Raw genomic sequence first — 121,896 nt, forward strand, 5'->3', positions numbered from 1 at the left:
AGGGCCGGAATTGCTTGCGCTGGCAAACGTGTTCTCTTCTAGACCACAGTGGAACGCCGGCGAGACGAGTACATTGATAAGGACACTTGACCATAACATCGCTACATTTATTACAACTGATTTGTGAAGTTTTTCCCAATCTTTTTCCCTGCCCAACCCAGAGGGGTTTTTTGAGCCTCCACGCTATGTTAAAGAAATCCCCTTCCCGACTACCGCCTGCAAGGCAGAATGCTCGCATAAGGCTACGCTCCTTCGTACTCACTGACACTGTAGCACAGGTGACTCAAGTTGCATGTGGCTATGTTACGCATTCACGATCGATGTCCTATTAAGCTGGTACTTGTGAAGGCGTGGTTCAGGGGGACTAATTTTCGAAGCCTTGGCGGTAACTTTTGTGACAGATAATGGACCGCAGTTTGTTTCTACCGAGTTCACGACGTTCCTTTCATCCAACGGCATACGCCATAAAAAGACACCCCTTATCATCCTGCAGTTGCTTTTGGAGATCTTTAACGGTCTGTACAAGGCGTTCCGCAGAGCCGTTAGACAGCAGGATGATAAGGTGGTGTCTTTTTATGGCGTATGCCGTTGGATGAACGGGACGTCGTGAACTCGGTAGAAACAAACTGCGGTCCATTATCTGTCACTACCTCTTCTGGTAGACCGAACGTTGCAAAAATGGTTCGCAGCTTTTCCACAGTTTTTGCGGCCGTTGTGGCGGTCACGCATACGACGTCAACCCACTTAGAGTAGGCATCCACAAGCACCAACAACCAATTCGGGTTGCTGTAAGCAAAATCCGGGTGGATCCTTTGCCAACGCCCAGTAGGCCATTCCCATGACGTTATGGGCAAGCACGGGCCGGCATTTTGAGTCAGCTGGCAAGTTTCACACTCTTTCACCGTTTGTTCAATGCTTTCGGTCTGCCCAGGCCACCACACGTGACTACGTGCCAGCATTTTCATCCGAGTGGCTCCCGGGTGTCCTTCGTGGAGCAGCCGTAAGACCGGACCTTACAAAGAACACGGAACAACAACACGGTTACGCCACGTGACACAATCATGTTCTATAGACAGTTCGTGGCGCCTAGAAAAGTACGGAGCCAGCACTTCATCGGTTACTTTTGAAGGCCGGCCGCTTCTCGTGTACAAAAGAACCTTCGATAACGCAGCGTCTTTCTGCGTTTCCCTTCGAATCGAGTCAGCTGATAAGGGCAGATTCTGAGCCGCTGAGAAAAATTCCCGCGCCTTCCCGCGAGGGGAACACGAGTAAATGCAGAGCATTGGGGCCTCAGTGCTGATTGAAGGCAGTGTTGCTTCCATCGCTTCTTCCGTGATGCTGGAGTAGCAGACACCAGTAAACGTGGGCACGAGCGTCAACCAAGGAAGGAAGGAGCAACGCAGTGACTGAAACGCGAGCGACCGCTAGCCGCTATATTTGCAGCGCGCGCAGTAGAGGGAGAGCAGTACGGGGGGGGGGGGGGGGAGGGGAGAGCGCGCATGCGCAAGCAGCGCGCGCCCTTCCACGACCCACCGCGCTGCTATCACGCACCGGTTAGGCCGAGACCGCGACGGAGCGAACGGGCTGACTACGACGCATGCGCGCGCCAGCTGCTGTTGAGAGAGAGGAGGGAAGGAGAGGCGCACCTGCTGCGGACGCGAAACTGTTGACACCGTCCGACGCAGGAACAGGCGAGGCTAAGAAATGCTCTGCATTTAAAACTGGACGTAGTCACTTGCATCGCGCGCGTTCTTCAACGGAATGCGCGATAGTGCGTCCGCGTTTGCGACGGATTTCCCCTTGCGATACTGCCATGTGTAGCGGTATGCTGCCAGTAGAAGCATCCACCTTGGCATTCGAGCTGCGGCTGATGCAGGAATAGGCTTGTCGTGACCTAGTAAACCCTTCAGTGACAAGTGATCCGAGTATATTGTAAACTGCCGACCGAAGATGTATTTGTGAAATCGCTTGATTCCAAATACGACTCCCAGAGCCTCTTTTTCTAGGTACGAATAGCCTATCTCAGCCTTGCTGAGGGTTCGGGAGGCATACGCAGTTGGTTTTTCACGGCCATCAACTACATGAAAAAGCACTGCCCCCACTCCGTAGGCTGACGCGTCCGCCACTAAACCTAACGGTTTTGACGGATCGTAGAAAGTGAGGACGCTTTCATGAGTGAGCCACCGTTTGCTTTCTTGGAAGCATTTCTCTTCGGTTTTGGACCAACGCCAGGGCTGGTACTTTTGTAGAAGATTATACAAAGTCTTTAGCCTTGCTGACATCTGGGGAATGAACTTCGAGTACAATGTTAGCATTCCTAGATATGCCTTGTGCTCTGTCTGGTTTGTCGGAGCTGGTGCGTTTTTCACCGCCTCAATCTTTTCCTCACATGGGTGGATTCCGGCACTGTCAACAACGTGGCCCAAATACCTCACGGAGTCTTGAAAAAGCTTACATTTTTCTTCCTTCAACCGGACTCCGCGGCGCTGGAACTTCTCCAGGACGGCCTCGACACGGTTCAGGCATTCGTCAAATGGGGCTCCCGCAAACAGGATGTCGTCCAGGTAACAGGCAACTCCGTTGAGCCCCTGGAGCATATCGTCCATGACAGACTCAAAAATGGCCGGTGCGCTTGGAATTCCGTACGGCATGCGCAGGCATTTAAACATTCCCAGGTGCGTGTTAATTGTGAGCAATTTCTGAGAGTCTTGATGCACCTGAATTTGGTTGTACGCCGTTGACAAGTCAAGTACTGTGAAGAACTTACCACCCACAAGCACAGCAAAATGCCCTCCACCAAAGGAAGGGGATAGTGCTCAGTCTTTATAGCTGGGTTGATTGATTGATTGATTGATTGTAGGGTTTAACGCGCCGACGCAACGCAGGCGATGAGGCGCGCCGTAGTGGAGGGCTCCGGATTAATTTTGACCACCTGGGGATCTTTATCGTGCGCCGAAATCTCGTACTCACGGGCGTTTTTGCTTTTCGCCTCCATCAGAAAAGTGGCCGCCGCGGCCGGGAATCGAACCCGCGACCTCGTGCTCAGCAGCGCAACGCCTTAGCCACTGAGCCACCGCGGCGGGTCTTTATAGCTGGGTTGAGCGTGATTTTGTAGTCTCCACAAAGTCTCACCATGTTGTCAGCCTTCTGCACTGTCACCAGCAGTGTGGCCCAGTAGCTCTACAGAACTGGCTCCAAGACTCTTCGTGCAACGTGCGGAGCTCCAGTTCGACAGGGTCTTTCAGTGCGTAGGGAACAGCTCGGGCTCTGCAAAACACTGGCTGAACTCCATCTTTCAACAGCACTTGCGCTTGATAGCCTTTGATCAAGCCTATTTCCGTGGAAAACACACCCCGGAACTTCTGCAACAAGTAGTTCACGTTTTGTTCCGTTTCTACGCTGAAAATGTCAGCCCAGTTTAGTTTCAGCTTCGCGAGCCGATCTCGTCCCGGCAAACACGGTTGTAGTCCGGGAACGGCGACGACAGGCGAAGTTTTTCTTTGCCCTTCGTATTCCACGGCAACATTCTCCTGTCCTTGCGTTTCCAGTAAAGTGCCCCCGTACGTCTTCAGGTCGAGCGGGCATTTTTCCAGCTTTACTTGTCGCGGCAGCTTCGCAAAGACTTGGTCGTTGATAATAGAAACAGCTTCCCCGGTATCAATGTGCATGCTCACTGGCTGGTCAAAACTTTTTACTTCAACAGCGTAACGCGAGATTCCATCCCCGATCTCACGTTTACACGCCATGTCCAACAAATAGACTGGGAACGGAAGCCGGACACGTTGGGAAGCGACCACTTCATAATTGCACTATGTGTCTCCAATCATGCGTCCCGCCACCGCACCGGAGTGGCACGACTAACCGATTGGGAGGCCCTCCGGAAAGCCCCTCTTCCCTCCATACAACCTACGGAAGACATTGAAGAATGGAGTCAACAACTGGCCGACCTACAACAGACTTACACCAAGAACATCATACTCACACAGGATCTACCAGCAGCCGATACCCACCTTGACCACCTGTGGGAAGCCCGCCGTGGCTTACTGAATCGATGGCGTCGCAACAAGCACAACCGCTCACTCAAACGGCGCATCGCAAAACTTACACAAGAGGCGCTCACGTACGCCCAACATCTCCAAAACCAAAACTGGCGGACGTTTTGCGACCAACTGAGCGGATCCCTCACAACAAAGAAAGCATGGAATATATTTCGGCACCTGTTGGGCAATACGCCGTCCAAAACCGCCGCTACTCAAAACATCACCCACCTCATTCACAATCACTCTCAACCCCCGGACCAGATGCTTTCCTCTCTTCAAAAGAAGCTTTTTGGCTCCTTGCTAACTCCATCGTCTGCTTCCCACCCTAATTACCAAGGGGCTCCCAACCCCAACCTTGACGAGCCATACACACGCGAGGAACTCTTACAAGCACTCGCAAGGTTAACACGCAATTCGGCACCGGGGCACGACCAAATTACATACAAGCTGCTTCGGAACCTGAACGACGAGCACTTGGATTCCCTCCTTGACTGCTACAACCGGCACTGGAAAGAAGGAACACTACCCTCGCAGTGGCGACACGCTGATATTACGTTACTGCCAAAACCAAACAAGTCCTTGGGGTTCGACAACCTACGACCCATTTCCTTAACCTCATGTGTGGGTAAACTATACGAACATTTGGTCGCTCGACGCCTTACAGAACTCCTAGAAGATACTGGCCGCTTTCCCCACACCATGTTCGGCTTCCGGGCACATCTGTCTGCTCAAGACGTACACCTACAATTAAAAGAAACAATCATTGACCACCTCAGCAAAACGAACCCAAGCTGCATCGTAGCCCTCTACATACAAGGGACTTTCGACAACGTAACCCACACCGCCATCCTACAACAACTCCAAACCACGGGATGTGGAAAGGCAACTTACAACTTTGTCCGCGCCTTCCTCACAAACCGGACGGCTACCTTACACCTCGGACCATACAAGACAGATAAATTCCACATCCCCGCCCGGGGAACGCCCCAAGGATCAGTAATATCCCCTTTGCTATTCAACATCTCCCTATTAGGCCTTCCGGAACAACTTGCACAGATACCTGACGTACACCACACTCTATATGCTGATGATCTCACGCTCTGGACCAACACAGGCTCCGCAGGTTACCAGCAAGACAGTTTACAGCAAGCAGTCGACGTCATCTCGCATTACCTCCGTTCCTGCGGTCTCTCATGTGCCCCATCTAAATCTGCCCTCCTCGTTCTCCGAAGCAGGACCCGAGGACGACCACCGAACCTGACACCCGACCCCACAATATACATCGGCAGCCAACTGATCCCCACTGTCAAGACCCTGCGCATTCTGGGGGTTCACTACCACCACGACGGCTCCGGAGCTGCATATCTCTCCAGACTACAAACTACTGTGTCACAACTAACGCACCTGATTCGACGAACCTGTTCGAGAAGACATGGTCTCAGCGAAGCCGACACCTGCCGCATTCTCCAAGCAATGCTTATCAGTCGGATCACATACGGAGCTCCATACATTCTCCTCAAACCGCGAGAACAGGCCAAAATTGACATTCTAATTCGGAAATCCTACAAGACGGCGCTTGACTTGCCCGTGTACACATCGACCGAACGGCTACTGCAACTCGGTCTCCACAATACTCTCACCGAATTGATGGAGGCCCACATAAACAACCAGTTGCAACGATTGCAGCTCACTCCAACGGGCCGACACCTGCTGCATAAGCTAGGTCGACATGTAGAGCAGACTCCCGATTCCCCCCAACGAATACCCACTGCTCAACGCGCGAACATACGGGTGCTTCCCATCCCACGCCATATGCACCCCACGTACAACATTGGGCGACGACAGCATCGGACCCGCCTCCTTCTTCGAAAGTACGGCAGTGAAGTGATTCAACTGCCCTTTACACCGACGCCACTCCCTACCGACAACGAGCACACGTAGCTGCCGTAGTGCGCTCCGACGCCACCACCCTCGTTGCTTCCAGCCTGCAGACAGCATCAACGAGCACGGCAGAAGAAGCCGCTATAGCCCTCGCCATCGCTCACGCTACGACTCCAACTGTCACGGTGCTCACGGACTCTCAAGCTGCCTGCCGCCGCTACGCTCAAGGCAGAGTTTCCACCCTGGCACTCCACATCCTGTCCCAACGCCGCACTCTACCGTTAACCCGCATCGTGTGGACACCGAGCCACACATCCCTCCCTGGGAATGAAGTGGCTCACGCCACGGCCCGCGATCTTCTTACCCGGGCCCTCCCAGACGAGGCCTGCCGCCCCAACCTAGACCATGGTCCCCCTGCTCTGACCCCTCTCCAACCAACCTACACCGACATCTGGTACCACTACAGGGCCTCCCGACGCACTTATCCCCCTCCTCACCCTTCGCTCTCCGTTCCCGACGCCCGCATATGGCAAAGACTTCAAACTAACACATACCACAACCACGTCGCCCTCCACCGCATCTCCCCCACCTGCTATGCACCCAACTGCTCACGCTGCGACACTCCCAACACGACCCTGCACCTTGTCTGGATGTGCCCACTGAACCCCCAACCACCCGATCCCCCTTCTGTAGAGCGATGGGAGAGCGCGTTGCGCAGTTGCCAGCTCGAGGACCAGGAAGCCCTGATCTCTCGGGCGAAGGCGGCGGCGACCCTGCGCGGCCTACCGGAATAGGATGGCCACCCACCGCTCCTAACTCTTTCTCTCCCCCTCCCCTCTCCACTTTTCTGAATAAACGTTTTCCTCCTCCTCCTCCTCCTCCTCCTCCTCCTCCTCCTCCTCAACCTGATGGGGACACTGAGTCTGTTTGCTTCCGTGCACGTGTAAAAGTTGCAATTGGTCATGCTCGCTATCTGCTTCAAGAACGTTGACCGCTTTGCCTCTCTTTTTCATGCATACCTTCGCCAAGTGTCCCACATTTTTGCACCAGTGACATCTCGACTTTCGATACTGGCATTCGCTAGCGTCGTGCTTCTCACCGAATCTGTGACAAGTACCAGCAGTGAAAACGTTTGACGGCGGGCTCACCTTCGGGCTTGTGCTGCGGACGACGCTTTTTCCCAATAGAGTTCACGCTCCCTTCTGTCGACGCGCAGGCTTCCGCCGGCCTGAAACTTCTCGACTCCTTTTCGGCCAACTCTGTGGTTTTCGCCAACTCGCAGGCTGTCTCAAAGTTAAGTTCTTTCTTCTTGAGCAGCGCCGCTTGAATTGCAGGGTTCCGAAGCCCCGCGACAAACCGGTCGCGCAATACGTCTTCCAGAAAATTCCCGAATGTGCACTCGGCAGCAAGGTGTCGTAGTTGCACGGCAAACGTTGAAACTGTTTCCGTTTCTAGCTGATATCGGCGGTTGAACTAGAACCTTTCCGCTATGACTTGACTCCCCGGTGCGTAGTGCTCTTTCAGGACTTTCACGAGGTCCTCGAACGACTTCTCCTCCGGGATTGAGGGCAACAGCAGATTATTGAGGGTCTTGTACGGGTGCTTCCCGAGGGCTTTCATGAATGCGGACTTCTTCAAGCTGTCGTCTTCAATTTGGGTAACCTTCCAGTAGTGATTGAACCGCTCGACGTACGAACTGAAGTCTTCATCACCGCCTTCGACGTAAGCGTCAAACTCCCAGAACTTTGACGTGCTTCCGCTGACGCCCCTTCAACACCAGTCCCGAACACGCCGGTAACGCTATCAGTTTGCCAACATCCTCGTCGCCAGTTGATATAGCAAATGACAGTCACGCCAAGTGCCGGGGAAGGAAAGAACATTTATTGCAACGAGTGCCCTGCTCTTATACTCGCCGCTCGCGGCGCATGCGCACTGACGGTACTTGCGTCAGCGCCAAGCCACAACAGTTTGCTTCAACATTCAAGCAACACAGGGCCGAGACAAACGAATCAAAACTGTCGCTACATTTTACTAAATTGTTATTAACAGCTAAATTGTTATTTCCTAAATTGTTATTCCCCGTGAGCTCGTCCGCTCGCGCTCCCACTGCTCAGGCAAAGGGGAAGGGAGAGGGGTTGGCGCGTAGGGGCATTCGCAGACCAGGTGGTAGGGGTGATGCTCGGGACAGAGCAAGACGGGCAGTTGTAGGGGTAGGTAGAGGGGGAGAAGTAGTGGAGTATAGAGCTGTTGTAGGGCATGTTGGTCTGTAGTTGACACCAAATGCGAGTCGCCTGTGGGCTGAGGGATGTGTGAGGAGGCGGTGTTGAAGCCGTAGTTGGCGATAATGATATAAGATTTCAGTGTATAGGGAAAGGACCGGGCGATAGGTGGAGGGTTCGGAAGGGTCATCTTCCGCCAACGAAGACGCCCGAAGTGTAAAAGCGCGGTGAGCGCGTGTGCCGCCTCGTTTCCCTCGAGGGAAGAATGCCTCGTGTCCACACAATCTGGATGTGGGGGGATCCTTGACTGAGGATAGAAACTTGATCGCCGAAAGTGGGATGCGGCCTGTACACTAGTTGCGGGATACCGGTTGGGAGTATGTGAGGAGTGCCACGTAGTTGGAGGAAGCCGTGGTTCCTGCCAACGCGATGGCTATCTCTTCCGTCCGTCGTGGTGCTTGCATGGAAAGGGCTGAGGGAGGTAATATCAACCCATCTGGAGTCGACAACAACCAAAGTGTGAGCAGGGCGGGATGTATACAGAGCGACGACGTCCGGGTATCGGGCGTCCGGTTTGTTGTGGTATTCGGCTCAGATACGGGTGACGCGGGCCTGCCTTCTGCCTTGATTGTAGGAAGGATGCATGTGTTTGGGGATGGGAGACACGAAGATATGAGCGCGGAGTGGCGGAGGGATACGGTAAGGGTGTCTACTAAAGGCAGGGGAATGAGGTAGCCTAATTTATGCAGCACCGTACGCCCGTACAGGTGAGGGCAAGGGGAGTAGGGTGCTGCACCCTCTGTGCTTCGAGGAGCTCAGAAAGGGGATTTCGGGTACCTAATTTTGGAAGGGGGGCAGTAGGGAGGAAGGCGGGAAGGCCGAGGCTGATTTTGTACGATTTCTTGATAAGGGCGTGTAATTTGAAATGTTCATTTGGGTTGAGGTTGACGCAGGAAGTACCATATGTAAGGCGGCTGGCCAGTACGGCATGGACAAGACTGCAGGCGTCTGGTTCCTTTAAGCCGTGGTGCTGGGAGCAGATTCTTCTTATTAGATGCGTGAGCTAAATGACTGTCACATGAAGTTGTTGGAGAATCGCCGCCCCAGAGCCGTCTGCGTGGAACGTCACACCAAGAATACGGAGTGACGGCACTTGGTGTGACGAAAGCATAGCCGAACATTATTGAAGGAACGTTATCAGGCTACGCCGACAAGGAGGACATTGTCGCGCGTGCGCATAGTGGCAATGCAAAGTTTCTTAACGTTTTATTTTTGTTGACTGCAAAATCGCCCGTGTTGTTTGCCAATCCTTATTTCTTGAGCGGCTGGAGCCTTTCTGCGTCATTTCGAACGTGCAGTTTTTTTGTTTTTTTTTTGCGTTGTCGCTTTTTTCATTTACTATAAAAAAAGACAACCCAACGAGCGTTCGTAACTGAATGAACGCGAGAACTGCCGGTTATACACACAGATTTTGCCTCAAATGTGCTTGAAGTTCTCTTTGCGCTAAGCAACGGGGAGATGTAAGACAAGCCCCAGCGGTTCATGAGTTTCGAATGGTTATCACTATAATAACCGCTTGGTTTTCGAAGCGTCGATCGGACGCCGCTACGACGGCACACCGTGGGGCTCTACTTGGGTCCAGCGAGCGAGCGACGACGACAAGCTCCTAAAGTGCTCTGCACTTAAAATGAACTATTCCAGCTGCAGCTGCTCGGAGCACAACAAAAACTAGATGAACAAAACGTCTAACTCATTACCAGCAGATGGTGCACAGGCAGTACGAACCCGCGAAAATTGAATTTATTAAACTAGATTACAAAAGAGATGACATATAAGCTTTGGGGAGACGGGAGAGTGGGATAAGACGGGAGATATTCCGTTCCTTGACAGGTGCGCAGCAATTCCGGTGCGGTGCGAAACGTTAACTAAAAATGCTTATATGCCGCGCCCCACGTCTAAACCGCCGTAAAAGATACCAGGCTATCCTTACTTACGAAAAAAATGCGCAGAATTGAGCTAAGATATGCTACAAGAAAAAAATCATGAGTCTTGAAAAAAATGTGGTTGATCCCTCTTTCACAGGTATCGGTAAAACACGAAAGGGAAATTTGTCTTCGCAGGAGCATTTGAATGTTTGTTTGTATGTGTGCACTTTCAGTTTACATTTCCCGGATTTTAAAATGCGAACTAGGGTTGTAACGAGTCCTCCCCTCTACTATTTTTTTTAATGCGTGCTGCCAATGAGTGTTTTCCGCTATAATAAATTAACTTGGGATTTTTTTAGCTGGTGCCGTTCGATACCATCCATATATGGCACAATAGGTTCATATTTTGCATGGGTGAAAAAGAAAAATAGTTTCTAGCAATTTGACTGGCTGTAGTAGGTCCGTTCATTCTTGTTAGTATACTTTGTGTTCTCGACGGGATTGCGTGTTGTTCGTTTTTTTTTTCTCCCACATTTACAAATACTAGTAATTAAAAGAGTTATACACCAAATTCGGCGTATTAATAGTAATTAAAAGTTATACGCCACAAGTTGTTCTGTTGTTTCCGCGAACTGTCACTCTAACCCATAGTTGTACTCCAAGCGGGTGACAAACATTGCGAACAAAAATTCCATCAGGGACAACTGAAATGGAAATGCGGCGCTGTGTAGCGCACCCCTTAATTAGCCTGCGCCTTTTTAATGCATTGTTATAAGATGCAGCTGATTGTTTCAAGAGTAAGAAAAACCTATTAACCATAATTTATTAACCTATTATTAACCTATTAACCTATTAACCACGTTTATCTTATATTTCTTGCAAGCCTCAGTGTCGCTGCAGTCCATAAAATCCGAATGTCCGAAGCGCGAACACGCGAAGGAAGTAACAAACAAGAGAAAACTACGCTGTGACAAGCTGAACAGCTGTCGCCTTGCAGACGAAAAGACAGCAGCCGCTGAACAAAGCGCTTCCCCCCTTGAAATCGTCGGGGCAGTCTGCCGGTCGAGCGGCGGGAAGCAGGCGGCGCGTCTGTAGCTGACGACAAGACAAACGCCGACAAAAATGAACTCACTATATACTCTACGTTTAAACCGAACTTTCTGGACATGTGCTGACGCGTACGGTTTCATAAGTCGAAAGAAAATTTTACCCAGCCCTCTTCCTAGCGCGAGACATGCAGCACGCGCGCAGCGGAAAATGCACGTGCCGAAGCGGCGGCCGCCCCGGCGTACTCCCCTGGAGGGGAGAGTGCAGCGCCACCCGGCGATCGTTCCAGCGCCTATACCAGGCAATGGAAAAGCTAACCGACTTGCACGCACTCTACTCCTTTCCGCGCAGTCAGGCGCCTAGCTCAGGCAAAGACATCAACCACTAAACTGAGACATTATCAACCAGCCATGACCATGGGGAAACGACCGTTCAAGCTAAGGAAATACCGAATGGAATGGCTAATTAAGACATTCTGGGCATCTCTCCATGAGCAGCAAGTCATGATCCAACAAGTCCGGTCTCACCCACTCTTAAATCCCTTTCTGCTGTAGCGTTTCCGAAGACCACCAAACTGTGTTCTATCCCTTCGCAGCTTGGCCACGTGTGAGACTTGCCTGGTTCGAGCAGACCTAGAGGACCTGCTTTGGGTCTGTCTGCGCAAACTCGGCGCCATTGAGGCCTGGCGGGGGCTGGAAGAGTTTCGTCTGGATCAAGCTGCTCCACCAGACTACTCGCGCTTGGGTCATGCCGACCGAAAGAACCCATTCCCGTTTCAACCCGTAATGTTTGACCCCATGCCCGAAGCGACCTTCCCGTTTGAGCGCCTCCGTTTCAATCCACTCGCAAAACACCCTTTCACGTTGAATCATTATCGAGTCAACCGCTCCCAGTTCCTGGAAATATGCGTCATTGTTTCCGAAAGTGTTCCCCGAAATGTGCATCCACGGAACGGGCAACAAACCTCTGTAAAACCGTTCGGCCTCTAGGCAACACTTTATCGCAAATTGAGCTTACGACAGATATTTGCTGCCGATAGACGTTTTCGAATACCTGAGGCCGACATTGACCTCTTAAGGCAAAGACCCCTTAAGGCAAAGCGTAGTGCAATACGTCGCGAAAAGACGTGCCTTGGGTTTTTCTGCAGTTGGTGTCGTGCAGCCAAATTCGCCATCGTCGTTAACTTTCCCAAAACATGGTGGCGGCAACGAGCAGCGGCGCAGCATTTAGGAGACGGATCGAAGCCATTCGAAAGCGTTAGTCCGAAGCGGGTGTTGAAAGAAATCGTAATTAGTAGAAAAACTACGAAGCCCTTTGAACATGAGGGCTATACAGGAAGCAGAGCGTCTGAGATGTTAAATTTGACATTACTGCTTCCGCATTCAGAACCATTACGAAGTGCTCAGGTGCCTTAAGACGTTCTTTAGTGGCTCAGCAATAGCTGGGGCATGTGGGCAAGATGTTCCTAGTTCTCTTTTCACTTTTGCGTCGCTCTTTCGGCAGGAGCAACGACAGAAGAGCACAGAATGACAGATCGGAGAGAGTACGTGGAGGGGGCTACCTTCGATAAAGAAGGGAGCAGTGCTCACAACGCTGGAGACGTCGCTCTGCAGACGACAAATCGAAGCGCGTTTCGCCAGCTGCCTCTGCCTCGACGGTTTGTAACTCCTCGCTTGGACGCTTTCTGGAACCGCTTATGCAGCCGGTACGGGCAGCGACAGACAGTAGAGGGAATTGCGGTGACGAAATGCCAGTATTGGTGGGAAACAAAAGGGGCAACAGGGAGCCAATGGTACCGGCCATTTACGCCACTGCGCATCATCAAGGCGCAGAAGAGAACTGGCCGGCTGGTGCAGTGCGCGGTTGGACTGGCGCGAGAAAGCACCCTGGGAATGCACTCAACTGCGGCTTCGTCTGACTCGAAGTCGCTTCTGGCCGGGATTGCGGGCTGCGGCCATGTGACGACATTTTGAGGCCAATACAGTCGACACGGATCTCGTTTGCGCCGCTTGCGAGAACAAGCCGGTAGTGTGCTGGGTAAGATGCTGGCGGTCACGTCCAAAAATACAAGATTGGAATCATAATGAGAGGTATTTTGTTTACACCTGTTTTATTTCTGCATATCACGTATATTTTTATAGCGTAGCATTTTTCGTACGCGGCTGAAGTGCGACGCATCAAGCATTAGACACGGACAAACGGGTTTCCTTGTTAAGTACGTCTGTTAATGATATAAAAATATCGGTCGCTCTAAAATAAGCAATTATGAAGCAGCTACGCACATGCAAAAAGTCGGTGCTCTTGCGCCTGCAAGTAAGCATGGTAAGATATAAGTCATTGACGCCATGTACCGCATGCAAGAAGATTATTCTGCCCTCCAAATCACACGTAGATACGAATGAGTTCCTCAATTTAAACTGAACAATCAAGAAACCGTGTGATATCCAGACCCAATTATCTGGTTACTAAAGCAGCGACCTTACAAGAATTCTCGCCTGAAGTTTACATACAGGCTACTTATCTAAGAGTGCGAATCGTACTTGTTTTAGATACTGACAATGTGACTTCGATTATTGTTGGGACCTGAAACTTGTAATATAATCCTGCTGTCTAGCACACCCTCCTATTTTGTATCTCTGCTGCAAGTATGATTGATACACTAAAATAGTGCTTGTCCTCTCTGTACAAATGAAATTAGAAGTCCTTGGACACTGCACTGTGCATGGAAGTTTACTATTTTCAAAAACACAATCTACACATTTTTGCTATTTATGGGAGCAACACCCGCTGAAAAATGTATCAACCGAGGTGGTATTAATCATTAGGGTCATCTTCCCCTTTGTACGCTAGTAACGGCCTCTCGCGGCCAAAAGTGGTGAAGTGTGGCTATGAATGCGTGTCCATTCTTTTACGCGTTGTGCATGTCCGCATTAGATCACGCCGTACGCGTCCGTCGTACTGTCCTTCGTATACTTAAATAATCAGTCAACTTAATCAGCCGTGAGGCTCCTTCGGCATCGATGCCTTCAGTATACTTAAGCTCTGCGCACAATATGCAGCACAAACTACGGCGTCTAACACACACCGTTCTGATCACATCAAAAGCGACTTTATTGTTGCCACAAGGGGGACCTTTTTCATATCTGCTTCAGTGTTTTTCCGGTGACGGCGGGATTTACATAGGTCTCCGCAGCGTCTTCGGCCACCTGGGATAACGAGACGGTATGCGCCCAGCAGCGTTGCCTTTCGCTGCTCCTTGTTCGTAATTTAGAATAAAATGGGGTGCCTTTTAAGAGTTAGTAGGGGTTCCTCTTCGCAAGACCGAACCACATGCGATATGTCTGCGTACTGATGACATTGGTGGCTAAAGTGCAGCTCGGTGTAGCACAGTGACTGGAGGGCACGGGTGGCAAAGGTGGATGTTTGAAGTTGGCGCCACACTAGAGCGAGGCGGCGGGAGAGGGAGGGGTTATGTGGTGGGAAGGGATCTCTGGAGATTCGGTAGGGATCGAGCACTGATCAGTATGTCTAGAAAGTGGTCCCTAACGGAGAACCCTTAGAAGGAGAAGGGGATGGAAGTTCCGGCGACATCACTGGGCTCTTGGATGATTACCGTGGAAAACTGGGTTTGTTGGTACATGATCAAAAAACCGCGCAAAAAAAGACAACGACAGAGCGAGGACGGCGAGGACTGCTACGCATGCGCAGGTTTCCACGCATGCGCAGATGAGTATCTGGTTGTACGATTATCTATATAATCTATACTGTGGTTCATCCGCAATAAAACCAGTCGGAAGCTCAGCGCAGTCCCCTTTCAATGCTTGTCTTTTTTCAGCGCTATTTTTCTTTGCTCGAATGACCAGTTCTCCAGCACACAGCGTTCAGAGAAAATTCGTGTCCGTCAAAACTATGGGGTGCGATAATAAAATTCGATCCTTACTGCAGCCCTTGATAAACCTTTCTCGTGTGCAAACAAGACCGTTGAATACCGCTTCCATTATCTGTCGAATCTAACGCAGGGTACTATCCCCTGCTACGATTTGGTTAGTAGTATCTGCGGAAGTGCCAAAAGAAGGCAAGTGCATTTTACGTTCCAAGGCAGCACAGTGACCTCTTTCTAAAAGCAAGGTTGCAGAACAGATGTACTCTTACCTTGGAACAATCTAATTTATTTGGAAACGTTGAAATGGCCTGGTTGGCGACCGTTCCCTTTCGCTTGATTTTTTACCCGCTGTATTTTGCATTACCCCGTCTCTTGATTCTTTAGTTCCACAACTACAGGGAAATTTCGTTTGTACTTTTTCACGTGAACAGGAAAATAAAACGTATAATACGAAAATCATATTATTCGAAGAGATTAAAAAATAAGGCAAATATCCATACTCGTCCAGCAACTCACTTTTATTTAGCAACATTGAAGTATCTGGACAATTTGTGCTGCACTTTCTTCTTTTCAATGTCGAGGACTACATTCTTCTGAAACGTGAGTAAAGAAGCAGCCGGTATATTTCGCTTTGCCCGGCACTGTCTTATAACTTCAGTGAAGCCATCCTCCGCACGCATGGAATTCTTTATTGCCCCTGAAGAGCGCAATTTTGTCAACGTTTTCGCATAGGACTTATCCGTCGAAGGTCACTCCTGCATCTATAACTCCCTTTAACCATGTTAGCAGGATGTTTTCCATTTGCTCTTGCTTCGGAACCTCGCGACTGTTTTACACAGGGGCCGAAAACTTCCATCTCCTTTCGAAGTTCATCTTCCTGACCGACAATCGGCAAGTCCCTGCTGATAACAAAGTTACGTTTTCTAGTATTGCACACGGGTATTGTAATTCTTTCATATGCCAAGATGAGAAACGCCATCACATCATGTGAATTTCGTCGAGGTTTGGAGCAGCAACACCAAAAACACATGCTTTTGTGCTACTGAAAAATATGCCCATTCGCATATGGCCCTCTCCCCCTTCCGCAGTCAGTCAATCAGTCATTCAGTGCGGAACATCTTATATTTTGTGAAAGTATTCCTTACTCGTGCACGGAAATTTAAATCCACACTGATGTGCGTTGTTGCGCACCCAGATTATGTATATATTGTGAGAATCAGGGATGTGCTTTCCGAATATTCCCGTGTGAACACGGCATCAACATCATCCATTATGTTCGACACAGGGTACGCTCCCTGATCACTCATAACCAGCTGCCCATCGTCTTTATCATCTGTGTGTAACCATCATCGTCGTGTGCTCTGTGGAACGTTCGCAGTCAGCGGTCCAATAAACGCGGCCTCCTGGGACAACCCGTACATAATTATGTACTTTTACATAGCTTTTCTGCAACCGTTCGGGTTCCGTACTCACCTCCTACTGGCGTCCAAAGCGGAGGAAGCCATGGCCACAGCTTCCCACGACGGCGCCCTAGTAGAAAAATAAAGTTTGCTTCCTTCCTCCCTTCTCGGCGCACGACGTCCACCTCCAACTTAAAGAACGGGTTCTCGACTGCCTCAGCAAAGTACACCCTAGTTCCGTCCTCGCTCTCGATATACAAGGCGCCTTCGATAACGTAAATCACACAGAATTCTCCGCCAACTTCAAACCACGTGCTGCGGAACTGCCGCATATAACTATGTGAGAGCTTTTTCGACAAATCGAACTACCACTCTCCACATTGGCCCTCACCAGAGAGACCTTTCACACACCGGCAAAGGGCACTCCCCAAGGCCCGGTTGCCTCACCACTGCTTTTAAATATAGCGCTCATGGGACTCCCGACAGTACTTGAACAAATCCCCCATGGGTCGCACACCTTATATGCAGACAACCTGACCATATAGTCCAACACAGGCTCTCCCGGACAACAACAAGACATTCTTCAACATGCAATCGACACTACGCTCAAAAATCTACAAACAAGTGGTCGCTGCTGCGCCCCATCACCATCCGCCTTACGCGTTCCCCCAGCACGAGCTCGGGGCCGCCCACCAAACCCTACCCCAACCCCTCACTCACTCTCGGCGGGCAAGCAATCCCCACCGCCAAGACCCACCGCATCCAAAGAGTCTACTACCACCACGATGCCTCCGGGGCCGCGTACCTCCCCGAACTTCTACAGACAGCCTCGAAACTTACACACCTAATTCAACAAATATGCTCTCACCGACACGGACTCAAGGAAACAGATAGCTGCCACAGCATACAAGTAATGCTGATCAGCCACATCACCTACGGGGCACCCACTCTTACCTCAAAAGCACAAGCACATTCCAAGATCTATGTCCTAAACCGCAAATATTACAAGACAGCCCTCGGCCTGCCAACCTTCACTCCTGCCAACCGCTTATTAAAACTGGGTCTACATAACACCCTCTCAGAGAATATTGATGATCAACTCGAAAACCAACTACAACGCCTACAACTCACCCCCGCAGGTCGTCATCTGCTCATAACGCGAGGCTGGAAGGGGGTTCAAACTCTGGACTCGCTACAAAGCATACCTCTATCAATGCAACGCAACATCAATTTCCTCCTCATTCCGCGTCATATGCACCCTACATACAACGTCGTCAGCATCGTACACGCACCCTCATGAGAAAATGCGGTAGCGACCCGACCACCCTTTATACGGACGCAAGTCCCTACCCTTAACGACCCGCTCACGCCGCCAGTGTTGCCCACTTCTACAATGCCTTCCTCACCTCGGCAACTGTCTGCACAGCCCCTACTACCACGGCTGAAGAAGCAGTCATTGCCATCGCAATGACCCAAGCCACAAGTCCTAGCATAACAATTCTATCCGACTCACAAGCTGCCTGCCATCGTTTTGCACTCGGACGAGTCTGGGCTCCTGCCCGGGCTATTCTCTCTCAATGCCCCACCCTCCCTCATGCCCGCATAGCCTGGGAACGAGGCCGCACACGCTACTGCCCGAGCTCTCCTTCACCCGGCATTCCTAGAAGAGGCCAACAATGCAGCCAGCATTGCGAACTCCCTTACGCCCCTCTCCCAAACCTACACTGACATCCTCTACAACTATAGAGCAACCCGACGCTCCCATCCCCACTCCCACCCTTCCCTTCCTACCACACACGTCCGCATTTGGCAAGGAGTTCAAACCAACAAGTATTACAATCACCCCCATCTCCACCCCATCTCTCCTACTAACTACCCACCCAACTCCCCTTATGCGATGAGCTTAATACCGCAGCTCATCTCGTCTCGGCGTGCCCCACCAATCCTCCACCACCCATATCCCCTACCCTTGAGCAGTGCGAGTGCGCGTTGCAGAGCTGCCAGCTCGAAGACCAGAAGGTCCTGATCTCTCAGGCGAGGATGGCAGCCGCGGTACGTGGCCTGCCGGAGTGGGATGGCCACACACCGCTCCTAACACTTTTTCTCCCCTACCCCGCGCTGTTGTTTCAATAAACGTTCTCTCTCTCTCTCTCTCTCTCTCTCTCTCTCTCTCTCTCTCTCTCTCTCTCTCTCTCTCTCTCTCTCTCTCTCTTGCAACCGTTCTCTACACCTTGTTTGTGTGCAGCCCATACCTACTTGGTCTCTCTAAAATGAGAATTGCGAGGACCACTGCTTCTTAATGGTTTCTTTTTCTTTGTACGTAGTACCTGATTCATTAAGTGGAGATGCCAGTTTTACGAATGTGTTTGTGCGTTTATATTATGCACTCTTAACTCATGCGTCCGCTCCGCCATTCTGACAACAAGAAGCACACATCTCGTCCAGCTGCAGCTCCGAAGATTTTTGTGTTTGTACTTTCATTTCTGTATTTTTAAAGGTAAATAAGGTTACAGTGCAGTTAAAATTTGTCACCAGCGTCAAGTTTAGTGTTCGTTTCTGTTGTTTTTTTGTCTGCGTGTGTGTGCGTGCGAGTGTGTGCTCTTCGTGTTTATCCCTGTTAGCTGTAAGCACGTTCTCCAGCAGTGTCCAAACTCGGATGTTTGCAAACTTTGTGGTGTTGCGTTTAATAAGGAAATATCAATAATTTGAATATAAATAGAATATTTCTGCTATCGTTTGAACATAAATACATTATTTCTGCTATTCAGGTAATGTGTATAGGCGGAGCGCCCGCACGACGGTTACAATGGCTAGGGGCATGATGATCGACGGCGCCCTCATGCGGGAGTGAGCAGCCCGCGAGCAGTACACGAGGCGTGTGCGGTCGAACAGCTCGCTAGTCAGGTCCGAAATCCGCGGCACCAGCGCTGAGCAGTGTTGCTTGTCGGCCGAGGTCTCCAGGCACTCGCGATGACCAGCCAAGCGCCTGCACAAGGCAACACCGTATCAATGCACGGGTCTCGATTGAACGTCTCCTAGCTGCTGGGCAAGGCTACGCGGTTTCATGCGGTCACGGTAACCCGAGTATTGAAAGCACCGCACTGACTTGCTCGGAGAAGTTCAGAAAAATGAAAGCCTCTTTTTTAATAGAAAGATGGTTAAAACACGAAACTTTCTCTTATGCAACCAGAGTCAAAGTCTGAAACCCAAACTGCTTCGACCGTGCCGGGATATAGTGTCACTGGATAAGCTACAGAGTACCATCACTGAATTACGTTAGCGAGCAACAGCGCCCATTTTGATGTTCATCAGTGCTGCCAGGTTGCCACTTCTGCGACCTCACCGCTAACTTTGACGAGGTCATTTGTAAACAACACTGCCGAAGACGCAGCAACACGGCATCTTCGGAAACGTTTCTGCAGCTAAAATGCAGCAAAGCGCGTTATCTCTGATTCGCATTCGGAACGACGTAAGTCGCACGCAGCCGCAGAGCAGGGAGGATATGCTGAGACTACCACAGTTGACAGACCAAAAACTAATAAACAAATAAATGGCGGGCCCGTGAACCATCGCAGTGCAAACAAATGTCACGTGATTCGAACTGGCCAATGATCACGGCGGCGGCACGGAACAGTATCAGAAAAAAGTGCCGATACTCTGTAACCTTATCTAGTGACACTATCGGAATCGACAGACGCGAGAGACCCAAGTTCGATTCCGACCTCGCGTATTTTTTTTAGGCGCCTAATTTTCCTTCGCTTATCATCATTGTCGTCATCGTTTTGTGAAATCCGTAGTGAGTTTTGCTCGGACATCGACGACAATAGTGATGTACAGAAAGCTTCGCTTTAAAAACTCAGGTCCGTTGCGTCGGACGGCTGTGGATGAGCAGCGGAGCTGTGAAGTGACGGCCACTTACTAACAAAGATCGGCCTCCTCGCTACTACCCTCACATTCTTGGATGTCAAATCAGTGCACGTACATCTCTGTGCCACTGCTTGGACCGGTTCAGTGTGTCATCACAAGCCAAATGCCTTCCACAACCCATCGAAATCATTCACTACGGCCACAGAGGTATAGGGCCGTATTCGGAGTTCCTCCTCCACTCCATTGGCTCCCTTCACTCGGCTGTGGGAGGATTGCGCAATGCTTATGCGTGGGGAAATCAATTTAAAGAATCTCCTGCACTGGACGCTCGAGTGGAGGAATGATTCAGAATACCAGGGATAGTGTCATCGCAACTAACCCACGGTCTGCAAACAGTTCGAGGACTCCTCAGCCCTTCTGGAAGGTTCACCAATTCATGACAGTCAGTAACTTACGCTATCCAATGCGTATGAGTAACGAGTCCCGCTGTTCCTCGATGTACTTCACATTTCAAGCCCTGGCTTATTCTCCAGTATGTCGAACTTGTTGAAATGCTGAATATGTTTATAAATGAGTGACGTCAAAAAAGTGTTTCAGTACCATACGCAGAGCTTACGACGGCGGCTACCGGTCTGAACAGGTGTCATACAGAGAAAGATTCAGTGCGAGCCCGCTTACTTGCAAAGGCTTCGCTGCGCTGAATGGATGGGCGTGATCTCCGTATTTCCTGATTTATTCTGCACGAAGCGACGGATGTCGTCCTTCGCTGTCGAGTCACACGATTCCCACTCTTCGTTAAATTCTTTTAGCTGACAAACTGCAATATCAAGAAAGGAAAATATAAATTAGGTTGTTGGTAGGCATTGTTGAACCACTTGATAGCCTTTTCATGTTGAATTGTTAAAATGCCTGCATTTTTTAATGTTTTATAATTTCGTTATTTATTTGAGTATACCAATTACTTCCGTTTCGCTGCGTCATCTATATATTCTGCCTTTTTAATCAACTACCGAGTGTCCCGTTCCAGCCATTTGGCTTCGGTACCTTATTTGTATACCCACGTGTATGTAGCGCTTTCAAGGCAATGAATAATCCGGCTTTGCTTTGCTTCGCATATTACTGAATACGCGGCATTTCTTGCTCTCTGGTATTGCTTACTTCCAAGCGCTTTGTTAGAAAAGTAGGCTTTGCTAAAAAATGCACATGAACCGATGCGATCCAGTTTTATTGTACAAAAAGATTATAATTAAAGCAATTCGCACAAACAAAAGCTTCTCTGGCAAATCGCGAAGCTCGAGCGTGACAGTAAAACAACACGTCCTACTTGTCCACAATAATCTACAAATGGGAGACAAACTGTACATCTGGGATAACAAAAAACTGTGGTTGATTCCTCGGTCATAGGAATCGGCGCATCACGAAAGTGAATTGGGCAGCGAAATCTAGAGCTCAGCATGATTTGCAGATCGGCGGCTGCCTTGTGGGTGTGCTTGGCGAGCGACGTCCTGCTGGTGGGTCATTTCGCAAAGGTGTACTGGCTTCATTTCCGCGACGGATATGACGTCAGGGAAATCTTGGTGTATCCCGGTATAAAACACTTTCGTGTTAGAATATAAAACCCGAAAACGAACAACCCTAAGTATAACGTACTCTTTAGTAGTAAAGGTTGCTTCCCCGCAAGAAGCACCTCTGTGCAGGGGTGCATCCTTTACAGGCCACTTGCTTCGCCTGACTGGCGCCATTTCCGTGACGGATATGAAGTAAGTGAAATCTTCATGAATCCCGGAATAAAACACTTTGGTGTTAAAAAACATAGTGTTTTATTGCCCCCGCCGACTGCCTCAACAGCGCATAAACACAACAGTGCAAGTACGTACGTTAATGTAGCACCTTGGGTGTTTCTATTCGCTTGGTCCCAGTCTCAGCGCTACCAAACTTCGGTACACCGCGAAATTCGGCAGCAGCGGCGCAAAATCAAGATAGAGTCGCAGGTTGAAAGGAATTTCACAGCGTACAAAATGAACTACGTCACTTTCCTCTCGGTGCAGTCTTATGCTGACACCTTTTCCCGGTACAAATGCATACATATATGGTGGGTGTGCACTTAGAGTTAATCAGTTTTCTTACCCTGGTAGCATTTAAATCCCCCCGAAACAGTTCCCGCCTGTGGGTTCTAGTTTCATAATACGTGTCCTGCATGCCGCTTGACGAAATGCACAGCCCCGCGTCCACAATTTTACCGCGTCTCCGTAATTAGCCACCCCGCCATTAGATTTTCTATTCTGAGTTCTTGTCGACCACCGTTTAGAGCGTTAACTGCTCGGTTATATCTCACTTCGGCTACAGGATACATTGATTTGTTTCCCTACGGCGGCTTCACTGAACTTACTCTGCTACTAGTAACTAAGTAACTGAACATACTATGAACAAGACGCTAGATAACTTCATGAATGTTGTGGAGTCACTGATGACGTTAGGTAATACTACATGAAGACCACAGTGGAGATTTGCATCAGCCTCAATGTCGAAGACGGACACTTCCATTACGGCCGACTTTGCCATGACCTTGCCATGCCCTGTACGACTAGTTCGGAACAAAGCATTCACGACGGAGAACATATCAGACATATAAAAGCTGATCCTAATTAAGCCACTCAAAGCTGTCTGAAACTAGATAAAATTAATTTGCACCTTCGTCACGCCTCCCGAGGTCGTTCACTCTATCGTCACAGCTCCAGCTTCGTTCCTTTGACAGGCGGGATATGAAAAGAGTTCTGTTTGGCATTCTAGCGTTAGTTCACAGCACACATTTCACCTGCATAAATCTGTAATCCTCATTACAGCGCCTATTGTCTTAACCAGACATTCAAAACGTTTGTATTCAATATGCAGTTACAAAACTGCTTGCAATTAAGATTTTACTCACAATTACAGTGATTGCAGTAGTTACAGAAATTACCTTAGTAATTAATACCTTACAGATTTTATCACCTAATTACTAGTGATCAGTATTAATTCCTGGTTAATACTTGCAGTAATTACACCAATTACCCCCTTATTACTGCAGTTACAAACCTGCCTACAGTTACTATCTGCTTACAAACTCGAACCGCTTTTTCCGTCCCATGATCATACCTTCCGGGCGTGGCTGACCAAAATCGCTGGGGCTCTCAGGGGTCAGCGCTCCGCATTCGTCTTTGAACTCCAGCAACAGCCGCTTCTCGAGTGTGTACACCTCGGGGCTCAGCAGCGTGGAGTCGTAGCATCCGGAATCCAGGCCTGCCGACCGCACGCAGCGCTGCATCTGCTTCACAAGCCTTGAAAGGAAAAGAGAGGGAGACTGGCTCAGTGGCTAAGGCGTTGGGCTGCTGAGCACGAGGTTGCGGGTTCGATTCCCGGCCGCGGCGGCCGCTTTTCTGATGGAGGCAAAAAGCAAAAACGCCCGTGTGTACGAGATTTCGGCGCACGTTAAAGATTCCCAGGTGGTCAAAATTAATCCGGAGCCCTTCACTACGGCGCGCCCCATAGCCTGCGTTGCGTCGGCGCGTTAAGCCCTACAATCAATCGAAAATAGTGGGAGGGGATTAAACCAGTTCCACTCAGTGTTACATCTGCCGAAACAGCGGAGCTGTGGTCCTCTTGTGCCCGCCCGAACGTCAACGGGCGCTTGCCCAAGAACGACGGCGCCGTCGCCACGCAAGTTCTACGGTTCGTGCAAAGAAATCGGCCGATAAACGTCGGAAGCGGGAAGGAGAGGCCTCCCCACTGCGAGACCACTGCGCCCTCTATGCATGGGTCTTTGAACTGGTTTTGATAAGGCCGTCGGCCGGTTTGGGAAGCTGGTCACACCCAGGGTGACGCACAAACTTCAGCACACTTACGAAAAGGCTTGGCCTATACAGCAGCTCCACTGTTAAAAGGTTCGAGGCCCTTTGTGAGCTAAGAGCATACCAGCAGAGTTTATACATCACGAATGCCTAGTGCGGGTGCCTTATGATCTAGAAAAAAATTACAGTGCATCCCTTCTACCGCGCAGTAATGCCGTGCCCATACATGTTGTTGTTGACCGGGCTATGGTTCCACTTTGCCGTGAATTGTATCTACAAAACGTTCTTGCTTCAGGCACGGCTACGTTGAAGTCGCCAAGTGGAATCAGTGTCGGTATGCTGAAAACCGAATTATTCAAGGGAGGTGCCGAAGAACTGCTCGTAATTTCCCACGGGCTTGTTTAGTTATTTATTTACTTTATACCATTACTTCCAGCGCCTAGGCATCACAGCAGGGGAGTTGGCGGCGAGATACAAACGAGTCACTAGCACAGTCACTTGTTCTGTCAAGGCATAAATAACTGAAAAGAAGCACACAACTAAATAGCACTGAAACACCGACAACTTCACAATTCGTTAAGCAGGCGAGCGAATGTCTGGATACTGACACAGACGGCGTCGGCTGGTAATTCGCTCTAGAGCTACATATTCAATGGCAAAAAATAAAAGTCATTATATGTCCTGCACTTCATCTCTGGCATTTTATTACTCTGATCACGTCATCGGGATACACACACGTCATCGGGATTTGTCCTTGCTAACTCTGAAAATGTTAGATATAAAATACAGAAGTCTCAATCTATGCTTCCTACGTCGCTACCTACGTTTTTTTGTTGTTCTTTTCAGCACGGACATATAGTGCATTGCTAAATTATGGACAGGCGAGCGCCGCAGCCGCCGCAATTACGATGTCATGGTTGCTGCTGGGATGCGCCTCCCTTCAGATATAGAATTTATGGAATCGGCTGCTTGTAAAATGTCAGTCCCGGTTTTACGAATTTTTCAATTTAACGAAATCATTCGCTGTTCCGAGTGACTTCGTTAGACCGGGTTTAAACCATAGTAGGAATAATCGGCATTTTTTTTTATTTCACTGACAGAGACGTAGGTATACGCTTGGTTGTGTTTAGCCCCAGTTCCGACAGCTAGACGCAAACGACAGTGATTCGTCGCGGGCGCAACCGCCGCACACGCGTCCCGGAACCCGGACTGCGAAGCCAAGTTTAGCAACGTACGCTACTACGTACGCTACGATTCCTCGCTGGCAACACTGTTCTCAATTTTCGAGGTGAAAACCACTGGTAAAAGAAGCCCCGGGTTCCTTCTGTGTGTTTTGTCTCTTTTGTGCAGCGTGTTTAACGTTAGTTTCACTTCGAATATCATGAACCGACTGGCCCAATAATCGACCTTAGTCACCTGCTATGAACTTCTGACATGTGCATAGGCTACAGAATGATTAAAATTCCACAGAATGAACAAACCTTTAACCCGCAACTCTCTCAACAGCACAAAGCTAAGATAGTGACTATTTTGTGACCTTCAAATCAGACACATGCGTTGGAGACATGACCTGCAGAAATACCTCGAGCATGTTCATTACAGAACCAGCAATGCGGGCTTCGCCTAATTAGGTATATGCAGGCGTTACAATGGCGAAGAAGGAATCTAAAAAGAAAAAAATGACGTAAAGGAATAAGGATCGTTACGTCGGTAATGAGTGCACAATTGCACTAATTGACGGCTACATGACTAATTTGAGCACGCTAATACCAAAAAAATGTGGCTGATGCCTCCTTTATAAGAATCGGTAAAACACGAAACTGAAATGTGTCTTCCCAGGAGCGTTAAAACGTTTATTGTGCACCCATTAACTTGCACATCGCTATTTATATCACGTCAGTATGGCACTGTTAGACGCATGAACGTAAGACACTGGATTTCACGCGCCGGAACATTGAGTAAATCCGACAAGCCACAGCACCTTGAAAACCGCGCGAACAAAACCGGACCGAAACCGAAACCGAAAGCAGTAGGTGCCGGAGGGTGCCTCGATTCACACGCGTCCCGCGTACACGGAGACGCTGGCATCGAGGCACGAACTGTCAACGCTTATTAGCGTCATGATGAACTACTTCGCTTCACCTCTCCTAGACGACAGCACCATCTGAATGAATGAGATAGTGGGAAAGATATAAGGCGCGTTCGTAAACCTACTTGCGCTTGAATTTATAATGCCGTGGGCATAGCGCTGTGTACCTCCCGGTGCGGCGAGAGGGTTCGTGGCTCGAATCCGGGCGGAGGAGCCGCGTCAATGAAACTTTTCCTGGCGATGTCATTTGCGTGACGTATATGGCGGCGGTCCATGGGATCTTGGTGTACTTGGGCAGAAAACACTTTCGCGTTAAAATATACTACGCGCGATTACGTTGTGTAATAACCCTGCCTTAGCAACCGCTGTCTGCTGCATATTACGTATCATCTCATCCACGAGCTGTGAGGACGTCATCCCTCCACTTCTTACTGTGTGACCTCGTAATGTATCACGCTTATTCGTGCGTCTTTTGTGTAACCTTCAATAAACGTAAACTTTCTCTACCAGACGAACGTAGCCGAAAGACAGGACGCGCAGACCATCTTTATGGGTCACTTGATGGTAGTGAAACTAGGCGCCGTTTGTCTTTTAGCGAAGGTTGCGAGAAACTGTGCTCCCGTCGACACAGACGCCTAGAATTAGACTTTTCCTCTACAGAGCTAGAGGGAAATGCTCTGGAGCTCTCAATCTAATGCAGGTATCTTGTAAAAAATTACATTGAGACTGGCTGTGAAGACGTCTCTATTATTACGCCAAAATCCATTTATATATCGTATTTAGTTAGTTCACAGGGAAGTGAAAACGTTACAGAATTCCCGTCTGCTGTCTACGGAAAGAGTATTGTTACACAAAGTGGCTGTAACTCTTGTTTTATCTAAACTATTTCTAAGCAAATTTATATGAGACTTATCCGCTATGAAGTCTCTAACATTGTCATCTACTTTTCGTAGTTGCCTGTAGTTCACATAGGAGTGGTTAATATTGGGGGATTCCCGACAGCACCTTTAAAGTTTCGGGGCCATTCCATCTCCACTGTAGTTGGAGGGCTCTAAATTTCAGCAAGACTTGTTGACGGGCTAGTTGGTCTGATACTTGAAAAGCCATGAGGATTGCGCGGAACGACGACACGAACGAGGATTGTGCGGAACGACGACTTCGTGTCGTCGTTCCGCGCAATGCGCTTTTCCTGTTGTCTCCTCTTCGTGTCGTCGTTCCGCGCAATCCTCGTGGCTTTTCAAGGCTCTAAATTTGTTTATTGTGATAGCCGCGGCAGATGAGAGGGAAAGTAAACGAACCAGGCACTTGCACGCGCAGGGAACCACGGCACCGGTGACCCAACCATTTGTACGTAAAAATTGTATACAAACGCAAACAGCTGCAAAATCACCATGGCGATACTGTTGGAGCACTTACGGACAGACTCGGCTTCTGTTTGACTCCTGATGGGAAGACGCATTCTCCGCGACCGTAACCATTCGGTAAAAGGTGGCGCCACAGAAAACAAGCTTCTTAACGGCCTTGAACTCGTCGCAAGAGCTTTGACGTTCCATCCTGAGGTAAGAGCGTCTTTTGAGCTTTCCTGCGTCAAGAACAGAGCACTCATGTTTACTCTCACCTGGCTGGTTTCAAGTACCTCGTCTACTTCGTAGGCAAAATGTCTGGCGTTATTGGCAGGGTGACATACATACATCCATGAGATTGATTATTGTATATTTCAGCTGTCGTCAACGTATCGACAGCGCAAGCCAGTATGTGTGACGGGGAAGAGCGGACTGGGGCGTCTTGCAGCGGGAGCCTCGATGTGGGCTAGTTGGTTACAGTTGTCAAACATTAGATGGTTTTAGTTTCACGTATGTAACAGTTTCACGTACGTAGAGCTTTCACATATGACAGAGCGCATGCGCAGAACACAAAAGGTCGCCATGAGTATCACGGACATACGATGGATTCTAATTTTTACGTTGCGGTCTACACGCCGCTTCCGTACGTAGAGTTGACCAACATGGCGGTGCCCTGCCCTTTCTCTTCGCCGTGATAATACCGTAGTCGCCACTCCCTAAGGCCGATTTTGTGTTCTAAGCGGTTGATTTCGCCTTCAATTCGCCCATTCTTACCCTCACCCATGAAGCAGAAATAGTTCCAAGGATAAGAATGGGCTGGAGTGCATTCGGCAGGAATTCTCAGATAATGAATGGCAGCCTACCATTGTCCTTCAAGAAGAAAGTGTATGACAGCTGCATCTTACAGGTACTCCCCTACGGGGCAGGAATTGAGAAATTGGAGGCTCACTAAGAGGGTTCAACTTAAATTGAGGACGACTCAGCGAGCAATGGAACGGAAGATGATAGGTGTAACACTAAGGGACAAGAAGAGAGCGGAGTGGGTTAGAGAACAAACGAGTGTTTAACATATTATTAGAAATTGAGAAGAAATGGGCGTGGGCAGGGCACGTGATGCGAAGGCGAGATAACCGTTGGTCATTAAGGGTAACAGAGTGGACCCGTAGAGAAGGCAAGCGTTGCAGGGGGCGGCGGAAAGTTAGATGGGCAGATGAGATCAAGTTGTTTGCGGGGATAAATTGGTCGTGGTTAGCACAGGGCAGGGATAATTAGAGATTAATGGGAGAGGCATTTACCCTGCAGTGGGCGTAGATAGGCTGGTAATCATGATTATGATGATGATGATGATGATGATGACCCACACCCAAAGTTTTAATCGCAAAACAGCTTTGGTTTTTCAGATAGACAGACGATTTTTCAGCTGTTAAGCCTGACGAAGTAGCGTTTGTCGTCGTCATAGCAACGGGCTCGCGAGATCACGAGTATTTACAGCGGTGTCTGAGTCTATTAGTAAATGGAGCTAGGAATAACGCTCGGCTATGGGCGGAGAACACGAGCATCCTGGCGCCCTACGCGCAGGGTGCATCGCGTACGTGTAACTAGTGTTTCAAACTACATGCGCATGGGCTACGGATTTGCTTACGTGATGCTGTACGTACGTGAAACCAAAACTGTCTATTCTTACTCAGCGCACAAGGGCCCATGACGTCCTGTCCATCCTGTTCTCCCGTGCACAAAGTAATAATTTTTTGTGTCTGCAGCACACGCGAAATACCCTAATACTACTCAGAGGCAACTGATGGCATGGCAGCATAGTTGCTCGGATGAACCCAATGTCGCTGTCTCACCAAACATTCAGTGACGTGGTCGATCGGGTGGCGATCGGCGGGGCCGAAAAGGACCCGCAGCCATAGTCTCACTGGCGTCATGTCTGGCTTAAGCAAAACTCAGCCGCCAACAAAACGGCCGCACGCACGCACCTGCGGGGTTGAACTGATGGATGGAAGTGCCGACGCCACCGCAGGAACGTATGGCTCCGTGCAGCGCGCGTTTGCCATGCTTAGAGATGATGGAGGGAAACTGCACCAAGCGCTCATATACCGCGGGGGTGTGGACCTTGTTCTGGGCAATGGCAAAATATCTGGAATCGTCGCCTATGTTGGTCCAAAGCGGAATGAATGGACACAATGCCGACCCGATGTGTATACTAAGAAGCTCCGAAGCCTAAACTCATACCGCTCTTCTAGCGCCATTGCACATTAAGCCCCATCAATGTTTCTACTTCGTGACAGTATTATTTCAAAGATTAAGGCACCAATGCTTCCCTCAGTCGGCTGAAGCACTTGTTACAACTATCTGGTATTTTTAACAGATTATACCAGTGAGGATGGTGGTAATGATGATAACGACCTTCGTTGAAGGCCCACTCTTTTGCCGGCATGAGCGAGTCCCTGCTGCGTGCTAACCTGATAAGAGAGGTTATAACAGACAAGTGTTTGCAAGCACTCTGTCGGAAACAACGACGTTGGCTTTGCACCGGCTCCGACAATGAATGAATTCAGAAATGAAGAAATGGCAAGAATGAGAAATGGCAATTTTAGTAACATGGTAAAGATCAACTCGCTCAGTCTAAGACTGCGGATTGAAATGGATTAAAAGCTGCGAAGTGCAAACTCAATCAATCAGTTTATATCCCAGAAATACATCTGCAAGCGCATGCGGGCTAACACTAGACTCGTTTGGTTGACTGCGCTCATGAACCCATAAATGGCCTTGGCAACACGATTCCAACGGAGACGAGATCAATTCTGAACAAGCTCTTACGCTTCAAATAAACATAACGATTTCAAAGTATTCCTTAATATACTAAAAACTTAGGCGGAATGTTTAATACCTAATTGTTGGTAAAAAGCAATGTGTCCTAAAAAAATAAGCGAATCAAATCTCATCACGGTTACAAGAACAAACAATACATACAACTGAATACAGACAACTGAATATAGACAAAATGCAAAACTAAATATATAAATCGCGGAAAAAAGAAAGAACAGTAAGAAACAGGGTTTTAGGAAAGCAAGTATACACCCCAAAAGGCACATTGCGTATGGTACAAAGGTACAAATTGTTGATACTGCGTCGGCATTGTGTTTTCATTGAGCGGGAGATTAATGCGACCTGGGCATATTACAGTATTTGCGCGCCCTCTATCGGCTAGCTTGTTCCGATTTCCGAAACCTCAATTTGTATACTATCATATCGCAGTAAGCAGACATCAATTTTCTTCGACACGTCAGTGCGAGTTTCAGCTAAGCTTCAGTTACAAAGAGAAGCGCGAAAGGGTTAGGGGAAACTACAGAAGCGGATAATTGAAGGTAAGCCAGCGTCCAGCGCGCGTGCATCACTATTTGAAGTCACATCCTCATGGGTGAGCGGTCATTGTGCAATTTTCCCAAGTCAACGTAAAACCCCTTACTTACGTGATGCTGTATATCTGTCGCAAAAGAAACGAAGTTCGTGCGTGATCGTATTATACCTCATACCCGACGTCGCGAATACCACGGCAGTCACTATGCTCCCGCATCCCGCCAACTTAAAGGGACAGGCAACCGAGTTTTGTCGAGTACATATTCTCAATCCAAAATGAAAAGACATCACTTAAACAGCTTAACCCAAAAAGATTTCGCCGATAGTGCTCTATAACTTTAGAAATGTGAATTTTTAGATCTACAAGCGATACGTGTAAAGCCAAATTGCTTGTATTCACTGGCGAGGCACGCATGCAGGCAACCGTGTAAGTGCGCCGTCAATCGTTATGTCAGGCTCCGCGGGATGGCGGTACTTGTCCGTGCTAAGCACTTGACTGTGTTGCACGTTACAAACTCTACCTCATCGAACGCAAAGTATTGCCTCGAGTCCAATATGAGTGCGATTAATAACATCTCTGTTGACGCCACCATTGAGAATCCTGTTGAAACGGAGCAGACGACGCACGACGGCGTTTTTTTTTTTTTCGGCGTGCGGGCGCAGTGGCCTAAGCCGCGCCATGTCCGTGGCGCATCGGCCAAGTTCGTGGCCGTTTCCAGTGTTGCCAAGCGGAGGAATTGACAGCTAAACTTTTCAACGAATACCACCTATAGGAATGCCGGTAACCATGACAGAGTGCCGTGCAGCAACACAGTTTTAACTGCGCGGGAGATTAAAAGAGGTGTATAAAAACTTGCCCCCCGCTAAAAAAACAATAATGTGCAACCTTTCCTGTTCTTTCATGAGTTTCTGAATAGCGTGTTGAAAAAGACGAAGTTGTTTGGACACGCACGATGTGTCACATTTTGACACCCCATGGCATCACCGTTCAGACTTCAGAAATGTTAGTGCAAAAGTAAAACTATTTTCGCCTGTTTACTTAGAAATTCCTTGCGGTTGCCCCCTAAATAAAACTCCAGCTTTCATATAAGCTAGAGGACATGCACTCCACAAAAATTTGTTGTGACACAAATTAAAAACTAACACCCACCACGAGTGTTTATAAAACGAAAAAAGACGTCTCGGCTCCCGTACGGGAGCCTTGTTCACAATGAGCTGAGGGGGCGAATGTGATCTGGTTATGTTGGATTCAAGATGTGACGTAGGCAACGCGCGTACACGTGTGAGAAGTCACCGTCATTGCGATTAAGTGTGTGCTCCGTGGTCTGGATTGTCAGGGATTCAGATGACGCCGTGAGGTCCAATTCTTTCTTTTTTTTCATTATTTTAGCATTGGCACAATCTATTTCGTAGCGAGTTGCTTCCGTATGTTCGGCCAGGGCGTTATGTGATATGTTTTTTTTTCTTTTTCACGTCGTACATGTGCTGCTTGAGCCTTTACTGTAAATTTCCTGTCTTGCTATAGCTTCGATTGCAGCCTGCGCAGGGTATGCTGTAGATAATTCCTGGGAACTTTTCTTTCGTTAGCTTGTCTTTGACGTTCACCAGGGAGTGCCTTAACTTTTATGTTGGTACGTGCGCTACCTGGACGCTGTAGGCGCGTAGAACACGCGCCAAGTGCTCGCTAAGTTCAGGTAACATGGGGTATCGGCGTCGTGTCCTTGTTCACGAGCATACCAACGAGATCGCATTCGCCCCCTCAGCTCATTGTGAACAAGGCCGAAGGTACGGGAGCCGAAACGTCTTTTTTCGTTTTTAAACACTCGTGCTCGGTGTCAGTTTTTTATTTGTGTCGTGTTTCCCCGACCAGACGGGCTTCCGTCCAACACTTCGTTTAAAAATTGGTTGTGTGTCCTTTCTAACTCCTACCTGCTTTCTGCTTAGTGCATTTAAAACAAATGAAAGAGCGCCAACTAGACAAGACTTGAAGAACACGGGACCGCTGCCCTTACACTGTACTCTACCGTTCGCGTGTTCCGCCTTTTTTTCTTTTTTCTTTTTTTTGTACGGGCGCACACTTACCTTGCCCGACGGGATAAGATTAAGAAGACGTGGCGCCGGGGTTTGAACTCTGAAGCGTGCAGTGCTTATTCATTCCATTCCCTCCTCGCTAACGCACAACTGTCGTTACACATTTCCCCGTAAACCTTTGTCCCTCAAGAAAACGCCAGCCTATACCCAAAACGTTCCACTCTTCGACATGACACACGTATTGCGCTGTTTTAGGGGTCAAACCAGTCGTGAAATGTGGTGAATGCGAAAGATAACTGTGTAAGCATGGAATCCATGACAGTGTCAAAAAAGAATATATCTGAATGCGCACTTATGTGCGCTTATCTGGACGACCCACATTTGTCGCGTAATTTCTCCTGACTTACTCCCCCCTTGTTCGCGCATGCGCTCCTTTTGCATCTGTCTTTGTTGTGTGTGAGCAAAAAAATTAATTGATTGATTGATTAGTTGATTCAATAATTGATCAATTGATCAATTGATGAATTGATTAAACAGTAAATATTTGATTGTTTGATTATCCAGTTGGTTAACTGAATAATGGGTCAAATATTTAATTGATCAGTTGAATATTCATTTGATTGATTAATTTATTAATCCATTCATTTATTAAATATTTCTTAATTGTCTCGTTAATTAATTGATCATTGATTATTTGATTAGCTAATTTAATGATTAATTGTTTAATTGTAGGATTTCACGCACCGACGGAACGCAGGCGATGAGGCGCACCAAAGGCTCCGGATTAAATTTGACCTCCTGAGTGGGGACCCTTCACGGGCCCCTGAATCTCGAACACACGGGCGTTTTTGCTTGTCGCCTCCATCAGAAAAGCGGCCGCAGCGGCCGGGAATTGAACCAACGTTCTCGTGCTCAGAAGCGCAACGCCCTAGCCACTGCGCCACCGCGGCAGGTGCGAGTGAAAAAATACAGTTGATGTCCAACGCTAGACCCGGTGCTCTCTTAGAACTTCGAGCCTCGTCCGTAAGGCGCTGTTTTAGTAAGTTTCACTGCTCCAGCCATGCAACTAGATACCAAACTATACCCAAAGACGGTTGGGTATTGGCTACTACCAGTCAATATAGCTAGCTACACCGAATTAATAACAATACAGTTGGGTATTGACTAAACTACACCAAAGACAGTTCGGCATCAACTATACGGGTATTGACAACCATACCCGAAAACAGGGGACCACATGGCATACTGAGATGGTGTTTCTCACCTGGACGAATACTGCAGCTCAGCCGATGCTTGTTGTTAAACATTGTGACAATACAGTCGCGCACCACGCGGAAGTGGGTGAAGAGGACGGAGAGTTCCGGGCAGGAGTTACTGAGTACGTTCTTGTGCAGGCAGTCCTGATAGTCGTCCAAGAGCCTGCGCGGGTTTAATTCGCGTTAGTTGTGGACGTGTGGTTCCTATAAATTTGGCCAGTCTGCCGTCTGGGCCAGTTTTGCATTACAACGGTGTGTCGTTGCAGAGTTGAAGACGTTTGAAAAACGGCACACCGGTCGACTGCAACGCTCTTTCAGCGCAGTCACCACGCTTGCCACTGAGGTCCCAGTCTAAAATCACAACAGGAATAACGCAAAAAACTAGCAAGAATTTCTGTCGTACGACAAAAAACTTTGTTGTGACAACAGAAGTGTTGTTGTTACGACAGAGCCACCTGTTGTTACGACACACATTTCTGTCGTAACGACAAAGTCAATTTTCTCAACGACAAGCATTTCTGCAGTCACAACAGAACTGCCATTTACGCTACTCTTCACCATGGCCAATAACATTCGTATCATGTGTAACTACTAATGGAACATCTGTAGTTACACATGGTTTGAATGGCACGATCGGCATGAATGGCACGAACATCGGCACGACGGAACATCAAAATCAGGACAGGAATACCACACGCGACAATACCACGTCGTGATCAGAATCACGACATTACAAGAATACGACAAGACGACAGTACTACAGAAATTTTTCTTGTCATTTTTGACTGGGGTATTTTTAAATAACTTAATTGCTGTTCTAATAACCTCTCATTGTAAAGTTATTCTTCACTTACTTTTTTCTTGACTGACTATTTTTCTAATAATCAAAAGTGAGAAATTAGCGTCGTCTGCTTGAACGCCGCTTTCAGCTGTGGTCGCCTGCACACTGCGGGGAGCAGACTATCCGAGGCGTGCACAGTGCTATTCACAGTTTTAAATATTCCCAAGCAAACTTAGTCAGACACGAAAGATAACGCAAACAAAAAATAATGTGAGGAAAAGCAATCAAAACAATATTTCAGTATTTAGAAAAAAGTGTTTCGGGAGCAATGAGAGCCCGCTGCAGTACACGGAGAGGGCGCTGCAGTCGACAGGTGCATAGCGATAATATACTGACGCTAGAGGGAAAGCGCGCCGCTAAGCCAATGCATTGGAACCGTAATACCCACAGTGGCTGACGTGTTACAACGATTTGAAAGTTACAAGCTGAGTTTTTGTTCACTAAGGACGGCGAAAGTGGTGGGTAATAACTTGGCAGCGTGCTGCTTTGGCGTTTCCGCATCCGGCTAGAGAAGCATGCCGGGATTAATCGTAACATAGCGGCCCGCTGGCCAAGCCGGTTTCGTGTTGGCGGCGTCGACAGCATTGCGTAGTTTATTTCCTGTTAGTAGGTAACCAACTTGTTTTCGCTTTACCGAGTGACTTATATGTAGTGAGACTATTTGAGCAAGACGTGGCGACACTCACACAACACTTGCGCGCCAGCTCTAATGTGACTGATCGCATGCGCGAAGACGCCAAGGAATCAGCTGATCCGTACTGAGGTGCGCACAAAATGAATATCCGTCATAATCGTGAATTTTTGCGCGGTGTCGCTTCCCTCGCCATTCTGTGACATTTTGCGAGGCGCTCAATGCTTTTCAAACGAAGTGAAGTGAACTGTGGCTTTAGCTGAATGTGAAACATTTATTATCACCAAAAAGAAAACGTTATCGCATGCGCCAACGCTGATATTGTCGGTGAGTCGCAGTCCCTTTGAAGCACAGGAACAAAAGAGCGCGGTCGATCGCAGGCCAATGGAGTGCCAGAATGCATGCCAAGGGCAGTATTTGAAATACAGTCAGCGGCGTGTCCCGTTTTCTGTGTCTCTATTCGTCAAGTTCTAGCTGCTTTCCACCACTTCCAAAGAAAAGCTTGCGTGTCTGAAGGGGGCAATAATTTGCCGCACAAAGCGAGTGGAGAACATTCACTTATTGTGACTGATTAAAAAAAGAAATCCCATTTCGTACATATTTTTTTGTTGTGCTTTCACGAACGTTTGCGCGAAAATTTGAAGCACGAAGAGCTGTACGAAGTTCCCTGAATAAAACAACTTAAATGGAACAATTATAAAAGCTTTTTTTTTTTTTTTTTCAACGGGAACGATGGCTGGCTGCCACGCCATAGCATCTAGTGAACTTGCGGTAGTCAAGCTCAGATCGGAATCACTGTTCCAGCGTCAGTTCAGGGGCAATAGATAAGGTGCTTAATGTGAAGCAACGAATGACGGCCTAGAAAGCGCCCGGGGAGGCAGTTGCTCAGCGCGTGCATCCGAGTTGCCCAAGTTTTGCACGCACGCACATCTGAGCTGGAGACTGAACGCACACACAGCGCAAGTCAGGCGCAAGGGACTCGCCACTTCCTAGCGCATTTAAAGGAAATCTAAACCGAAACTGAACTACACATTTACTGTTTGTTCGTTAATTACAGCTTAATTACACTGAAAATTTTTAAGAGATAGTAATATTTACTGAGACAATTATATGTAACTATAATGCTTCAGTTCTTTGTTTTAGTTAAATAATTACAGCACAACATTTTAGCAGGCGGTATACATTTCTTCCGGCAACCATGGGAATTGCATCATGTCAGCGCCCACGATTCGTACGGTCTCAGAGCTGGCTTTACCCCCATGGACTGGTGTGCTGTCTGCCCGGGGCTTTCATCACAAAAAGGATCCTGCTGAAGGCCTTGGGCGGCAGACACCAGTTTCTGAGGAATTATAGAGGCCGTATGGCCCAGAAAACACTGACATACTTGCAAGCATGCTGCTCATTGAGCAGGTACGACGAACCGAACTCGTTGTATGCCTGGTAGTAGCCCATGCCGCAGTAATAGTAGTTCTTGAGCAGGAACATCTTGTCACAAGACACTGCAAAGCGGGATGAATTGCTTACGGTCACGCACATCATGTCACGTACAGTGAATTAAAACAGTGGTTCGCAAGTGGCGGCCCCCGAAGACGTTTCGCAAACCCTCTTTCTCCGTCCATTCATTTCTTCTTGCCAAACCTTGCTGCCAATGCCAACAAATTGTGGCTTCTCCACGTGACATGCGCGCCCTTTTTTTTTTTTTTTCGCGGAGTGCTTCATTCACCTCGGCTTTTTGCAGAACACATCAGCTATGCAAAAAAGCCCGACGCACAAAAATCACCATATAGGTACCGTATTTACTTGCGTAATGATCGCACTTTTTTTCCAAAACATTTGGCGCGGGGTAAATTTTTCGCGCAAAACTTTTGAGCACAGAAAACGCAAGCAAGTTGCGGGTCAGAATATTTACGATAGGTCTCATGAACATAATAAAAATAATAAAAACATAATTAAAAACTCCGCACACCACCGCCAGCAGTTTTGCAAAGTGACGCAAAATGCAGTGCTTTCGTGAATTACGGAATGCGCCGGAACGAGTTTGCTGCGAGGTGACAACAGGGAAACGAATACGCGGCTGCCGCTGTCACAGTGCGGGACATGAAAACAGACATGGGGGCCGGAGCAGCAAGCTGAGCGCATTTTTTTCTTTGTGTTGTGAGTACATTCTGTGCATTTAGTGAGAGTTTCTTCCTCATCAATATTGAACGCATGCTTGCCGATATCGCTAATATCGGCAAGTCTGCGGCAATAACGTAGCTATGTCTGCTATGAAAGGGAAGGAAACAGAGGTAAGCACGATAATCATCAGCTAGACTTGGCACGCATATGACATACTGCTGCGGCAAGTTCAGGGTGCGTTCATTCCGCGGGAAATTTAAAAAATCGAATTTTGACGACAAACTTCAAGGGTGCGATCATTACGCCAGTGCGATCATTATGCGAGTAAATACGGTATTGGGCCCACTTTTAGCTGCAAAAGCGAATCATGTGACATTATGACATGCATCAGCATAAAAGTAGCCTCAAAAGACGGATATTGAATATATGCATTGGCGACTTTGGCTGCACGTACAAACTGACATTACGACACGAATCACTAAAGTTCTTTGTGTGCTAAGTTTCTTTATTACTTTTACTGGAAGCCCGAAAGGCGTGATGGTTCAATCCGCAAACAACACGGAGACGAAGAGAGAAGACGAAACAATGCGCAATCTCGCACTGCCTCGTCTTCTTTCTTCGTCATGATGTCGTTAGTGCATTGAACGTTCAAGTATGATATACCAACTCGCCCAAACTTGTACCTGGTTAAACCCAAAAGGCGTCATGGGCAGAGTCGCGGTTGAAAACCACTACATCGGAAGAAAGCGGTAATCTTTATACACATAGTAGTCGACTGGTATCGAGAGTGTAAACTGAAATTTGCGTCCTGCCTCACAAGAATGTTGTAACAAAATGTCAGCTGCTGAAAAGTAAGTCCCCTCACCATGCAAACGCGATGAGTTCGTTCAGCACATAGAGACCATAACACGGGCGTTCCATTATCGACAACAATTCTTACATCGTCAGTAACGAAACAGGCCTATTTTGAGAAGGGTTCTTTGAATCCATGTGTCATGCGTATTCACTCCTGGTGCTACGCTTATAGATGTTAACTCGTACGACGACCCACTACCCCGCGTGAAAAGACGTCGAGCTTTAGGGTTCAGAAAACGCTAAAATCTACAAATGATGACCCTGCAGAATATAAGCTGCGTACAATACTGAATGATTTTTTTTAATTATCTTGATTTGAACTGGCTAATCCTCTATACTATCACGGTGAGTGCCTGGTGTAGCGTCGATAGCGAGAAAATACCGCAAGCTTCGGTGAATGGAGAAAAGCAGAAAGCGATGTAACTAATACAGAAATCAATAAAACCTAATAAAAAGATAGACTAATGAAAAGCTGATAAACAATTTATCATTTAGGCTGGGCTAGTTCCGCGGAGGATGTATTGCTTTGCAGTGTGTTGCAATGATAAATGAGCTTATTTTCTAAAAATTTCCCTAACAAACCGCCACTCTCTTCCGCCTCAACCTTGCGACGAAAGTCGCTTTTTGTGGTCTATGTTCTTCAACATTAACAGCGGTGTCAGTGTTAAGCAAAATAAACGTTAATATTAACTGTAACTTACCACCATCTTCAAACAGCTATTAAAAACGATTTTCGCCTGTTGGAGAGCTAGTGGCCTTCTTGTAAGCCATGGTCACCTGACGCTATGAACAGATCACTGACAGCTGCGTAGTTTCTAGACCGAAGCTATATATACCTATAGGCGAAACGTGTGTCTGTAGCCAGGATGTCCCGTACCTGGATTCAGTGCACACGTGCAAAAATTAACCATTTGCAGAAAAGTTAGGAGCAGCAGGATAGGGAATTTCCGGGTGTTTACCCTTGGCGTAACACGCGTTCGTGACGTACAACACTCTCGCCGCATCGGCGTGGAACAAGCGCGCCCAGCGTAAAAGATCAAGACAAAAAAATTCGCTGTGGCTTTGCTCCGCTATGCCATAATATACGTGGCGTGAGCTAAGGTTCAGCAGGCTATTCTTAGCTTTCCTGATTGACTAGGAGTAGCTTGATTATCATGCTTACTGCTGCTTCAATGACACACCCACGGTATACGCATGATGTGACACATGTGTATTTATCAAGCGGCTCCGGCGCGGCGTCACCAATCACCCCTGAGCTATAAGGTTGTTCCACAGGCGCACGCCGGTGTTGCCGCGACGCACGAGCCATCGGTTCCCCACCCGACCACCCCTCGCATGATCATCAAGGGGACCGGGCCACCACGTGCGTAACGGAGGTCGGCGAAGACGCTCGGCGCGTGGGATGTGTGTGAGAGACGCTGGGCAGCGAGCAACGTTATGTGCGTCGTGTGACGTCACTGCTCCTCGCGCATGCGCAGCCCGGCTCTCGAGGAGCCACGCGAAACTGCTCAACCTCGGCCAGTGTAGCTCACGCTACAAAAAAAGTCTACCGTAAAAACCCGCGCATAATACGAGGTGTAATTCGGGGACATCAAAATCAGAAAAAAAATTCATCCGCATATAATGCGAGGTAAAGAGCACAGAAAACAGTTATTTGCACTGCAGTTACCCTTCAGTCATTGTCAGTTTTCGCTGGCACTGCCTCCTGACGTCCGTTCAGTCATCGTCAGGTTCGCGGCAGCTGTCTCCTGAAGTCCCTTGTCGGAAATGTCTTCCCACAGAAAGTGGTCCTCAGTGCCACCAAGGGCGTTCGAGATGCCGCATTTCTTAAAAGAGCGACTGACGAGCTCCTCTGGGATGCTGGCCAACGCATCCACGATCCAGCCACAAAGCACCGCTGGAGAAGCCCGCGTCAGCCATCCGGTAGCTGTCACTTACGGGTCTCCTGACCTCATCCACTCTTGGTAGTAGGGCCTGATGCAGTCTTCGAGAGGCTTGTCGATGCAAACGTCTAGCGGTTGCAGCTGGGCTGTCATTCCTCCTGGAATGACATTGAGTTCGGTGCGGGGTTCGCGCAACAACTTCTTCACAGAATCAGCGAGGTGGCAGCGAAAGGCGTCCAACACGAGCACTGACGGGAACCCCCAACAGTGCTCCAGGCCGCCGACACCACACAGATTTTATCCAGTTAAGCATCAGTTGCTTTCTCCACCCGCGAACGCTGCCTTCGGTGACGCCGAACTGCCGCCCTGCGGCGCAATTCCTGGTGGTCACGGCACATAAAATAACTTTTCTTTTAATTGCAGCCGAATACTGCCTTCGTGCACCCGACTTATATAGACTTGCGGTGAACGTGCCGATCCTTCGCGTGGTCAAAACAATCAAAATGGCGCCGGCTGAGAGAACCATAGAGTTAATACTACTGGAGAGAACAGAGAAGCAGCAGCCAGCTAACGCCACCGTAAGACGGCGCACCCTACGCCGAAACCGAAACCGATAGTGCAAATTTTCGGCTGAAAACTTTGGAATCGACATATAATACGAGGCACAAAATTTACGTAGCAAAATTTGGAGAAAAAAAAACCTCGTATTATAAGCGGCTTTTTACGGTAATTATGTCGAAGCGTGGGTGTGACGTAGAAAGGAAAGGGGAAACGTCGCGTACGAAGAAGGCCCCGCGAACAGCGCCGGGATTCACCCGTCGCTGCTGGGCCGCCAGCGTGAACGTCAGCCCGACTCGGCAGCCCATCAATTGACGGTGGTTTAACGAAGCAGAATAGGCGGCATTTAAGTAATCATTGTGAAAAGCCCAGGCCTAACGTGTCCGCCTTCATTGCTCGGTATGAGGGACGCCCGCCTAAATCTGTAATCAGGGCCAGCGACAAGTGGAGTGCATAAAGAGCAGGCATGCCTGTAGGCTCGCCGACAACGATACGAGCGCTGTGAAAAAAGACGTGATTTTAGCAAGCACCATGCCCGCAAAGTGATGTTGTTGGGTCCACCGAAAACGTCAAGGAAGCTCACAGTAACGCGTAAGACTTGTAGGTAGCGAAGCTGTACGCAACCTTCACGAACTTCACGAATGTTTAAGTCCATGATTGCAGCCGATTTGCTGCTTCTTCGCTGCCGCAACGACATTTACTCTATCATCGTTGCTATAACTGTGAGCTTCTCTCATTTTTTTTTTGGAAGTGATAACATTGGACATCACCTTGGGGGGCGTAAGCTATGACATGTCTTTCTTGTTCCGAGCAAGAGCGGCCATGATTACGGCGAACGCCGGAGTCTTTCCCGTTCCGAGCAAGTGTTTCTACGGTTACCGCAAACGCACTGAAGATTTTTGTTTTTTGTTTTTTTGCCAATCCTGGCCAATCTTCCTAAGTGGGTATGCTTGGCTCGACGAACGTGCGCTAGGCGGCCGCCGACAGGCTCGCACACACGAGCGCTAGAAATTTTCGTGGTTTTGTCAACTGCCGGGCCGTCGCAGCGAGGCTCATGCTCACGCGCGCGCACTCGGCAATTTCTTGGTATTTTCAACTCCGGACACGAAAAATTACGACTTCTTAAACAGCCTCATTGAATAACGGGTCGGGTTCGGGTACAGTTTCGGTTCAACACTCTGAAAATTACTGGAATCAAAAGGAGTCATCAGTACCCGCCCTGTGCTCGCCAGGAACCATCGACAGTCGATCGTGACCGGAACAGGTACCATTTCTCCAAAACGCCTGTACCGCTGGGACTGATTCCGGCACCAACATGGCGTTCACTTTCAAAAGTCGCCACATTTAAAAAGAAATCTGATTGATTTATTGATTGTTGGGTTTAACGCGCCAACGCAACGCAGGCGATGAGGCGCACCATAGTGGAGGGCTCCGGATTAATTTTGACCACCTGGGGATCTTTAACGCGCAACAAAATCTCCTACACACTGGCGTTTTTGCTGTTCGCCTCCATCAGAAAAGCGGCCGCTGTGGCCGGGAATCGAACCCGCGTCCTCGTGCTCAGCAGCAGAACGCCTTAGCCACTGAGCCACCGCGGCGGGTTGGAAAACAAATCAAATGCCCCGGTTACCAACAGGAAAATACTGCAATGTGTCATAGTTAGAAAGCATACCCCGTAAAGTCGTTTAATTACACGCATTTCCAAATTACTTCTCGAATCTCCCGCGGGTCGGCCACAGCCGTAAGCTCTCTTCGGAAAACGATATATGAAGCCCTCCGGCGAAGCCTGGGTCCCTCCAAGACGCTTACAGAATACACACTTCTAAATGCTCAGACTGTCGCATTCCCATTCAAACTCACAAACAACCCGTGAGCGCATGCATCCGATGAGCGGCTTCTACCGTCACCTCACCACAGACGCACCCGGCAAGAGCAGGTAACAATTCGACAAGAACACACAAATGCACTGATCACAACAGCTCGACTTCAATTTTACAGGAACAAAAAAGACACCCTAACCCCAAACTGTGTGCGCTGTGCAATACCGCAGGATCAACCCCACATGACACAGGACTGCCCGCGCACAATGCTATTTAAAGTTTACCATTTAGCGGATGACTACCGCAACTTACGTGTGAAGCCTGCATAACCGGTTTTGGGAGGGGAAAGAAAACGCGCGCAAAAACCTGTCGCTTCCGCCCATGGTTCGGCCCTTGGGCGACTCTCACCATCCCCTGCCAGTCCCTTTTCCCTTCGCTTTCCAATCAGAAATCTCTCTCTCTCTCTCTCTCTCTCTCTCTCTCTCTCTCTCTCTCTCTCTCTCTCTCTCTCTCTCTCTCTCTCTCTCTCTCTCTCTCTCTCTCTCTCTCTCTCTCTCTCTCTCTCTCTCTCTCTCTCTCTCTCTCGCTCTCTCTCTCTCGCTCTCCGCTTGTCGTCCTCGCTCGCCCGCATCTTAACCACGCAACCATCCGCGCTCCTTTAATTCGAGTTCGAAATGTGAGGTATTATCGTCTCTCAAACGCGAATAGCCTTTTACCAGCGTGCATCGGGATTCAAAGCGCTCTTTACAGCATTGCGGACCCAGTACTTCTTTATGAATCTTACGGCGAACGCCTTGCGAAAAAGCGCATAGAAAGAAGAATTGTCCCCGTGCTACATAAAGAGATCTGTGCTGTTGAGTCCCAAACACTCAGAAAAATCCAAGCAAACCCTTTTCCGCACAAATCAAGACTCGCTGCAACGTTTCCCGACAGATACAGCGATTGCTACAAGTGCAAAGAGACAACCAACCTATTTCAACACACTATATGCAATTGCCTCGTCATTTGGCATGAGCAGAACAACACACCATCTCCTCAAGAAACATTGGTGGCAGCCCTGCCCAGCGGGCAACTGGAGGACCAGCGATGCAATTTTACGTTCAATTCCCAACAAACTAGGGGGAGTAATTGCTTTACTAATATCTATTTTAATTATTATCTCATTTTCTTTCACCACAAGCTGATGGACGGGGCCTGGACAGAGGCAAACGCCACAGTTGCCCCGGAAAGAGGGCTCCTCCCTAGTTGCTCTTTCCAACCCTTCCTATCTCTTTCCCAATAAAGTTAATGATGATGATGATGATTCGAAGCAGAAATTGGAGTGCCGAGAAAGAGTCGCCCTGGGCGTGGTTCCTTTCGCACTCACCGCTTTCTTTGATTCCCGCGCATTTCTGATCGTAGCCGGCGGTCAGCACTTCGGTGAAGTAATTCAGCGACGGTTCAATGTCCCCCGGTGAGCGGCAAGCGATGAGCAGGCTCAGGCACTTCATAAAATCCCGGTAAAACCTGCAGGAGGTAGTCACACGTATCCCCTAAGTGCGCACACGAGCGGGTAACTGTTCTAAGGCCGCTTTCGATTGCGACGCAGTCAGTTGATCCACTACCGTTAAGAGGCCGTGAAGATTGATTGATTGATTGATTGATTGATTGATTGATTGATTGATTGATTGATTGATTGATTGATTGATTGATTGATTGATTGATTGATTGATTGAGTATTTTATTGGAGCAAGGAGGGCGTGAGCCATACGGTGGGGAGAGGGGTGGAAGGCAGGGGATTACTAATCAAGGTCCGTATTCTAGTTATGGGAGCCTCAAGTCTTCACCGGGGTCGGCCCCATGTTAGACTACTCGCGCCAGACGGGCTCTCAACTGCAAAAGCGGCAATTGTTCGTAATAAAGATGCGTCTAATCCAGTATACGCCTCGAGCGCGGCCTGTAGGGGCGCCACTGAAATCCCCCTAGCGGCCCGTTTCGAAAGCAGGCGCGGGAGTCCGCGCCCCGCTCCCCAGTGCCGCCGCTGCTTTTGCGGCACGTTCACCACTGAGATTTACCGTTTGTGGGCGTTTGACATTCATGTTTGTGTGGAGCAGTCACTCTGTTCGCAAATGGGGTGTGTTTACGAGAGTGTAAATGTTTCCGACGCGATCTTAGTGTGGTATTTTCGGTCTGTATAAGCGCCAGGTGTGTGTCACAGGCCAGCGTCGCGGAACAGGCGTATGATGGAGCCGATTGTAGTTACACTGACCTGAATTTACTAGCCGTGTCTCCGTAACCACCGGTTCCTCAGATGTTCATGCTACGGCTATACACTACGATTTAAATCAGTTTTGTGCGCTAACATAATCAGCGGAGCACTCATACCTGACAGCACACCAGTTACGTTTGCAATATTATACCTCAGATATTGATCACCACCATTTACGAGCCAGTCTGTGTTAAATTCGGGAATATTCAACAAAAGTACGATGAACAATGCATAATTATACTCGGGGATCAGCACACGACAGAGTCGTCTTGTCGTGAGGTGCGCGCCCGCAGACCTTCATCTGCTATATATCCTCTGCGAGCAGCGCGGAGACGGGCTTACAATATAATCCGCGTCCGCGACTAAATGCTTCTTCGAAATATCGTCATATGGCACAGGGAGCCTGCAGAATAAACCAGAAACTGAAAGCAGAGGGCCTTATCACATACAGTCAAACCCGGCTATAACGAACCCGGATAGAGCGAATTATGCTATACATCGAACAAAAATAATTCAGTTACGGATATACATGGGAAACTGATTCCTTATAACGAAGTTCACATCCGATATATCGAACTCCGCGTGCCTAGAATGGCTGCCGAAATGCATGGTCTTGAAGCGGCGATTGAGATGTGGATTGGCCGCGACCACGGAGCAAGAGCCGGGACTGGGACATTATTACGCCTTGCCCGGACCGACGTGACGGCCGACACTTTCCGTAACTATTTCCGACGCGTGGGACTTACGACGGAACCCGCCCAGTCAGCGAGTCCAGACTAAGACAGCAGCATCGGTGAACTGTGGCAAGAGTTCGCCAACGTTGCCGATGCTGTCACGAGTGAAAGCCGTCCGATGCTTAGAGCAAAGCGCTTCGGGTAGTCGATGTGCTCCGCCAATGCTTCTTCGATTTTGGAGAACGCAGACTCGTACTGCTACAAATAATGTTTCGTGTAGAGAATGCTATGCTAGTTGTAGCCGCCAAAACCAAAGTGAAAACAAAAATCACCGCTTTTTTTTTTTGCAAAGTAGGCAGTTAGGGTGGAAAGAAGCTTTATTAATTGCAATAAATGGATTATTTTGGGTATGGTTAATGGGTACTTTACTGTGTTCATTTCTCTATGCGGGGATGGTGGAGTTGAGGAGGGGGGGCTACCGCGCTATGCGAACTCGTAACAATAAGCTCGTTATAGGCGGGTTCGGCTATATCGAACTATTGGATATATCGAACAAATCGCGGTGCATATTGCAGTTCGCTATAAACGGGTTCGACTTACCACACTCTTCCAACTACACATTTCATCGCTTGTTGAACAGCCTACCCTGTATACTTCCAGAAGGATGGAAGGAAGGAAGAAAACTTTATTAAGAAAGGATGGCCCGAAGCCGCAGGGGAAGGGGGAGGGCAGGAAGGACACTTGTAATGTCCAGCCATCGACGCCGCACAGGCAAAGCTCCAGAGTGCTGTCAAGGTGTCCTTGACACGCCAAGAGGGCCGAATCCACTCTTCGTAGGAGTGAACCCACGCCGGGCGGTGTTGGGCGCGAAGCACGGCAAGGCCCGGGCAAGACCAGACGAGGTGCGGAAGGTCAGGCTTCGTTGTGCCATGGCATGCGTAGCAGAGCACATTGGGGTCCAAGAGAGAAGGGGAGGAACTGGGAGCTGATCCGGTCTGTGGAGGTCCTGCGAGGTCTACAGAATGGGAGTTTCCCGCCGTTGTTGACGTCGGAGAACCTGCCGGCGGTATGTTGTTGCCGTGTTGTGATTCATTGCCCGAAGGGTCAAAGTGAGTGTGCCGTCCTCGCCACCATGCGACGAGCCAGGCGATACTCCAACGCATGCCCTTGTTAGCCGCATTGTTGAGGCAGCTAAAGGAGCTACTCAAACTTTACAGACCGAGCTTGACACACCACCTCCAGACCACCACCTCATTAACTTGTGGCGGATTCGCGACACTTTACAAGAGCGCTACTGTGCTGGAGGCCGCACTTATTCAGATCTCGTGCGAATACGCCAACATAATGCCCGCATTCGGCGTCACACGAGGCAACTTGCGAGGAACCGCTGGGAGGAGCATTGCGCTTCGTTCTCTCACCGAACCGGAGCTCGAAAGTTGTGGGGAACGTTCCTGACCATCACTGGTGGCACGAGCGCGCAGGCTACAGTCCCGGCTGTGCTTCTACGCACCGGGGCCACTCACGAGGCTTTCGAACGAGAAGCTGCAAGGACGTTCTTCCCGCAGCCATCCTCTACGCCACCCCAGAACATTTACTTCTCGGAGCCGGTAGACGAAAACGACCCCCTTGTGGCGCCCTTCACTATTACTGAACTTATAACTGCCCTGGAGCAAGTCAACGTGCGCAGTGTGCCTGGCAAAGATGGCGTGACTTGGTCAATGCTGCGAAATCTAGATGAACAAACTAGATGCGACATACTGGAACTGTTGAATTGCATTTGGGCCTCAGGATATCTGCCAGAATCTCTCAAGCACGCAGTCGTCACACCCATTCCTAAGGCTGGGAAAGATCCATCCACGATGTCTAATCTACGGCCCATCTCCCTGACGTCGACACTGTGCAAATTACTTGAACGAATGGCCGCTACCCGACTAATCCACTACTTGGAAGAAGAGGCTTTCTTTTTCCACCCCGCGCAGACTGGATTCAGAAGCAATCTCGCAACGCATGACAGCATCCACCTCCTTCGGCGGGTACTCCGGCGTACACGATATCATAAGCCACACATCTTGGTGGCTGTAGACCTTCGCAAGGCTTTCGACACCGTCTCCCACCACGCGGTACTACAAGCCCTCTGCGAAGCTTACCCGGGTAAAAGGATGAGGAATTTCGTGCGAGCCTTCCTGGCCGACAGGACGTTTGAAATACGCTCGGGACGTGTGAATACCCACCATTTCAAGAACACCTGCGGGGTACCACAAGGCGCCATAATGTCCCCGATATTATTCAATATCGTAATGGCAAAGCTAGTCAAGGGTGTTGCTGCCGTCACAGGGGTTCATGTCACGGCTTACGCTGACGACGTCACCATCTGGACGGAGGCCAACCATCATCCTACGACTGATGCCGCCGTACAGCGCCTGCAACATGCTTTGGACACATTCACGGCCCTTCTCATCCCCACTGGCATGGAGGTATCAGCAACAAAAACAAATTACTTAGCTGTGCGCGGCAAAGCCAATAATCGTGAGCGCATTCGTTTAACTATCGCAGGGCAACCCATCCAGCCAGCTCCAGATGGTTGGATCCGCATACTAGGTGTTCCGTTTCATGAAAACGGGGGAGCTCAAGAGTGGCTGAGACAGCTCAAACCATTGTGGCGACGTCTCCTACACATAATACGTCGCATCTCTGGCACTTTCGGTGGTGCTTCGCAAGATATCGCTCGACGCTTAGTACAGGCAGTGCTGGTATCTAGAGCGGTCTACGGCGCCACGTGTTACGATCTCACGAAGTACCAACTTCACCAGCTAGAGGTCTTGTATCGGGAGGCGCTGCGGGCTATTACTGGCCGGCCCCGTCAAACTCGCGTCGAAGAGCTGCACCGTTATGCTGGTTTGCCCACGCTTGGGGATACCCTCTCTGCGCGCATAGCAGGCGCAAACGACCGTCGCCACTTGACACTGCAGGGACGCCGCCTGCTACGTTACGACGGTGAGCGACTACTAGATGAGCCGCCCATCCCTCCACACGTTCGCCCATGGGAGGATGTGTTGATCGCAGAACGGCGACCAGCACCCCGGAAAACTGCTCGGGCTACTTATGCGGCGCAACGTGCCACACTGGTGCAGACCACCGCAGCCACCGACGCTGCGGATCCGCGGACATTACGTGTGTACGTGGACGCCTCCCGGCAACCTCGCACGGCTGCTGTGGCACTTGCAGCTGTAGCGGCGGACAGCAATGAACGCAGCGTTACAGCCTACATCGTCGACTCCATTCCGGACACCACCACCCTTGAGCTGCGCGCTATTGAACAAGGCCTACGCCTAGCACGTTCCGTTCTGCAGGCATCCAATCAGCGCGCGTACTACCGTGTGCACATTTTCACGGACTGTGTCGAGGCCTTACGTTCCCTTATAGGAATTCCGCGGAAACACTCCGCAGCACACTGCATTAAACAATCATGCAGCTCTTTGCACAACACCTTCCACACGCCCGTAACAGTACGGTGGATCCCTGGCCATGGGGGGCATCCCGCTAATGAAAGCGCCCACAGGCTGGCGAGCGAGGCATCTTCGTCGTACCGCAGTCAGCCCGGGGAGACCATAGCCAGCGGAGCCCACTTCGATCCTGACGAGGAGCGCCAGCGTCGCCGACATGCCCGGCGCCTTCACCTCCAGTCATCAGTACCCCAGAACCCGCATCCTCTGCCACCTGGCTTATCTCGCGGCGCCCAGGTTTTTCTCAACCGGGCCCGTTCTGGCTATGCTTCCAGAAATGCGTCCGCCGTACGATCAGCTCTTCGTTGAAGTAGAAAAACAAAAGTAAAGTGAACGCGAGATTTATGTGTGGTATTACTAAAACGTTCATTGCTTGATTCCGCTCCGCATTTGTACACGGCGTCCCCCTCCCTGCTCACGCCCCCCCCCCCCCCCCCCCACCGATTTCTCGCGAAATAGCAGTGCATTTCGCGTATAGTTGGTTACGTTGAAACCTACCTGGCTTAAGTTTAGACGAACGTCTTTAGCATGCCAGAAGCTGCACTGTTTTTTTTTTTTCATTTCCGTTAGAGTTATTATGTTTCTAAATTCCGCATTGGCACAGCATTTATTTTTCTTATTTTTCTGTGGTTTCATTTCCTTGGTTCTTGCTCTATGGGGTGTGTGGGCACATATTTAGCGACGCACAGGCTTGGAATATACTTTAAATTTTCGCATGGTTTATATTCTTATAAAAGGCATAAGTTATTGTCCGGGATTGGGTAATCACATCCCCGAAACATATTTTTCTGTGGCGTATATATGCGAAACGAAGCCGCATTCGTTGTCCACGCTGCGAAATGAAGCCAACCTCTCATTGTGCCAGTATTAGGTCTAAACGAGGCGTCAGTAGAATTCATTTGTGCCTGATGTTTTGGAGGTGACATGGGTGATATGCTGCTACCGTCGCCGACGCCCGGAAGAGCGGCGACGAAGCGCGCAGAACCGCGTCCCCTGGTAGCTCTTGCAGGCGATCGCGTACTCTACGAAGACGCAGCTGCTTTTTAAGTGACCTAAACGTACTCTTTGCCTATAGTCGTCAACATAACAAGTTTTTTTTAGGGCGCGGAAAGGCGAAAAGAAGAGAAATAGAACCAAAACACTGCACGATCCCCTATCAGTCACGCAGCGCAAATCCCGTCAACGCCGCGGAGAAGAGGCGGCAGGCGGCGCAGCGATCGCGAAGTTTGAGGCGTATAGACTTCACGTTGTAGGGTGTCGGGATTAATGTTTGCTAGATCTCTGGGCGATGTTTGGGAAAGTATGGGCACGTCCGCACTAGGTGGTGGAGATCTCATTTGGCGTCAGTGTTGCAGTAGGGGCATCGTGGGTATGTGTTGGGGCATCTTGTCCATTTTTGGGTAATATGAGGAGTGTAGGCGGCATCTGCGCATAGCTTGTTTATGAAGACTTTCTCGGATCTGCTGCAGGAAACAATGTTGGCAAGATACGCAGGGGTGTAACCTGTTGGTAACGTTGTCTGTTACTTTTCTTTAGTCAGAAAAGTAAGAGGGCTGGAGGAGTGGGTGAGAAGGCTAAAAGGGAAACCAGTGGAGGAGTAAAGTTGAAACACTTCTGTGCCGCCTGGAGGGCGACTGGTTCCCTGGGCCGGTTTCCTCGTGGCCTGGAATCCAGCCGATTCTAATGTGCACGTTGTGGCTTTTGAGGAGTTCTTTTTGTAAAAGTATTGAGTTGCCGAACGGGTTGAGGGAAAGTGGCTTGCGAAGTTCTTGAATTGCTTCGAGCGAGTCCGTTAGAATCCGTATTTTGGCTGGTGATCGGGCATCGAGCTGGTAGCAAATATGATTAAGGGCACCATTGATGGCATGGTGTTCGCCTTGCAACGCAGTGAAGCGGAAAAGAAGTTTGTTTCATTAAATGAAACTGCCTTGTCCAGACGACAGTGGTGCCAATACTATTGTAAACTTCAAACTAGGAGTGAAGATATTAAATAAAACGTATCAAGAAGTGATGACTCAGCAAACCCTTTCCGGCGACTTCTCAATGACGTGACGGAATCTTGTTTGTGCGATTTACGGCCGCCTGCCTAAGCCGCCACCAAAAAACATGACAGTGATTCTACTGGTGCCTCTAGTTCCGCTTTATCTTATCACTGGAGCGCTAACTTGCAGTTAGCTCACTGATAGCGATGCTTTTAGTGTTAGCTCCTATTACATCACTGTAGTGCGAAGTTTGAAACTTTCAACGTTTCTTGCATTTAAATGCTTGGCAGTCTTTGCCGAGTAACCCGTGCACAGCCAGGACCGTGTATCGCCCTGCATTTCCACAAAAATGCAGATATCGCGGAAGTTGCAGCTGTAATCGCTATAATAACATAAATAGAGATAACTGGTCGCACGAAATTTTGAAAAACAAAAAATAAGAACAATACAAAAATAATTACGAGAAATGGCGAACCGTGTCATGCTCTGCATTTCCACAATAATGCAGATTTCGCGAAAGTTCCAAATGCAATCGTTATAATAATGTAAATGAAGATAATTTGTCGAACAAAATTTTCAAAAACTCAGAAATAAGAAAAATATAAAGTAATTCCGGAAAATGGCGAATCGTGTAACATCCCATATTTCCGCAATAATGCATATTCGAGAAAGTTTCACCTGTATTCGTTACAATAGCGTAAATGGAGATAATCGGTCTAACGAAATTTCGAAAAAATAATAGCAAAAATATGAAAAAAAACGGAAAATGGCAAACCCTATAACGACCTGAATTTCAACAATAATGCAGATTTCTCGAATTTTCTCCACTTTGAATCGTTATAATTGAGTAATAGGAGATAATTGGTCGGACAGGATTTAGAAAAACCAAAAGCTTTGACTGTAAAAACTCACACTCAAGACAAGCGACGTAAGAATACTACGCATTAGTAGATAATTTTCTGGAGTTCTGCAGAATTTGTTTCCGTAAAAAACATATTTCGTGCCTGGAATGGAACAGAGTGAGCTAAAAAAGGGCAGTTTTTTTTTTTCAAAATGAATAAAATTGTTTTTTTCGTCCATATCCCCTTCACCACCAAGGTAACTAATCCGAAGCGGCCAGTATAATGTCCGGTTCAACTTATCACGTTGAGCGACCTTCTTTAAACACAGCTTTGGCTGTGATAAAGGTCTGCATTCTTTAATTCCTACATCACTTTCTGCGAAACTCAAAAGGGCAGTTGCAATTTTTGCTCGTTATTCTAAGCTGGCCCTTCATGCACGAACGTCCTGTTCTCTTAATAAAGCGGTCAGTTATTCAGGGTGTAGCAACGTAGTAACAGCAAAGAGTCCTTTAGGGCTGTCGAGCGTGACCGTCCTAAACGCGCGATGTCGATGGGAATGATGGAACACCAAAAATTATGCACCCCACCGTCTAACGACGACGACGATTGAACACGAAGCTTTCTCGTGGCGAATTCAATTGTCGTCTAACGTTGTCCAAACCGCTTCGAACATGACGAAATCGACCAGACGGATAGATGCCAGCCTCATAACGCGATGGACGCAGGTTCGATTCCAGCCACAGGAAGCGTCTTTACAGCAAAGCTCTATACCTCTACCCCCCAACGGCTTCATCGCCGTGGACAAAAACAATCTCCGTGGGCAAAAACGCCAAGGCGCCAAGGGCTAAGACGCCGAGCGCATGCATGCTTCAGACTGATCAGGCATACAGCATACAGCTCAGAATTCGTTTAAGGAAACCGCAAAACAAGCATCGAAACCGGATTATGGATGATGAGGCACCTGTAAACAATGGGACCGTCCCAGTATGTGGTCTTGGTAAAGATTATGTTTGCAGGTTATCTTTGAAAGCTAGGCAGGACTAGAGTCCCCAAATAGAGCAGTTCTTTCCCAAGACGCCGAATGCATGCGACAGGCTAGGCAGGACCCAGCATTTGCCGCCAGAATAGGCGAGCGTAGTGTCAGTAGATAAGGTATTAGAGTACCGCCACTAATGCCCACAAGTCAGCAACGGCGGCCATTTTGTCGTTCATTAATGTTGCAAGATGGCCGCATCTACGGCCTCGCCGTTAACATCGACCGGGTCGTTTGTTGACAACACCACCGACCGAAGATGCAGAGAAACGGCAACTGTGCACACATTTGTGCGGCTGAAACGCTGTTGCAAGCGTTTATCTTTGATTCCCATTCGGAACGACGTCAGTCCCGCGCAGCCGCAGAGCAGAGAGGACAAGCTAAGACTACCAGAGTTCACCGATCAAAACGCATAAACAACAAAATGGCGGCGCCTATGAGCCTCTCAGTGTGAACAAATGCGAACTGAGCAAAGATCATGGCGCCGGCACGAAAGAATAGGAGAAAAAATTGCGCCCACCTCCCCACGAGGAGAACCCTGTGTAGATGCGACGCATAGTGGGGTTCACTTGGTGTTTCCGTTGGATTGATTCTGAAATCGCGTGAAACGTGTCGGGAACGCGTATGATTATTATGTTTTATGATTATTATTATGTTTTATTGGCCAATCTTGGTAAATCTCTCTAAGTGGTATGCTTGGGGCTTCGCTGTCGCAACGACCTTTACTCCATCATTGTTGCTGTAAGTGGGAGCTTCTTTTCTTTTATTGCAAGTGTTAATCATTGCCCCATCATGCGTTGTATCAGTATCTTCTTGACGTAGTTTGAATGAGTCAAGGATATAAGGCGCGTTGGTAGCATTTCATTCTGTCTCGGTTTTGTGGCGCAGTGGGAAGAGCACCATGTACCTCGCGTTCCGCCCACAGGGTCGTGGGATCGAAACCGGGCGCCGCTAACTATTATTTTTATAGTGCAGGGGGAGGGGTGTGGACGAGAGAGGGGCATCGAAGAGGAGAGGGAGTGAGCGGCGGAGAGCGCAGCTCGCGCGCCGAGGAGAATGGGGGAGGGGCGGACGACAACAACGCGACGCTGCATGGACGAGGCGAGTGAATGAGATGCAGTCGCATCTAAAAAGGGTGCCGATACTCCGCACCCGTATTTAGTGACACTAGCCGAGCGCAACCGACAAGCCCGCCGAGACGACCAAAAACGTTTCATGCCCTCCCCCATCAGCATCGGTTTACAACAGCTTTGCTGGACATCTACTTTCGCAGGGTGGGATGGCGCCCAATTTTTCTGTTTCACTTCATCCGGCGTTTTCGCATTACAGACGCCATCAGTTATAACACTAAAGCTTCGCTTTAAAACAGCCAGTGGTTCGTCGCCGGCAGCAGTGCTTGCAAGATGGGCGCGACAAAGCAAATTAGAATTGGCGGTAGGTTGGCATCCCGCCAGCTCACCGATAAAGCAGCCAGGCTGCGGTCGATGCAGTCTGCTATATTCCGTTGCCATACAAGGCAAGCGCCTCCGATGCGGTGGAAAATATTAATTAAACGCGTTCGCATCATAAGAGTTTCATACTAATATATACTAGAGGGAAATCTGTCGCTGCAGTCGCGGGCCGCCATTGCCGCTAGCGACGTTCCTGGCCTACTTAGCTTAGCTAGCAATATGGCTTCTCTGTTGTCGTGAAGCCAAAATCAACGAAAAAGGGTAACGTTTTTTTTTTCTTGTTCATCGTGCATGAAGATTCTACATAATCACTGACAAATTTATCTTTTTGGAGGTTCAATTTTATAATAAATAACAAATTTGATGAACCTTGTACACTAATATTGTTGCTTTTTTGCAGCCAGAGCCAACTTTTCAGCCTGTTCACGAGTCATGCCAAGGACAAGCGGAACGTGCCTGCCCGGTACATGAAGGAACGCTCGCCGAAGCGTGGCTACCCTAGACAGTGGCGCCAGATTTCCTTTGAGTATATATTAGTACGAAACTTTATAGTATTCCATGCCCTGCCCCTAAGCGGATTTAAAAGATACCAAGCCACCCTTGTTTATGAAAAGAATACGTAGAACTTACCCAAGAGAACATTTTACTGTTAAAAAATGTGGTTGATCCCTCTATCATAGGAATCGCCTAAACACGAAAGTGAAAGTGGCTTCACAGAAGCAGTCGAATGTTAGCGGATCCTCTTTCATGTGCGAAGGGTTGGCGAGCCTGACCCCACCAGAAGAAGTGACGCCGACACGCAAGAAACAAAGAACAGCGGAGGGTACCTCAGGTCACGCGCGTCCCCCGTACACGAAGGCGCTGGCATCGAGGCGCCAACTGTCGGCGCTCATTAGCGTCTTGATGCGCTACTTCGCTTCGCCTCTCCTAGACGTCAGCACCATCTGAATAAGTCATAGGGCAGCACATAAGAGCTGCTCACATCTCTGTTCATAGCGCAGTGGCCAGAGCGCCACGTGCTTCCCGTTGTAGCGACAGAGTTCGTTGGCTCGAATCCGGGCGCCGCCGCATCAGTTGCACTTTTTCTGGCGACGTCACTTCCACGTGAGTCAGATCTTGGTGTACCCGGGCATAAAACACTTTCGGGTTAAAAAAAGTCTCAGGGCCTTCATATTTCGATGTCTTATATTGCTCCTGGAAACATGTCTCCCTAGCAGTGCATCTGTGCTTAGAGGTGAAGCCGACTTTAGGAGATCGATGTAAGGTTGGTCTTTGTAAGCTGGTTTTCCCACATTCTACCTTGCGCGTTGAAGCATGGCCGTCTATTGAGAGAGCATGGTTACAGCCCCACTTGCTCTCCACCACCGCTGTCTTTCCATCACCGCTCTCCACTGCTCTCCACCACCGCTGCATCTTTCCCGAGTCGTGTTGGTGTTGGTCGTGTGCGCTGCTCGCCACGCGCGGCGTCTCTCGCCCCCCCTGCCATTGCGCAAAGCCGTGCGCTCTTCGGCGGCCACCTGTGGGGCGCACTAGAGCCCGCGCTAGGACTGCAGCGTAGCCGCGCTGTAATAAAACGTCGTTGTCGCTACACGCCAATCGTGTTTGTCCTTAGTCAATGACGTGGAGATGAGGCCACTGTACTTATAATTGACTAAAGCAAATCTTAAATATAGCTAAACCTCAACATAGCAACCAGATCACCGGCCTGTCTGGACTTCTTAGTTTCCAGGGTGTGCAAGGGATCTCATTTGTTTTACTTCTTCTGCGGCTGCGTAAACCAAGTGGCTATTTATTTCCGCTCCACCACGTGAACTCGCGGATAACTGTCCCAACCGCGGCTGCGTGCTCCCCGCGGACTTCTTTTCATGCGTGACTGGGGCGGGAACTCTTTGTGACCACGCCCCGGTGTATGACGCGAGCAGCCCCAGAAAAAAAATGGCCAGGCGGAATGGCGTCAGTTGGGGTGCCTAGATGGTTCGCCGCAAGACATGTAGGCACCCTAGCGCCCGTCGTTACCCTCTCTCCTATTGCTCCTGCGGGTCTTGCCTTTGTCATCGAATTTGATAAATGCCTGGCTAAATAAAAAAATTCCCTCGTATTTACGTTACGTGAATCATGACTATCGTAACTTTCCCTCTTCACTGCCGTCACGTTGCCAATATGCTGCGTTTCTGTCGATGTTGGTTTTTATCCTCAAATACGATAAATGCCTGGCTCACTAGACAATTCTTTATATGTACGTTGGGATAAATCGTAACTATTATAACCTACTCCTTATAAACTAAAGGCTGACAAATCACTCGTTCAGTGCGACGCCTCTCCTCAGTAACGTGGAGAATGGATTCAGGAGTGCACATGCGCGACACCCCCGCTCGCCACTGCCTCCTTTGACGTGTACAGTGGCCACTCATGAATACGCGAATCGCTGTTCCTACCTATCTTCCCAATTCCTTTTAAACAGGAAAAAAAGACTTAATGTTTCGCCTGTCTTTTATTCCCTTATCTTTCCTTCGTTATCTTACTACCCCTTTTGTCCAAACTACTACTTACTAATGTTAAATTTTGCTTCCGAGGTCCAGAAAGAAAATGGCTCGTCGCCGTCTTTCTAACGTCTGCTCATGGCGGCAAATTTTTTTTACGGAGGAGTGCTCGAAATACACCTTACCTGCAGTCCTCGCCAGTGGCCGGCCGGTCAGGGTACGTGTTTCTCAGGAAAATTGTGCCGCACGTAAAATAACTCCCGGCGTACTCCCGTAGGTGGCAATGTTGGAGGGATGTTCGGAACTTCCTCTTTCCTGCGAGGCATTATGCACAGCAGCTTTCGAGGGTCAGGTCTCGTCATTTATTTATTTATTTATTTATTTATTTATTTATTTATTTATTTATTTATTTATTTATTTATTTATTTATTTATTTATTATTTATTTGTTTGTTTGTTTGTTTGTTTGTTTGTTTGTTTGTTTGTTTGTTTGTTTGTTTGTTTGTTTGTTTGTTTGTTTGTTTGTTTGTTTGTTTGTTTGTTTGTTTGTTTGTTTGTTTGTTTGTTTGTTTGTTATACTCCTAGGGATAAATGCATCAAAGAAGAGAACGGGTGCAGCAAAATACAAGGAAAACGAATAAGGAAGAAGTACATTACAATGTTAGCTCGAGTCATAATAGAATGCTAGGTATATCACCGAAACCAATACATGGGAATATTAAAACACCAACATTGCGAAGCTCCTATTTATACAGCGTTGGTTGTGACCAATAGGTACAGCATCAGAAGGAAGGTGGTAGTATTCGCGACTGGTCCTGGGCAAAAAAAGAGTTCGAAAAACAAATCCCGCCATCTCCACGAAGTGAATGATGATGAGAGCGGCGAAGCTAAAATGGTTATCGGTAAAACCGTGAAACATTCGCCCACACATCATATAAAGAATCGACATGTTGTTATAAATCTTCCTGCGCGCACCATCTGAATGAGTGAAGGACATAAGGCGCGTTCGTAGCCAGGCTCGCGTCTCGGTTTGTAGCGCAGTGGGAAGAGCGCCACGTCGCTCCCGTCGCGGCCAGAGAGTCGTGGAATCGAAACCGGGCGCCGCCGCGTCAAGACCACCACTCCTCGCTCGCAAAGCTTGAGACTTCCCACCGCTCCGTTGACAAGCCCGTCGACGACGATGTTTGTGGTGATCATGTAAGGCTTGTTTGGGACGATGAGAATCTCCATGGGTAAGTTGGCAAATTCGGTGTGTGACATTTTAGCCACCTTGGCCGTCGCCTTCTGCAGAGCGTCTTGTGTCGCGTACCCCGGTACGTGTCTTGAGCTCGCAGACGACGAACGACAACCTCTTCTTCTTCCTCTCCTCCTTGTTGGATAGCAACGAACGCGTTGAACGATTTGACCTCTTCGTCCAATCTTTGGTTGGACAATCCCTAGGGGCATCCTGCCACAGTTATCAGCGGTATGTACACGGCGCTACGAGGGACGGGACAGGGCCCCAGCAAGAGGAGCTTTGCCCCTAAAATGCTTAGAGCTGCAAAGTTTAATTGCGACTTGGTGGCTGCGGTCGCTGTGACGGGATCGGTAATGCGGTCGGGAGTTAAACTGGTCATGCACGTCAGGATTATTACACAGTTTCAAAAAAACGTTTGTCGGGAAATTTGGCGACGCGCAGACAGGAATGTGAGGGTAAGATCAGATTTCATGGCAGTAATACTGGAGGTTCGATAAACGAAACTATTGTCATTTCATTTCATTTATTATACCATCAAAGGTCAGGTTGCATTAGATAATGGGGGGTGTAGATAACGTTTGCAGGAGTACCATTGAACAGAACATTAAAAAAAAATGGCTCGATCCACGCTGTGAAGGTGGTTCTACTGCGAAGCGCTAAACGACACCCACAACGATTACCCATGTGACGTCACTTCAATTCACACACGTGGCATCCGCTCAGTGGTACCACTCATCACACTGTTCGCCTCCTTGTTTCACTCCTCTCTTGATGAGTTGTTGGTCCAATGCAATTCAAATTTCCTGCCTTCGCAGGGCTCCCGCGCCCCCTGCCTGAACAGCGTGAGGGGTAGTTTGTTGTTTTTTTGCTTGCGTTCATGTCTCACGTGCCGGCACGTTAGTGCGCAGTTTGTAACGCGCCGTTTCTGGCGGCCACTTTTAGCGTCTTTCGAAGGGTGACGAGGAGAGAGAGAGTTGCTCTATTGGAAGGGAGGCACGAGGTCGCGGGTTCGATTCCCGGCCGCGGCGGCCGCTTTTCTGATGGAGGCGAAAAGCAAAAACGCCCGTGTGTACGAGATTTCGGCGCACGTTAAAGATCCCCAGGTGGTCAAAATTAATCCGGAGCCCTCCACTACGGCGCGCCTCATCGTCTGCGTTGCGTCGGCGCGTTAAACCCCCACAATCAATCAATATTAGAAGGGAGACGAAAGTCGACTCAGCCGATAACTGCCTGTCAGGTTGAGGGCACCTCAATCAAGACTGAGTCTAGGAGGAGGATAGACAGGAAAGAGGGTGACAGAAAAAATATAGAAAGGGGGAATTAGATGACGGTTCACAAGCCGCGCAGCATGGACAGTACTGGCTGCATCATAGCCGGTCCGAGTGTCCCGTGTCCCTTAAAAAGTCCAGCAGGGCTCGGAACGCTTTTTCGCGAATTGATTTGTGACATTCCGGGAACAACAGGTGTGATGAGGTGCATGAAGACAGTCCCAGTTTCGCATACGACGGTCTCATCGCTGATTGAGCCTGCGAGTGTTCTGGACACTCGCACAGGGCATGCGCGAGTGTCTCTATTGCAGGACAGTGTGGGCAGGCGGGTGAACTGGCGATGCCAAGCCTGTGACTCCTTTCCGCGCAGCGCTGACAGCCGATTCGCAGACGCAGAAGGAGAGCACGGTCAGCTCGGGTCAGTCCCCTCGAAGGAAGCGCGTGCGGTGGCTTGCCGGTTGCAACTCGGGAGTCAGGGTGCATGGCTTGGAGGTCCCTTCGGATAAGGTACCGCACGACGTCCAGGGGCCTGATTGCCTCACTTATCGACGTGGATGGATGATGCGCTTCTTTTGCCAGGCGATCAGCCTCATTTCCCTTGATGCCTGCGTGAGCAGGAGGTAGTCATTGCAGAGGATGCTAAGGCCTCTGGCGCTGAGGCTGTGCAGTTTGCTGGCGAGGCTTTGTACAGCTAGACAGCTAAGGTGGGCCCGGTCTAGCCTCAGGAGGGCAGCCTTCGAATTTGAGAGGATGGCTGCTTTCCAGTTGATGAGGTTCTGCTCGCACTCCTTAATTAAGTCCTCAGCCAGGTGAAGGACCTTTGTGGAGCTGCTGCCCACTAGTAGGCGGCATTGCCTGGCTAAATCGAAGGCAGGCGCGATGGATGCTGCAGCCGCCGCCCCCTTGTCTGGATGCTGATATAGGTGAATGTCAGCACGTGCCCCTCAAGGTTCTCCAAGCAGGCCGCTGCTTCGTGCCTTAATTCACACTGTGGAGTTATCCTTTTAAATGCATAGCATTTTAGTAACTCACAATGTCACGCGGCGTTGGCGTGCCTTGTCGTAGTCCGCATGCGCGCCTTGTCGTAGTCCGCAGCCAGGAAGAAATAAAATAACAGTTTCCGGCGCCCGGTTTCGAACCCATGACGCCGCGGGCGGAACGCAAGGTGCCCGGCGCCCTACCGACCGAGCCACGAAACCGAAAAACATTTCGACGCACCGAACGCGCCTTATATCCTTCACTCATTTCTCGTTTGTTTCGAAAGCGCCACAAGTTGTCCCGCGCCTCCAAAAGATGGCGACACGGGTCCCGCAATCAAGAGATACGACTTGCCGGCGCACCCCCTCGGAAATGCTGTGCATTTGATCGTGCCCCTCGCGAGGGGGATGTCTTTTTCCCACAACAAAAACAAGCCAGGTTTAATTGTGGTCAAAAACAAACCAAAGGCAGAAAACGGCTTGCCATGGTATGGTGGCGCCATGTAGGATCAGAACGGGGTACCTCGAACACCGCACTTCCCTGGAGGGTGGAGACACCCTTTGAACGTTCCCGTGCCGCTACAATTGGGTCAACGTGCTCAACGCGTTGTTCTTTATGGTTCCCACGATACCTAGCAACGCGAAACAGATAAGATGATTCAAACTTCGCCAGTAAACCGCGTTGCGGCGATAATTATGATGCGGTTTTGGCACAATGACTTGTTTCGACGGTGAGCGAGCGACCCAAAATGGCGGCGCCAGCGTATACGCGTCTCTACCAAGGAGGTTATATAAAGATTGCTGGAGTGGAGGCCTCCTATGCGCGCCACTGCTAAGGGGTGAAGCCAGTCCGAGCGGGCGGCGGCCATCTTGGCATAGGCAGAAACGTACATAGCCAAGGCGCACACATTCGCGATGAAGCCTCCCTGGCCTCTGTTTGATGTCACGTGCGGTAGAATGGCACTTATGGTGATCTCATTCGTCACGTGGGGTGGAGGAGGTATGATGTGATCCGTCGGGGGCTGGCCGATCGCCGTTTCGAAGGTACGGACAATCATACCCATTCGAGAGTGAGGTCGTTCTCGTAGCCGTGCGAGGAGGGCGCCTCCGTCTGGATCCCTATGGAGCCACTCGACGTGATGGAGAGCTCGCTGTATGGTGCGGAGTGCGAGGGGCCAGGCACTGGCTTCAGCAAGAGTGCCCGCGCATCGCGACGAGTGGGGCAAGCCTAGAGCGGTCCGGAGTGCATTTCTTTGCTCGGTCTCGAGTTTCCTCCACCGTGTTGGCTTGACGGTGACAAGGGACATAGCGTAGAGGACTGCGGAGCACACCATAGCACCGTAAATTCGAAGTGCCCAAGTGTGTGAGCCCGCACACCCAATGGCCAAGAGTTGACGGGTGGCTTTCAGGACACGACTGGACTGGCCGAGTAGCTGTTTGATTGCTGGGCCCCAGGTCAGACGATGGTCTATAGTAAGTCACAGATATCTGACCTGGGTCTTCCACCGGAGCTGTGAGCCATGTACTTCCAAGGGGTGGGGGGGTGGAGGGGGGATTCAATACCGTGTTCTGGCGTTGGGGTGGAATGTCATAGCTTCTGACTTGGTAGTAGAAAGCCGCAGTCCGATTGCCCTGATATACTCCGAAATCGCATCCAGCGCTCTTTGCAGAGATTTTCTTATTTGGCTGCTTGATGCTTTGGTCCCTGGGTCCACAGGGCAACATCGTCAGCATAAACGGAAATGCATACGCTGTGTGCTAGGTCTGTTGGAATGCCGTCAGGCAGGCCCGACAGCGTGAAGGTGAAGAGCAGCGCACTAAGCACTGCACCTTAGGGCACTCCGGCACGGGCGACACCGCGTCTGTGACGTCATCTCTCTCACTGCTTCCCCTTCACTCTTGCTTCATGCGTCGCCCTCCCCTTCCCTAGACGCTGAATCCGAACAACCATCAATCTCCTCCGGTTGCACGTCTGGGCGTAGCTTAGTCGGCAAGACACGGGCTCTCGCTCCTCTTCTCTACGCAGGCCCAGGTGGTGCCAGCAGTTTATTTGCGTAGCCAGGGTGTAGCCAGAAGTAGCCTCGGATGTATGTTGGTGTAGCGAGTAGTAGCCTGGAATTTTTCTGCTGTCGTGGGCACGAACATTTCCTTGGCTGGTTGGAGGTAAACTGCTCCGCAGTAAAAATTAAAGCCCCTTTCTTAGTAGAAAATGGGTTAAGATGCGAAGCTTTCTCCCGTGCAACCTGAGTCAAAGTCAAAGCCCCAACATCCAAGCTGCTACGACCGTATCGGAATGGTGCAACGCGATAGATGTCCGCTTCATAACGCGAGGGACTCAGGTTCGATTCCGACCACGGAAACCGTTTTTTCGTGAGGCGCTCATTGTTTGGGCTGGGTTTCCTCCAGTGCGTTTCGGCGTAACGATGGACGGCTGGAGTGCGGCATGGAAAGCTTCTCATTAACAAATTCTAGAGCAGTTACAAGGTTACCCTGATTTGGGTGGGTCCCACACCGAGCATGCGTACAGGCCAAGACAGCAGTAGTGACGTCCAAGCAAGATCTGGTGACAAGTGCTACTGCACAAACAAGTTCTACTAAAGAAGCGGAAGAATCAGCCGTCGCGCTGGCGCTCACGAAGACCACAGCCCGTACAATCATCGCGGACTCTCAAAAAGCGTACCGAAGTAACCAATCCGGATGGGTGGCCGCTCTCTAGCACATCGAATATTATCAAGTCGATCCCCCAACCGAAAGGTGCAAATCGTGTGGATGCTTGCCCACCCCTCCATGGAGGGCAACGAATTTGGTCACCAACAGGCCCATGTGCTGACCAACCAGGCCCTGGAGAGTACGGTAGAGCTTATCCCACTCACTACATTCCGAAAGATTACTTAGCACTTGTGGGGATCTTAATTGAGACTACTCCCAATTACGCGAGCACGTAGCCCACGATCCCTTCTCCCCGAGGGGCGAGGATGGCCCCTCGCACCCTCTCCCTGTAAGGAGCACGGGTTGACCAATGCGCGCCGGTCCGTGGGCACGCGGGGCGTGACGTAGTGGCCCCGCTTAAAGGAGCCATGAAGAGAAAACACAAGTTTGGTTCATTCAAAAGATTGTCTCGTTAGAATCATACTGACACCACTTTTAACGTAAACTTCGCTCAAATAAGCTACATAATTAGGGAAAACGGGAATGGTCATGCGACCCACCAGCTCATTTCCCGCAACAGAACCTATGATGTCACATGAAATAAGCTCTGCGATTGGCGGAGGCTGGCAGAAGCAGACGCAAATTAGGTAGAGCTTACAAACTAGACGAACGAGCGATTTGCGCTTAAATTTAGGGCACATTATTTACAAAGCAATAAGAATGATGGGACAAAAAGTGGAAGTTACGAAAGCACATATAAACATAGAAGCACTGATGCGTTCTGCTGTTCGTACTGCGCACAGCATGCTTGGTTTAGCTGCACAGCACTACGGGGCTTGGGGTTGTCTCAGACGACACTGGCCGATTGACGCAAGCAACGGTGTCTTACGTGACCCCATTTGTCGAGCGAGAACTGTTTCAGGGAACGAATATTTTCTCCCAGAACAAAAACAAGCCAGGTTTAAATGCGGGCAAAAACAAACCAAACGCTTGCCGCGGTATGGTGGCGCCATCTAGGTTACGGAACGTAAAGAAACGCGGGAACAAACCAACACCGCTGTACAGGGTGGAGACAACCTTTGAACGGTCCCGTGCCGCCGCAATTGGGCCAACGGGCTCAACGCGTTATTCTTTTCGTTTCCCACGAGACCTAGCAACGCGAAAGAGACAATATGATTCAAACTTCTTCAGTAAACCGCGTTTCGGCGATAATTTTAGCGCGGTTTTGACACAATGACTTGCTTCGGCGGCGAGCGAGCAACCGAAAATGGCGGCGCCAGCGTATACGTGTCTCTACCCTGTACGGCGGATGCGTCAATGAAGGTATTCTAGGCGGCAGAGCGGTCGGTTCCTGTGATGTCATTTGGGACCACGAAAACGCACGATTGAGCGGGAAAATCAATTTTAACCTAAATTATTTAATTTCTCAGTGAATAAAGCACCGTTTGTATCCGGACAAGTGCTGGGGGCACTATAAAACACGAAATCTTTCGACTAAAACCAACTTGCATTTTCTCTTCATGGCTCCTTTAAGGGCTCCCGGCGGCGGGCGCGCGCTTCGGTCGGACCCAGGAGAGATTGGCTGGGTGCCGACTCCGACAGGTACTTCTGCTCGCTCGCTTCGGCTTGAGCGACCGCCGTTTTCTAACTTCCGTGAGGTCGGCTAACGCACCTGGAGTTGGATTTGCTCAGTCAGCCTGGTGGTCGGTTCCGGTCCTAGCCAGGCCCATCACCAGCAGCGCTTCGGTGGCTTACGCCACTGGACCAACAGCTGCCGATTACCCTCCCTGCGCGTCGGGCTCAGTGGCCAGAAGCGTACGGTCGACGGGTACCCCCCCCCCCCCTTCTCTGGCCCAGGGCTAGGAGTGTAATACCAGGGCTGATTGCTGTACCGTGGATTTCCCAGAATTAAACCACGTTCTGGGGAGCTACTTCGTCTTCGCGGAGGGACTGCGCACGCGTGGCGAGGGCCGCCGCGGCTGTTTACGGCTTCGCTCGCTCGAACCCATGGTGGGCACCTTAGCAGGTTGCACTGCATTGCACAGGTGAGGCCCACATCTCTGGCGCCCAAATGAAATTCGGCCACCCCAGTTCATATCACCCAGTGTCGGGGCTTCAAGTCCAGCACAAAGCGGGCCGACTTCCGACTTTTCCTCACGACGTTTGAAAACCTTCCAGCTGCGGTAGCCCTTCAAGAGCCAGGCAGCGGTGCCACGCTCACAAACTATACTACGTTTCATCAAGATCCCTTATCCTGCATCTGCGTGTAGAAAAATTACACGGCCAATTTAGTTGACCTTGATCTTCAGCCAAAATTCTCGTACGTGTTGGTAGCACTCCTTCCGCTACGCAAACAGGACCCGCCACTACACGTGCTAAACATCTATTGCTCGCCGAGACTAGCCAACATTACATTCGCAGACCTTTATAGCCACGCCTTAAAGGCTTCGGGCAAGGACCCCCTGGTGATTGTGGGCGATTTTAACGCCTCCAGAACACTTTGGGGATATGTGCGTGAAGAGCGGCGTAGACGTAAGTTGGCGAAACTTATGTCCACGCTGCGCCTACCTCTTCACACCGACCCTGCCTTCCGACTCGCGTGGGTAATTCCGTGACCCGGGACACATGTCCGGACCTTACGCTCACAAAAAACATCCAATATGCAGATTGGGTCAATACCGAGGAGACCCTCGGCAGCGACCACTGCATACTCAACACCACCATTCCCACCCGTCCCTTGGCAAGACCTTACGCAGAGGCAAAATTACCATATCGGACTAAATTTCGACAAACATACACTAACTCAACCCCCATTAAGGAGCAAGGGTACCACGCCTGGTCCCAGCAATTGGTTTCGACCCTTCGCTCCACAGAAACCCACATTAAAGTCTCGGATGCGACTCCGGACGTGGATAACTACCTCCTTCACATCTGGGCTGCTCGGCACAGCCTCGTCCGCCGATGGCGCCGACAAAAACACAACCGGAAACTGAAAATTCGCGTCGCCGAGCTCACCCAGCGAGCGGCGGAGTACGCGGCCCAGCTCGCCGATGCCACACGGTCGCGCGACAAATGTCCAGAAGGAGTACCTGGCGCCTCTTCCGCGCCTTGATCAATCCGACCCAAACTCGAACAGAGACACAAAAGCACCTCCAACGAGCGATTCACAGTTTCGATGGGAACACGACAAAATTGGCATGCAAAATGCGAGACCAATACCTAAGCACACAGCAGGACCCTCGAGGGTCCGCGTACTCGTATTCAGGTAGCGAGAATGCGGAGCTGGATCAACCATTCCAGCTATACGACCTGAAGGCGGCCCTAGCAAAAATGAGGCGAGGAACAGCACCAAGACGGGATCACATCACAGTGAAACTACTTGCCAATCTTCCCGACTCTACCTACTCTATGCTCCTTGCTTACATCAACTCTATTTGGCTAGGGGAAACACCCCTCCCGATTAATTGGAAGACCGCCCTGGTCACCTTCATACCCAAAGCGGGCAAAGCCATTGACACGGACAACCTCCGCCCCATCTCCCTTACTTCTTGTGTGGGAAAATTAATGGAGACGATGGTGCGCGACAGGCTGTCCGAGTTTTTGGAGAACAAAAATGTATTTGCAGACTCCATGTTCGGGTTCCGCCCACACCGGTCCGCGCAGGATGTCTTGCTCCAGCTCGATCGTGAGATCCTCAATCCCGTCGAGTACCCTCTCAGTGATAAAGTTGTCCTCGCTTTGGACTTGAAGGGGGCCTTTGATAACGTGACTCACGAAATTATCTTAACACATCTCTCACAAGTGGACTGTGGCCAAAATGCTTTCAACTACATTAAGCAATTCCTCACTGACCGACAATCATATATTCGAATTCAGGACACGGAACACGGCCCTTACCAATTAGGCACGCGAGGGACCCCGCAGGGAGCAGTCCTCTCGCCCCTCCTATTCAATCTGTAAATGATAAGGCTCCCTGCTCAGCTGGCGAAAGTCGAGGCATCCGGCATGCGCTGTATGCCGACGACATCATCATCTGGGCGTCACGCGGTTCTTTAGGAGACATGGAGGCCAACCTGCAGCAAGCGGCGGACGTCGTGGACGACTACGCCCGTCGCTGTGGCCTTCAGTGCTCCCCGTCCAAATCGAAATTCGTGCACATACGCCCCTCACCAAAGTGCACCACCAAAATCAACCCGTTCCTTCACAGCGAACGTGATGAGATCAGAGTATTGGGGCTCTTTATTCACAAACATCGTAGAGCAGACACAACATTGGCCAAATTGCGTAAAGTGGGAGACCAGGTGGGCCGGATGATCCGCCGGATTTCCAATAAGCACGGGGGGTTACGATGCAAAGATGCCTTGCGGCTGGCGCATGCATTCGTCACCAGCCGAGTCCTGTACTCGGCTCCATACCTCCACTTACGGAGGTTTGACGAGAATGTACTCGAGGTTATTCTCCGTGAAATCTACAAGCGCGCTCTCGACCTTCCGCTTCACACCTCCAACCAGCGCCTTCTAGGCCTGGGAATGGTAAACACATTCAAGGAGCTGCGTGAGGCGCATTTGACAAATCAATACACTAGACTCTCTAAAACACCGTCGGGTTGCCGCCTTCTTGCCAGATTACACACCCATCACCCAATACATACGGAAAAGTGCGTACAGATTCCCGAAGTCTGGAGATACGCCTTGCATGTGCGTCCTCTTCCGGCCAACATGACACGAGATGACCACAGTGGCCGACGCGTCGCGCGGGCAGAAGCATTCGCTTGCCACTATGGTCGAAAAAACGGAGTCTTTTACGTAGACGCCTCCGGCCTGCACCACGGGGGTTGGTACACGGCCGTGGTCGTCCACGAAAACACGGCAGTGAACGGACTCATTTTCCGTGCACACAATATTACACACGTGGTGGAGATTGCCATCGCGCTAGCCGCCTCAGATCAGGACTCGCGGGTCATTATCACCGACTCAAGGAGTGCCTGCCGCAATATCGAACAGGGGGGCATTCCGTAATTTGCTTACAAAATTCTGCAAAACAGTAACTACCTGGGTCCCCCCGCGAATCGAACGATCATATGGGCTCCGGCTCACACGCCGGCCTTGAGGATAACGAGGCGGCTGACGCCGCTGCCCGCGCGCTCACTCTTCGGGCACCATCCTCATCCCCTACTGATCCGGACTTAGAACCCAATCCCGCTTGCACCTTTAAGGAGGTCACACAGTTTTATCAATCCGGCCATTCCGTCTATCCCAAGCCCTGTAGGGGCCTCACGAAGGCGGAGGAGCGCATCTTTCTTCGCCTTTATACGAAAACTCTCTTGTGCCCGGCAGTCTTAAAACACTTCGACCCCGCTTGCATGGGGAAGTGCCCGCACTGTGAGGAAGATTCCTCTGACATTTTCCGCATGGTGTGGGCGTGCCAAAAAACCCCAAACCTACCCCCTCTACCCAACTCTTCCCGGGAGGACTGGGAGGCAGCCCTGCTCGGCTGCTCTGACCTGACGGCCCAACGGGCCCTGTTCGGGTCGGCCCGGGCCGCGACCGACGCCATTGGGCTCCCGTAAGGGGGAGCCCACCCAGTATTTGTACGGGGCGGCCTCTTAAGGACCGCTCCCCACCCTCCCTGTACAAACTTGTGTAAATAAATGTTTTTCAGTCAGTCAGTCTGGCGCCCAACGTGGAGCTGATGAAACCGATTGACAGCCAGCGGCCGTGGCCTGCGACCTTATGGGGCCTTGTTTTTGTTGTTTAGCCAACCGCATTCGGTGGGAAGTATAATAGTGTGGTTCATTTTAAACTGCGTGCAAAAGAACGCGTTTTTCCGCATTTTCTCGGCCCCGTGTTCGACAGGGAAAAACTTCGCTTTTTAGGGTCCCGGCTGAGCCCCTCAAAGCCGCCCTTTTTTTTCCCGGAAGCTCCGAGGGGTGGTGTATTATTTTTGTTGTTTTAGTTTGGTTTCGCCCAGCTGCCGTAGCTCGACGGTGGCTTCCTTGGTGGGTTTAACGGGAGGGAGCGTGGGGAGCCGTGGCGTGGACCATCTGGCAGCGTTTTCTGCTTGCCGGCCGGGTATCTTCTGGGGTCCCAGTAGTTTTTGTGTGAATGTGTTTATTTTGTGCGTGGTATGAGTGAGTTTCTGTAGCGTCTTTCGCGGGGCTACACGCGGGTGAGGACTTTCGGCCGGACAGATGCGCAGGGGACTGCTCCTGTCTTTTTGTAATATTTTTTTCGTCGTGTGTGCAGTGCCGACGGGTGTGGTGTGTGTGAACGCGCGGGCCAACAGAGGACGATTTGTGCTTCGGCAAGTGCGTGCCTGTTCCTGTGCACCGTGCCGGTGTGCAAAACTGCGCGTGTGCGCTTACGGGCCAGCTACAACGGATCCAGTAGTGCATCCCGCGGTTGGTCTGTGTTTCGTCATCGGAGCCTGCCATTCCGGTCCTGTGCGCGTCTCCGCGCATTGCGTCATCGGCAGTCGTCCGGCTGCTGCCTCGCGGGCGCTGAGCGTCCAGCACGCCCGTTCGTCACCACCCTTACCGAGGCAGTCATCACTGCTTCGCAAGCCCTGCTTCCCGGGTCAACGCCATCATGATCCTGCGACCTGGCGACGGGCTGAAGCCCGTGCCCTGCTTCCCTGGCTGGGGCCCCATCCATCAGGGGCCTATTCCAAACCGCCGACCTTCGGAGGGTGCCCGCGCTGCGGCGGCTTCCAATGGCTCATCGACTCCCGCTCTTCCGCCCATCCGCGGAGTCTGCTCAACGCTGCGGTGAGCTCGTTCCGGCATTGCCGCCCCCTTCCCCACCTTCTCCGTGAGCCCTTCAGTGGCATCGACGCGTTTTGTGACGCTCTTGGGTGAGCAGGCATTGCTCCTCGAAGAAACGGCCACGCGCGCTTGCCGTACCAGAACTTTTCGCCCCTGTTCGCTCTCCGAGCGCCGAACAATTCCGGGAACTCCGTGAAAGAGACGCTCTCCGCCCCTGTGTTATATGGAATAGTGTAATTTGTGTCTTGCTTAATTAGCGGACTTGGTTGACATAACTTATCTCTGTCCCCATTTGGTTAACGTTATCGAGTGGCGGTTATTTTATTTATTTTTCCTCGTTGCAAATGTTAGCCACGTTGTGTGTGTGTGCGTGGGTGTGAGTGTGTGTGTGTGCGTGTGTAGATAGGAATGAGTTTTGCATACAAAAAAAAGTTCTACCTGAAAAATTAGTGTTCGGGATATTCAAACTTGTGTAGTTTGTCCTCCTTGTAGTGTTTATTTCCCCTGTAGTATTTCGCAGTTTTGACTTGCTTAGTTATTTTTGTGCAGCGAATTGTGCATGTAGCCTTCTTTTTGTTGGTTTGACATGATTTAGTTTTTTTCTAGTAGCTTGTATTATGCATGTCGCACCTTCCACTTCTACCTGTTTTAGTCTCTTTTGTAACGTTCTTGTGTATAGTGTTGTTTTCTGAATACGGTGTTAAAGTGTTTGATAGTAGTGGTAGCTTAGTTCGGAGAAATGCATGAAGTGTATTTTTGAGGGCTGGAGGAAAGGCTGATGGGCACTATTCTTGTTACTTGCATGAAGATTGTTCTTTTAGTTGGGAGTAGTCGGCCTGCTTCCAAGTCGGCAAGGGCATTTAAGGAGGGGGGGATGTGGGGATATTAATTGAGACTACTCCCAATTACGCGAGCACGTAGCCCGCGTTCCCTTCTTCGCGAGGGGCGAGGATGGCCCCTCGCACCCTCTCCCTGTAAGGTGCACGGGTTGACCAATGCGCGACGGTCCGTGGGGCACGTGAGGCATGACGTAGTGGCCCCGCTCGAACCCATGGTGGGCACCTTGGCAGGCTGCACTGCATTGCACAGGTGAGGCCCACACACTACAGGCTTAGTAGGAGGACGTTCCTACTCCCACATCCAAGCCTCGCAAAGGATCAGGAAATAACTCAACGACTTCTTCAATCAAATACATATCCTCATCCCAACCGACTTAACCTAACGTACCCAAGCGAATATTCAGCCGTATGCGAATTCTGCCAGCAGCCTGGGACACTCAGGCACATTATTGTACAATGTAAAGTTACGCCAGGATTGCCGCCCCTAATATTCCTTTCCCCCCACCCCTCAAGAGCGGTGGGAGACGCTGCTGTCTAGCCCCTCCCTCCCGGATGAACTCATCCTCGTCAAGAGGGCAGCCATGGTCAAGACTGCCAATGGATTCCCGTGAATAGGGAACCACTCCCGCATGATCTTCTGATCAATGCTACTAATAAAAGTTGTTCTCTCTCCCTCTCTCCAGCTTAGAACGCATTCATGGTTTGTATAGCTGTAGTTTTAGTTGAAGTTTCGATTTAGCGCTTACCCCGGTGTCTCTGCTTGGTGGAACAATGCTGGTCGTGGCCTTCCCAGAGGCTCTTGTCAATGTAGTTGAGGCTCGCCTGATCGCATGGAACCTTCGGGCAATTTGCGTTCCGTAGAATCACGCCCATGCAGGCCTTGTGATTACGTATAATGCTAGAAGGAGATAACATGAGGATAAGATAATGAACCCCACAACTAGCCCTTGGCAATAGTTCAAAGTACTGTGAATATTTCATAATTATGCCCGAAATAAAGCAGATTGATTGATTGATTGATTGATTGATTGATTGATTGATTGATTGATTGATTGATTGATTGATTGATTGGTTGGTTGGTTGGTTGGTTGGTTGATTGATTGATTGATTGATTGATTGATTGATTGATTGATTGATTGATTGATTGATTGATTGATTGATTGATTGATTTTTAGAAACTCCGAGGCTAACAGGACAGTGAAGCAGCCAAGATAATAATCAACTAGCTTAAAATTGTCACGAAAGGGCCACTGCTCAACTCGACTGCCCGCTACAACTCGACAAAGGGAAAGCTGCTCACTCAAACTCACTCACAAATTCATTTTGAACTCCCCTTTCCTCGGACTAATTTCTGAGTGGCTCATCTCGACTCAGTTAGTCTCACTGATGCCATGTTCATCCTTGCTCAGTCAGTTAGTCTCACTGCTGCCATGCTCATCCTTGCTCAGTGAGTTAAGCGCGAGACACACGTACGACTGGTGCACGCGATTCGCATGCGACTGATCGTTACGATTGATCGTTAGGACCTGTTTTGGTGTCGTTCGCTGGTCGGAGGAGGCTTGCGACGTGCGACTGGCAAGCCAGATGCAGTCGTGCCATCGTTGCGATCGTCGTGTGGCCACAGCCAATGAGGCCCGCTGAGCCCCAACCGCCCACAAAAGGCTTGCGTTGCTCGGGTCGGATCGGGTGTTGGAAACTTTAGGCTTAGCATCCTGGCGGATATTTGATCGCCGCTATCTGTGAAATTGCGAATGACAATCCGTAACACAATTTTTCAACACACTATCATCCCCTTTCTCGCATGTGGAACTTTATTTCAGCTATAACTGCTGTTTGCGCGATCGGAGACCTATAGACATCTGCGTAGCCTGCCTCGTTGCTTCCGTGCAGGTATCGCCATCTCTCGGACGCTCGGCGCACCGCGCGCCGCGGCGACCGGTCAGCGTAGGCTTGCATCGCGGCAGATATCTGATCGCCGCTTTTAAAACAAGCCCTGACAACAATCCCTTGCACAATTTTAGATGCTACGCTGAGAGGAACATCTCTTGCCGGCGGCCCTGTCCTGCGTCCGTCGTCGTTGTCGTCCGCGTCCGCACAGCTGCGTCTCTCCTCCACTCACCCCCTCTCCTCTCTCCGATAGCGAACACTCTCGCCCAACATCTGCGGGCGCGTGGCGCAGCGCACTCTTACTCCGCCGGTGGGCGGCGCTGCGCGCTGTGCGCGTGTGCAGTACTCTCTCTCTCTTCGCGGTCTCCTCTGCTTCGGGTGCGTGCCGCGCTCCGGCCCGTCTCTCAGTCGACGGTCGCCCGCGCTTGCGCTTGCGCCTGCGCTTGCTCTCTCACAGTACCGACGATTGCTTGATGCGACGGTTCCTTTAATAAAGCCTCCGTCTAAACGACAACAACAACAACGTCTCTCATTATGCTCAAAATTACGCCCGCATCCCCTCGCGTGGAACCCAACAATGTGATTGAAACCCAATTCACGTTCACTACGCGTTTCACATAATTCGACTACTCGACCCAACGGAAACACCCAACGGAACCCCCTTCAGCGTCGCATCACACCAGGGTTCCCGCGAAGGGAGGTGGGCGTAATTTTTTCACCACACTAACACCTACTTTCTCGCATGTGGAACTTCTTTTTAGCGATCAGATTGATTCAGAAGAGCAGCAACAAGCGGTTGCTACCGTGGTCTGCGCCGGTTTGAGCCGCTGAGTGTGCCGAGCTGGCAGGCGCGGCCGGCGTGTGCGCGGACTGTTTCCGAAGGCAGAAAACGCTTCACGATTGCCTGCTTTATCCATTTCTTGCGAACGACGCGCGGAATCTACAAATTCAGCCCAGCGATCGTTGTAGTTGACCATGGAGCAAAAACAGTGGGTGGAGCGACGCCGACGACGAATCGCATGCGCGCATCGGGCCATGTGTCTCAAATTCACGCGTACGACTAGTCGTGGCGACAGTCGTAACGATCAGTCGCATGCGATTCGCATGGACCAGTCGTCCATGTGTCTCGGGCTTTAAATTCTCACTTCCGCCATGTTCATGCCCCATTAAGGTCGAAATTAAAGATCTTTATTTCCTCTCTCTCATCCTTGCTCACTCAGTTAATTCTCACTGCTGCCATGCTTATCCTTGCTCAGTCAGTCAAAGTCTCACTGCTGCCATGCTCATCCTTGCTCAGTCACTTAAAGTCTCACTGGTGCCATGCTCATCCTTGCTCAGTCACTTAAAGTCTCACTGGTGCCATGCTCATCCTTGCTCAGTCACTTAAAGTCTCACTGGTGCCATGCTCATCCTTGCTCAGTCACTTAAAGTCTCACTGCTGCCATGCTCATCCTTGCTCAGTCACTTAAAGTCTCACTGGTGCCATGCTCATCCTTGCTCAGTCACTTAAAGTCTCACTGCTGCCATGCTCATCCTTGCTCAGTCACTTAAAGTCTCACTGGTGCCATGCTCATCCTTGCTCAGCCAGTTAAGTCTCACTGCTGTAATGCCCATCCATGCTCAGTCATTCAAAGCCTCACTGCTGTCATGCTCATCCTTGAGGCGCAGTCAGTTATAGTCTCACTGCTACCATGCCCACCCTTGCTCAGTCAGTCAAAGTCTCACTGCTGCCATGCTCATCCTTGCTCAGTCGAATTCAACGTCACGTCCAGCGCAAGAATTAGCCTCGCAACAACTACCCTAGACTCACAACTTACTACGGTTCACAGCTTAAATGGACTCATTGGGACTCAATCGGTGCTCAAAGCTCAAACGGACTCATGACTCATATGGATTCAGAACTTACCCAGTCTCAACAACTCATACAGACTAAGAGTTCGTCGTCATCATCAGCAACAACTGCCTATTAGGTCCACTGCAGGACGAAGGTTTCTCTGCGCTGCCCGAGTACATTCTTTGCCTCCGAATTCTCTTATTTCATCTCTGCATCGAGTTAATGGCCTTCTTCTAGTCCCGTCTTTCGGTGCCCATTCAGTTGCTGTCGTCGTGAACCTGTTGTCAGTTCGCAATAGTACATGGCCATCCCAAGTCAATTTCTCTTTCTTAATTTCAAATACGATATCTTCTACCGGACTTTGACCCTAATCAAGGTTGCTAGTTTCCTGTCCCTAAGCGTTACTCCTACCATTGTTCGCTCTATGGCACGTTGGAGGGATCTCAGTTTGCATTCTAGTTGTTTAGTAAGGTACCGAGTATCCGCTGCATATGTCATCACCGGCAGGATGCATTGACTGAATACCTTTCTAAATACCTTTCTTAATATAGCTTACTTTTCATTATTTGCGAGTGCCCACCGGCTGCACTCCAGCTCAATCCTATTTGACGCCGGAATTCTTTCAGACTATGAGTTATGGACTCCGAATTCATGCGTTTTCAGGACCTGCACAGACTCGAAATTGTGGGCTTTAACTCCTGCGCTCATTTCGACGTGGACTCTATAACTCCAGTTTAACTTCGCAGAATTTTGGCTGCAATTTTGATGTGGCTACGTTTGCTTAGGTTTAGATTAAACTAGCCCCGCTACAAGCTGAGAATGAAGGGTTAAAAAGCCTTCGATATGGGCATAAGAACCTGAATAAAAACCCGGGGTGAGAGGTAAAAGGCATTAGGAGAGGCAGTGTGCGCTCGGTGATTCAACGCTTCTTGCGTTCCTGCTGTGCCAGTCCCGGACCGTCCGCGGGCAGTCTTAGGACAGCCCTAGCTTCGGATGTCTGACAATAACACATGGGTAAATAGAGTGCCGGATCACGTCCCAAGCAGTGTGCGTACAGTCCCGGTTAAGTAAGTAACTCGCACACTTGCGGCATGTACGCTTAACAGTCGCGTACTTACCCGCACACGTGTGTCTTGTACTCTTCTCCGGCTCCGTACAAGGCGTCGCGCAAGTTGAACAAGAACTTGAGGCCGCACTCGAAGAACTTCTCCATGTACGCGTTCTCGTTGCAGGGGGGCGGAGTGGTGGGCCCCGTCGGCCGAATGACGGCCGAGCGCGTCTGCGGCACGAAGCCCCGGCAGTAGTGGTCGTACTGGCTCAGCAGCACGTTCATCACGTGCACCGAGTGCTTGTTGAAGTCCGCCGGGCCGGGGCACTGCAGGTCCCGCGTGCACTGCTCCAGGTTCCTGTACGCGCTGGGGTGCAGGGCGTGTGCACGCTTTAGATCTGCACTCGGGGGCAAAAGTACACGGGACACTGGTTGGGCTATGACAATTCATTTTCGACAGCGAAGCTGTTCCTGGTCGAGGATTACGAGGGGCGAAATGTGCTAACGCGTTCGCAGCGATGCGGAGAGTGCATAGCCTAGCGAGGGGTACATCCGGAGCCTAGCATTCGCGGAGCAAGTTAAGGGAATGCTTGAACGAGACAGTAGTGTAGGCAATGCTTTTCTACACTTCTAAATTTGGCGGAAACAATTACACTTACCAACATTAGCGTCAGCAGCATTTTGTTTTGTGGGGAGCCAACCGTTTGCATCGAGGGGGAGAGGGATAGGGGAACGATGGGCAATTGTGCTGGTGTTGCTTTAGGGGTCGCAAATGCCTCTTTTGCACCCTCGTGCCGACATTTTGCTTGCCAACATTGTTGAGAAAAAACAAACCATTAAGCATGTTTTGGGCAAGACATCAATACATACGTGATATCTGTACTGTTTTTTTGATTGAGAATACATGACTGCTTGATTTTTGCCATAGAAAATAAAAAAGGAATACTTCCCCACAAAAAAAAACTAGAACGCTCGCGGCGCTCTGTCAAAGCAATGTTCCAAGTTTAAAAGTAAAAAAAATGTTCCACTAGATGGCGTGGGCAGTGGAACCGAACGTTTCAAATCCATACGTGTAAAGAGCACCCCCACATTTTTTCACAACCACCGAGGTGTACCGCAGGGCGCTATTTTATCTCCAACTCTATACAATCATGTCATGTCGAAAATTGCCAAGCAACTCCGACAAATACCGCACATTCAAAGTAACAAAAGGTTTCGCTAGATGGCGTGAGCAGTGGAACACAGCAAAAACGAATTGGGGCGAACAGGAATGGATTTGCTCACTTTGAGAAGTTGTAAGAAACTTAGGCTTGCGATTAAAGAACGCTGATATCATAAACGTTCGCGGCGTTAATGAAGCTGGGCTGATTTTTTCCGGCTCCCCACAGTGGTAGCAAGCGATGCAACGCAGAATAGAATTCAATATTGCGGGTTTAATGCGTCGAAGCTCACCTGGGTTACCAGGCGCGCCGTAGTGCAGGGCTCCGGAATAGTTCAGACCGCCTGGTGGGCATCTTAAACGTGCGCCGAAAACGCAACACACGGGCGTTTTTGATTTTCGCCTCGATTAGAAAAGCGGCCACCGCGACCGCAATCAAACTTTCCGAAATAGAGCCCGGCCTCCGAACTCTTAACAGATGTTTGGCTGCCAGGACATTAGTTTTCATAGTTGAACACGTGTCCTACAAACTTTTCTCCTCGCCTGTGCGGGAAGCGATGTATAGTATACGTTAAATGCAACTCGTAGCAAGCAATCCTCTAAAAAAATGCGAAAATTGAGTAAGCAAAAAATTGGTCCCGAAACTTAATAGTGTACAATTGTGGTATAGTGCGTTGCATTACTTGAGGATTTTTTCAGTGGCTTAGATTAACGGGCACCTCCTAACATAGGAGCGTCGATATAAATATTCCAATGACGACGCGAAACGCTGAAACGGTCCAAGGTTCGAACTGAACGCGCGACAAGAAAATACGTGCAGTAACATCCTCCCAGCCACTGCTCGTCGATTCTACGGACAATTCGTGCGCTCGACGACAGGTGATTGATTGATTGATTGATTGATTGATTGATTGATTGATTGATTGATTGATTGATTGATTGATTGATTGATTGATTGATTGATTGATTGATTGATTGATTGATTGATTGATTGATTGATTGATTGGCAACTCAGACGATGAGGCGCGCCGTACTGGAGGGCTCCGGGTTAATTTTGACCACCTGGGCATCTTTAACATGCGCTAAAATCTCGTACACAGGGGCGTTTTGTTTGTCGCCTCTATCAGAAAAGCGGCCGCCGCGGCCGGGAATCGAGCCCTCGACCTCGTGCTCAGCAACTCAATGCCTCAGCCACTGAGCCATCGCGGCGGGTCGACGACGGGTGACCTTGTTGTTACACGAAGCATACTCTTGTTCTCCGTTTTTCCGCCCTCTTCAATGCCAGTCACGGTGTCCCGGTCAAGTCAAGTTTTGTTCCACATGAACAGACTACAGATGCCAGAAGCGCTGACGAAAAGCCAGCAGAAGCGGCTTGGAAGGGCCCGTTTCCCCTGTGGTACTGGTCTGACTCGGATGATCCAACTCACGCGGCTGCCGTGTACACGGCGCCGGCGTGAGAGGCAGGCAAGAGACAAAGGCAACTGACGCCAACCTCCAAGGGAGTTTATTCCCAAAACCCTCCCCTAGCTGGCCCCGTCCTTTCGGTCACCGACGGGTCCCGCGTTGCTCGAGCGGCCGGAGTCGTTCGACTCCACCGCTACCGGTGGACGATGGTCGGTCCAGGCTCGAAGGGGAAGGCGCCGGGTCGCTCCGCCGCCGCACGCCACCTTACCGTTGTCAGATTAAGGGGGGGGGGGTTGCACATAGGTGCTTGCCCCAGAGCTTACAAACTCATCCATTCATAATCATCCAACTACGCTGCTCGGGTAAGGGCCCCCCGGTGGTGTGGGGTTTTTTTTTAGAGCAGCGGTCCTTTTTTTTTACCTGGACAAAGGTGGGCGAGCGTCATTCGCTTGGATCAGCTTTGACTCCAGCAATCCGTAGTCTCCCTCCGAGGTGCATAGCACAACTTCGAGAGCCATCGGGAAACCCGAAAAGGCGTAAGGGGGAGGGGGGTTGGGGTCATTGTGGGGGGTGGGGGGGAGGGGGGGAAGATGTTTTAAAAGGTTATCTTGATTTGGCCTCTGTCTTTGTTGACAATTTTCGGTGGCCGACACCATTGCTCTGCGAACTGCTGATTCCCCAGCCTGCGTTGCTCTCTGCGCAGGTGAAACCAGAGCTCCTTCCATACCCTGGCAAGTACTTCATGAAGCCCTGGCCGCCTTTCCGAGTAAGTAGCAATGCAGCGTGCTACCCAAACTTGGTAGGAACATTCAACTAGCTCCAGAACAAACTGGTTGACAGCATGACGTGGAAGGTAGCGAAGGTATCTCACTGTGGGATATGGAATACCAGGTACTTCAAACAAATCTGCGACCCTCTTGAGGAGAGCGCTGGGAAGCAGGCAGTTATGAAAGGCGTGCTCTGCTGTCTCAAACTCACCAAATAAAAGACAGTGTGCTGTGAGGCATGCCCGAGTGAATTGCCTTTGTCTGAGTGGAAGATTCCCACGGGCAAAGAGCCATTGGAAGGTGGCTCTGCTGGCATCCAGGTACTCTGCATGGATGAGATTCCAGTTCGGACGTTGACGTTCGAGAGAGTAGCAGGCCAAGTGCGGAGGCAAAGTGGGCGTGAGTGTGGCGACCCAATCTTTCAGTAGAGTACCGAGTATATCAAACTGCGGGAGTATTTCCTGGATATCTGCCAGGGCCTTAGCTGCTCCCGGGTAGAATGAGGATGGCTCCCCTGCTCGTGGAATCTTGTTGCGTAGGCGACTCTGAGAGAACAGACGTAGCCGGGTGCTTAGGAGGTAGGAAGCTAGGGATCGAGTGAGGGACATGTCTATGTTGAGGGCTGTATTCGTCCATTTGACATGCAGGGCAGTAGCTAGGATGCTCAGGTCAGTAAGGCCAAGGCCACCTCTCTTCTTGGAGAGCTTTACAATATCTGGTTTGACTTTGTCCGGTTTACCATCCCATACAAATCGGAACACTACACGTCCCACCTCCTGCTTGGTTAGTGCTGGGATAGGCATAATGCTGGCGACGTAGCTGAGTACTGATAGTAAGAGGGTCCGAGCGATCGTGGCTCGGGTGGTGACAGGGCAATTGAGCTGCCGGTAGTCCCGCACCCTCGACTCAAGCTTTGTCAGTGCAGCAGTCCAATTGCTAGGAGAAGTGCCGTTAGGACCAAACCGATAACCTAGAACTTTGACTTCAGAAGCGACGGGAAGGCCATGTTGCGGACACGATGGAGGGTTGCGTAAATACATAACTGAGCTCTTTGCGGTATTCAGCTTAGCCCCGCTCGCCTACCCATACAGCTGGATGATGGCCATTGCCCTCTTGAGCGAGCGCTCATCAGGCAATACCAGAGTCAAATCGTCTGCATAGGCAAATATGGCGGCCGGGGGAACATCTGGTGGGAGCGGGAATCTGCGTTCTTGAGGATTGCTCGCGAGCCGCTGCAGCAGAGGTTCAATAGCTAGGACGTAGAGAACAGGGCTCAGAGGACAGCCCTGCCGAACTCCACACCCAACAGAAAAACTCTCGGACACGCGACCCCGAATGGTGACGGCAGAAGTGGGCCCACTGTATAGTGCACGCACCATCTTTTGCACGTTCGTCCCTATGCTAGCCTTCTGGAGGGTGCTAAATATGTAGCTATGACTGATGACACCAAAGGCTTTTTCTTGGTCGAATGAGAAAAGGAGGCCCTGTAGGTTCCTCGACTCGGCCCATTCTAGCAGATCCCGAATGCCGAAGCCGAAGTAGTTGAGATGTGATAATTTTAATTGTTCTTCAAAGTTTTAACAGGAGGCCGTTGCCGGCGTAACGTCCACCCGGCGCATACATATCGGCCTCTTTCCTTTCTCGTTGCGCTGCCAGCAATTCTCCCGTCCTCTTAGCAACGATGACGTAGCTATCATAAAGCCACTTGACTCATTCGCCGCCAATGGAGATTTGCAGCGGGACTTGTTCCTGGCTCCAGCAGCCGCCTATACGCTTTGGTATAGAAAGTTGAAGCCACATTTTACGCACCCATGATCTGAAGTCATGAGATGCAGAATTGGAGCTCGTCTGCAGCTGGCCTTAGAGAACTTGCATTTCTACGTTTGCCGGTGCCTCCTGTACGCTGGAGTTTGCTCTTCAACTTCATGAGAGAAACACAGAAAACACCTGACGTGGCCAATTCTTCCTTGCCATGTTCCTCCCCTCCCAAGAATAAAAGGAATAAAGTGGGGTACAATAGCCGCTCCAGCAACGCTATGACAGCTTTTCAGCCTATTAAAAAAAATAAACAGGGGTAATAACCCCTAAATAAGCACTCACACGTATTTGTTTGCCTTCGGGCAGTTCATAGAAACCCACATGGTCCCGCACGTCCACACACGAACAGGATGCGCACAGGAAGGGAACAAACACAGCCCCTGCTAGGTGTACCCAGGTCAAACACAGATGCCTCGCGAAACTTGCATTTTTAAGCTCGCCAAAGTCTCCTCTACGCTAGAGGTTCGTTCTTCATGCTCGTAAGAAAAGTACCGGGCGTGGCCAGAAACGAACCCGCGACATCCAGCACAGCAGCGCAATTTATCTGCCGCTAAGCCAACGCGGCTGAGAAATTTGCACCTACCACATCTCGCATCGGAGAATGGTAAAGACGCTAATAATGGCAAAGCGTGAATTTGCGCGTGGTCCCCGCGTACACCCCCGAACCGGTCGGACTCACGTGCACGAAACCGTTTCTGATCATCGTTCCGGTTTCCGGTTACTGGTGCATGAGGCGGCACGCGAGCAACTTTCCACCGCCTTTTCGGCAAGGCCAGTCATGGCCACACATGGAACTCCGCCCAGCACTGTAGAAGTGAGCGTCCCAGAAATGTGGACCGGTGTTAAACTCTATACAGAAGGTCACCGTCTGGACAATCGAGTAATCCCGATGGAAGCCACGGGGAACCAAATAATAAGCCATCCATACCCAAATAAAAGAAAGAAGGGAAGCCAGCCAATGAAACATCAATAGACGAATTTTCAAATTACATCAAGGGAAATGGCCACCAAGAAAAACGGTAAAAAATGAAAGTTTCTACGATTGAGAGCTGAACACAGAAAGAAATCCCGGGCCATCTCCACTAACTTGAAGCTCAGGGAGGGTCAAAACATGAAGTGTAAAAGTGTATTAAATGATTGAAAGTCTCTCTCTTGACACACGTCGCGCGGTGATTGGGCGCCGGAGAAGCGCCGGTGGGAGGAGCAATCACGCGCTTGCTGAAGCGGTGGTGCCCTCTCTTGCGTTGAACCGGATTTAAGGAATTTGCATGCCCCATCTGCACCACTTTAGGTTAGTGGCACGGGGAAAACGCGAGCGCAGCACAATGCCCGCGCCTCGCCCTGTCGTCGATGATCAACGGGACCCCCGCACCCGGTAAGGATACCTTTTCTTGCTTCGACCGACCACCCAACCCGATCAGGCCTAGCGTCGAGAGCCCTCTACAAACAGCTTGTGCTTGATGATTTCTGAAGCGGACAGGGAGCGTTCCACAAATATTTTCTTTTTAGTGCGTGTTCCCTTTCCTTTTTCTTCTTTTTTCTTTTCTTTTTGCAATTTTGTTTTTCTTTTCTTTTAGAGCACGTTACATTCTAGCGCGATGCATTGGACAACGAGTGTGCAGGTGTTTTAGTACCGTGACTACATGAGAGGGCGACGACAGGAGACTTCGACCGCCCGAGACTATAAAAGCGAGTGGAAGAGAAGGACCACGAGGGTCGAGCGAGCAGAGTGGAACGGGGTCCCCAGAGGTGAAGGCTTCGTCCTGCTTCGCCCTGCTTCGCCGTGCCAGCGTCTTCGCTCCGTTCGCTCCGCCCAACGCACCAGTGGATCCGCACCTCCTGCTCGAGTAGCGGTAACTCCCGAAGCATCGAGACGGCTATCAAGGTGACCTAGCGGTGAAGTCCCTGAGTCCTGGCGACCGCGGGCGCTAGCAACCGGCACGTGTCATCCAACGCGCTGCGAGCCACGATTATCTCTTCACCCCGCCGTCATACATAGGGAGCGCGCCCTGGAGGGCCCGTACAACCACGGAAGGACTTGCATCGTTACCGACAGAAGAGGGGGTACGATGGCTCTACATAGCGGGCTTAAAAGACTTATGATATGGGTTTTCATGGTGCTGTATGTTATGTATGTACTATTTCCATCAATTTTAATGCATTTTTGGCAGTGGGTTATGTCATGGTTGTTTAAGCTTTAGTTTCATCATATATAGTCATCTGTTTGCATCAGAGATATCGACTCGAGCCTCGCCTCTTAACCCGGCGAGACACGTGACACAGACAAGAAATCAATGCTACAGGAAATACAAAGACAAAGGCAAGACGGGAACAGGACGTCCTGTCTCTTTCTGGTATTCGCCCTCATCTTTGGCGCAGTATTTATCATCATCATCATCACCAGCCTATCTACGCCCACTGCAGGGCAAAGGCCTCTCCCATTATTCTCCAATTACCTCGGTCCTGTGCCAGCTGTGACCAATTTATTCCCGCAAACTTCTTGATCTCATCTGCCCATCTAACTTTCTGCCGCCCCCTGCAACGCTTGCCTTCTCTACGGGTCCACTCTGTTACCCTTAATGACCAGCGGTTATCTTGCCTTCGCATTACAAGCCCTGCCCACGTCCATTTCATCTTCTTAATTTCTACTAATATGTCTTTAACACCAGTTTGCTCCCTGACCCACTCCGTTCTCTTCTTGTCCCTTAATGTTACACCCATCATTTTCCGCTCCATTGCCCGCTGAGTCGTTCTCAATTTAAGTTGAACCCTCTTAGTGAGCCTCCAAGTTTCTGCCCCGTAGGTGAGTACCGGTAAGATGCAGCTGTCATACACTTTCTCCTTCAGCGACAATGGTACGCTGCTATTCATTATCTGAGAATGCCTGCCATATGCACCCCACCCCATTCTGATCCTTCTAATTATCTCTACCTCGCGGTTGGGATCTGGGGTCACAACTTGGCCTAAGTAGATATATTCGCTTACCACTTCCACTGCCTCGCCACCTATCTCAAACCGCTGTGCTGTCCCCAGGTTATTGATCATTACTTTAGTTTTCTGCATATTAATTTTCAGGCCCACGGTTCTACTCTGTTCGCCCAGTGCGGAAAGCATGCTTTGCAATTGGTCCCCCGAGTTACTTAGCAAGGCAACGTCATCAGCAAATCTGAGGTTACTGAGGTATTCTCCCTTAACCCTTACTCCCACCTGCTCCCAATCCAATGTTCTGAATACTTCTTGTAAACATGCTGTGAATAACATTGGAGAGATTGTGTCTCCTTGTCTGACACCCTTCCTTATAGGTATTTTACCGCTCTTCCTATGGAGGATGATGGTAGCTGTAGACCCATTGTAGATATCCTCTAGTATTCTTACATAATGCTCATCTACCCCCTGGTTCCGTAATTCCTGAATGACTGCTAGGGTTTCGACCGAGTCAAATGCTTTCTCATAATCTATGAAGGCTATATATAGGGGTTCAGTATACTCAGCGCACTTCTCTATCACCTGATTGATCGTGTGAATATGGTCCATTGTTGAATGACCTTTACGGAACCCTGCTTGTTCTTTAGGTTGACAGAAATCTAAGGTTGCAGAAATTCGGTTAGCGATTAGGTTGGTAAATACCTTGTAGACGACTGACAGTAAGCTGATCGGCCTGTAATTTTTCAAGTCCTTCATGTCGCCTTTCTTATGGATTAGGATGATGTTCGCGTTCTTCCAAGATTCCGGTACCATTGCGGTCATTACGCATTGCGTATACAGGTTTGCCAGTTTTTCAAGTACAATTTCTCCGCCATCCTTCAAGAGGTGTGCTGTTATCTGATCCTCACCAGGTGCTTTGCCCCCTTTCATTTCTTTCAAAGCCTTCCTTACTTATTCGGTCGTTACTGGTGGGATGTCTATCTCCTGTGAACTACTGTCTTGTTCGGCATTATCCTGGATGTCTCGGCTACTGTACAGATCCCTATAGAACTCCTCGGCCACTGTGACTATTTTATCCCTATTTGTGATGACATTGCCTTGCTTATCCTTAAGTGCATACATCTGATTTTTCCCCACGCCAAGACGTCTCTTCACTGCTTTCAGGCTACCTCAATTCTTTACAGCGTATTCCAGCCTCTCCATATTATACTTCCCTATGTCAGCTGTCTTACGCTTATTGATTAACTTCGAGAGCTCCGCTAGTTCTATTCTGTCAGCTGCGGTAGAGATTATCATGGTTTGCCGTTTCTTGATTAGATCTTTCGACTCCTGTGAAAGTTTACCAGTATCCTGCCTAGCCATAGTGCCCCCGACTTCTACTGCACACTCCGTGATAATGCGTGTAAGGTTGTCGCTGGCTTCCTGTGTCGTAAGCTCGGCTTCCTCGTTAAGATCGGAATATCGGTTCTGCAGCGCGATCCTGAATTCTTCTACTTTACGTCTTACTGTTAGCTCATTTATCGGCTCCTTTCGTACTAGCTTGTTGCGGTCCCTCCTCAAATCTAGCCTAATTCGAGATCTTACCATACGGTGGTCACTACACCTTACCCTTCCGAGCACTTCTACATCCTCCAGATCCTGGAGTATTTATACTTTGTTCGTGATGACACCGGCCGCGTACAGTGCGATCAGGAGCTCACCGTTCACGTCCTCATCGTCTTTGGCCTGCATCCTGGTTAACCGAACGGGCCCTTTAATCACCGAACAGCAGGGCGACCGGCGGAACACGACAGCATGACTCGCAGCAGCCCACATGTGTTGCTGTGATTACGTAAAAAGTTATAGCAGCAAACTAAAATTCAAAGTTATGCTTTTCCCTCTCTTTCTGGGCTGCTCTTTTCTCTCCCCTAGTAAGTAAGTAACTGGCGTTCCGAGAATCTTGTATATGTTGGTCGCTAAGCACGACAGGAACGAGTTTGATCAGAACCACTCAATCTTTACGAAGCTTTTGCATCGCTATTTAGGAACTTAGGCCTCTCGGGTGATGCCAATAAAACTACGAAAGTTAAACAATTCTTAGGCGACTTCAGAAATATTGGGTGGAATGAAATTCGAACAAGCAAGGAACAGAATGAACGCGATGATTCATCTCGCTAACCGCAACCACAGGCGCCGCGAGTTTCGCAATGCCAGTAAAAGGACGTGGTCACTAATAAATGACCTCAGAGGTGCGCGCATTTATAACAAATGGCGGGAATCTTTTTTTCTCCCACTTCTCTACAAAAGACATGGCGTAGTCAACCAATTTAGGTTATTTTTCTAGCTTTTCTGTTGAGTCTACCCCTGCTTCACGCACATGCACTACGCCAAAAAACATACTGAATTCCGCATATCTTCCCCCTCTTTTAGAATGCAATCTAACAACTATTTTTTTTAGCTTAAAGGGACCCAGCAACACTTTTTTAAACTTTTCTTTAAATCTTAAATGTTTGCAGAACGTAGTCACAAAACACAGCCAGTACTTAGATTAGTGGGTCGCAAAGTACCTCAGGCAACAATTAAGTACTGCTCTTTGCCCATCAGATAACTTGTAAACTCGCTCAAAAGATTTTTCTGTCTTTCCCAGTCTTGACGTTCTTCCACCGCTCGAATTACGTAATTAAGGCCTTGTAGCGGCTGTTGGCCGGTTTTCCTCCAGTTGCGGCAATGAACGCTTTTCGACAGCAACTTGAAAAAAGCCACAACCTCAAAGCAGAAATGGAAGGCGTAGTTGGTGCGATGAGCAAATCACGCAGTGCCGCTCCGTGCTGGCGACAACTGTAGCTTTCGCAGTGGTTCCAGACGCAAAGGAAAGAATGAAAGCGCTTATAGAAACTGTTGCAGGGTTTCTTTAAATCCAAATACATCCTCGGCCATCAACGAAATCTTAATAAATGATCTTTGTAGAAATTATGGAGTGATTAATGTTATTTCACTGTTATTTAAGCGTGTAATAGGCAGTGGCAAAATCCCTTTTAGTTTGAAAACCGCGTTAGTTAAACCAGGTTTTAAGGGCGTACGCTCAGCAAAACAGAAAAATACCGGTACATCTTTATCGTGCCTTGTATCAGCCAAATATTTGGCAAACATTTGTTAAAAACGATGACAACCTTTTTAGATGCTCATACTGTACTCTCTAGCGGTCGATATGGTTTTGTAGCGTAAACTACACTGGCCGAGGTTGAGCAGTTTCGCGTGGACCTTGAAGGGCCGTGCTGCGCAAGCGCGAGGAGCAGTGGATTGCATTGGATTAGATTACACTAGATTGAACTGAATTGAATTGGTTAGGATTTGATTGTATTGGTTAGGATTTAATTGGATTGGATTGGATTAAATTGGATTGGAAATCCAATCCAATTGGAGTACAGGTGTGTGGCGAATTGGGTCTGCATATTCGCCGGTCTGCGCTTTCTAGAGGAGTGACGTCATAGCCGCGGCAGACGCACTGGCGACGGCGCGTGCCCAGCTGTGCGCCTCATGTTGCGCAGTAGCCAATTCTGACGCTGCGCTGGAGCCGCTTGATAGCGTTTCGCGTGGCTCCTGGAGAGCCGTGCTGCGCATGGGCGAGGAGCAGTGACTGGACTGGACTGGACTGGACTGGACTGGACTGGACTGTACTGGACTGGATTGGATTGGATTGGACTGGACTGGATTGGATTGGATTAGATTATATTAGATTAGATTTTATTGGAAATCGTTTTAGCACCGGCAACCATGATAATCAGCTAATCCTAGACAACCAGGAAACCTAAGAATAGCCAGCTGAACCTTAGCTCACGCTACGTATAACCTGGCATAGCCGAGCTAAGTCACTGCTAATTTTTTATTCGTGGCCGTGGCACGCAAGTACTACTCGAGGATCTTTCCGACTTGCTAAATTTACTCTTTTGAGAAGAGCACGAGGTCGCGGGTTCGATTCCCGGCCACGGCGGCCGCTTTTCTGATGGAGGCGAAAAGCAAAAACTCCCGTGTGTACGAGATTTCGGCGCACGATAAAGATCCCCAGGTGGTCAAAATTAATCCGGAGCCCTCCACTACGGCGCGCCTCATCGCCTGCGTTGCGTCGGCGCGTTAAACCCTACAATCAATCAATCAATCAATACTCTTTTGAGAAAAACAAGGTGGTGTGTTCTGTATTACTGGATGTCAGTAAAGTTTTTGACAGCGTTTGTCACCGTCTTTGTCCAATAAACTATCAACTTTCGTGGTATTTTTTCATATTTCGTTGAAAATTACTTAAGTGTGCCTCAGATGGGAAATTTCGAAGGGATTTCCCAACATATATACCATTCGGGGTTCCTCAGAGATCAATGTGGAACCTTTTGTTATTTAACTTATATGTAAATTACTTGCGCTATCACGTACGGTGTTTATTGTATCAATATGCAGATGACAGCATGATTGCACCAGTGGATTGATTGATTGTAGGGTTTAACGCGCCGACGCAACGCAGGCCATGAGGTGCGCTGTAGTGGAGGGCTGCGGATTAATTTTGACCACCTGGGGATCTTTAACGTGCGCCGAAATCTCGTACACTTGGGCGTTTTTGCTTTCCGCCTCCATCAGAAAACCGCCCGCCTCGACCTCATGCTCAACAGCGCAATGCCTTAAAACCACTGACCCACCGCGGTGGATGAATGTACCAGTGGTGCATCCTTAGCTAGAAGCGATATCCGCATTACAACATGTTGTTCTGAAAGCGATCGAATGGTTCTCGGCAAACCTTATTTCTATCAAGCAGTAGTAGTAGTAGTAGTAGTAGTAGTAGTAGTAGTAGTAGTAGTAGTAGTAGTAGTAGTAGCAGTAGTAGTAGTAGTAGTAGTAGCAGTAGTAGCACTAGTAGTAGTAGTAGTAGTAACTTTATTTTGCCAAAAACGCCCGTGTGTACGAGATTTCGGCGCACGATAAAGATCCCCAGGTGGTCAAAATTAATCCGTAGCCCTCCACTACGGCGCGCCTCATCGCCTGCGTTGCGTCGGCGCGTTAAAACCCCACAATCAATCAATCAATCAACTTTATTTTGCCCAAAAGTTGTGGTGATTGCACCACTGAGCTGTTCGCTCAGTCATCTAGACAGCGGGGCTCCCGGTGTTTTGGGAGCTCGGTGTCTTCAGCCAACTGGGCGAGGGCCTCTTGCACGTGGGGAGCTGGGCTAGAGATGGCAGCCTCCCACTCTGTTAAGGATGACATGTTATGAAGGATGGGAGGATTTCTTCTACGTGATGTGGGTATTAATGGACATGACCAAATGACGTGTTGAAGTGATGCTCGTTCCACAGAACAAAAGGGGCAAGCGTCCTTATATTCGCCAGGATATATGATGGACATGCGATGTGGAGTGGGGAATGACAATGTTTGAAGGTGCCTGAGAAGGACTCCATGCCTTCGACTGAGCGATGGATGCGGTGGAGGAACAATTGTCCGATCCTGGCGGAAATGGTCAAGGATATCGCCGAAAGTATGGAGGCGGTCCTTATAGCCGAAAGGTTGCGGGATATCTTCAGGGGTCCATTGAGGCTCTCGGCGAACCATATCTCGAGCAGTCTCATTGGCTCTCTCATTTCCCATCAGGCCAGAATGTGCCGGTGACCAGATGATGCGGAAAGTCCGGCTATGAGGTGTGGGCCCTTGCGAGAGGGTTGCCAAGGTTCTAGGTGATACCCTGCCGTTTAAAAAATTTAGCATGGCCGATTTAGAATCGGTTATGATGTTAAGATGCGGAGACCGGCTGTAGGCTATGGCTAGACCGATTGCCATTTCATCTATCAATTCTGCCAAAACTCGTCTAATTTGCTTCCATAACCCGCTACACAAAGTTGATCTCAATCACTCTGTTTCAGCAGCCTCTCGTTGCTCCCCCCTGACGTATACGGCTTTAAATATCTTGGTATTGAGAGACGAGGCCCAGGAACGGCGTTTATTTAAACGTACTAGCCGAGAGAACCTTCAAGCAAGCGAGGATGATGATCATGTACATAGATGATGAATGAACACTGCCGCATGGGCTGGGGCTGATGAGTATGTACAGTTGAAGACGAAGTGCGGGGATTGTCCTCCGGAAATTGGTCATCGCCGGGGGTGTGGTCAAGAATGCTCACACTGTTTTATTTTTATAGTGATTTATCCTGAAAACTCACTTAGCGTCCACTCGTAGAAAACTTCGGTGTGTTTCTTGTGTCTGTACGACATTAGGTACTTTACGCCATTGCGCGTTCGTTAAAACTCAGTACATGCCTTGGTCTATAGCTTACTTCGATATGGGATCGCTGGATAAATAAGATTAACTTAATTCCCCATCCTCTGTTAACTAACGTAAGTTACGATTTAAACATTGCGTATAAGAGGGATGGGTTTAAAGCTTTACAGTTACCGAACATTGATTTTTATTAAGCGAAACTATAATTTCAAGACATTTCTGGACAAATAACTTTAAACCGTTGTATATCCTTACGTGCCATCTCCGACCAAAAGATGATGATGATGATGATTTAGGGTTTTATGGCGCAAGGCCGACGAGGGCAAAGAGCGCCATGACAATATCTCCGACCAAAAGAGCCTCACTTGATTCCCCTTTGCTATACAAGGTACGGACGTAGGACTAGATTGTACTGTGCTCCTGCAGCGTTCAGCCAACTCCGGCGCAATACTTCTAGCATAAATGCAATACACAACATAAAATACATTTTGGGAAATAAATATTAAATTTACTGCCGCCCCTCCCACTGTCTGTGTTTGCTTTGTATCTTTACGATTGTCCGAATGTGTTTCATTGCGGCCTTTTGTTTGGACACGTATTCTCTTATTGTCTGTTGTGGTTGTCTTCGGTTCCTGATGATTGTCAGCTTCTTCCACTTAATCCGTACGTCGTTCTGGCAGGCCAGATTTTTGTCCTGTTTCAATAACGAAATAAGCCATCTCATTATCATCATCATAACTTATCTCCAACCTCTCCTATTTTTCGAAATCATAGCTGCGGAAAGAGTGAGATAAGCTTTCTTAACGCGGAAACAGAAGCAAGAAATGGCTGGCAGAACTGCGCCAGCTTGGAGCTCACATGCAAAGCTTCTCGTTTTCCGCGTTCTGGCTCAGTGTCTTGTTCTGTGTCTTGTTTTGTGTCTTGTTCTGTGGTTCTGGCTCAGTGCCTTGGTTTTGTGTCTTGTGTGAGATAAGCTTTCTGAACGCGGAAATAGAAGCAAGAAATGGCTGGCATAACTGCGCCAGCTTCGAGCTCACATGCAAAGCTTCTCCTTGTTCGGGTTCTGGCTCAGTGTCTTGTTTTGTGTCTTGTTCTGTGGTTCTGGCTCAGTGTCTTGGTTTTGTGTTTTGTGTGAGATAAGCTTTCTGAACGCGGAAATAGAAGCAAGAAATGGCTGGCAGAACTGCGCCAGCTTGGAGCTCACATGCAAAGCTTCTCCTTGTCTGGGTTCTGGCTCAGTGTCTTGTTTTGTGTCGTGTTCTGTGGTTCTGGCTCAGTGTCTTGGTTTTGTGTCTTGTGTGAGAAAAGCTTTCTAAACTCGGAAACAGAAGCAAGAAATGGCTGGCAGAACTGCGCCAGCTTGTAGCTCACATGCAAAGCTTCTCCTTGTCCGGGTTCTGGCTCACGATCACGTTGAAGAGCAAGCCGCACCCGAAGAACTTCTTCGTTGCGACTTCTTGATCGCACGACTGCATGTCACTGCTTTCCACAGACGCCGCCGCCATCAGTCGCAGAACCTTGGCTGTATAAGGAACGGAAGAAGCTGTCAGTAATCCTGTCCACGACCCGCAGTGTGCGCAGTGAGAGACACGGAAAAGTGAATTAAAAAAAACAGTTCCACTCAGTGTGAACTCTGCTGAAACAGCGGCTTGTGTCGGCTTGAACGCCAACCCGAAAAAAGCAGCGCCGTCGCCACGCAAATTCTACGTTTTGAGCAAAAGAATCCGCAGCTAAACGTCAGCTACGGGAGGCTCCCTCCCCGAGCGGAAGGGAGAGGAACGCGCCCCTGAGAGACAGCAGCGCCCTCTATCGGTCGGTCTGGGAACCAGCTTCTGCGATGCCGCTGGCGGGTCTGGGAACCTGCTCCTACACCTACGTGACGCATGAATTACAGCAGCTCCGTTGTTAAAAGCAGTAGAGGTTAGTAAGAACGTTGGAGCGAAAAAACCAGTGAAGCTCCTTCCGAACAAACTGAGACTACCACTAAATCACCATAAGGGGAAGCTGATTATTTTTTGAAGGCGAGGTGAAGGCACAGTCCCCCAAATTTTTAATAATATTGCCGGAGCGACGACCGACCGGCATGTTAGCGCCTTATCACGGTGTTCAGCAGTGAAATAGGCTACAGTACGAGCACGCGCATAGGGCTATCTGTTGTATCAGTGTCGTCTGCTACGCTGTTTACTTGAGAGTGGTACACCCCCTGCCACTGCATCTGAATGACATTTTCTTTGTGCCTCACGCTGCTTAGCAACCTTTGGCGGTAGTGAAACGGACTTGCAAGTAAAGAAAAGCAGGGGGTTTGTTGCCCTGAGAAGAACAGCGGAGCAGACGACGCTCCCAAAACATAGTTCCATGCGCGTGCGCGTACTCTCGCCTATTTTGCCGGTGAACACCGTGATAAGGCGCTGACATGCCGATCGGTCGTCGCTCTTGCTATACTACTAAAATAGTTGGGAGGCTGTACACAGTCGTTACAGCTCAGGTCGCTGAGCAACACCATACCGTTACAAATGGAGTAGCCACTAAACATCAGCGTCAGCATGATTGTTGTCGTCATGCTCACTTTCAGGCAGTCTGGAAACGTTTGCCCTTGCAGTGCCAGCAATTTCCGGGAAACACATGTCTCGGTGCCTTTTGGTCAGGACATTGGTGAAATACCGAGTCGGCGTCAACAGGTCGGGATCCCCGCTGCAAGATCCACTTCGCAGCGCATTGTAAACGCAGCTTTGGTAGCGGGTCAAAAGCCTGCGGGTATTAAAGAGAACGTGCAACTGTATCAGTTGCGTACGTGCCGCTGCGCTTTAGAAGTGTGTAAGCAGCTGGGTCCACTTTTGGTGTTCTGTGGAGACGCCTCAGTTTGCTAATAGGGCTTCGTCGTGTTCTGTTGAGACAACTTCGTTTATTTGGGATGCTTGTCTTGAAATAACTTCGTTTGCTTTTAGAAACTCTTCACCGGCACAAGGACTATCGCCCGCATCCCCACATGCTCACGCGGCGCCCTTCTTTTTCGAGGCCCGCGCGCGGCTTTCGCCGCTGACGTCTCCCTCTCCCACTGCGCATGCGCGGTGCCCTGCTCCGCCGACTTCAGCGGCTTCGCTGGTTCGCCTATCACGACAAATAGATCCGGAGGGACTGAGCTTGCTGTGCCGACTCATAAAAGTACCTTTTTTCAAATTTTCGACGGTTACAGTTGGCTGAGTTAGTACAGTACATCGTGTAACGTAGTTAATATAGGGAGTGGTTCCAAAGTAATATGCTGTACCGGGACCTTCTCCTGTTGAGCACAAAGTATCCGGATATCCAACGAAGTACCCGCGATTACGCTTGTTGTCGCGCTAAGCGACGGTACGGCAAGTTGTCGCGATTTACTCCAGCAGGGATTGTGGAGCCACTGATCGCTTCGCCTTTCGGCAAAGATGAGTTCTTACCTGCAGGATTCATTCCGAGTGCCGACTTGTTTCGGGCCTTCGATATTGTGCAACTGAGAATAATAGGACTTCGCGCAAACGAAGTGCGTCTCCCAGACTTCACGTTCTGCGCACGAAGCCAGCGTGGCTGGAGGACGTGTCCATGAAGCTGGAAACGATGAAAAAAACGAGAATGAGGCACGCCTTAAAACGTAAGGTGGAGCAAAACACTGCGAAGCAACAAAGATGGCATACTGGTTTCTTTCGAAGTGCATTCAATGCGGTTTTCTCGTATGTATTTCTGCATGGGCTGGAGTTGCTTTGCCAGGAACTTGCCGTCATCACATCGGGTAGCTTGAATAAGGTCGACCAGGCACAGCTTGTAGTTCCCGTAAACCCTGAAAAGAAAAGAAAAATAGTCGCGCATCTCCTCTCTTTCACTGCAAATGTCGAAATACGATAGCCTTTTGCCACTACTGCCACGTAAACGTCTCTCTTCTCTCTTGCTCACCTCAGCTTAATTCACTTTTGCCACTGATGATGATGATGATGCTTAGTGGCTTCCCCTTTGTAACGTGGTGGCGTTGCACAGCGGCCTTAGTCGCAACGCCACTGTACAATCACCTCGCCAAAAATACAAACAAAATAAATAAACAATAATGTCAAAATAAAAAAATACTTTTACGAAATTTTTGTGCTAGTCTGACTTCTTTGTTCGCATATCTTCCCAGATTGTTCTCTGCTCTTTTCCCACCAACATTCTAACCTTCTTTTAGTAACCTCTACTGCTGTCCAGTTCCCTTTTCCGCTAACCTTAAGGCCAAGGGCTTCCGGAAGCTGGATGGCTCCATTACTGAGGACTGGACAGATACTTTTGCATTCCGTTACAATATGTCGCATGGTTTCTGGCTCATTTCCGCAGCCTGGGCATAGTTCCCTGTACCGGCTCGCGGATAAGCGTTTTTGTCCGCAAGCAACCCGCTCCGGCTTCAAAAAGCAATGCACTCCCTTTGGTATTATCGAATATTTTTTCCCTTGTGATCTCCTGCTTCCCGATCCTGTAGATTTCCAAGGACTTCTTCGCATCCATCCTCTTTCTCCAGGTCGTTGTCTCTGTTTCTTTCATTTCATTTTTATTGCCTTGGTCGTTTCCCCTGCACTTCCAGGTTTCATGTACTTTGTCCTGAGCCGTTCACCCGCCATCTGGTAGAACCTCCCGTTACTATTGGATTACTCGGAGTGCCGCCCGGAGAGGGCGCCGGGGGCGCGTTTTGTATTAGGTGCCGAGTACCTTAGGACCGCACAATGTCCGTCCGCGTCCGTGCGCATAGCTTTTACAATCGAAAAAATCCTACAGGCACCGGCAGGACTCGAGCCTGTGTCTGAGAGACCAGACAGTTAGTGTCAGTCGTCCCATCCATTGGGCTACGACCGTCAGTTAGTACCCGAGAATCAAACGGCTTACTACCGTGAAGAGTACCATAGGACCTCCCAATGTCCCTCCGCGTCCATCCGTGCGCACACCACCATCAAGCGAAATTCGATTTGAACCGTGTGTTGCAGTTTCATTAGGGAATAATCAAGGTGCAACTCACGGCTCAAATCGAATGACGGGTGGGGGCGCAAATCGTATGTCACTCGGGGCGCAACTTGGATGTCATATCGAGTCCCTGTACTCTGCGCCCTCGCCATCATCCACGGAGTGCAGCTGCTGCCATTTTTTTTAAGTGTTCTCGATTTAAACAGATGTTACTAGAAGCGACAACACAACAGATAAGTACTGCGAATGCAAAAGCCGCGGCATTCGATTCGCCGACGTTCGTCTGTACATGTCGCACGCTGACTGTTTCTTGACGTTTGTGTGCTTCTTAGGTTTTCTGGGGGTCACACGTTCGCTCCAATAAACGTCGTTTATAAAAAGAACCCCGCATCGTTTTTGGCTACGCAATAGTATGTACTTCCGCACATCTGCCACGCCGTCCCTCCATGGCAACCTTCCACCACTCAACATACCCTCCGAGGTGGGTCGAAGCAAAAGCACGGCGAAATCTCAACTGGTTACGCCACTGCCCAAGCTTCGTGTTAATACCGCCTGTGACACTCATTCTCTCACAACTGCAAAAATTTTATCATGGCGATCGCATTTTCTGTTCTCTCAAATTCCTTAGAAATCAACCACATCTCGTTTCCTTTTTCCCAAGCTTCGGAGCCTCTTTTCAAGGTGCAGCGGATATGGTCAAGCGTGAGTGGAGGCGAAGTGTTCACATTTTCGTGTACAGCTTACTTCTTGATCATAGCCGTTCTTTGACAACCAATTGCGCAAAACTCTTTCACACTACTTTCATACACTCGTTGTTGAAGCTGGGAGTTTGCTTTATAAGCACTAGTCTGCCTGAGAGACGGTTTTACCAGGGTTCATGAAAAACTATAATACAAAAGACGGCGTCTTTTGGAGGCGACCAACGCAACAATTACGGGGTGTTCGACAGAGTGCGTTCCCAGTGATCATGTTCATCTTGGTATATTGCAGAATGAGAAATGTCGCGTTTATTTGGTCTTTCCAAGTGGTTTCAGGAAGATCTGCCCTTTGAGAAAGATCTTTGAGTTTGTGTACCAGTTATGTATTGACCTCCATCCTTGAATAAGCCTAATATTATCTTTTTCCTGACCAGTCTTGACAAATATGCAGCACATTTATAGATGTATAAGATTGAAAGTATTTCTTTTATGCAAACATGTAACTCAAGAATTCAGCTTATCTTTTGGCTGGAAGGATGAATAGAGGGACAGGCAGGCATACAAAAATTGGCCGCGTATCTGCTCCTTTCGTTGCAAATGTCGACGCAAGACGATAGTCGACTGGCGCCCCTGCGAAGTAAATGCCTCCATTCTCTTTCCCGCTCACCTCTCTTGCTGTTCCTCTCCCGTCTCGTTCCACCCAAGGTAAACACGCTAGAGGCTTGCTGAAGTCAATTTAAATTTACCGCGTTTCACTGGTTCAAGTCGGGTGACTCGATTCTAGCGCTGCCGTACGCCGGGAACGCGCGCGAATTGAGGCACGCTACTACGTTTATAGAACCCCGTCGCCCTACTCCGCGAGCGTTTCAAGCGGAACGTGGATAGCACCTAGTGGAACCTTTCGTTGCTATTGCCGTTTGATTGCTTAAATGCCGCCAGGATCGAGATAGCGCTGGCAAAAGCAGACGAAGGCTTTCTGCCGTTGATGTAGTATTTCATTTGTTATCGCAAAAACCAAGTATCGATGAATTTTTTAATAAAGTAACCCTGCCAATATCACTCATGTATTGATTTGCTGCTGTACATTTGCGTAATGTCTTGTTTTTCTTCAATGTTGACAAGCATGAACAGTAACATCGGTATTAGACGCTTAGATTTGGCAGTTAGTATATAAGACTGTTGCGCAGTTTGTATTTCACTTTGGCCCTGTGGCTGAATCGAGTCATATACCGACAGACCGACATACAGACAGACCAAAATTTCTGCGTTTAAGTAGTCCAAGAAAGATTATCATCTTTAACAACGTATCATTGTTAAATGATACGTTGTTGTATCATTTAACCCAATGGTATGTGTCCTTGGACTATTACGTAGAATTTGCGGCAGCCATCTTGTAATTTAGTTGAGAAAATTCCCAATGCAGCTAAACCCCAACACAGAATCCGAAAAGTGGAATGGCTCGGTTGGTGGGCTCGGCAGCACCGCAATGGACCGAGCTAATCTTCCTCGCTTCTTTTTGGTGCAGTTTCTCGGACTTTGGTGCCTACAGCTCTCGGAACCACCCGGTGTGCGCGTCGCTTGCCCTGCCACGGTCGACACCGTGGGTCTGCCGTTCACGGGCCGTCTTTCGACATGGAAGGCGGACGAAGCGGCAGCTACCGACACCGAAAGGCCACGCGCATCCAGATCTACGCAGCCGCCTCACTTCCACTGGCCATATCTGGTGACATCTTGGCGATGCCGCACCTATCTGGAAGCCGGGACGTCCTGCACGGCGCATGCGTTCAACCTGGATAAAGCTCGCCCGGATCGTCACGGCGCTGCAGTGGGCTCGGCAGCACCGCAATGGACCGAGCTAATCTTCCTCGCTTCTTTTTGGTGCAGGTAACAAACCGCTATTGTCTTTTTGCTAAGCGAACTAGTTACCGTGCCCTAGTTGTGCTGCCGAGCCCACACTGGTTTTGTACTTTTGCTTATGACTGTACAAACGCGCTTGTGCAGCTTCTTCTGTTAGCTGGCGATGTTGAGATGAATCCTGGGCCTGACTCCTCCCACTCTTCTAACTCTGCCGACGTTTCGTCGCAAATGCTCAAGGCACTTAAAGAATTGCATTCTGGTCAGTCGGCTATGTTACAGCAATTAAAAGCGATTCAGACAACGCTAGTGGAGCATGAAAAGACCTTCAGAGTAATGAAGGAACGGCTAGATAAGGTCGAGTCAGACCATGCTTCCCTAGAGACTATGAGGCCGCTACTGACGGGACTGCAGTCGGATGCTGATAACAATGCTCATCATATAAAAGTGTTGACGGCTCGAATCAATGACTCAGAGAACAGATCAAGGCGCAATAACCTGGTATTTTATGGGCACCAGGATACCCAAAACGAATCGTGGGAAGAGTCGGAAAAAATAGTAATTGAGCACTGCAATCGCCTCCTTCAAACTACCGTTCAACCCTGTGACATTGAAAGGGCCCATCGCATAGGCACGTTCCGCGCCGGAAAGTGCAGACCAATAATAGTTAAATTCGCGCATTTTAAATATAAGGACCCTATACTGTCACTTAGCAGTAAGCTTAAAGACACCGACTTCAGCATTTCTCAGGATCTCTCCCCGACAGTACTTGCCTTGCCCGTAAGCGCCTAATTGAATTTGGGAAAACTCAAAACTCGAGTTACAAGCTACGCCATGAAACACTGACCGTAAACAACAAAACGTATGTATTTGATCATGCTTCAAATACGATTGTCGAAAAGAGTTCATAGCAGCCAACAAATAAACTACGCGGGCCACGTCCTTCCCATCAGTCTTTATCATTTTTGATAACCCACATACGAAGTGTGTCATTCCGAAGCGGGATAAGCTATGCGACTTGATAAATTCCTCATCATCAAATATTGTGCTACTGACAGAAACGTGGCTTAACTCGTTAATCGAAGAGACGGAAATATTGCCATGTCTCCCTGACTTTGACATATTTCGCAAGGACAGGGATAACAACTTGCGCGGTGGCGGTGTCCTTGTAGCCACGAAACGCGACCTACGCTGCGTGCGCATCAATATTAGATCGCCATTAGAAATTGTTTGGCTCTGCTGCCACGCATCCCACCCGCGCATCTTGATTGGAGTTTGCTATCGCGCTCCTAGTACTGACACTTCTTTCGTACGTCTGTTTCATGAAAATTTGAACCAACTAAGAACGACCCGCCCAAACAGTCCTATATTGTTATTTGGCGACTTTAATTTCCCTAGTATAAATTGGTCTGATACTGCTTCTATGTCATCAAAAAATACCCCCCTGGCGAGTTTATCGACACGTGCCTCACCTTCGGATTGTCCCAACTGGTCACTCAGCCTACGCGTGTTACCGACCACTTGTCTAACATATTAGATCTTGTCTTAACTTCACACCCTGAGAACGTCTCCCCTATCACCTAACTGCGTGGCCTGAGTGATCATTTGGTTGTGCACGCTTCATTCTCATGCAGTTTACACAGAAGTAAAAAAACCAGAAAAACACTTACGTTGTACGATAAAGGGGATTACGACAGTATGAACCGGAACTTATCAACGTTCTTTGAAAACTTTGCAGCCAGCTTTGCGCAGCGCTCACTTGAATCCAATTGGCTTCTTTTTAAATCAGAGATGCAACGCCTAATACGCCTTTATATTCCTACTAAAACGATATCTGAACGCCCGAGTTCTCCGTGGTTTAATACATCCCTTAAACGCTTAAACAATAAAAAAAGCGATTGTTCCGGGCAGCAAAGAATTCTAACACCAGTCAAGCCTGGCAGAAATATTACGCCGCTGAAAACGATTACAAAACCTCAACCGCCCACGCTAAACAAAGTTTCTTCTCTGTCACCTTACCCTCTATGCTACGCACTGAAGCGAAGCGCTTCTGAAAAACTATTAATCCCCGTGCATCTAACTGTGTTTCGCTGTGCGATAGCTCTGGACTCCCTACCCCGGACCGTGAAGTACCAGATATATTAAACAACGCATTTAGCGCGGTTTTTACGCGTGAACCCTTGAATGACCTTCCCACTGTCCCTTCTTATAATAACCCCTCCACATGCCGAGTATTATGTTTGAACCACAAGGCGTAGTCAAAGTAATTGACTCGCTGAAAAATTCATCATCTGTTGGTATTGATGGTATAAATGCTAAAGTGCTAAAAAACACCAAACACATGAGCAGCTTGTTTCTCTCACTCATTTTTCAACAGTCTCTGAACACAGGATCCGTTCCCTATGACTGGCGCATCGGTAAGGTCATCCCAGTATTTAAAAAGGGAAATCGTTTGAGCCCTAATAATTACCGTCCTCTTTCAATTACCAGTGTCTGTTCTAAAATCATGGAGCATATATTGTATTCGCACATTGCCAAATTTTTGAATTCCATCAATTTCTTCAATCCTAATCAGCATGGTTTCCGTAAAGATCATTCTTGCGACACTCAGCTTGCCATGTTCCTTCATGACGTACATTCATGCCTAGACCGCAACATTCCAACTGATGCAATCTTTATTGATTTAGAAAAGGCATTCGATAAAGTCCCACATAATCGCCTACTGCTAAAATTGTCTCGGCTTAATTTGGACCCATTAGTTTTGAATTGGATAAGCGCATTTCTAAGTGACCGCCAGCAATTTGTCCACGCCACTTCGCATACATCATCACTCACGCACGTGCTCTCCGGTGTTCCCCAAGGAACCGTCCTGGGGCCACTTCTTTTTCTCATACATGTAAATGATCTCCCCATAAATCTTACGTCGAACGTCCGCCTTTTCGCTGACGACTGCGTCATTTATCGCCCTATAAGTAGTCGCTGTGACATATCCGCATTAGAAGAAGACCTATTTCGCGTGCAGGATTGGTGCAATAACTGGCTGATGTCTTTAAATATCCAAAAAACTGTGCACGTTTCTTTCCACCGCCGCCGCAATTTTGTGCAACCTAAGTATACTATTAACAACATTGCTATTGGTTCTGCTGACTCGGTTAAATACTTCGGTGTCCATATATCCCACGACTTAAACTGGTCCTGTCACATTAACCACATAACGAACTCGGCTAACCGTGCTCTTGGCTACCTGCGTCGTAATCTTGGCCTAACCCCTCCCTCAATAAAATTACTTGCATACGTAACTTTCGTGCGGCCTAAATTAGAATATGCAAGCGCTATCTTCGATCCTTACCAAACTTATTTGATCAACACCCTCGAATCTGTCCAAAATCGAGCCGCTCGATTTATTTTGTCTGATTACTCCCACTATTCAAGCGTTTCAGCGTTAAAAGCAGAACTTAACCTTCCTACACTTCAATCTCGCCGCAAAATAGCTCGACTGTGTCTTTGCTACAAATTCTTCCACTCGCAACAACTTAGAAATCAGTACATCCAACTAGCCCACCGTATTTCCCGTACTAGTCACACCAATGCAGTCTATCCGGAACGTGCCCATACTAATACATTTCAACAATCATTTTTCATACGCACATCCCGAGACTGGAATGACCTGCCTGCTGCAGTTGCTACCATCATTGACCAATCTCGTTTCAAGCTCGCCCTTGAAGAAGTGCCGCCATAACTAGTGTACCCATTCTGTTGCTGTCGGTACGTTGTTGTAACCCTCCTTTCTAGTACTGTATCATACCCACCCCTTATATAGGGGTGGGTATGGCGGCAAGAAGTGCCGCCATAATTACTGTGCATCGTCTGTTGCCGTTACCATGTTGTTACCCTTTTTTCAAGTGCTGTGTCATGCCCACCCCTCATGTAATGTCCCAATGGGACCTTTGAGGAATCAATAAATAAAATAAATAACTAAACCGCTGGACTAAGCAGTCCTGTGGTGAAAGCAGCACTTACGAGCAGGTGAGCTCGTCGTTGTCCAAGCGGTTGAGAGGAACTTGCGATTTGAAAGTAGAATCGCACACATTCTGCGCTGGTCCGAAGCGGTTGGCATCGCAAGCGGCGTCATCTGGAAGAGGTAGTTTTATTTAAAGAGGCCCTGAAAGGCGTTTTGAGCACACCAAATGAACTAGCGCAATCGTTAGATTGGGTCGTCAACGTCATCTGTGCCAAGTATTGGCGATGAGATGTTTGATTGGCGCCCCCTAACTCTGACGTCGGCTTAGGGACTCACGCCGCTGTCGTCTGCAACACTCCGCTTATGAGGGGCAGCAGTGCCTGAGCTATAAATCGCGCGCTTTGACGCTTCAGCTCATTAAAAGGCGCATTTCTAGCAAGTTAGTTGTTTTTGCCAGCTTATGACACCTCTGAATAATTTCAAGCTGCACCATACGAGGAGAGAGAACAATTTTCTTCAGAGCATTGGCCAGAAGATCGTGTGTAACTCGTCTTTTCTAGCTTATTAGCGAGTTTCAGTGCTCAGAGCTCCTAGATAAGTATTCAAAATGTGTAGGCTTCCGTACAGTATTTTTAGATGCTTTTATGAATACTTAACAGTCTAATGCTACGTACCAAGCAGCGGGCCAAGCAGTGGGCCATCGCACAGCAGGAAATAAAACGGCTGTCTTCTATTTGCTTTGTTGTTGTTGACTAATATGAAATGAATGTATTTGTTTTTGTTTTTTTTGCGCCCAACGCTATATTTTTTTCTGCACCGTCACAAACGTCTTATTAGGAGGTTTGGAGACGTTTGGAAAGCTCACATAGCGCGGATATTTTCTTCAGGGAGTATGGCATACATTCCCTTCATCACAAAGTGGATTTCACGGCTGCGGCTGAGAAGGTGCTGATCCGCATCGTGCCTTATTTATTCATGCGTAAATAAAATAGGAGCGTTTGTGCTGCGCCACAGCGATCGAGCCCCGGACAATGTTGTCCAGAGTATTCGAAGGCGGCTTTTGTGCTCCGAATTTCTATCGCAACCATCGTTATCATAACAAACTGACTGTCAGCCCGAACAATTATGACATAATTACGGTGTCGAAGGCTTGATATACTGGCTAACGAACGCAGTAAATAGTATATGTGCATATATTACAAGAACCCAAACGTATTAAAATTTCCAACCAGATCTTTATTGTTTTCCAACCCTTCCAGGCGTAACGAACAAAGCCTGGTCTACTCAAAATGGCGTTCTATGAATTAAAAAAAGTTACTCTTACTCCCTCGTCCTGTACTGAGTACCTGGCCCACTAATCAGCTCGATTTTACTGTTTAGTTTTCTTTTCCTCCAACGCCTCCTCCTCTTGAGTGCAGTTTTCGTATAAAGCATATCTCCGAGACAAAGATACTGGAAAAGAGCAGATATCAGAAGGCCCGAGAATTGCTCGAGGCGCATCGGATCAGATTGAAGGGAAGTGGTTGTGTTAGTGACACTTCGGTGGTATTGTTCAAAGCTGAGGGGCGGTTTTTAGATAAATTCTTGCGCTGGCGTTGTGGGCATCTCTACTGCGAATGTCGGGATGTGTGTATAAATGTACGTTGCGGTCGCTGCTATTAAACGGTTGGAAGTGTAGTGCCTGTCCGTGCCTTCTTTCTTGTATATTGTGTTTTTGCGCCACTCAGTATGTTTGTAGACCTCAACCAACACGCCCAGCAACACGTTCTCTTGAAGTACCGTTCTTCTACAGCGGGCCCAGCTTTCTGTGTTTCATCACCTCATCCTGACATCAACGCATTGGTGTGCCACATCGTACGGGCTACTTGCCGCTCAAGGAGCATCGGAGTCTGCATAAGAAAAGGCATTCCCCCAAAATATGTGAGTCTCCTGCCGTGTGGCATCGTTCAAACATCTTGGAAACACATAAAACGTCTAAACAAGCTGATCCGACAGGAGCTGAAAAGGGTAATCCGGTTGTTGAATGATTGGGTGCGCATCTCATGTTATATGCAAGACCCCCCACCCCTGGTTGGCGGAAAGGAAACATGGGCAGTTGAAGCGGTTCATCACCCAAATGGTTGAAGTCTGGTGGCAGCACACCCTCACGGATCTACTGAAGGACCCGTTCAAAAAACAACCAAGGAAACGAACCGGAGGTTTTTCTACATTTGAGGACACCTACTTTCCTGGTAACATCGCGAGGCTCCTGGAGAAAGCACCTAAGTTTGGAATTGAACCTTGCATACCCCCTCAAGAACTTTTGGCGCTCAACAGGCGTGTGGCTAACAAGGCTGAGAAGGAAGATGGTGAACGTTGCCTCCTAGAAGGAGTGGACTGTCTGTTGAAGTCGGCACCTGATCATGGTCGAAAAGGCGAATTACGGTTGTTGCATGGCGTTGTAGACTACTTCAGAGATAATGATCTGTCTCTTTTACAGTCAGATAAGGAAGGAGGATTTGTAGCGATGGCTAAGGGCACGTTCAGTCAGAAGGCACTGCAGGCAATTAACAAGCACTTTCGCCCTGTTAAGGTTGCTTCTGCCAAAATTAAATCTTCTACCTTAAAGTTATGCAGCAGTCTGAGGCTAACGAAGCTTGTCAGTAGTGCTTCCAAGTGTAAGAATAACTCGCTGTCTGTCTTTTTCACGGCCAAGACGCACACACGTGACATGCCATTTGGAACGATAATAAGTGGGAAAGGTACTTGGCACCTTCATGTTGGTCAATTTCTGCTAAAAGCCTTAAACTGCTTGACAGTCGCTGATCCTTTTCTCACGAAGAAATCTGATGATGTGGTCGATTTTTGAAGGGATAAACAGTCTATCGGATATATGTTCTCGGTAGACGTTGAAGATTTGTTTTATTCGATTCCCTACGAAGAACTTTTCGAAAGCGTAACTTCATGTATTGATGCCAGTGGCGTAATTCCCTTTCAAAATGGTATCGTCATGACGGTTGACAACTTTTTAACCTTGTTAGATGCGTATCTTAACAGCACATTCATATCATTTGACAAACGCGTGTATGGGCAGAAAAAGGGTATTTGTATTGGTTCGTGCATCGCCCCTATCCTGTGTAATATATTCTTAGCACAGATAGACCAGGCATTAGAGCGTGTTTTTAGTCCTCTTTTCGTGTTGAAGGTTTTTAGATATTGCCGCGAACCATGTAAGGGTTTGTTTATTTATTGTTTGTTTTTACTGCCGGGCCACGCCCGGTTGTATTATCTGCGTTCCAAACGAAGCGCGTCTTCGATTCTTTACTTTTATTCCGCAGGGGCTATCACATTCAGATAAGCATACTGTTTCACTCTAACGTGACTATCCCAGAATAATCTTCTGTGGTCTACAGTGTTCTGGATGTAAATCGACGGTTCCAGAAACACTTGCGCCGAAAGATAAAAGCCTGCAGAGCAGTAACGCCGCGCCATTCGACTCTCGACGCTCGACTACACACGTCACTTTCTTGACTGCTGTTTCGCCGCCTGTGTATTATTTGAGTTGTTAGGGGAACACAAGTTCGCTCCAATAAACTTATTTTCTTTGAAGACAACTGCGTCGTCTTTGGCTTCGTGACACCTGGTGGAACTGCGGGGTACGCACCCTTCATGAGCTCTACAACCTCTGGAAGCCGCCAAGCCAGTCCAACTAGAGCCAGCCTCCGCCTGCAAGGTTTGCCACCCGAGCTGGGTCTACTACCAGAGAAAGCGAAGAGGAAAGACGTCGCAACCTGCACCATGGTCACAATCCTCCCGTCGTTCTGCAGCAACCTCGGGAGCCCCCATCATTCGGATGATCCCCCGGAGAAGACCCTGAGGACTGGTTGGAGAAAATGGAGCGCGTCCGCATCTTTAACAGGTGGGATGACAAAGAAACTTTCCGCTATTCTTCTATTTAGAAGATACGGCCCGAACGTGGTTTGAAAACCATGAAATCTCCCCACCTGACTGGACTCTCTTTAAGAGCGAGTTGCTCAAAACGTTCGCCACCGTCGTGCGGAAAGAACGAACCGCCCTTTTGTTGGAAACGCGCACGCAACACCACAGCGAAGGGGTCGTGATATTCGTTGAGGATATGAAGCAACTATTTCGCCGCGCGGACCCCGAAATGACGGAAGAAAAGAAGCTACGCTTCTTAATGCGCGGTGTGAAAGAGGAACTGTTTGCTGGACTTGTCCGCAACCCGCCCAAAACCGTCGCCGAATTCGTGACCGAAGCCACTACAATTGAGAAGGCCCTCGAAATTTGTGCTACTGAGTATGACCGGAACTTAGTTGGCACGGCCAATGCGAATTGCGTCGACAGCATGCGCATTCCCGCAGATAGCCTACGCCAGACTATCCGCGCAATAGTGAGGGAGGAGCTGCGGACATTTCTCCCCATGCCGCCATAGCCACAAGTCGCTACCCTTACCGACGTAATTAGGGAAGAAGTGCAACAAGCGTGGGGAACTTCTACGCCAAACGAAGTACCCCGCGAGCCACAAGCTATGACATTCTCCGCGGCTGTTCGTCGACCCCGCTCTGCTCCAACACGTCGTCAAGATGCCCCGCCGTACTGCCGCCCACTGTCGCCCGCCCGACCCCCGGTAGCCTGCAACCAGACGCCGAGGAAGACGGACGTAAGGCGAACTCCCGATAATCGTCCTCTGTGCTACCATTGCGGAGAGGCCGACCACACCTACCGTTGCTGCCCATACAAGAGACTCGGACTGCGTGGTTTCTCTGTCGACGCACCTCGCCCTCTCCCTGGACAACGACCACGTGAGATCGACGACTACCTATCTCAAACCAGCCGTGGCACAGCCCGTTTCAACCGTTCGCCGTCGCCCTACCCATAACAATCACCGATCCGCCGTAGCAATGCTGACTTTTCACGTGGAAGGTCCCCCAGCCCATGCTGGGGAAACTAAAAGCCGCAACTTCGGGAGGTAAAGTTGCACAACGGCGGAAAAATGAATACCCTCCAACGAAGCAGCGACTCGCTGAAGACCATGATTCACGACATGCCCCGGCCCCGACGACCCAAAATAACCCTGACGTGACTCCCGACCCCGACGACAGCAAAACGGCGCGACGCGTACCCGACATGACCGAACCTGCCGATTAGAATACAACGAAGAACACAAAGCACACTGCCTGACCGTCAACACGCAGAAGCCGAGATACGACGCCACGACGCACCCGGAACTCGAAGAAGGCAGCGTCCGACGTTCAGCTGTCCAGCGACGGCTTTGAAGTAGTCGCCCTCATAGACACGGGAGCCGACTACTCAGTCATGAGCGGAAATTTTGCGTCTAAGCTGAAGAAAGTTATGACCAGATGGGACGGTCCGCACATTCGCACAGCAGGAGGCCACCTCGCGACGCCAAGTCGAGCGTGCACATCGCCCGTCACCATAGACGGCACAACGTACCATGCGGTGTTTGTCATTTTGCCTAACTGCTCCCGCGACGTAATTCTTGGAATGGACCTTTTGACAGACAACGGTGCAATAATTGATCTGCAGAACAAGTCCATAATTTTTTTCCTCCCATCGCTCCATGACGCCGGAACCGAACCCGGAACACCGTGCTGCTTTAAGGATCGCCGATGATCATGTCACCCTGCCACCCCGCACAAGCTCGATGATCACCGTCTACTGTGAAGATGCTGTTCCTGACGTCGACGCTATCGTAGAGAGTGACCAAAGGTTGCTCCTCGACCTCGCAACGTCTCCGTTAAGAGGCATTGCGAGCTTTACACAACGCCAATCCAAAGTTTTGGTCACTAATTTCAGCGAGGAATAGCAGCATTTAAACAGGGGCGCTGCAATTTCATTCCTCGAAGAAACGCAAGAAGAGATGTGATCGAAGTCACCGACTTTGAATGCGCACATGAAGATACCTCCAAGCTTCCGAATCTCTTCGACGTGAATCCGGCGTTGCCGCAAGAAGAACGAAAGAAATTACTGGATTTGCTGCACCGCTACAGAGAGTGTTTTTCGTCGAACTCCAAACTACGTAAGACACGTCTAGCGAAGCACCGAATAATAACCGAAGATGGAGCCCGACCTACCCTACAGTCACCGTACCGCGTCTCTTCACGCGAGCGGGAAGCCATCCGGACTCAAGTCGACGACATGCTCAGCGACGGCATTATACAGCCATCGAAAAGCCCCTGGGCTTCGCCTGTCGTACTCGTGAAGAAAAAAGGCGGCACATTAAGGCTTTGCGTTGTCTACCGGCGACTGAACAAAATCACCAAAAAGGACGTTTACCCCCTCCCCCGAATCGACGACGCCCTCGACCACCTCTGCCACGCGAAGTACTTCTCATCGATGGATCTGAAGACCGGCTACTGGCAAATTGAAGTGGACGAGAGAGACCGGGAGAACACTGCATTTATAACCCCGGACGGCCTATACGAGTTCAAGGTGATGCCGTTTGGGCTGTGCACGGCGCCAGCAACGTTTCAACGAGTCATGTACACGGTGCTAGCTGGCCTGAAGTGGCACACCTGCCTCGTATACCTCAACGATGTTGTGGTATTCTCCCGGACTTCCGACGAACACCTTGCAAGGTTGCAGTCTGTACTCGAGGCCATCCGTACGTCGGGGTTAACGCTGAAGTCTGAAAAGTGCCGCTTCGCGTACGAGGAACTCAAGTTTTTGGGCCATGTCAACGCCGTGGGAGTCCGGCCTGATCCGGCAAAAACTTCCGCCATAGCGAACTTCCCAAGACCGAAAGATAAGAAGGGCGTGCAGAGATTTCTGGGACTATGCGCATACAACAGGCGCTTCATCGCAAACTTCGCCAGCATTGCAGAGCCACTCACCCCCTTGACGAAAGATAGCACCCCTTTCAGCTGGGAAAATGCCCAAAAAACAGCCTTCTGTGAGCTGCAACAATGCCTGCAAAGCCCGCCTGTGCTCGCGTATTTCGACGAAAACGCCCGAACGGAAATACACACGGGCGCCAGTGATATAGGCTTGGGTGCCGTGCTCGTACAAAAGCAAAGCGGGTGCGAGAAAGTAATCGCCTATGCCAGCCGTGGTCTGTCCAAGGAAGGAAGAAACTACTCAGCTTCTGAGGAAGAGTGCCTCGCGATTATAAGGGCCATTTCAAAATTTCACCCATACGTGTATTGAAGACCATTGAAGGTTGTGACAGACCACCATGCGCTGTGTTGGCTCACCAATTCGAAGGACCCCATCTGTCCGTCTTTGTAGGCGGAGCTTACGCCTGCAAGAATTCGACGTTACAGTAGTCTATAAATCCGGGAGAAAACACTCCGACGCCGACTGGTTGTCCCGGGCCCCCGTCGACCCACCACCAGAAGACTCCGATGAAGACAGCGCGTTCTTCGGAGTCGTGACTGAGAGCGATCTGGCCACCCAGCAGCGTGCCGACCCCGATCTACGCGTCATGATCAACTACCTCCAAGGATGCAACGTCGCCGGGCCCAGGGCTTTCGAACGCAACTTACCTGCATTCAGCATGAAAAAATCCGTCCTCGTGAAGAAGAATTTCAGCCCCGGAACGAGAGAAAATTATCTTCTTGTCATCCCGGCAGATCTTCGTGACGAAATTTTGGAAGCGTGCCACAACGACCCGCCTTCCGGGCATCTCGGCACAGCTCGCACAATTGGATAAATAAAGATGAAGTACTACTGGCCGACGTCACCCACTACGTCCGGAGCTGCCGTGACTGCCAGCGACGAAAAAAGCCACCGACGAGGCCCGCCGGACTTCTGCAGCCGATCGGCGTCCCATCTAGGCCCTTCCAACAGATTGGAATGGACCTTCTGGGCCCGTTCCCTACATCCTGATCCGAGAACAAATCGATTGTTGTAGCGACAGACTACATGACACGCTACGCAGAGACCACCGCTCTTCCAAGGGGGACTGCACAAGAAGTCACAAATTTCTTCATAAGCCAAGTTGTGCTGCGACATGGAGCCCCGGAAGTCCTAATCACGGACCGCGGAACGGCCTTAACTGCGGAGCTGATGCAAGGAATATTACGCTACAGCAACACGGATTGCCGAAGAACGACGGCGTACCACTCCGAAACGAACGTACTAACGGAACACCTGAACAAGACAATCGCGGATATGCTGTCAATGTACGTCGACGTTGAACATAAGACTTGGGACGAAGTGCTCCCGTATGTCCGTATGTCACCATTGCGTACAAGACGGCTGTCCAGGAAACTACGCAGATGACGCCGTTCGAGCTTGTCTACGGAAGACGGCCGACTGCGATGCTCGACGCCATGCTTCCGCACGTAGAAGACGACGACCTCAACGCCGACGTCCAAGTATGCCTTCAGCGTGCGGAGGAGGCCCGCCAGCTGGCTCGAGTTCGTACAACAGACCAGCAGCTGGTGGATGCCGGGCGCTACAACCTCCGACGCCGAGACGCCGAGTACCACCCTGGGGATCGTGTGTGGGTTTGGACTCCCATCCGTCGACGCGGACAAAGTGAGAAGCTTCTGCGACGGTATTTCGGACCCTACCAGATTCTACGACGTGTCGGCCAACTTACATACGAGGTGATCCCCGATGGTGATTCGTTACTATGCAAGATGACGGACTTTTTTTTTTGTTCGTTCGGACTGTCTTTTATTTTAGCATCGGGTCGATTCACCCTTAGAGGGGGGGGGGGTGTAATGCCGCGAACCATGTAAGGGTTTGCTTATTTAGTGTTCGTTTTTACGGCCGGGCCACGTCTGTCTGTGTTATGTGCGTTCCAAATGAAGCGCGTCTTCTGTTCTTTACTTTTATGCCGCACGGGCTATCACATTCAGATAAGGGGACTGTTTCACCCTAACGTGACTAGCCCAGAATAATCTTCTGTTATCTACAATGTTCTCGCTCGATGTGAATCGACGGTTCCAGAATCCAGAAACACTTGCGCCGAAAGATAAAAGCCTGCAGAGCAGACGCCGCAGCATTCGACTCTCGACGCTCGACTACACACGTTACTTTCTTGACTGCTGTTTCGCCGACTGTGTATTCTTTGAGTTGTTAGGGGAGCACAAGTTCGCACCAATAAACTTATTTTCTTTCAAGACAACTCCGTCGTCTTTGGCTTCATGACATCTGCGTCGTCTTTGGATTTGTGACATGTAGATGATTTTTTAATTGTTTTTAGCAAACAGAGTTCTGTGACGCAACCTGACTTGGTGAAATGTGTTTTATACGATTTTAAGCGCTTTGGAAAAGGCCTGACTTTTTAGTCATGAGGTGCCGCATGATGATGCCATTCAGTTCTTAGACCTGAATATTAAGGTGTTGCAGGTGCATGTGTGTATCCTTTTGACCTCGGTCTCGAAAAGAACTGTTACCCGTATGACTCTGCACACTCTAAGTTAGTTAAGCGGGCTATTGCTAGTCTCTACCTTGAGGAAATCGTGCGCACACATGATGCAGTCACGTTTTGAACATCAGGTTAAGCGACTTTTGTCAGCTGGCTTCCCTTTGTCGGTCGTGAATGCGGTGGCGGAAACACTCCTTCAAAAAGTGAAGGGTAGTAAGCCAAGAACGAATGCGCAGCCAAGAAATGACAAGCGACCTGAAGTGCTTCCGTACCTTCACAAGGTGTCGCATAACATAAAAAATGTTGCGAAGAGGTACGGTGTCCCTGTCTTTTTTTCTGCTCCGAGTAAGCTCGGCCAACTTTGCTCTCGCATTGCTACTACTAGCGCAAAAAGAGGGCCTGCGAAAAACGACATGAGAAGCCATTCGTTGATTGCACTGTAGGGGTGGTTTATGAAATCCCCCTCACCTGTGGAAAGTCCTACATCGGCAAAACTGGGAGATGTTTGAACGACCGCCTAAGGGAGCATGCGCAAAATTTAAAGTTTACTAATAGCGCCCATTTGACAGCGCATTGTGATTCCTGCACAAAGTGTGAGCCACGATTTTCCGAGACAAAGATACTGGGAAAGAGCAGACATCAGAAGGCCCGAGAAATGCTCGAGGCGCATCGTATCAGATTGAAGGAAAGTGGTTTTGTTAGTGACACTTCGGTGGTATTTTTTAAAGCTGAGGGGCGGTTTTTAGACCAATTCTTGCGCTGACGTTGTGGGATGTCGGGATTGCGTATTGCGTATGTCGGGATGTGTGTGTAAAGGTACGTTGCGGTCGCTGCTATTAAGCTGTTGAAAGTTGATTGATTGTTGGGGTTTAACGCGCCGACACAACGCAGGCGATGAGGCGCGCCGTAGTGGAGGGCTCCGGATTAATTTTGACCACCTGGGGATCTATATCGTGCGCCGAAATCTCGTACACACGGGCGTTTTTGCTTTTCGCCAGCTGTTGAAAGTGTACCGCCTGTCCATTTCTTCTTTCTTGTGTATTGTGTTTTTTCGCCACTCAGTATGTTTGTCGGAAGAAATGGTTGTGGGAAATGTACCGAAATATCTCTCCAGGTCTGAACATAGTGTGACTGTATCTCTACCGTAGACGTGACTCGTTTTGCTCAATAAACCTCCATACTGGTTAGAAGCCTGGTATAAAACCAGCACGCACCTTTACACACAGTGGGTTATTTGGAACTCAACGTACAGTTTTTGCAGCCCATAGTGCATGTCGGGATACATTCATGCCGTGACAGCGTAAACTGATCTGATATAATATTTTCGAGCGTTCGGCAAGGTTGCAAAAACTGTTTTACCTTACGTATGATTACCGGGAATTGTACATAATGCCTTCTGCCAAAGCGACAGCGCCGAAGGCACGGAATTTGTTTTGGTCTTGTATTTTCGCTGCTGTCGGTTACTAGGAGCAGGCTGTTCCCTTTGATCGAAGCCTCGCTCTGACTCTTCGCGCTCCGCACACGACCGGCTTCGCAAGGAATGGGGCGACGCCGCTAATGTTTCTTCCGTAGCGGTATCAAAAACTTCGTAGCGGTATCACGCGCTCAGCTAGTGTATGTGATTTTAAGTCTTCTATTACGATAAAAAGTTACGCACACGCAAAATCTCGTGTGGACAAGCGTCACACGCCAACCGAGCGCAAAGAAGCGGCAGGGAGAGCGAGCCCGAGTGAAGCAAACGACTAATGCGGGAACCCCTAAGCCGACGTCACGGAGGCACGCTTCCCAGCGCCGCCTGTGGTCGCGCTCGCCGCCAATTACTCTTTTACGCGCAGCGGAAAGCTCACACTTTTGTTGCAATGTTTGTCGCCCTTTTCCTCCCCTTCCCTGCGCGTTTTTGGACGCCGCCATCTCCACATGTCTACGTCATCGATTGCGTAGAGTGTGCGTCATGAGTTAGGCGTCATGAGTTAGGCATCCTGCTTTTGGGCGGATTTTTCACGCATTTCGGGCAAAGAGATGTCTCGTCTGCTCAGCGTCAGCTCGCCGGCTGATCTGCCAGCGGAGTGCCGGAGTGCTTGGACATTTTAAGACTATCTATGTAAACAAACGCTTAACTGTTTGTATTGAATGCGACACGGCCATAACATGACATGAATATTATCTTGCCTGAGTACGTTCCATATAGAAAACGTTGAAGAACCGTGGCACTACTTTCGTGCAATCGCAGAGAACGCCCCGAGCCGAATGCCCGGTTTTGACGCATACATTTGATTCAACTTCAAAACAATCCAGAGATGCGTTTCGAACGAACACAACGTCACAGCATACGTCAGCGATGTTACTACGATACAGATCTGCGTGAGGGCGATGTGTTAACCACTCGACGTATTTAAAAACGCCGGGGCAAAGAACTTGGTTCATCGGCAGCAAATTACTGTCCACAGAAGAGCGCAACCGTGGATGGTTGTCGCGCTACTTGCCGCCATGTTGGAAACGCAAGTTGAAATAGCACCCCGTCCGCTAAACGCAGAAGCGTATAACGTACGGCGCATGCGCAGGGTGAACGATGCAAAAAAATAGCGCTCGCTAACTGTTTGCGTGCGGCTGCGTACGTTCACCAGACATGGGTGCAGCTTGTCAGAACACGTGTGCACGTTCCTCGAATGCGACGCTGGTTTGCTCTGCGCCTTCCCGTTCATCGCCGCTGATAAAGCGATCCGAACCGGTGCGTTTTGTGCACGGGTTTTGTATCGGTTCAAAATGTCTTTTTCACATGCCGCTGGTTGGAATTACCATTTCCGCAAAATAAGACCCGGCACCAGCGGGGCCACATCTGGGACGGCGCTTTTTAGAAAAACAGTGCGCGGTGCATCAAAGGGAACGAGCGCACGATTCTCCCCGTGCGGCTGCGAGTTCGCCACCGATAAAAAGTCACGTGCCGCCAATAGAAACTGCAGCAACGTACACCGCGAAAGGGCGAGTCCAGGCCTTTCGTTCGCTTTTCCAGCCTTGAGCGGATTGCGGGATCCATGGTGTCAACAAAGATTAAAAAGCCTAAAGAGGTTGCCCGTAGCAGACGGCAGTCTGAGGAGCGGAATAGCGGAAGTGCGTCACCGCTGAAGAGCGCAGCATCGTGGGAGGGAAAACTCGCGCGTTGTCATCAGCGGGAAAAAAGTTGAAATGAGGAGGAAATGCGGCGCAACAATAATGTGCGGTTTTTGATTTACGATTTCTCAGCTAATACGCATCGCTTAACAAAAATTCTTGCGGGAGCAGATTGCTAATACATTGCTTTATTAGGCTACATGTACATCCATGCATCGGCAGAAGGTATTTCAGGACCCCTTTAAGCATCCGGTAACACCGAAAGGGCTGCTATTACTGTTCAACCGAAAAATCGGATGCGAAGATAACATCGTGCTGAAAATCCGTCAAAATGTCTTAACCGTGTACACGCACACGGTGACTTGAATATGCCCTTTGCCCCCCCCCCCCCCCCCCCAGCTTGCTTTAAAGGCCCTTATATGAAAAACGTACATCCTACAGGTTTCCACGAAGCCAAGGTAACCCAACTTAGCTCTAAGCCTATCGGCGCTAACATGAACACAGCGCAAAAAGAAGACGTAGATTGCCTGATATACATTATAAATCGCCGCGGGGGGGCTAACCCCCACGTTTCACAACGACTAAAGGCCCAACCACATGCACGCGCAAAATCGACGTACTCACGCAACGACGTACGCCTGCGGCGACTTACGCCGCTGCCTTTACGCCGACCGACGACGTCAGAGAGGGCGAGTCACCACATGTCGCCGCAACGCGCGCGTAAACCAATGCGCCGCGCACTGTGGCTCAACTACCCTGTACTCAGGTTTGTGGCGACCAGTTCAACTACATTTTAACTCAAATAAAACAAATAATGCCTATTCTCACAAAAGTACGTACATTTAATATAGAAACAACTAAAACAGTTCTTGGGACATGAAAAAAACGTTAAGGATTAGTATGCATACTTGGCAGGCACAACCCCCCCCCCCCCTACATTTGGCATAAACTTCCTTGCTCCCATAGTTGTTCGTTGCCTCGCGTGTTTGTCCGGTTGTTCGCTCTCCGTATTTTACAAATTACTTCGTTTTATCGCACAAATAATAGTAAAGTTAGCTTATTTATCAAATTGCTGTTTGGTTATGCTACCTGACCGCCAGATAACACCACCGCCAGAGGTTTACGTCAACACCGTGCGCCCGAAAGTTTGCGTCGATGACTGGCGGGCTCTGACTCGGGTGTAACCAGCGCGCAGCAATGCATTCGGCGTACGCCGGAGTAGGCCGGTTCCTAACGCGCTTGCGCGGGTTTACGCAGTTGCGCGAGTACGTCGGTTTAACGCGCGCATGTGGTTGGGTCTTAATCATCGTGACCCAATGTGCGCCCATCTTGCGGAGAACGAAGAGACCCAGCATGCGATTAGAGTCGATTAGAGTAAAAAGAACAATCCACGCGTTTAACAGCGGAGATGTTTGGGCTTAAGCTCCATCCGTGCCGGGCGTCGCTCAAAACTCGGCGCAGAAAAGTGGAGAGGCGGAAAATTCTAGGCCAAGAAGTGTGATGGAAAGTGGCGAGGAGGCAAAGAGCCGACGAGCACGTGTGGGGAGTGCCTGTTGCAGCGCCGATGTTCGGGTTGGGAGGTGCACGTCGGGGATTGGCTAAGCCTAGCGATGACGTAAGCTAGTACTTCTCAAATGGGGGTCCGCAAGAGCATTTAAGTGTTCCGCGAAGGCTCCACCAAAGCTTTCCCCCCGCCACTCTTTCCTCCATTCCGGCCGAAATCGCTGACTTGCTGGTAATGCAAAAAGGTGGCTTCGCCGCATGACATGTTACGTTTAGTTTCTCCGCGTGGCCCTCATTTTAAAGGGACACTGAAGTGATATGTAAACATTGCGGGATTACTAGCGCAAATTGTAATCCGGAGTCCCCAGGCCATGTTTCGACCACTCTGGGCGCGTTTACGCGATTTTATTTAGTAGAAAAATTAATTCGAAAATGCTGTCCTCCTCTCTTTATGCTCGCCCATTTTCTGTGGCGTTTTCGTGTGACGTCGGGAGGAGCCGAGCTAGCAATTGGCTGCGCTACTGCACGGCTCTGCGGCCTTCAGGCAGAGTCAGTCGGCCCAGCGTTTCGTCCGCCGGCCGCCGGCGGGTCGTCGTAATTCGTTCGCTCAGTTGAAACGAAGCCAGGACACGTTTGTGAATGTAAGAATGTGCCTTTCTTTAATTGGTTAGTTTGTACACTGTATCTAGCTCCAAGTCAAGGTCACTTCACACAAGCGCTGCACATGCGACGCTTCGCTGACTGGTACGCCAGTAGGACAATATAAGGCCTCTTGAAGGCGGAAGAAGAGTCAGCGAAGTCAATATTGGTACTAAGGAAATAAAATCAACTGATATTTTTACCCTACAGCGTAAAACTAGGGTGCGGGAAGCACTTTTTTGCTCTGGGCGAACAAGCACAGCGGTCAGCAGCACGACTATGCATCTGCGAACGCTTTTCTGTCTAAGAAATGCAATTGCTAGACGTGATATATTGTGGTAACTTGGGGGATGCTTACTGCACGGGCGCAAAACAACAAATAGTCACCTAAGCTGATTGAAATGCCAAAACTAAATAAAAGTGTAAACTGGTTATACAATATATACCTTATATTACCAAGGTCAGCAGCGCCGGCCCCGTGGCCGAGTGGTCTAGAGCGCTGAGTATGTCGTTGAAAGTGTTTTGCACGTCGCGAGTTCGAATCCCCGCGGGTCCTTGCTTTCTTTTTTTTAAAGTTAACTTTTTCGTTTTCCGCCGATGTTTTCTATACTGAGTTCACCTCTTTTTGGGCCGCAACGTTCATTGCTCCACGAACTACTTCACAGAACGCGCGCAGGCTGGCACTGGCGCGCTACCATGTTCTCGTTGGCGTGCTGTTGCCATAAGCACCGACTGCTTGCGGGCAGTGGTCACAGGCCAGAATCAACAGACCCTTGGCCTGGTGCGAACACGCTTTTTACGATACAGGTATGAGTGAGGCAAGCTCCAAATATGGGGGAAAAGCGCATGGAATTTGAGCGTCTGCGGGGACGCGGAGGGGGTTCATGCACTGCGTATGCCTCGGCTAGTGAATTCTACGATTCCAAGCCGTCCTTGGAGGCTTATCTTACGCATTTTACAGCCGACAACATGGCAGAAGCGCGGTACGATTATTACTGAGATATTGAGAATGCCCATCCAACAACGCCATCGGTTGTGTTTTACAGAACCGAAACCGAAACCGAAACTTGTTTGATTGCTAACCTTGGGCATCGTCCAATCACGGTGCTCCCTCCTCCCAACGTCACAGCTTTAGTTGGTGCGGCTGCCGCAAACCGCGCATGGTAGTTTTTCTTCTTTCCCGCTGTGTAAAATAATTACTGATTTGTCAACCGGATAAACGATGAAAAGTGGGCTAATTTGAGCCAGTCTACGCAGTGCAAGCAAAAACGGGAGCTTGAAAAATTCACTTGAGTGTCCTTTTAACAACTGCGCACTTGCATAGCACCCCAGCTAGGAGAAGAAAAAACCAGGCACAAAAAAAGGCAGCATATAGGTGTTCAGAAGATTCAAGAGAAAATGGTTGAACATTGTGGCGCGCATCGTCATAAGTGTCAAGGACAAAAAGTGGACATTGAATAGGTGTCTAGGCAACGAAGCTGCAAGTGCAAATTGTTTGACATTACGACACCGATCCAAGTATAGTTCATCATGGGGTCCCCCATCACTTTTGCAAGCCCAAAAGGGTTCTCCGGCACGCTTATGGCTGAGAACCACTGACGTAAGCTCTCACGTACAATGTTCTCCCAGTTGGAGAAAGACGGCGTGCGCTCGGCGGCATCAGTGTCCGATCTAGCGATAAGATGGGCAGTCCTAAGAAAAGCCAAGTTAAAGGTAGTGAAGACCACCAGCTCAGTTGTTTTGTCAGTCTCCCCATCTCGACTACGAAGGTGGCTAGATTCTTTCATTTGCCAGTTTGGAGCAGTTCTCAACAGTTACGAGCAGCTCTTGGGCAGGAATTGGCGTAAGGGGTCACGTGAAAAAGCAGCTCCAATCTGCCCTATGTCGTCTGCTAGCTGCTTCTTTTGAACAGCAAGCGCAGTAGTGCAAATGGAATACAATTGGGCAGTTCTGGGACTGCAATGGGCGGAGACAACGCGGAGCTGCTCCCACGAATAAAATAAAAAGCTGCTTCGGAGCTGCTCAGAGCTTCTCTGAGCAGGCAAATAAATGAGACCATTAGTTGGCATGCAGTGTGCGTACAAACCTTTCGTTCTTTGCTCAGTTTGTACCGGCCACTCGAGAGAGCACGCCATGAAGGGAAGCGCAGCACCCAGGAGGCTGGCGATGAGCGCTCTCATTGCCCGAACCTGCGAAACGCGCAACAGGACTGCATGCTACACAGCTTCCGTCTTCCCAGAACATGTCGTCGTCCTTGGGTCCGAAGAAACTATAAATATCGGCTGTGACATGGCAGAGGGAGTGGCAAAGGAGCTGTATCACAGCGACCTGCATAGGCTACGAAATGGCGTTGCAGACGGTTGTTGACTAATCATCGCTGGCAGAGTACTTAAACAACTCACATCCATACTGCCACAAGAAATGTAACTGCTCCACAAAATTACATGGACGCCGGGACGTGGAGGACTGGAAGGAAATGAGGCGGGCTAATGCGGCTGCGTGTGCACTAACACATCACGTAGCCGACGGAACCACCACGCGTCCTTACACAGCGCCAGCCTATGGTGAAACCCTACACATGGTAGTCCCACAGGTAAAGGCCCAATTCCCGCCTCCGCATAAAACCCTCAGGGCACCGGAAGCACAAATCCTGCGAAAAACCAAGACGGACACGTACGTGGACAAGTCCAGATGGTCCAAGATGCTGCGACACCAGCATTGAAGCCTTGACGAATACTGTAAGAAATGCAGCGAGACGGCCACGCTGTTCCACGTCACATGGTCCTGCCCAATCATGCGGGGAGCAGGCGCCATCAACAGCACTTGAACGCAGCCCACAACACTGGGGATACATGGGAGGAGGCCCTGGCAAGCATCCCTTTACAGGATCAACTCAGCCTGCTGGACAGAGTGAGGACAGGAGCACTAGCCACTGTGGTCCTGTATCCAGCTATGGTTCCACTTGTTATTTCCACTCCTTGTCAACTCCTGTCCCCTCGCACCGCCTTCCTTTTTCTCAAAAGTTTGTTCACCGAGTCAGTTAGAGGGCACTGGGCGATGCACCATGCCCGGAGGCGTATTTCCAAACGCTTCGCTGCACAGAGCACCCACGTGACATGTCTGTTTTCGCGATGCTGAATGGCAATTAACTGTCTTCACTGGCTGCGCCCCAAAGAAAAACAACACCAAGATTTCTGTTCAGATAAAAATAATTTTAGAAATAAAAGCTGAGCGATGAAAAAAATAAAACACAGACCTGGTTAGGCTCGAACCGAAGTCTTCAGCGCCAGTACTCAGTACTCTACATCGAAGCCACAGATCCCGAACAGTTGGTTCGTTTTAGCAGACGCTCAAAATGATGACGCGCGCAGTGACATCACGCATGTCACGCGGGCACTCTGCGCAGCGAAGCGTTTGGAAACACTGCCCGGAGCAGGCTGTGGACTCATGCTCCCCACAGTCTACATGTCAACGAACACTGCGAATGTCTGCAGTTGTTTGGGAAGTCACTCTGTCGGTCTTGACAAGGTGGACTGTTGGGCGAGTTGGTAGCTCATTTTAAAATAGCCACAGCGCCAACAGAAACAAGGACACGGAATAATGACGGGACGAGAGCTGACTTCCAACTCGTCAGCGCTCGTCCCGTCGTTACTCTGTGTCCTTGTTTCTGTTCGCGCTGTGGATATTTTAAAACGTTCTGTTGACGCTGAAATTCACAGCCTCCGTCTAAAACAGTCAAACACTGCCTTGTACCCATTTGGGACAAGGTTTAAGAACTGTCATTCCTCAATGGCCACCTTTCTGTTGGATGACCGGTGGCTGGATCTTATAGAGCAGGCCAGCGCAACTGTAGCGTAAGTATGGCTCTCATCGCGTCTTCGACGATGCAATACGACGCAAGTTGAACCCCGGACAGGGGAAAGGCGCTAAAGAATAACACAAGTCCATACTCTGTAGTATCATGGTAAAAGGAGCGTGACAAAGTGGGATGGGGTAACGAATAATTACAAACCTAAAATGACGACTGTTGGAAACAAAATTTACACTCTGGCCGTGATGGTTCTAAATTAAAGTTTTACATGGTTGCTCGAAAGGAAGTCCGGCGGTCCTGCGTACTCGGAAAGCTCCGGCGCAACCGCAAGCGCGAAAAAACGAGGTTGGAGAGGAGTTAAAAGTAGAGGGAGAGAAATTGGCTACATTTATTTTCGCAGCAAGTCGGGTCCACAGCGAGCTACTAGCTGCGTGAACCACAGCTGAAACGATAACAGCAGGTGCGTCTGACGCGTTGTGACCTACAAAGCGTCTTACGTGCCTAGGCAGCTTACAGACAGCGATGCCTCCAGCAGGATCGGGAATAAAAAGCAAATACAGTCGAACATCATTATAGCCAACACTGATATAGCGAATTTTCAGATATAGCGAACTAAATACGATGTTTGTTTGGTGACGCTTCATTTCAATGACACCTATTCTTTTTATAACGAAATCGAAACCTCGAGAGCCGTGCGATATCGGCTATATCAAATAAATATTCGGTTCCCGCGAGGCTCAAAACTCAAAAGCTAGAATAAGAAAAAGCAAAATAAAAAAAAATTGAGACAAAACAACCGTTATTTGGAAAACTGCATAAGTAAAGGCTCTTTACTGCGTGGACACTGTAAAAAACTTCATTCCGCTGAGACTGTGAACAGCCACCAGGCGAAGGCGGTACTTTCCTTCAAGTAAATAAGAACGCAGGCCTGCTTTGCCGAACTATTTTCTGATGTAATTTCACGTTCTCACGTTCCGGTCTGTTTAGTTTAAAATGCCACAAGGAGACAGATGAGGAGTACCCCGTTTATAGCGGGTTCGAAGCCTAGAACAAAGTCTAGAACAATGTGTTTTTATTTAGGATTGTTGCGGGAGCCAGTATGCCGATTTATTAGAGCCGATTTTTATCTCTACGGTTATAGCGAATATCGGATATAACGAACTCATTTACTGCCCGGATAGTGGGACGGACAACCGATTTTTGCGGAGTGCATGCCATCTAGCTCGTATGAAAGCCAGCGTTTTATACACTGCAGTAGCCACAAGGGACATATAAACAAAGCGGTGGAAGCAATTTTAATTTGGCACTACACTTCCTCCAGTCTGCAGCGTCCCGTAGTGTCGAAACGTGACGCTACAGTACGTGTCCCGGTCACGTGACGTGCAAACCTTGCAGCTGCTGAAACGTTTATTCACCTATCGAAGACCTTTTAGCACAAGTATTTGTATAAGTTTAGATTGTTATCTTCTGTTTGACATTTAGAAGAGCGCCGCAAAACCTTAATCGCGTGCCTTAAACAGTTCAGTTTCGGTTTCGGAAACGTAGGTTGGCTGTTGGCGTCGCAGATGTTTATAACTCGAAAAATGAATTAGCAATGCGGGATCGCAAAAAAATGCATAAACGAATAAGAAAGCCTGCAATTCATTATTGTTTAGCTGGACAAATTTTTTAAATACCCCTTTTCATCTCTACAAAAGTATGTTTAGCGCGCTTCTCTATGCCATGGTTGCCAGCATTATTTTTAGCAGGACACATACGACTCGCAGATCTCAAAATTCCGATATAAAAATTTCTATGCCGCTTTTAGAAAAACCGTTTCGCGTTAAGGTGTTGTAACTGATGCCCTTTAATTTAGGATAGAGGAAATATACTCGACAAAAATCGGTTGTCTGTCCGTTTAATATGAATTCTAAAAAGTGGGCAAACACCGGCCGCGCATTACAGTTTCGAGTGCATATAGGCGAATTTTCTTAACTAGATGTCGAAATCTGCAAATACTATTACACAATTCACAGTTTTAAACTCTGTATCACTTGAGTTAAAACAACATATCAAGTTCATTTTAGTGTAACCAATTAGAGCCGAGGAAGCACGCACTTTTTATCCAATGCATGTCGCGTGTGCTTCAGTACT

General features: G+C 49.3%; 1 protein-coding gene across 1 annotated transcript; it reads right to left on the reverse strand.

Annotated features, from left to right (window-relative positions):
* Window positions 1-19,131: 19,131 nt before the first annotated feature.
* On the reverse strand, window positions 19,132-97,277 carry LOC144161539 (uncharacterized). The gene is made up of 15 exons (XM_077692194.1): window positions 97,253-97,277; window positions 93,368-93,478; window positions 91,271-91,421; window positions 75,662-75,958; window positions 70,949-71,059; window positions 61,632-61,722; window positions 60,241-60,508; window positions 57,276-57,405; window positions 44,244-44,383; window positions 37,028-37,187; window positions 34,180-34,334; window positions 27,595-27,760; window positions 23,398-23,579; window positions 20,941-21,079; window positions 19,132-19,381 (listed from the first exon to the last, which is right to left on the reverse strand). Exons 1-15 carry the CDS (start codon window positions 97,275-97,277, stop codon window positions 19,156-19,158), a joined length of 2,352 nt encoding a protein of 783 aa, XP_077548320.1. The 3' UTR covers window positions 19,132-19,155.
* Between the last annotated feature and the right edge of the window lie 24,619 nt (window positions 97,278-121,896).

The sequence above is a fragment of the Haemaphysalis longicornis genome, unplaced genomic scaffold (assembly GCF_048455015.1).
Source record: "Haemaphysalis longicornis isolate Haplotype H1 unplaced genomic scaffold, Haemaphysalis longicornis Haplotype H1 scaffold_12, whole genome shotgun sequence".
NCBI classification, from domain to species: Eukaryota; Metazoa; Arthropoda; class Arachnida; order Ixodida; family Ixodidae; genus Haemaphysalis; species Haemaphysalis longicornis.

Excerpts from the sequence above, each read along its gene's own strand:
- LOC144161539 (XM_077692194.1), bottom strand. The coding sequence starts at position 97,277 with ATGTCACCAGATATGGCCAGTGGAA. Across the intron at positions 71,060-75,661 it reads TACAAGACACACGTGTGCGG|TGCAGCCTGCCAAGGTGCCC; the intron begins GTAAGTACGCGA and ends TGTGCAATGCAG. Across the intron at positions 37,188-44,243 it reads CGCGGGAATCAAAGAAAGCG|GTGACATGATGTGCGTGACC; the intron begins GTGAGTGCGAAA and ends AATTCACTGTAC.